The sequence below is a fragment of the Pinus tabuliformis genome, chromosome 5_2 (genome assembly GCF_031772625.1).
Source record: "Pinus tabuliformis cultivar Carrire ecotype Pingquan chromosome 5_2, CPIR1, whole genome shotgun sequence".
In the NCBI taxonomy this organism is placed as follows: domain Eukaryota; kingdom Viridiplantae; phylum Streptophyta; class Pinopsida; order Pinales; family Pinaceae; genus Pinus; species Pinus tabuliformis.
Window position 1 is genome coordinate 153,900,839 of NC_142306.1, and position 144,179 is coordinate 154,045,017.

General features: G+C 37.6%; 3 protein-coding genes and 1 pseudogene across 4 annotated transcripts; all 4 read left to right on the top strand.

The window, feature by feature from the left end:
• Window positions 1-2,163: 2,163 nt before the first annotated feature.
• LOC149157979 (uncharacterized) lies at window positions 2,164-3,054 on the top strand. Its single transcript, XM_089433842.1, has 2 exons — window positions 2,164-2,838; window positions 2,950-3,054. Exons 1-2 carry the CDS (start codon window positions 2,164-2,166, stop codon window positions 3,052-3,054), a joined length of 780 nt encoding a protein of 259 aa, XP_089289968.1.
• A 198-nt stretch (window positions 3,055-3,252) lies between these two features.
• LOC149157980 (uncharacterized) lies at window positions 3,253-5,140 on the top strand. The gene is made up of 2 exons (XM_089433843.1): window positions 3,253-3,808; window positions 4,323-5,140. The coding sequence occupies exons 1-2, from the start codon at window positions 3,253-3,255 to the stop codon at window positions 5,138-5,140; spliced, it is 1,374 nt and encodes a 457-aa protein (XP_089289969.1).
• A 25,292-nt stretch (window positions 5,141-30,432) lies between these two features.
• LOC149157981 (WD repeat-containing protein LWD1 pseudogene) lies at window positions 30,433-32,653 on the top strand (annotated as a pseudogene).
• Window positions 32,654-57,455: 24,802 nt separating this feature from the next.
• LOC149157982 (uncharacterized) lies at window positions 57,456-104,331 on the top strand. 2 transcript variants are annotated; one of them, XM_089436068.1, is made up of 5 exons: window positions 57,459-59,054; window positions 59,143-62,179; window positions 62,359-62,419; window positions 62,552-62,775; window positions 103,763-104,331. In XM_089436068.1, the coding sequence occupies exons 1-5, from the start codon at window positions 58,925-58,927 to the stop codon at window positions 103,815-103,817; spliced, it is 3,507 nt and encodes a 1,168-aa protein (XP_089292194.1). In that variant the 5' UTR covers window positions 57,459-58,924; the 3' UTR covers window positions 103,818-104,331. The 2 variants fall into 2 exon arrangements, with proteins under 2 accessions (XP_089292195.1, XP_089292194.1); XM_089436069.1 differs by lacking the exon at window positions 103,763-104,331 and having other exon boundaries at window positions 57,456-59,054; window positions 62,552-62,779.
• Window positions 104,332-144,179: the final 39,848 nt, after the last annotated feature.

Here is a 144,179-nt window from a genome sequence, read left to right on the forward strand (position 1 = left end):
CCACCTATCTTGCTATGGGAAACCTTTTATCGCTTATGTTTGGAGGCCACCCGTCCTATCACATACAACATTTTATCACTTATGAACCTTATTGATGGTCTTTAAAATACACTATTTTTTATTTTTATTTTTATTTTTTGATAAATACACATGCACTTTCAAAGATTTAAATCCCACCGAAGTACTTATCCAGCGATTACAAAATCAATTAAAAACATCTTAAATTTTAAAATAATAATAATAATAATTTTTTAAATATTGTGTTAAATAAATATTTATAAGTAAACACTTTAATATTCTCTTCCAGATTGGTCGACTATGCGAATGCCTCGCTCTGCTCCTTACGAGATAACCCTAATCCCTGCCTACTCCTGGTTTTCAAAGCTCAAGCCACAGCGCTCCTGTTGACTTCTTTCCCATGGATGCGCCTTCGGGAGGGGCGGGATCTTCCCCCCCTCCTTTCAACGCTTCCGCCTCTGACATTTCCAGGCCTGCAGTACCTCTGTTCCCTCCTGGCATTTTCCCAGAAACAGATCAGGGATCTGAACCAGTCAATAATGAAGCTGACCCCTCAGCAGCACGTGAAGCGAATGCCAAAGACAAAGGCGTGAACCAAAAGTCTCCAACGTCACAGCCAAAGGCGACCTCGGCAACATGCATCCCGAAAGCTGCAGAACGAATCAAAGTCGATCTCCCCGGTCATCGAATCAACAACGAAATTCAATTTATGCAGGACCATGCGCTCATAGGCAAATTCCTAGGATTTTGGCCAACTGAAAAGGCTCTGCAGGGCTGGATCACTTCAAAATGGAAACCCAAAGGACAAGTCACTCTGTAGCTTGGCCCCAAAGGCTTCTTCACGGCCATTTTCCGCTGCGTGGAGGACAAATCTCGCATATTTGAAGGCGGCCCGTACTTCTTTAACTCCTCAGGTCTGTACCTTCATGATTGGAAAGCTATGTTTAACCCAGATAAGGAAGATTTCAGTTGGGCTCCAGTATGGATACGTATGTACTCCCTTCCTGTGGAATACTGGAAAGAGGAAACGCTAACGGACATTGGCAACAGCTTGGGGGTTTTCATCAAAGTTGCTGAGGAAACCAAAACTCGAAGATACACCTCATACGCCAGGATCTGCGTCCAGATGCATCTGACCAAAGCTCTTGCAGACTCGGTAAGTCTCTTTCATGATGATTTTGAATGGATTCAACCATTAGACTACGAGCATATTCCTTTTCGTTGTCGAAAATTCCATGAACATGGCCATCTCTTCCGGGACTGTCCTCTGAATACTCTGCCCAAAACCTCTGCTAATGAAACTAGCAAAGACTCTGAAGGATTCATTAAAGTCCCTAATCGCCGGCGGCATGCAAAGAAAAATCCTGCAGCCCCAGAAAGCCCCAAAAAGCCTGAATCCCAGAATAGATTTATAATACTCTCCTCTCAAGATCCCTCAGAGAATCAAAGCTTAGATCCTCAGGCGATCCCTTCCCCACCCTCATCCTCCCAGATTATCAAATCTTCTCGGCCATCCTCAGCCTCCGCTCCCTCCAGCCTTCTAATATCCTCTGACTCAGAGAAACCTGTTCCAGATACTGGCCTAAATCCCTCTACCTCGGAGAAAATTGTTCCAGAGCCTGGCCAGCAGTCTTCTTCAATGGAGCTAGATGCTGCTCTAGCTCTTAGTCTGCATGACAACGCATCCATGGAAGATCAGAATACTCCCACAATAATGGATGAGGATCCAAAGAATGTTAGTCTGGAAGGTCTGGATATCCTCAAATTGGAAACAGCATGCAAGCAGAAAGAATACAATTCAATACCCCCATGGCAAATCGAAAGGCTGGAAGGAGTTCTCACCAAATTTCAGCACAATAAATGTCTAGGTATACAAGCAGGAAGCCCCTGGGATGGAAAAAAAATTCTAAAAGAAACGAAGAAAAGAGGGTGCAAAACAGATTTGCAAAGGACCATTATCGTAGGAGAAATACTAATGGAATCCAGGCGATTCCCTAAGTTGACAAAGTTCTACAAACCCCAACCCCACTGTTCCTCATGAAGCTCATCTCTTGGAATGTGAGAGGGCTCAATAGCCCCTCAAAACACAGAATGTTAAAAAACTTGATCCAGCAAGAAAAACCATCATTAGTTTTTCTTTAAGAAATGAAAAGTAATAACACTGTTATAGAAAGAATCCTCAATAAGGTCTGGTTAGGCAGCTGCTCAGTTTCAGTAGACGCCTCCGGAGCTTCCGGAGGGCTGGCAATTATGTGGAACCCGCAGGTTCTCACTCTTCAAGACTTTCATGCTACCCACTTCCTCATCCAAGCGTCCTTCCATCTCATCGGGACAAACATTCACGGGCATCTCTCAAATGTATATTTTCCGCAAAATTTACAGCAAAAACTGGAACTTTTGGATACTCTCACCATTCTCAATTCTAACAGGCAGTTCCCCCTCTGGATTGGTGGTGGCGACTTCAACATCATAACGACGCTGGAGGAGAAACACGGCGGCAGATCAAGGTTAGAAGGTGACAGTAGCGGCTTCAAAGAATTTATTCAAAGCAATCAATTAATGGATATTCAGACTTCCAATGGTGTATATACCTGGACCAATAAGCGGAGGGGTACTCAGCATATTGCTTCCAGGCTAGATCGGTTCCTCATCTCGGACAATGCCATACACCTGGGAGGGGACTTTCATGCTTCCATATTGCCCCAAGGAGGATCAGATCACTGGCCCATTATGTTACAATGGTCATGGCCAAGTACAAGATGCAACAAACCTTTTCGATTTGAAGCCTTCTGGTTCTCAAATCCTAACTTCAAAGCAGTGGTCAGTGAGGCCTGGAAATCCTTTACCCCACCTGAAGGAGCCAAAATGTTCCAATTCCAACAGAAACTAAAAAACCTAAAACAAGTTCTCAAAGTTTGGAACCGTACTCAGTTTGGCAACATTTTTGAGAATCGGAAAAAGTTGGAACAACAAATGTGCTCACTTCAACAAACTATCATATTGGAGGGTAGGACAGAAGAGCAGGCGCAACAGTAGTAGACCCTTTGGACTAAAATTGAGGCACGCATGCAGCAAGAAGAAATCTTGTGGCGACAAAAGTCCAGAATCCGGTGGCTCAAGGAAGGGGAGAAGAATACAAAATTCTTCCATAGATCCACCATTCAAAGAAGAATGCACAACAATATTGCATTCATCAACAATCGTCAAGGGGAAAGATTAGAAGTGCATGAAGACATGGAAAAGGAATTTAAAGAGTACTTTCAGGAAACTCTTAGGGAGCCTCCAGGAAGCAGAGATCAAGCCATTAGAACCATCACGCAGCACATTCCTAAAATCATAACGGAGGACCACAACAATAAACTGCTCCAATCTATTTCACTGCAGGAAGTAGAAGCTGCGATGGCCCAACTCAAGGATGGCAAGGCACCTGGTCCTGATGGTTTCACCGCCAATTTCTTTCACGAGTTTTGGGAGCTCATCAAGACAGAGGTATGGGAATTAGTGGAGGAATCAAGATCTATGCACTGGATTCTCCCCTCCCTAAATGCCACTTTCTTAGTGCTAGTACCTAAAGGGGATGAACCAAATACGCCCGACAAATACAGGCTGATTGCATTATGCAACATCATCTACAAGCTCATCTCCAAAGTACTGGTGAACAGGCTCAAACCTCTCCTCCCTCTTCTCATCTCGCCGGAGGAGATTGGATACGTAGAAGGGCGTCAGATAATGGATGACATTATTCTTTCAAATGAAGTAATCCACTCTCTGAAGCTTCTGAAAAAGCCAGGTATGATTCTAAAGCTTGATCTCTCTAAAGCTTTTGACAAACTTAGCTGGAACTATATTCATCAGATGTTATTGGCTTTTGGCTTCAATGCCACTTGGACAAGATGGATCATGAATCTCATCTCCTCTCCCTGTTTTTCGGTCCTGCTCAATGGCTCCCCCTCTTCACCCTTCCGCCCCTCACGTGGTATTCATCAAGGGGATCCCCTATCCCCTTTCCTTTTTGTCCTCATGGCAGAAGGGCTTAGTCGTCTGCTTCACTCTGCCGTATCCTCTCAAGCTCTAAAGGGCATTTCTCTCCGTGGTCTTCATCCCTTACCCCACCAACAGTTTGTAGACGATACGATGCTTTTTGGCCACCCCTCATCTCAAGAAGCAAAAGACTTCAAAGATCTACTCTCTCTTCTCTGAAGCCTCTGGTACCTCTATCAATGCCTCCAAATCCCAACTCTTCTTTTTTAACACCCCTGCCACCACTCAAAGGAACATCGCTCGTATTTTGGGATTCTCTACAGCAACGCTACCCTTGAAATACCTGGGGGCTCCTTTGTTGGACTCAGCCATAAAACACGCCTCCTGGAGGACTCTTCTCGACAAATTGGATTCAAGGCTCTCGTCTTGGACTTTCCGCTCTCTCAATATGGCCGGCAGACTCATTTTGATCAAATCTGTTCTCCAAGCCATGCCTCTGTATCTTTTTTCTATTCTGGCAGCACCAAAATGGGTCCTTAAAGCAATCTGCAATCTTCATAGAAACTTTCTATGGGGCTCTTCTGGTCTCAATAGGAAATGGGCTCTTGTTAATTGGAAGGAGGTCTGCCAGCCAAAATCAGAGGGTGGGCTCGGATTAAGGGATCCTCTCCAAAGCAACAACACAATGGGAGCCCGTATATGGTGGAATTGGATCTCCAAACCACAAATACCCTGGGCGCGGCTATGGCAAGCAAAATATGCCCCAGGAAGTCAATGGAACGACCTCATAAGAATTAGCACTACAACCCCAGGCTCTTTGATTTGGAATGCTGTCAAGCTTCATAGCGCCTTCATTCAAGAGCATAGCTTCTGGGAAATTCATTTAGGAACCACAGCTAGGTTCTGGGAGGACCCTTGGCAACAACTCCCAAAACTAGCCTCTCTTTTCCACAAGCCAATCTGGCAGGTTTCTATGCAGCAAGCAAATCTCACCCATGTTCATCAATTCTGGCAGCAACAAACACCACAAGACTTTCAACTATGGAAACCCGCTAGCACCTGGCAGGCCAATTGGCAAGGGGAAACCTATACCGAGATCGATCAGGAGTTAAATCATAGAAGAATCAAATACTCAGATTAGCAGGACAAACTGCGATGGGGACATACGCCAAGAGGAATGTTTAACACCAAGGAAGCTTACCAGCTTTGCTACTCAGCCACTCAGACAGACAAGGATCAGCTCTGGGAACAGGTCTGGCAACCAGGAATATGGCCTAAGGTCTCCACCTTTCTATGGCTCTTAAGCAAGAGGCATATCCTCACTTGGGACAATCTGCAAAAAAGGGGATTCATTGGCCCATCGAAATGTCCCAACTGCAATCTCAACTCTGAATCCATCATGCATCTCATGGAGACTTGTCCTCTAGCTACTCAGTTATGGGAGAAAACTGAACAATGCAATAGAAGATCAGGAGAACGGATGGGAGATATAATAGATACCATTAGAAAATGGCCAAAGCACCCTTTTCAAAGCCCTCTTCTAAACTCTCTGTGGAATCTAATCCCAAGCTTTCTCTACTGGATACTCTGGAAGGAAAGGAACAACAGAATTTTTAACAATATCAGCAGGCCAATTGATACTCTGTGGCTTCTTCTAAAGCAAAATCTCCAAGAAACTCTAGCTATCAGACACTAGCAAGACACGGATATGCCAGAATCACCTCAGGAACACCTCATCATGAACGCCTGGAATCTAGACCTGTCCTTTTTGGCCCATGTCAAAGCTCGTCCTCCAACTAGTTCTGCCTCTCCTCTCACTTGGTCTCCTCCTGCATCCAACTCATACAAATTGAATTTTGATGGGGCAACCAAGGGCAATCCTGGGTCGACGGGCTTTGGGGGGGTCTTCAGGAACGATGTGGGCGCAACACTGCATATCTACTATGGAACCATTAGCAAACACACCAACAACACTGCTGAATTGGAAGGACTGTGGAAAGGGATTTGCATTGCAGATCAAAAAAACTTCTTCCCATTAGAGGTCGAGGGAGACTCCCTTATCCTAATAACAGCAGCCACCAGGATTCAAGCAGGTACCTCGGCAGCCAAGACAACTTCTAGTTGGAGGCTGCTCAGCAGATTGGAACTTTTGGAGGAACGACTCCGGAACCCCCAAAGCATCACCTTCAAGCATGTAAGACGCACTGCCAACAAAGTAGCAGATAGACTGGCCAATCAAGGGGTAAACCAGCAGATCCCATATTTCTCAGGACCTCTCGGCGACTCAAATGATGAACAACTCAAACATGAATGCACTTCTTTGGTGCAACAGGACTACTCGCTCCCGGATGCGGGTGATTGATAGATATAGAGGTACGATGGAGGCACGCAAGGTGGGCAAGTGGCAGCCCATCTGCGTCAGGTGTATGAGTCATGGCCTGGAAAGCTGGCCTCGCACAAATACATTAATGGCAGCATTAACTCTGCCTTCCCTGCTTCTGGTTATAGGCACGATGGCGCTCAATTTAATTCTCATTGTTGTTGTTCTATCGTATGCATTCGGCTCCATCAAGGTTGCAGTCCTGGGCGACTCTCCGAGCGATAGTTCGCCCACCTGCTTCCCGTCGGCACTGGTGCATGCTGAGAGTTCTTCCCTGTTGGTCTGGCTCTGCAGGGCTATATGCGCCTTTACCCTCTCCGGCCTCCATTCAGCTCCGGTTCCTGATGCTTACCGCTTTTCTCGGGCTCAGTCTTCGGCTCTCTCGGTGCATTCGCCCCTCAGTCGTTTATCCGCCTTCCCTCCTCAGTTTAACAGTCCCCATCCCATAAAAATGCCAAAAGAAAGGCTAAGAATGATCAGCAGGCGCGGCGGTTCACGTGGTCGAGCCACCAACCAGCACTCCTCCACCACTCTGGACCCCTCTGAAGATGCGTCGGTCTTTCCAGCCACCAGAAGTGGCAGGGGCAGGGGACGAGGGCAAGATAGAAGTGAAGCCTGTATGCATCACGTGCATCCCACGGCCCGCTTCCACATTCCTTGTTCACTGGAAAATTCCTCCTTCATCGTCTCTGTGACTATCGAAAGGTGTGAGCATAACACGGGTTCAGGAGCAGTTCAACAGAGGGCTACGGAGGAACAGAGGTTGGCAAGTCAAATTGCCACCCCGCGCCATGTCACCAGAGGCATGCCTACTACGCACTCTGAAGCCAATGTCGGCCCAAGCGAACCCACGAGAGGAGAGCCTTCAAGCTCTGCGGTCCATTCTTCTGACTCCATGGACTCCGGTCAATTTGGGTGCCGAATTTTAGAGGAACAACCGTCTACCTCAGATGAAGATTGAACCAGTCAGCGCCTCTGGTTTTTTGGTTTTGCCTCCGAAGACGAAGCTCACCTCCTTTTCGATTCACAGGGTTCATGCCTGTCTCAGGCTTTTGTCTATGATACAGGTCGGGGTCTGTTTATGTTTCTGTTTATGTAAAAATCAGTCCTTGAAACAACAGTGTTTTACTCAGTCCGGTATCGTTGTTTGGGTCAGTTTTTTGAGTCTTTCTGGAATGTTCAATGTTCCTTGAAATTATTCTCTCTGATGTAAGTCATTTTGCCGGTTCCACAGTCAGGATGTCAAGTTTTTCTGCTCTATGCCAACTTCATGGCATGAATTCTCGAGGCCAGCCTCGCTGTAACTTTTTTGTATGAATATAGGAGTAGAATAATTGAGAAAAAAAAATATTCTCTTCCAAAACACTATTCATAGAATCAGAAACGTGTTCTAAAACACCATTCGGAGAGGAAGATTCTCCTATATAATGACATTCTCTTTGCTCAAAACTTTCCCAAACAATTACCTTATGAGTATGTCATGCAACTGCCCAACAAGGTGCTTCTTGAGTGAATTGAATGCCATATCTAACCTCTTGAATTGTTTATACAAATTGACATAATACACTATGCCTCGGGATGTTGGCACAATATGGCCCTAAAATGTTATTCAAGGTAGCATACTTTGTATTTAAAGCCATGGGTAACTCAATTATGTAGAAATATTTAATTTTATTATTTTCTTTGATTATTAAAATACCTTTAATAAAAATGTTTTGTTTTGTTTTGTGTGTGCCTATTGATCGGTCGCTTGGGAAACTAGACCACTAGCACAAACAAACAAAAAATTAGGCCAAGAAAAGATTCTAGACAGTATGACATAGCCTATCAAATATGAAAGTTCAAAATAATTACTGCATATACTAAAGGCTTAAGTGCTTCCTTGATCTAAAGTAGCAATGAAAATATGATTGCAAGACAAGACAATTGTGACTAGAAAGTGCATTTAATTGGTATGTGAATCCACCTAGATAGGCTCTTTTGGTCTTGTCTCCTCCTAAGGGTTTGTAAGCTCTAAAGCAACTAACATTTTTTCTAGCACCGATACCTTGTTGTCCATCCTCTATTATTGTGCTTGCACCTCATCAATACTTGAAGAATTTCTTGTTGAGCTTCTGAATGCTCTATCAGAACTTTCTTCAATATTATTTTAAGATGCCAATATATATATATAGTCTGCATATATCGTGTTTGATCAACTTTGGTGCTCTTTGTATTAGTGATGTAGCTTCCACTTGTTCTTCCACCTCTGCATTTGAAATGAATCTTATTCTAGCTTCCCTCTTAGCATCCTAAATTTGTCTTCTAATAACTAGAGGGGTGTTTCTTATGAAATTAGCTACAAAGTGCTCAACTAGCTATTGTGCCCTTGCTACAAAGTTCTCAACTGGCTATTGTGCCCTTGAACTCGTGGGGACCCTAGAGCTCCTGAGCCCATTCTTGTTGCCAGACCGCCCCTTCCCCCTCTCCCCCGCCTGACATGACTACCCAATGATAAGGGAACCAAGATAAAAGGAATAGAGAGGGAGAGTAGAAGAATAAATATCTAATGACTTCCTAGGAAGGGTCTAAAACTAGTTGAGAGATAGAAGAAACCCCCTCCCTAAATCGCTAGTAAAAAACACTTGTATCTAGACTATAAGAACAAGAAAACAACATAGAATGATGAAATACATTAAACCTGCCCCAATTGAGACAAAGTAAGAAACCACCAACTTGAGATGAGAGGCACCCCCAACTCATTAATTAAATATACCATGTGAGTAACTTGTAGAGAGAATCGACTACAAAAAAAGACACTAGAAGGAACTAAAATGAGAACACATGAAGATGTCGTTAAAGATAGAGCTTTGAAACCCGAGTCCAAATTATTTGTATAGGTCCATGCCAAACAATACTAGAACCAACCTACGCTTTATGAGTGCATACCAAAAGCCAGGGAAGAATTTTTTATTCCTACTTAAATAAGATACATCCTCCTCAATCTGGGTTCTACCAACTAACTCAAGAACCAACGTAAGAAAATCAACATAGCCACTAACACAAACATAGAGACATAGACTAACAATAATGGTAGGCTCACCTCTAACTCAGACAAATTTAGATACTAAATATATCAAAGCCACCATAAATGTAAAAGCTAGAAGAGTCAAATAGATAAAGTGCAATAATGCCAAATCAAGGTTGATTTCCTTATGCACTACCCTCATAAAATCTCAATCATCCAAACAACTACCCTTTCCTCGCCATGAAAACAATGCAATCAAATCTCTCTTTAGCAAAATGATAATCGATAATGTGAAAGATCACCAAACACGAATGCCCACATTATTAAACATTCACTCATGTCTGTTTGTCCATATCTTTTATGTGAACTAAGTAGAAGGGTCCTCAATCCCCAACTTCCTTAATAATTAAATATTTTAATGATGGTATATTTCACTATTAATAAACACCTACAAAGAAGTAAAAAATTATATCTTATCAATGAAATATCCCCACACATATATATATAATTTAAATATTATTAAATATATATTTTTATGGTCAATATTTTATTTTTTATATATTTGAAATATAAAAAACATATTATACGATAAAAACCTAAATTAATATAAAGTCAACTTTGTTTGATATAAAGTCAAACTTCGTTTAATATAAAAATACACTCCATGTTTGTAATATGATAATTAAAATTTGATGTAATGATGGTTGTAAGTATTCATATATATCCAAATATAAGGTTTGTTGTAATTATTATTGAAAAGTCACTTAAAAAAAAGGTCTCCTCGTAATAATTATTTTATTTAATTATATCCATTTATTTAGTCTCGACCGTTACGACTGATGAATGAGACGACCTATAAAGATCAAAATAAAAAACTATAATATATACATTTTGGCCATACCTAAATTTTTATATTTCACATTCCAAATGATAATTCTGGATTTGTTGATTTTTAAAAAAAATATGTCACTCCACCATAAGATGAATGAATGAATGATGAAACTTTATTGTCACTTCCCATAATCAACAAACTTTATGTGAGAAAATATGTTCGGTGTGTTTCTTGTCGTTTACTTTAAGATTAATTATAAGTCATTATTGCAATCATTAAAAATGGTTGTGGAGCTCAATTTCATTAACAATATCTTCATTTTATGGCAACATTAAGAGTGTAAGAATTAATTTAGTTTAATTATTTTATGTTTTGGAAATTGCGGTTAAAATTTAGTAAAAATAATTTTTGTTTAAAATTTGTTTTTGAATGTATAAATAAATTTAGTATTTTAAATTTTTTAAAGGTATTTATATTATGCAAAATTTATAGATTAAATTTGTAATTTTAATAAATTTTGGTCGTATTTCAAGTAAATTTGATTTAAAAAATATGTTGGAAAAGCCTCCAAAACCTAGAACATAGACTATGACATTTTATTGTATGTTTATCATATAATTTAATAAGTTGGATATAGAATGAGTTAATATGGTTGGTTTTTTGGCGGGATGATATTTATTAAGAAGTAAAATAAGAAAATTGATAGTATAAAAAAAATGATATGTATAGAGTGTTTGATGGTTTAACATGACATGAGGGAGGTGACCATGAATGTCTTTAACTCCACTATGATACATGCAACCACTCAGTTTCATTGTAAGCCTGCCATATGGTTCATAATGGAAACCCCTACTCATTTGTAGGTTCCTCTGATGCAACGACATCCTAAAATCTTGCTATGATGAGTCTTGTACCTCCAATATTGATTTTGAGAGAAGGTAGCATAATTTCGTGCAACATGTAGAAATCCTTACCTTTTCTAGTTTCATATTATGGTTGTGGATTTACTTCACGCTTCTTCATCTAATATTCTTCCCTATTCGAGCTTTTCTAGCCTTGACATTCCCTCCCTATTCCAAGCTTTGGTCTGTAACCATTGCTTTTTGCTCGCCCTCGTGGATCTCCTTCTAGCTTGTTAGGTCAACCTATTTCTCATTGTACAAGTCTTGAATTGGTTATAATGGAGGTCGCTTAAACCTTCCACCACATTGTTTCTCTTGTAGCTTGTAAAAATTGAAATTATTGGACGAGGACATCAAAACATAGAGAGGTTCTATCACAGATGAGGATCTCCAAGCAAAATTTGAGGAGTTTATTTTGGATGGCATGAGTCACACTCACAACATGAAGTTGTACACAGGTTGTACAAGGCATTAGAACTAGAATGGAATACCAAGCTTCTAGTAGTGCATGCATTTGTTGATCAGGAAGTAGAGCAATGGGAACTTTAAGAACATTTGGACAACCCATAAAAGCAAGGACAAGTGCTCCTCACTCTCTACAAATGGTTAGCAAAGAAACATGGTGGGATCCTAGCTTCAAATTTGTTATTGACTCTAGAGACCACCCTATTGACATCCAATCTCATACACCTTTGGGCTTTTCTCCTCCAAAGGTATAATCTCAAGTTTCTATGCATGGTATGCAATTTTTTTTCTCTTTTTTTAGTACTTGTTTTAAAGGGTATGTTGGCATTTGGGGTACATGTGATTTTAGTTTTCATTTTGGGAAAATAAACCTTATAAAAACTATGTATATGTCAGCCAGTTTCTTAATTTTTTTCCACCTAGTTTCCATATGAGTAGGCTTTTAAGACTTCAACTAAACTTTTTGAGCACACCTCTACTTAGGCTAGGCCTTTTAAAAAAGTTACTTGGCCTCATGAGTGTAACATGATGATGAGAAATATTGTTGTAATGGCTACGTGCCTATGAATATTGTTGTATTGACCCTCACTCTTGCCCTCAGCCTTAAAGCGCAAAACTATTTGAAACTTAACATGCCATGGTGTGTAAAACATGTAACAACATAATTACAAACTAACTCACACAAATTAACATGTGAAAAACGGAGATGAAACATTAAATGAGTCATAAGAAGAAAGTTACAAAACTATTTGAAACTTAAAATGCCATGGTATCTAAAACATGTAACAACAAAATTAGAAACTAAGATGAAACATTTAAATGAGTCATAAGAAGAAAGTTACAAAACTATTTGAAACTTAACATGCCATGGTGTCTAAAATGTATAACAACAAAATTAGTACAAATCGAAATGTGAAACAAAAAAATGAAACATTTAATTAAGTAATAAGAAAAAAGTTACAAAACTATTTGAAACTTAACATGCCATAGTATCCAAAAACATGTAACAACAAAATTAAAAATTAACTCACACAAATTGAAATGTGAAACAAAGAGATAAAAACATTTAAATAAACCATAAAAAGAAAGTTATCTCCAATGAAAATGGAAAATAAAAACAAAACAATACTTTTCCTAAACTATGCAACATACTCATAAATTATATATAGATTGAACTTCCTTATTAAAGATGGTTAATACTTACTTCAATAAAATCTACTTTAAAAAATAGGTAAGTTCATTGAAAAAATAATATGGAAAAGAAATATATATATATATATATATATAAATAAAATTTACCTTCAACAAAATCTACATGACATCATGAAATGAATATACTAACTCCATAGTTTGAATCTTACCGCTACATTAGTAATTTTAATTATCATATTTTTTTATTTTTAAAAATAATGTATAAAATATAAACTTTAATATTTCACATTATTTGTATGTTAAGAAATTTTTTGGTGAAATTACATAAGAGAATTTTGTGGGATTTTGTACATTAGTGAAACTCATCTCAGAAGATTCAACTTTAATATTTCACATCACTTGTATGCTAAGAAATCTTTCAGTCAAATCACATTTCAGAAAATTGTGGGACTTTGTATATTAGTGAAACTCACCCCTCAATAAATTATCGGATTCATGAGCACACAACCGACATCAGACATGGAATGTCTCGCCCCTTTGTTTTGGCAGAACACGCAGAAAAGACAAAATATTACATCTGCATTGAAGAGGTTAGGGTCATTGCAAGAATTGATCATTTTCATCATCATAAGTTTAGGGAAATCTTGGAAATTGAAAGGAAGTCTATCAATCTAAATAAAGACGTTGGTTGGAGTATTAGCAAGTGTTGGATCCCTCCCCTATTTTCATTAGTTTGGATTTTTTTTTTTTAATTTAATATAATACATTATTTATTTATTTATTATTATTATTATTATTTATTTATTATTATTATTATTATTATTTTATTTTATTTTATGTTTTCAAACAATTAAGTTTAACTATATTTTTATTTAAATATTAATAATAATAATAATAAAAAAAATTATTTATGATTTCTATTTATTTTATTTTATTTGATTTTTAAATTTGTCTTCATTTTTATTTTTTCTTAGTGTTATTTATTTTATTAGTTTGACCATATTATTATTCAATTTTATTTTTTCTTAGTGTTATTTATTTTATTAGTTTGACCATATTATTATTCAATTTTAGTTAATTCTATATGACCAATCTTCTTTTTTATTAAAATATTAATAACTATAATAATAAAATTAATTTAATTCATTATTTATATCTATTTGTCAATTGTTAGATCGAAGACTTTTGTGATCCATATTGTAAATACATGTCTTTCGAATTAATTACATCATTAGGATTTGGTCCACCTTTCGAACTAACTAATGTGGCTCATCCTCAGGGCAAAGTGACGAAATCAATCAATCTTCATGAATAAATAGTATGGATGAGGAGACGAAATCAATCAATCTTCACGAATAAATAGTATGGATGCATAAACTAGTCGTTAGTGATTTAGTTGATATGGTAAATAAAATATTCTAAAATTAGTAGTTAAGAATTATTTATTAAAATATTATATATCTATTTGTAATTTAGTTGTTAGGGATCATAATTATATATATTAATTCTTTGAATTAATTAAAATAATACTATACGAGTAAGAATCGGTTAAAATTTGTTTTTATTCATTTATAAAATAATTAATTTTAATTATTTATTTATTTTAATTAAAAATAATTAATTCCTAATATAGTAAGAATAGTTAATTAAAAAGTTTATATTATCACGGCTAGAAAACATCTCTACAATTATCTAATTTGATGCCAAGATGGGGTTCTTCATCTTATCCTGAAGATAAACCACATGGACAAAAATTTATTTTTATGTGATTTCACCAAAAAAAATCTTATCCCACAAATTATAGATCACAAATCTCACATATCTCGCATCACTATTATATGTAACAAATAATTTATTAAAATTATATTTATCTATGAATATATTTCTTTAAATTAATTAGCAATTATCCAAACAAATAATTAAATACCATCCTCAAATGTCTCCATGACATTTATGATTTTATTAATTACTTATATTAAATTATGATTAAAAAAAAACATCAAAACTCTGTTTAAGCTTTAAAAAACCATCAAGCATTTATTCAAAAAGTCAAATATAAATCAACTTTTACTCTTCTCATGTGGCCTCTAAACGAACATGCTGCTCATGCTTTTCACTCACGAGAACACTCTCATAACTCTAAGCATGTGATAGGGTTGAACCAAACTAAAATCCCAACATCTACCCCTCATTACTTGTGTCAAAATTCATAAACTTCCCAACAATTTCAATTAAGAAAATAACTATAAACTAAACTAAACTAATTTTAAAAATATATAAACCACCAATTTCATAAATAAATTTCACCATCTCTTTTCATTTATATACTCCAATTCTGCAATCATTCTTAACCTTATTTTGTTCTTTTTACCAAATTTAATCTTTATAACGTATTCCAAATTCATTTTTAAACATTCTCTTATTCCTTATTAAAAAATTTAATTCAACTTCCCCACAAGAAAAATATTAAAAAGTTTCTCACTTTTTTTTTCATATAATTATTCTTTAAATTTAATTTTTAATATTTAAATATCGTTTATTAAAACTGTGCAATTACTATTATCAACCATTTATTATTATCGTTGTCGCATGGAAGGTATTATACATTCGATATGCAATTGACCATGAATTAATTCTAAAGTTTTCATTTTAAATCATTTTAATTTATTTTTTAGATATTTTAATTTTGTTTTTATCAGTACTTTGAGTGGTTATAGTTTTTAATATTTATATTTTTATTGGGAAATGATGACAATGTACCATATAAGTGACAGGTTGATGCCAATCACATTAAATGTGAGGTTTACATGTTTTGATGTATCTATACATTATTTATTGTTCAAGTGAATTCCATGGGCCTCCAAATCTCACGCCATGTGAACTCTAATTATTTCAATATATTTTATTATTCCAAATCTCCATTATTAATAATAAGGGAATGCTTTAAATTTCTTTAAATATGTTGAAATTTAAATTTAAATTATTTATAATATATTATATAATTTAAATTATTTATTATATATTAGATAAAAAACAAAAAATTTAATAAGTTTTTTAAGATAAAATTACATTTTAATCATTATCAATATTTTCAAAATTTCATTATTTAGATATTTTAAAATGGGTGAAAATTTTTAAATCAAAATTCTCACAATTATAGTTTACCAAAAAATAATTTATAAGAAAAAATGTAAATTTATTTACTATTTAACTTGCTTATAAATGTAAAATTTAATCAATTTCACAATTTCATTTACTGATAAAAGCATTTTTCATAAATAATTATAAAGGTAAAATCCCAATTTCCCTCTCTAACATATTAAATATATTGCAATTCAGTGTGACTTGTTACAACGATGAAATCTTTTATTAATAGATATAAAGATTTATTAAAAAATAAATGAAAGAGTTTAACAAGGTATTCATTTTTATTTATTTGTAAGGTAATATAATAGAATTAATAATAATAAGTTGATTTTAAGGTCATGACCAAGCCTACAACAAATTGGCTTATGAGTTTCTTTTATGTGTGAGACAAGAGACCTACCTCTGTGCAACAATTTGGCTACTAAATCTAGGAAGGTGTACATACCTTACCACTATAAATTTGAACTTGGGAAGCGCATGTTCCTAACCATTAGGTTGACTCAAGTATCTCTGTGACACAAAGATATATCACTTGGAGAATCAAATGTAAAATATTTTTTAATGGATATGGATCCCTAATCAAAAGTTTAGATAATGACATTTAAAAAAAAAGAGAAAAAAAAAACTTATATTGGTTTTATAGGACAATACAGTGTTGTCATGATACATTGATACAATGGATACAATGCTTGGAGAATTAAACACAAACTTTTTCTAATTGAAATGGACCCTAAACCAAAAAATTGGACTCGGGTTCAAATGTAGAAATTGGTTCATACCTTTCAAAATTCAATAATAAAAGTAAGCGGCAGAGAACGCTGCTATGCAGTGTTATTATTTTATAAAATAATTTTGTTAAAATTAATTATCAGTGATGCTTAAGAGTTACGAAACTGGTTTGGAAGGTTTTATATCACTGTTAGGCTCTGCCATGACTAGCCCTCTGGTTTGTTCCATTCTCTGTGTTGTTCACTGTTGCAACCGTCCGAAATGGCAGAAATGCACTGTATCCCACGACGAACTCTCCCAACATAAAACCACGTCATGAAAGATGTGTACGTAATTATAAAAAGGTTTTTTTTTAAGATTGCTCATTTTGAAAATCTATCATTAAGTTATTACATTAGATATAATTATTTTATAAATTTTAAAAAGTCAATTATAAAATATATTCTTTAAACTTGAACTCGCACACTTTAGAAAACAAAATTTTCACCAATTAATTAAAATATCTTAAATTAATTAAAAACATGTGATATTATTTAAATAATAAAATTGAATACTATTATTAATATCTTAAATTAATTAAAATATATGATTTTATATAAATTATAAAATCGAAAATTATTATTAATTTTATCATAGTAGTAATATGTGTTAATTTTTTATAGGGCTACATTGTTCTTTGCTTTGATAATTGCATTTCATCATTAATACACTAAGTTTATTCCATATCATCATTACATTATTCAGATCTATATCATTATTCATGAGCATATGAAATTATATAGAAAGAACAACATCATCATCATAGCAATAAATTCCTTGCCCGGTGCGGGACAAGTAATAAATTCCTCTCCCGTTGGTCGAGCCCTGCCGGGGGCATCCTCTCCTTATCAGTCGAGCCCCCTGTTGGGTCCTTGCACTAGGAAGCGCAAGCCCCTCCGGGTCCTTGCTTTCCTAACGTCAAGCAAGCAATAAATTTCAATTTACTTATTGGGTGGGGGGGCGTTGGTCGAGCCCTGCCGGGGGCATCCTCTCCTTATCAGTTGAGCCCCCTGTCGGGTCCTTGCAATAGGAAGCGCAGGACCCGGAGATGCAGTGGAACATAAAGGAACAACAAAAGAAAAGCATGCACACACATAGAGACACCAAGATTGGTCTGAGACAAGTGAAAAACCAACTATGGGGAAAACCCTTACAAATCTTCTTTTTCTTAAATTGTCATCAAATGATATAGCAAAAGAGAGTACAATGATCCATAACTTTATCTATGTAACAAAACAACTATGATATCCATGAAACATATCTAGTCATGATCGAAATCAAAGCCCTCATACTAATGGTTGTAATGTGTTGTCACAAACTAAAGTCAATTGTTGTATACTACTGTCACTGTGTCGAACACTATTGAATTATGTTATCACTGAGCAGAAACATTGGAATAAAGAAATATCATTGTTGAGTCTCGGACGTGGGGAAGAGGAGCTGTGCGAGCGTCTATGGCAACCCGGACACAACCAGGCCATTCTTTCCATATTTTCCCAAAAACCCTTGGACGCTCCCATGTAGTTATTGTGCATGCATCCAAGACAACCTGGATGCTCTCAGGACCACTCTATGTGAGCATCCGAGGACTGACACCTCGAGATCTACCTCTGGAGCCCTGGACGCTCCCATAAGCCTCTGTGCTAGCGTCCAAGGCTCTCTGGACATTGTCATGACCAATGTGTGCCAGCGTCCAAGGACTAAATGTCATGTTTTGTGCCATCATCTAGAAACTAGAAACCCCTAACTCAGAGTGAACCTCACGCCTGTGATTTCAGACCCTTGTGTGAACTCCTTCAGTCAAACCTATGCAAACCAAGAAAAAAGAGAAGAGAAGATCATGACCACTATGTGCCATCGTCCAGGGACTAAAATTCCTTATTCTGTGCCAGTGTCCATAAACCAAAAAACCCTAACACAGAGCAAACCTCACGCATGTGATTTCAGACCCTTGTGTAAACTCCTTCTGTCGAACCTGTGCGAACTAAGAAAAAAGGGACAAGAAGACAGTTTGATCGAATGTGTCCAAATGAGAATGATGTCTCTTCTATTTATAGGCTTTCGTGAGGGTCCACTTGGGGTTAAGGCTGACCCAAGCAGTTACACATGTGCTTAGAGCCGACCCATTCCATAATACATGTATGAATAAAATAATTCATAACTCAACTTCCGCTTCACCAAATTGGGTATCTTTAGGTCAATTTTGGTCCTCTACAAAATAGGAATCTAATGAAATAATTATCTTAGTCATTTAAGCTGTATAAGCTGGAATTTGACCACAGTTGCAAAATTAACACTCCCTCTCAACTAGGGATAATTCCGCCTCCCAATAATTGTCCATCGATCAATATGCCATTCTAGAATATTCAAGTTTAAGCATGTATCAACATTGATTATCTTTGTCATGTAATCATCATGTCATGTCCATCTCAAGTGTCTCATCATAACAAATCATCATTGTACATCTCAATCTATCCTTTGCTTATTCCTGCTTATCTATTGATTGTTGTTGCTCATATGCTAAACATTCTCGGATCTAGAAGAAGAAGAATTTGTTACCGGAGCGGAGCTCAAGCTACCACCCTCTATCCATCAAAATTCTACCTAGAATCTCTACCAATGGGCTGCTACCCGGAATATCATCATTGATCATCCTCGGAGAGCATATCATCAAGGAGCACATCTCAACCTGAAACCACATCAGGGAGTAATAGCTTCCACCCATACCGAGAAATAGGATAACTCATCATATAGGGGAGAAAATACTTGACCCTGGAATCTCATCGGTGAGCTTACCCTCAACGTGGAATCTCATCATGGAGCTTACCCTCAACCCGAAATCTCAAAAGGGGAGTAACTCTCAACCCAATCTTATTTCCTACCAATATTCCTAACAATGACTCTCAGTAGTCATGTGGTAGAACACCTGCATCATAATCACCTTGGTTTGTAGAACCCAAGTACACTCTCAACTCATTGGCCAGATGAGGAGCAGTATTCCCATCAAGCCCTGCTTGCGGGTATGATACCAATAGGGGTATACTCTGGAAATACCAGACAGGGGAGTAGCGCCCTCAACCCTATGGGTAACAGATAGGGTTTATGCTCTATTTTCTAGAGTTCCCTCAACCCTAGGAGCCCTTCTCCCTCAATTCCTCACCCTGGGAGCTCAAGTAGGGGGGAATATTTGGCTAAGTGTCCTCAATCAACATTGCTCTCATCATACTCAAATCTGGTATCAGCTTGTCTCAATAGTAGTTGTTTCTTGTTCATACAAAACATCAAATTATGTTAGATCATATATAATCTTATAAATCACAAAAGGATACCATAATAATCCTCCCTCTCAAGGAGGTGCCACCACAAGCCTAAGCTTGTTTCGAACAACTACAATGTCTCAATATATGAGAGTATCTTGGTCCCAGCTATAAATATGGGACTTTATGCTAATCGGATCACAATTATTTCATGTCATATCCAAATCATGCTTAGACATATCTCTAAGGAGCTTCTTCATCTTACCTCACAGCTGGCCATGCTAGTAACATCATGTTCAAACTCGGTCATGCTATGGACCTCTCGTCTAAGATATCATGGCAGATATCATACTAACGTAGCATCCAAATGTGCTTAACAATAGTCTCTATCAATAACAATACATTCATGCACTCACGTATCATAGGAGAAATATCTTAGCCTCAAAATTAGAATATCTCATGCAAATATTTCAAAGGAAGCTTGGTGGAAACTCTATGTGAATGAAGCAGCTCAATCATGAATTTATTCAAGTTCTATACACATCATACATATATAGATGGATGTTCAAAATGGAACATAAATGCTTCAATAAATTGTCGGGTGCCATGTCAAGTTCAACAACATCCTGAACTTCAAATTGAAGTATCCAAGGATTTTCATTTTCATTATTCAAAAACATTTTCTAATAGCTTTGCAATATAGAATTTCTATCCCAAATTTCAAAAGTCAATTCATCATGCCATGATATATAATTTCAAGCTTCGGAAGCTAAATCCCTTTGGTTTAGATAATTAGAGGCTTATCACCTGTCAAGAGTAGACCATCAGGATATAAAACCAAAACCATAATCAATATCAAAGTCGTACCTTGGAACTCATCATCCTGACTTCATCAAATTATTGTCCACTATGGAAATTTCTAGATGTAATGCTTATGCAACCACAATGCTTTTACTAAGCCAAGCATAATCAACATTACATAAATCAATGTTGTACCATCACATCAACAAAGTCAGCTGATAAAATTTTGGAATTTAGATAACAACCATGATCAAAGTCATCAATATCGCAGTATCAATTCTTTCAACTAGGAGACAAGTGGAGCTCATGTCAAATCATGACTTTGTCATGCCAACAAGTTGTCATCAACCATGCATTATCAATCTGAACTTGATCATTCATTCTCATAATAATAATACAAGTCATTTCTGTCACTAGGTGCAAATGCATTCACCAAGGATGAGTCATGCAGGTTCCATTTTCAAGTTGAATCACAACTATCATGCCAACCTCTTATAGCACAAACATAGTGACATATCTATATGTATGTCTCAGTCACCTGCAAACACAAGTTCAGTCTGCATGTTCATATTATGGCAAACATTCAACCTTTTCCTAGCATCAGATATTGTTTTTATCTACCACACATCCGTAGGACTAGCATCTCCCAAGTGAACATTTGATGATTTCAAGTAAAGTGATAAAAAAATTTAAAAATCAGTTTATAGTGGTAGGATATGTCAGAAACATCTCGATTCAGAGTTTAGACAGCTTCATAAAGCTTTAGATTTTGGTCAAATGTAGTCAAACCTTTGGAAGCTCACTTCAGGTTAGCATGGGAGCGGCTTTAGCTGCTTGGACGCTACCTAGGCCTTAGCATGCGTGCGTCTAGGGACGAAATTTCCTAGTTGTATGCCTACGTCTCGAGCAGAAACCCTAATTTATGTACATGATTTAGATCTAAGACGTTGTTGCATATCAATAATGTTAGATGCACATAAATCATACTTCAATGGCATAGAATGAAAATATGAGAAGGAACCTTGAAGATTCTCCCTCTGACTGGGAATCTACTTATTTCATCTTCATCCATGTAATCAACCTATCTCTACTAGAGTCAAGTAACAACAAATCTGTTAGCTCATAAAAATATCTCTATCATGGCTATTAGCATCATGACATCAATCATTCATCATAGGTTAGACTCAAAGCCTCAGATAGATGCAACATCATATCTCAGTTATTATGAACACAATAACACTTTCTATCAAGTCACTCAATCAAGTTAGGGCAGCCATAGTTACTCATCTCATCAAAACATGTCCATAGTTAGTAAGATATCTATATATTAATCTTACACTTATACTTCTAACATCAAGGTCACCATGCTCTTCATGATCAATTAGGTCATTTAATAAAATTTTACCAAAGCAACAAGAGTGTCAATCATTCTTTCCATATGCTTTCTTCATGCTCATCTCAAGCATTACTTATAGTATCATGTATAATAGTCAATGAGATATCCTTCTTTATGAAATCCATCATGACAAGTATCAAGAGTAGCATTTACTAGAGTCAAGGTGCTAGCCTTTTATAGGATCAAGATATCCAACAGATAGATGTTAGCCAAACATCAAGTACATCAATGTACCAACCTTAGATAACCTCATATAATTCAAGAAGATCAAAATGTTCAACACCAGGTGCATCTTTTCATCATAGGAAACATAGATCCAAGTCACTTTCATATGCATGTATGAGCCATTAAAGAAATATGCATTCTCATCATACCTTAGGGCATACCGAGTCAATAGCTAAAACACAACATACCATGCATACCTTGTGGTATTCAAATACCTTTGTGCCTTCTCATTAGACATAGGCCGCTTGAAGCATTTTTTCATATTTTTATCAAGTACCTCTTTATCTCTTTCCAGATCTACATCTCAAAATTATCTTTAAGAAGGATCTACTCATTACATCTCATCAAGGAGGTTAGAAACATCCATATACTCAAATACATATGCAGGAAATATAACCAATAAACAAAATCATTAGATCCATGATTTTAAACAAAAGTAAGAGGCATCATGAGTCAATAAATACTTACCTTCAATGGGAGGTGATCCTCTCCCTCTTGAACCAATCTTAAAGAGTCATCAATGTCCATGGTCTATATACCAATGTTTCCTTCAAGTATCCAACTAGGGCTAATGGGGATTATCCCATCTAGGGCTTCATCAAATCTCCCACAAGTGCGTGAGCATATTCACATTGACAAGCTAGGTTCCATATCTTAAATAGTTTCCATAAACCAGGGTTTTATCTCCAACCTTAAACTCATAGAATCCATCAAACCCCAATAATAAAGTTTCCTAGGGTTTTATTCAAACCCTAGAATTCTATTAGGTCTCCACCATCCTCTTCTTGTTGCCATCAAAGGTGTCATCATCGGGGTGATCTCCATGACTTTTCTTCAGCCCGACTCTAATACTATGTTAATTTTTCATAGGGCTACATTGTTCTTTGCTTTGATAATTGCATTTCATCATTAATACATTAAGTTAACCCCATATCATCATTACATTATTCATATCTACACCATTATTCATCAACATATGCAATTATATAGAAAGAACATCATCATCATCATCAATGCAGCGAAACATAAAGGAACACTAGAAGAAAAACATGCACACACATATAGTCACCAAGATTGGTCTCAGACCAGGGCAAAACCCACTATGGGGAAACCCTTGAAAATATTCTTCTTCTTAGATTGTCATCAAATCATACAGTGAAAGAGAGTACAATGATCCATAACTTTATATATGTAACAAAACACCTATGATATCCATGAAACATATCTAATCATGCTTGAAATCAAAACCCTCATATTGATGGATGTAATGTGTTATCACAAACTAAAGTCAAATGTTTTATACTATTGTCACTCTATCGAACACTGTTGAATATTGTTGTCACTGAGCGGAATTGGAATAAAGAAATCTCATCTTTGAGTCTCGGAATGTAGGGAGGGGGAGTTGTGCGAGCGCTAAGGTAGCCCGAACGATCCCAAGACATTTTTTGCATGTGTTTAAGGACCACCTTACCAGATCTGCCCAAAAATCCTTGGACGCTCCCATGTAGTTATTGTGCAGCTTGGGACAACCTGGATGCTCTCAGGACCACTCTATGTGAGCGTCCGGGGACTAACACCGCCAGATTTGCCTCTGAAGCCCTGGACACTCCCATAAGCCTCTGTGCCAGCGTCTAGGGCTCTCTGGATGTTGTCACGACCACTATGTGCAAAAGTACAGTGAATAAAATTCCCTATTCTGTGTGAGCATCCAAAAACCAGAAAACCCTAACTCAGAGCGAACCTCAGACCTGTGATTTCGAACCCTTGCACGAACTCCTTTCATTGAACCTGTTAGAACCAAGACAAAAGCGAAGAGAAGATACTTTTATCGAATGTGTCCAAATGAGCTTGAGGTATATTCTATTTATAGGCTCTCCTGAGGGTCCACTTGGGGTTAAGGCCAACCCAAGCAATTACACATGTGGTGTGGGCCAGCCCATTCCATAATACATGCATGAATAAAATAATTCATAACTCAACTTCCGCTTGACCAAATTGGGTGATATTTAGGCCGATTTGGTCCTCTTGAAAATAGGAATATAATGCAATCATTATCTCTTTCATTTAAGCTATCCAAGGTGGAATTTGACCGCAGTTGCAAAAATTAACAATACGAAGGTCTTAATGGCTAGATGATATTTGGAAAATATAAATCATTTTAATTATATTGTTGGATTAAATAAGTAAATTGTTATTGGTTAAATCTAATTTAAATAAAATAATATTATTGATATGTCGCATTGTAAGAAAGATTCTCTCAATATGAAAATCAATCATGGTTAACCATGGTCAATAATGGTCCAATGTTGCATTGTGACAAAGATTGTCTCAATATGAAAATCAACCATTGTCAACTATAGTCAACCATGTTTGTTTTAGGGTTTTTAATATTTATCTTCAGGTTTATGTAGCTTGGGTTTAAAATATTAATCCCTTGGGTTTCTTAGTGCCTTGGGTTTATAATATCAATCCATTGGGTTTATTAATTTAAGGGTTCATATTCCTAGGGTATAATATTATTGATCAACCATATGTGAACCATTGTCAACCATGGTCCAACGTCTAATTGTGACAAAGATTGTCTCAAATATGAAATAAACCATGGTCAATAACCATGGTCACATTGTGTCAAAGATTGTCTCATGGTCCAACATCACATTGTGACAACCATGGTCAACCTTGTTCCAATGTCACATTGTGATAAAGATTGTCTCAATATGAAAATAAACCATGGTCAACTAGGGTCCAATGCCGCATTGTGAGAAATATTATCTTAATATGAAAATCAATCATGGTTAACCATGGTAAAAAATGGTCCAACGTTGCATTGTGACAAAGATTGTCTCAATATGAAAATCAACCATGGTCAACAATGTTTGTTTTAGGGTTTTTAATATTTATCTTAGGGTTTATATAGCTTGGGTTTACAATATTAATCCCTTGAGTTTATAATATAAATCCCTTGGGTTTATTAATATAAGGGTTCATATTCCTAGGGTATAATATTATTGATAGAGTTTATAATATTATTCCTAGGGTTTAAAATAAATCCCTTAGTTTTATAATATAAATTCTTTGATTTTATTAATCCGTTGGGTTTATTAATCCCTTAGGTTTATAATAATGCCAATATGGGTTTGTGGCAAAGATTTTCTCAATATTGAAAGCAATCATGGTCCACATTGGTTAAACATGGTCGATCGTGGTCAATTATGGTCTACCATAGTCCAACGCCGCATTGTGACAAAAATTGTCTCAATATGAATATCAACCATGGTCAACCAAGGTCCAACGTCATATTTTGAGAGAGATTTTATCAATATGAAAATAAATCATGGTCAACCATGGTTAATGTTCATGTCCAGCTTGTGACAAAGATTGTCTCATGGTCCAACGTCACATTTCAACAACCATGGTCAATTATGGTCAACCATGTTCCTACGTCGCATTGTGACAAAGATTGTCTCAATATGAAAATCAACCATGGACAACCATGGACAACCATGTTCAATCATGGTTAGTCATGGTCAACCATGGTCCAATGTCACATTGTGACAAATATTGTCTCAATATGAAAATCATTCATGGCCAAGCATGGTCCAATGTCACATTGTGACAAAAATTGTCTCAATATGTACATCAACCATGGTCAACCATGGTCAGCCATGGTCATCCATGGGAAATAACCAGGGTCATCCATGGTCAATGATGGTCCAATGTTGATTTGTGACAAAGATTGTCTCAATTTGAAAATTAGCCACAGTCAACTAGGGTCAAACGTCGCATTGTGATAAAGATTTTCAACCACCATCAACCATCATTAACCATTGTCAACCATGGTCCAACACGCTTTGTGACAAAAATTGTCTCAATATGAAAATTAACCATGGTCATCTGTGGTCAATAACCATGGTCACATTGTGTCAAAGATTGTGTAATGGTCCAACGTCACAGTGTGACAACCATGGTCCAATGTTTCATTGTGACAAAGGTTGGATCAATGTGAAAACCAACCATGATATAACATTGCATTGTAACAAAGATTGGATCAATATAAAAATCAACCGTGGTCAACCTTGGTCCAATGTTGCATTGTGGCAAATATTGTCTCAATATGAAAATCAACCATGGTCAACTGTGGTCAACCAAGTTTGTTTTAGGGTTTATAATATTTATCTTAGGGTTTATATACCTTGGGTTTAAAATATAAATCCATTGGGTTTAATATTATTCCCTTGGGTTTTTAGTATTAATCCCTTGGGTTTATTAGTGCCTTGGGTTTATTAATCCAAGGGTTCATATTCTTAGGGTCTAATAATTGATCAACCTTGGTCCAATGTTGCATTGTGGCAAAGATTGTCTCAATATGAAAATCAACCATGGTCAACTGTGGTCAACCAAGTTTGTTTTAGGGTTTATAATATTTATCTTAGGGTTTATATACCTTGGGTTTAAAATATAAATCCATTGGGTTTAATATTATTCCCTTGGGTTTTTAGTATTAATCCCTTGGGTTTATTAGTGCCTTGGGTTTATTAATCCAAGGGTTCATATTCTTAGGGTATAATAATTGATAGGATTTACAATATTATTCCTAAGATTGAATGAAAATCCCTTGAGTTTTTAGTATTAATCCCTTGGGCTTATTAAACCCTTAGGTTTATAATAATCCGAATATGGGTTTGTGATAATGATTTTCTCAATATGGAAAGCAATCATGGTCAACTATGGTCAACTATGGTCAATCATGGTCAACCATGGTTAATCATGGTAGACATTGGTCAAACATGGTCGACCATGGTCAATTATGGTGTACCATGGACCAACACCACGTTGTGATGAAGATTGTCTCAATATGAATATCAACCATGGTCCAACATTGTATTGTGAGAAGGATTTTCTCAATATGAAAATCATTCATGGTCAACCATGGTCAATAACCATGGCCACATTGTCACAAATATTATATCATGGTCCAACGTCACATTTCAACAACCATGGTACAATGTCGCATTGTGGCAAAGATTGTCTCAATATCACATTGTGACAAAAATTCTCTCAATATGAAAATTAGTCATGGTCAACCATGGTCCAACGTCACATTTTTACAAAGATTGTCTCAATATGGAAATCAATGATGGTCAACCATGGTCCAATGTCACATTGTGACAAAGATTGTCTCAATATGAAAATAAACCATTGTCAAACCTGGTTGATCATGGTTAACCATGGTCAATAACTATGGTCACCTTGTGACAAAGATTTTTTGATGGTCCATTGTCACATTGTGACAACCATGGTCATCCATGGTGAACCATAGTCCAATGTCGCATTGTGACAAAGATTGTCTCAATATGAAAATCAATCATGGTTAACAATGGTCAACCACGGTCCAACACCACATTGTGACAAAAATTCTCTTAATATGAAAATCAATCATGGTCAAGCATGGTCCAACATCGCATTGTGACAAATATTGTCTCAATAGGAAAATCAACTATGGTTAACCATGTTTGTTTTAGAGTTGATGTAATTCCCTAATTAATCTAATCATGCAAATTTTATTAGTGTTTAAATTACCTGAAAATATTGACTAATAATTATCAAGAAATATTGGAACATACCTACATTTGTGAATTGTAAATTTATTGACTGATATAAATTTTATTTTTGTTATTATTCAATTCCCAACTTGTCTTCTCAAATTTAAATTTGGATAGGAAATGGTCTCCTTCCATTATTCCAATTTAAATATCCACATCTCCAAAATGTCCTCTCAAATATACTTGGGAGAAGATATGGTCTTTCCCAATTAATTTCCAAATTAAATATCCATATCTTATCCTCAAAATGTCCTCTCAAACCTACTCGGGAGAAGATATGCTCTTCCCCAATTAATTTATAAATTAAATATCCATATCTTATCCCCAAAATGTCCTTTCAAATTTACTTGGGAGAAGATATGGTCTTTCCCAATTAATTTCCAAATTAAATATCCATATCTTATCCCCAAAATGTCCTCTCAAATTTACTTGGGAGAAGATATGGTAAGAAAAGTCAAATGAAAGGATGAGGGGGTAGTCATGACATTAATGATAGGTGGTTGAGGTGGATGGGAGGAAGAGGCATAAAAGGGGAAGGATGATGAGAGGAGGGGGGGGATCCTTGGTCTTGGTTTTGGTTTGGTTCTATTTTGGAGGAGGGATGTGGAGAAAGAGGAAGGAGATCAAACTTGGATTTGGAGAGTGTTGGTTAAACTTGGACACACTACATCTGGTTGGACTTGGGCTCAGAGGGTTAGGGAACCTATGGAGGTTCCCTGGGTTAGGAAATACTTCATAGTTGGCTGGGAGGTAAAGCCAGCCGGGTAGTCAAGAGGAACATCCCAACAAAGTTAGGAGATCAGGAGCATCTCAACTAAGCTATTGGAACATGTATTCATTCGTTTATTGATTACTTATGTAAATGGTTGCAATTAAATTCTTACTTATTTAATTTGTGGTAAATAAATTTTAACGGTATATTATATCATCAAATAAATGTTTAGATATAAATAATTTATTTCTCATATTATTGTGTTTAAAATTAGAGAAATTTAGTTTTTAGTTAGAGGACCTTAGGAAGGAGCCTCACACGTGGTAGAGCCCAGATTCAAAATCTGGACCCAAAATCCACTAAACCCAAATTTCCGCTATAAGATCTTGTAACCCTCATAATTACTTGTAGTCCTAATATATATATATATATATATATATATATATATATATATATATATATATATATATATAACAATTTATTTTTAGATTGAAAATGATACGTCTCTTTATTGCCTTGGAAAGAAATAAAATTTGAGTAAAGACATGTTAGAGTTGCATTTTATAGGCATCATTATAACTATAATACATATTCACTGCGATGCGTGGGAAAAAAAAATTAATACAAGAAACTATCCTCTGAGCATCAAAATGCTAGTCCGCCTCCTTGATTAATAAATGTGGGTTCTTTGATCCATCACTTTGATTAATAAATCTGGGATGAATATGGATCTATAATCAATATGTTAGGTCTACTAAGCTCCTCGAACTTTTTTACAGGGAGATTTGGTAACTTCCATGCAAGCATTGGCTTTTGGCCGTTTTCTAACTTTTTGAAGCAGAATCAAATTGCTCTTGCTCGCAAACCGCCTAGGATTCACAAATGGATTGTAGTTCAGGTAGTTTCAGCTGAAAGCAACCCTATCTTTGCATCATTAGAATCCTCGGAGCAATCTGATTTTAAATCTCTGTGAATTGGTAGATATGGAACCTCTAAAATATTGACAAACATTGCCCATTTTTGTTTTCTCATAAACTCAATACATGGATACAGAAGAAACCCAATCAAAACAACAATGATGTTGACAACCATAACTTTACGTGAGGCTACTACCACCACTAAAATCAACAGCAATGAAGGAGGTAGGAAAAGCAAAACAACTCCATGAATTTCAAATGGAACTTTTTAGGGGCGAGAGATGGCTGGCTCCTTGAATATTAGCCAAATAAAGGCTGCAAACTCAACAAACATGCCAAAGAAATACGGATATTTTTTTGCAGCTACAATCTCTTGGAAAGTCATTAAAGATAAGACAAGAACTCCTGAGGCAGAACATAAAATTACCAAAAGAGGAGTCCCATATTTTGACCTCACTGCAAATACTGATGGCAACATACCCCTCTCTGCCATTTATAGAAGTTCGAAAGAGTCGTTGCTCATCTCCGCCTCAAACATTCCCATGTTTGAAAGAGATGATAATAACAGGGTGAAGGTAGGATAATCTCAGGGAGGGGAGCTAGCCATAAAGAAAACGAAGGTGAAGTCCACTCGGCTGTAACTACTCATGCTACTTTTATTTCCCCTTGACCTCTCCACCAGCCATGGGGGATGCTCAATCCATGTGGCACTCACACAAACCAAAACTTTTTTGTCAACAACCTCACCACTCACCATAATAAACCAAAGAATGATGGATTGAGTAATAGATCAAAAATTCATAGGATATAGAGACTGAGAAGCCGAGCCCAGTCACTAGCCCGTGAGGATTTGGGATTTAGAGAAAGAAATGGCGTCCTTAGTTGTGATGTCCAATGGTGCCAATCTCTCTTTCAGTAAATCTGACTCTGTCACGGGCACCAGAATAAGCAAAAGCAACATCCTCCAATGGAGCCCAATGGGGTCGAGGCTTAGCAATGGAAAGAGATTTGGTCTCTGTGTCGAGGCCAAGATATGGGAAATCTTCATGCCCGCATTGAGCTCCACCATGACAAAAGGCAAAGTTGTGTCGTGGATAAAATCAGAGGGCAAAACGCTCACCGAGGGGGAGAGCATGGTCGTTGTCGAGTCTAACAAGGCTGACATGGATGTGGAGACCTTCTACGATATGATCCTTTCTACTATCGTCGTCGAGAAGGCGAGGTTGCCCCTGTCGGATCTCCCATTGGCCTCCTTGCCTGAGAATGAGGAGGAAGTCGCTGAGGTCAAAGCCAAGGCCAACAATGCCTTTTCTCCTTCTTCTTCAAGAGCTGCGCCACCTCCTCCAGAGACCACCCCTGCCGCTTCCTCTGCCTTTTCCTCTACTCTCACTCCCACATTCCTCCACCCAAACACAGATTTGGTGGGAAGATCACATTAAGCTTGTTATGTTGGAGAATATAATACAGGTCAAGGTGTTTTTGTGTGGGTAAGTTTATTGTGCTAGAAATTACAAACGATTAGAGGGATGGGGGGAATTCAGAGGAGCAGTAGAAGCATTCATAGATCTACACATAGGATGCGCCATGGAACATATACGACATAAATTGGAACGTTCATAAAGACAAGAAGTACCGACTGGGGATATCAAACCTGGTGGAGCACTACAGCAACAGAGTGGAGATCGTTCAGTTGGACGAGGAGAGGGGAGACATCAAGGTTGAACCCAAGCTTTCGTTCGACCACACATACCCAACCACAAAGATGATGTTCATACCCGACAAAGAAGGCCAGAATCCAGACCTCCTGGCCACCTCCGCCAACTATCTCCGCATATGGCATATTTATGACGACCGTGTCGAGGCAAAGAGTGATCCAGATCTTGGGAGGAGGCCCCCAAGATCTAAAAGATTGAAATGGATCTTGGGAGGAGAGACCCCCAAGATCTGAAAACTTGAATTGCCAGAAGAAAAATAAAGAGGAGAATGCCTAATAAACAAAAACCACAAAGAAAATTTTATTTAAAATAGTAATGAAAATAAACCAGCTGGGGCGATGGTAGCTTATCTCTGAGAAGAGATGTGGTGGCTACATGCCTCTGAACTGTAAAGGCTACATTGTGGCGGACAATCTGTCCTTTTACAAAATGTGACTTGTTACTTATAGTATTTTTCAATTACAATACCACGGGTCAATTCCATGGGTGAATGAATACCATGGGTGGATTTTACAATACCACGGGCAGATGCCATTTACAATACCATGGGTAAATTCCATGGGTCGATGAATAATATTGGTGGATGAGTACCATGGGTGGATTTTACAATACCACGGGCGGATGCCATTTACAATACCATGGGTAAATTCCATGGGTCGATGAATAATATGGGTGGATGAGTACCATGGGTTGATGCCATTTTCCATTCGGATCAAAGAGCCTCTTGAACAATAAAAAGAATAGGAAGTTTTGTGGCCCTCTCACTTCCTTCGATTGGAACGAGCAAGAACCCAAGAGGATTGGCACTTCCATCATCGACACCACCTGCACCATTTGGGACATCAACGAGGAGGTCGTCGACACCCAGTTGATTGCCCACGACAAGGAGGTCTACGACATTGTCTTGGGGGGTGGCGGTGTTTTTGCCTCTGTCAACGCAGATGGATCTGTTAGGGTCTTTGATTTGAGAGACAAGGAGCACTCTACAATTATCTATGAGAGCTCTTAGCCCGATACTCCCTTGGTCAGATTGGTCTGGAACAAGCAAGATCCTAGATACATGGCTACCATCATCATGGAAAGCCCCAAGGTTGTAGTCTTGGATATCATATATCCAACCTTGCCTGTCACATAGCTCCAGAGGCACCAGGCCAGTGTCAATGCCATTGCTTGGGAACCCCACAGCTCCTACCACATTGGCACTGTTGGAGACGACTCACAGCCCCTCATATGGGATCTCTCTTCCATGAGAAAACTTGTCAATGGTGGCCTTGATCGTATTCTTGCCGAGTTTGTATTAGTTGCAGTGATCCTCCACTCAGCCGATTCGGTCGCCAACACCTTCTCCAGCAAGCCACAAATATTGAGGGTTTGAAAGGACAGGTCACATCATATTGGTATTTATTGGATGGAGACGAAAATTGTTCCGTGGCTCTTATGATTCATTCTCTTCACTAAATGAACATCTTCTTGGCTTTAGGTTTAGGCTTATTTACGCAAAGGGAGACTTCTAAGCTCCTGCTTAAGGTGAGAATATGACTGACTGTAAATTATGGACATTGGAGATAAATATTGAAGGTCATCAATTCTTTTGCCCTTTCATTCTTTTAAATATTGTTAGAGTATATTGGAATCTCAATGTTGAACAGAAGGGACATTCTAGCTCTTCTTCGTTTCTCTTTTATTCTCTTCAAAGTTAGACAATACATACATTGCACACATGTAACTGGTGGTAGCTACCAAAATTTGTTTCTATATAAAATTGATATAGTGGTTTGATTCTATTACCGAAAGGCAAGTTTTCCGTCGATGTCGGAAAATATGGAAAAGTAGCGATTTCCACTATAATTTTCTCTCATACCTTTAAAATGTAGGTAATGCTTCCTCGAATACTCTTTGCCCACATAACAGACTACAGCGAAGTTGTAATTATGGGAATTACTGAAAGCTCACCTTGCCAATAACGATATACAATTCTGAAACCTCCTTTTTGGATAACTTGCTAGACAAACCAGATTATGTGCAGGAACTCAATATATCTTGTTTCACCTGTATAACTTTGTGTAAATCACATTAATATTATTGTGTATAATGCACTCTTTATGAATTGCAAATGATTGCAGGCCTCCAATAAACTGTATGATGAAAAGTTCTATAACCAGTATGCAATTTGTAATGAAGAAAATGCATGGCTTCCAAAAACCTTTTGACTCTTTGTGAACCTAATGAAGGAGAATTGAAGAAGAGGATCTAACATTTGAACTGCTCAATCTATCTCCTTGACGTTGAAGCTGTGATTCAGAGTTTGACTTTGAACTAAGTAGAAGGCTTTTGAAAGCCATGGCATTTTCCCAATGAATCGGGTTACAATGTATATTGTAAATCCAAAGTTAAGAAGCCCATCATGACTCTCCTATTACTGTGGTTCTCTATTCCTCAACTTTAGTGGTAACTTAGATTGGAGAAAATATTAGCCACATTCAAAATTTGAGACATTCTTAAGCGATTTTAGAGGGAAATTAACCCATTAGATTCCATTTTACCAAAGCTAGAAATATATTTATGCAATGTGAATTGGTTTATAAGAAATCAAGAAAATGCCTATTCGATGATTATATAAAATCAACAAAACTGTAGCTCATCAACATTTTATTAATTTCTTTTGGTTATACTCAAAGCAGTCATATGTCCGCCCCTCTTATCATTTGGAATTAGGTCAAGGAATATGGGATCGTGATCTATTTTAGAGGAATGTGAGTGCCACTAGAAACTTCTGAGATGCAGAACATTCGGCTTGATATTAGGTTATTTTTAGACGATACTGTAGATGAACTCATTTGCAGACACCTTCATCACCAGTGAAGCCCTTAGAAAAGGAGAACCTCTATTTCTTTTTTGAACTTTTTTTTCAAGTGTAGTATCACTGATTAAAAAGGATAATGGTGGACACAATCTCCGTGATGTTTGGCATTTTCCTTCTACGTCTGGCAGTTTGTTTGTAATTTATTATTAGAACATGTTTCGTTCATTGGAATCTTGGAGATTTTGTTTGACTCCTATAAATGTGACAGCAATATATTGTATAAGCTCAATATTAGATTTATGTTGGCTTCATACAACCACAAATTCATACAGCCGCATGAGGGTGCACATATGACAGTCCATTCAATGCTTTTGGAGCTTGATGTTGTAGCAGAGGGAGTGGAGGATTGGTGCAGTTATGTAGGGATGAGTTTGGAGGGTACATACATGCCTATGGGATGCATGTGCCAGCTTCTAGTTCAGTGTTATTATCTTCCATATAACTTGAGGCTCCACCTGTGATTTTCATCACAATGGATTGTTTGCTGAGATGTTTGATCACATAATTACCTTTACTAAATGTAGTTGCAACTTGCTACACCATATTTCAAAAGGGAGGGGCTTTGTATAGGAATGGTGCCCAAAATTTGGTTCTGGGCAGCAAGGATGGAGATAGAGTCCTTGCACATATTGCTAGAAGGATGGGGCCTCATTTGAAGAAAGCAAATAACACTATGTTGATAAATATATGATGTCATGATATTCATTAGGCAACAAATACGCCACTGTTGAAGGCACTGTTTTCCTCTCAGCATACAACAGATAGATTTTCTCGCACGGAACAGTCTCAATGTTATTGGATGGAGACACTTTGGATGATCCTTCAAATGTTATAGCTAGAAAAGGGGATTTTGTCTAGTAAAATCTCACAGGAAGGTGAGTGTCTAACTCCTTGCACAAAACGGTAGTTAGGATTTTTTGTTTCATTTCTCTGTTTACTAGTGAAAACCTAGTATATGTAATCTTAAGTTGCAAGGTTTAAAAGTTTGGATTGCCCTTCATTAGAGCCTGGTAGTTGAGGATAAACTCCATGCAATAGACTGGTCAAATGGACATTGTGATATTTGTCACAAGGAGTAGACAATGCGGCATGATTTTTGGAGTTGTTGCGTAGTATGTGGAATTGGATTGTAATAAAATATGTAGTTTTGTTTGTTGGATGTGAAGGGTGGTTAGAATTATCTTATGAGATAAATAGATGATTAGGACGCATGTTGGAGATATCTAGTGTATAATATACGACAAATCATTTATTTCTTGTGGAGGAGGAGCTGTAGAGAAACAAAAAATAAGGATCTTATCAAATTCAACTTAGAAGAATTTTCAGCCTTCAAGGCTGAGTTAGTGGATTAGATCATGGCTAGGATTTGTCTTTCAGAAAAGGATCTAGCCTCTTTTGAAGTAGGAGCTAAAGCTGACACGTTGGCTTTTCTACTGTGTGTTGAGTAAGGAAGCCATTATTGTTAGGCCTCTCCTCCAAAATGTAGTTGCAAATTGGTTGTGATTTTAGTGTAATATATGAAGCATTTTTCCTTCAGAAAATGATTGGTTTTATATATGTGTCTGTGTGTGCCCTCCTTTCCCAATAAAAAAAAAAACAAAAAAACAAAAAAAAAATTACATTGATTTTTTCATAGCCCTTGCAACCTTCTCTAGCTTATCACATGAGCCTTAGTAGTGCTCATTGTGCTAGAGCTTCAACAATGCTCATTGTGCTAGACTCTTGTAGCACTAGGCCTTGAATGACCATACCTGGCATCTTTGACTCTAGTTCAACAATCAACAATGAATCATATTTGACTCTTGTCGCTTCTCAATGCATCATCATGATTGTGACTGCCATCAGATTTAATAGAAGCTAAATTATTTTTTATTTTATAGTTTGGGATTCTAAATTTACAATGTTACCTCCTCGTGTTCTTTTGATCATGACATAAAGGCCTTTATTCATTGTTATGGTTTTTGTACGATTGTGGAAGAACTGGCTTCCAAAGCTTCGATATGAAGGAGCCTTTCCCCAATTGTTGTTCCTGCATTTTGTTTTTCATTGGCTTTGCCATAATGGCATAAAAGAGTGACCTTTAAACTACAACTTCGTGGGAAATAAGAAAACTCTGCTAAAATAAGCACTCTACTTAGAGGAGAGGGCACCAAGTCAAATTCAAAATTGTGCTCATAATAAACTCCAAATTCAATATTCTCGCTTTTAGATTTTCAACAATTGTTTTCACCCACCCTTTGTTGCATAATTGGTGTCCCTTTCGGTGGATGTTTTGATGACATGGAAAAGTGGTTCAGGTTTGTTAAAAGAATTCCAATGGATAATTATAGTTTGGCTATGATGTGGCATGTTGTGAGTAGTTATTTTCTTAATAGAGGAAATCACTCCCCTTATTTGGCATCTTCTTATGCATTTGGAGGCATTCAGACCTTGCTCAGGTGGTCATCTACATTGACACCCATGGTTTTGGTCACTTGGTATGTTATTTTCACATTGTATCATATAGTTTCTCTTGGTTTGGGAAGATCCTTTATTACTATATTGGAGAGTGTCCTAGCCTCATTACACAATCTCTTAGGGTGAACTATTTATCATATTCCTTGGAGGAGAGGTGTTGGGGCATGTGCATTTAACCACTTTGGCACATTGATTGAGGATGCCCCACTTCTTTGAGGAGGTTATAACAACTTTATGGACAATTGTGGCACATGTTTCTATGGGAGTACTATTTATGGCCAATTTGATTGATCCTGGGAGATAATTCCCTAACATCTTTATACTATTTCCATTTGGAGGAGTTACGTTGTTTGTCTACAAGACTCTAATTACCTTGGCATATTCTTTGAATTCACTCCACTTGTAAAGGTGGTCATGACCATTATTTGCAAATATATTTTTCTTTATGGATTACTCTTAAAGGATGAGTTGCTCTCTTCTTGAAGAAACAACCTTAACAGATTCTATTTTGGCCATGTATTTGGTATCTCTAGGTGGCTAACTACCTTGTTTAAGAGACTGCTCCCATTTTGGCTTGAGTACCTATAGGTGAAGTTATCTAGCTACATGGGTTACCCACAAAGGTCATTTTGATAGGGACTCTCACTTTACATATACATTTTGGAAAAGTTTGCAGTTAGTGTTGGGGACTTTGTTAAACTTTAGCACTGCATATCATCTATAAATAGATGGAAAGACTAAAGGAGTAAATCAGGTTATAGAATATATGCCTATAATGTATGCCATGGATAATTAGACTCAGTGGGAAAGGTACTTACCGTTGGTAGAGTTTTCTTATAATAAAAATTACTACAATTCAATTAGGATGCCTCCTTATCAAGCTCTATATGGGAGGCCATGCAGGACACCATTGAGTTGACGAAAGGATGGAAGACACAGTAATTGTCATGATAGGATTGTTTCAAAAAAAATGGAGGAATAGGTAAGATAGATTCAACGAAGTTTAAAGGAAGCACTAGATAGGGAAAAGAGTTATGTTGATGCACATAGTACCGATCGAAGTATTAAAGTGGGGGACCGAGTTTTTATTTTTTATTTTTTTGTTATTCCTAACACTATTTAGTTTGAGAAAGGTATGAAGTTACCACCTCAATTATAGGACCTTTTAGAATATAAAAAAATTGGACCAGTGTCCTATTGTCTTGTACTACCACTGCACTTGCATAAAACTCATGATGTTTTTATGTATCTATCCTATAACATTATGTTTCTGATGAATCCCACAAAATCGACTTGAGGGAATTATAGGTCTCATACGTGGGAACCATAATGATCAAACCAATATGCATATTATACCATACGGTTCGATAGCTCAAGCATCACTTGGTGGACCAAGTTAAGGTACAATGGGACAAGCATAACCCAAGATCTGCTACCCGGGAGGATGCAAAGACTATATGTCGCAATTACCCCTCACTTTTGACCATTTATGATGTCCATTTTGACTTAGATAGCTACCTATACTAAGGCTCTATTTGTAGTTCCATGTTATTTATTTATGAACGCTATGTAATATTGATGCATTTAGTTGGACATGTGAAACTACTTATATAAATTATTAGATGGATTAGGTATTAATGATTGAAATGTTTGACGTATTACCTAATGCATGACTTAATTGGTTATGATTTATCTAGAGCATGACTTATCAGAGTTATTGTTGTTTCATGTATGGCTTAAGTGGATATGATTTATCTAATGAATGACTTAGTGAAATTATGATTTATCTAATGTAAGATTTATTTCCAATATGAACTACAAAATTGACACGTGGATACTAGACTTAATAATATGATGTTTAAGATCACGTATCTATATCTATTTTATTGTTATATATATGCATGAATGAGAACTAATCTGCAGATTGGGAAGAACCATATGATAACCAAGATCTACTCTTCCATTGGGGAAGGTCGTGACATCCAATGAGGAATGATATGATGTACATTGTCCTATTACATTTGGTATCTACTTGATATGCACTCTTATGACATGGGTAAAATGTAAATGGAACAGGTGGCAAGACTACCTGACTGGATTATTCGATGACAAGTATCCAACCAGCACTATAGTGTGGTCCATATTAGGGTGTTGACCCTAGTTGTAAGGAGGGGTGGAGGTATTTCCCACCGTGTAACCTCCAAACCTGAAATTGTGGGAGGGCAGTGATGGACACACTCCCCTAGACGTGTGATGACGATTGCCAGTTTCCTACTGGGGAAGTTAGGTTGATATAGTCAATGCTTCCGCCATATTGGTTTTCTCAGTGGTTAGATTGGTATAGCTGATGCCATAGTATATAACAACAGAGGATAGATAGGGTGGGAACGAAAGTAGGTTAGGAAGGATAGGAGGATATAGATTAGTTGGAGACTCTTGATGGGAAGTGATGTCATTGTCTGACTTATCAAATTTTACTACTATAACTCTCTCTCTATTTTGTTATGCCTTCTTGTCAAACTGCTTTCGAACTCCTTGTATCTTTTTCACTCTAACTTCGGGATGAAGTTTTCTGAAGGAGGGGTGTATGTAATGCCCTACTTAATCTTATCATGAAAATTTTATTAGTGTTTAAATTACCTGAAAATATTGACTAATAATTATCAAGAAATATTGGGACATACCTACATTTGTGAACTGTAAATTTATTCACTGATATATTATTGTTATTATTCAATTCCCAACTTCTCTCCTCAAATTTAATTTTGGATAGGAAATGGTCTCCTTCAATTATTCTAATGTAAATATCCATATCCCCAAAATGTCCTCTCAAATATATTTGGGAGAAGATATGGTATTTCTCAATTAATTTCCAAATTAAATATGCATATCTTATTCCCATAATGTCGTCTCAAATCTACTTGGGAGAAGATATGGTATTCTCCAATTAATTTCCAAATTAAATATCCATATCTTATCCCCAAAATGTCCTCTCAAATTTACTTGGGAGAAGATATGGTCTTCTCCAATTAATTTCCAAATTAAATATCCATATCTTTTTATTTTGAGGAAAAACCTGTGAACAGTTTTGAAACCAACGTTTCGGACTAGTCTAGTGAGTTCATCATCAGGGCAATGAAAGGATGAGGGGGTAGTCATGACATTAATGATAGGTGATTGAGGTGGATGGGAGGAAGAGGCATAAAAGGGGGAGGATAATGAGAGGAGGGGGGGATCCTTGGTCTTGGTCTTGGTTTGGTTCTATTTTGGAGGATTTTGCTTTGGAGGAGGGATGTGGAGAAAAAGGAGGGAGATCAAACTTGGATATGGAGAGTGTTGGTTAAATTTGGACACACTACATCAGGTTGGACTTGAGCTTGGAGGGCTAGGGAACCTGTGGAGGTTTCCTGGGCTAAGAAATACTTCTTAGTTGGTTGGGAGGAAAATCCGGTCGGGTAGCCAAGAGGAGCATTCCAACAGAGTCAGGAGCTCAAGAGCATCTCAACTAAGCTATTAGAACAAGTATTCCTCCGTTTATTGATTACTTATGTAAATGGTTGCAATGAAATTCTTACTTATTTAATTTGTGGTGAATAAATCTTAGTGGTATATTATCATCAAATAAATGTTTAGATATAAATAAGTTATTTCTCATCTTATTGTGTTTAAAATTAGAGAAATTTAGGTTTTAGTTAGAGGACCTTAGGAAGGAGCCTCATAGTTTATAATATGTATCTTAGAGTTTATATTCCTTGGGTTTACAATATTAATCCCTTGGGTTTTTAGTATTAATCCCTTGGGTTTATTAGTGCCTTGGATTTATAATATGAATCTATTGGGTTTATTAATCTAAGGGTATGATATTATTGATAGGTTTTATAATATAATCCTAGGTTTTAACATAAATCGCTTGTGTTTATAGTCCTTTTGGTTTATAATATAAATTCTTTGGGTTTATTAATCCCTTGGGTTTATAATATTAATAGTCACTTACATTTATAATATTAATCCCAATATTTTATAATATTAATCTCTTGAGTTCTCTATATTAAACCCCTGGGTTTTTAATATTAATCCCTTGGGTTTATTAATCTCTTAGGTTTATAATATTAATCCCTTGAGTTTTTTAATCTTAGGGCTTATATTCCTATGGTCTAATATTAATGTTAGGGTTCAATGTTATTCTTTTCGGTTTATAGTTCCTTGTGTTTTATAATATTTATTTTAGGGTTTATATCCCATGGGACTATAATACAAATCCCTTGGGTCTATGACAGAATTTTTCTCAATATGGAAATCAATCATTGTCAACCATGGTCAACAATGATCCATCATGGTCAACATTGGTTAAACATGGTCCACCATGGTCAATTATGGTCTACCATGGTCAAATGCCACATTGTGACAAAGATTGTCTCAATATGAAAATTAACCATGGTTTATAATATTAATCCTACAGTTTAATATAAATCCCTTGGGTTTATAATCTTGGTCAATCATGGTCCATTGTCGCATTGTGACACATATTTTCTCAGTATGAAAATCAACGATGGTCGATCATGGTCAACCATAGTTGAACATCACATTGTGACAAAGATTGTCCCAATATGAAAATCAATGATGTTCAACCATGTTTGTTTTAGGGTTTATAATATTTATCTTAGGGTTTATATACCTTAGTCTTACAATATTATTCCCTTGGGTTTAATGCTATTCCGTTGAGTTTTAAGTATTAAACCCTTGGGTTTTATTAGTGACTTAGGTTTATAATATCAATCCCTTGGGTTTATTAATCTAAGGGTTCATATTCCTAGGGTATAATATTAATGATAGGGTTTATAATATTAATCCTAGACTTCATATAAATCCATTGGGTTTATAATATAAATTCTTTGGGTTTATAATCTTAATAGTTGCTTACATTTATAATATTAATCCCAAGGATTTATAATATTAATCACTTAGGTTCTCTATATTAATCCCTTGGGTTTATAATGTTAATCACTTTGGTTCTTTATATTTATCCCTTGGACTTATAATATTAATCACATTGAGATTATAACGCCAAGGGAATAATATTAAACCCTAGGAATATGAACCCTTAGATTAATAAACCCAAGGGATTGATATTGTAAACCCAAGGGAATAATATTAAACCCCATGAATATTGAGTACTTTGTTTGGTTAGTGGTGTTGTTCCTGCAAGTTCCCTCGCACATGTCGCTATTTTCCTCTAGTCGTCATTGAAATAGAAAATTCTTTATTTATTTTAAATTTGTTCCCATTGATTCCCATAGTGATAGTTTAATTTTAATAGTGATGGATGAAGGTTAATACTTGGGGTTAACAATATCCTATAATCATTCTATAAATTTTTGTTTAAATTTTAATGGTGAAATTGGAAGGTTAATGCTCGATAAGTATATAATAGGTTAATATTAAAATATAAAGAGTAATAATTATTTATCAATAATATTATATATGTGTTTTTTTAAATAAATATTAATATAAATGTATTAAGTTTATATATATATAAAATATGTTAAACTACTTTTAATAATATTATTACATTCATTTATATATAATATTTTTCTATAATTTTCCATTTAAATTTTAATGGTAAAGTATCGAAATGGATGATTAGTTTTAATAATATAATATTTAAGTATTGAAATATTAAAGTAATAATGATTTTAATAATATTATTTCTATATAATAATTAACTTTATATACTGTAATTATCTATTTTTTTTTATCTTTTTAATTTTTAATTTAAATTCTTCATTATTAAAATAATTTAAATTATAGAGCATGTAGTGGAAGTTTTTATTCATATATTTAGTGCAATTTTGTGAATATTTAATTGGTTTTCATTTTACATATTTACTAAATTTCTAGCCAATTTGTAATCATGGATTATTAAAATATAAATAGAAGTTATTAATTTATATGTTTATTATAAAGTGGTAATTTGTCTAATTTTTTAATGTTGGATTTTGTTTTTTATATAAAACTATTAATTAAATTAAATTGTAAATTTAATTTCAATCTACAACGAAAGTAATGTGGGATTTCTCCATACTTGTGGAATAAACATATTCTCTTTTAAAATTTAAAAAACAAATAAATACTTAATTAATAAGAAAACAAAAACTCAAAATAATTAAATTACATATTTACAAATGAAAAAAAAAATTAAAGAAATTAAACTAAATATTTAAAAAAAAAAAACTTAAAGTAATTAAATTATATATTTAAAAATAAATATCTAAAAAATAAATAAAATTTCCTCAATTATTTTTTCAAAATATTTTTTTATAATATTTTTTTTATTAAAAAAGAAGTTTATATTTATTCTATTTATATTTATTCTATTAGAAAAAAGAGATTTAATAGATTTTGTTTTTTGTTTTTTTCAAAATGATCTTCTCAGATACAATATATGATCACAACTGTGTATGATTTATAATTCAAATAGTTGTACGCAATTAGTATATGGATATAATTTTACAATCAATCATTTAACACAAACGACACAAATAAAACAATCATCTTGTGATGCTAAACTTATAAAAAACATGAGCTATCATTTATTATATTATGTTATTATTTAAACTTTACTAAATTATTAACAATAAATAAATAATTGAATTATTATTATCCAAAATAAGTATTAATTATTTTTATTATTATTATTATACAAAATAAATTAACAATTAATAAAGGGTTGAAGTGTTATTTTATTACAACATAATATTAATTATTTTAATTGAAATTTTATTTTTGTTTTAAAAATTAAATTTTAATAAATAATATTTAAATTATTAACTATTAAATTATAATATCTAAAATATATTAAATTATAATATAATGATTTTTAATTTTACATATTTAAATAAATTTCAATTATTAATAATATTTTATTAATCTTCAAAAATTTAAAACTTAAAATATATTTAAATGTCTATGCATGATGTGAATTATACAACAAATTTCAAATTTTATGTAAATTTCTGTACACCAAATGTCAAAATGCATAAATCTTTCTACATGCCCTTTGATACAGGTTGTGCTTTCATTTGCCACTAGAACCCTTGTGCCATCAAGCACTACTAAAAAAAGAAAAAGGAACTAACATACGAGTGTTTCCAATATTGATCTTTATTATTGGCTTGCCATGAAGATGTAATTTTGGATTCACATAATCTAGCATTATAATCTTTTTGGGAAAGGAAGAACAATTTTCCTTCCCTAATTTGCATCAAAGTTAAGTCGACAAGGTTTTAAATCCTTAAAGTTGTTGATTGTTGCCATGTCCCAATCACAAAGCTTTTCACAAGTACTTTCACAACATTCATTGATACAACAATTTTATCTGTAATATGGTTTTTATCATCTTCACAATAATTTATTGGTAAAAGCCATTTCTCCCAAGTGCCAATGATATATTTAGCTGGTAGATACCTCATAATTCCCATGTTTAGAATTTATTTTACGTCATTTTAACAAAATCCCAAAGAAATTGAACTCCCTTGTTATGCATGTTGTGCCAGTCAGGATTGCCATTGTTCTGCGACATTTATGTTAGTGCAAGTTTCTTCTTAAATTCAACCTCCTTCTATATTCATTAGAAGAAATATAGAAACTCAAATTTAGATTGCATTTCATTATACTTATATTTCACTTGATTATTGCTTTCAACAATCCCTCAATCTTCCTTTCGACGTTCGTTTGCACCTCTTGGTGCAATTGCTAGTATTAATCCCATTGGTTTCTTAATTCCTTGGGTCTATAATATTAATAGTCCCTTGGGTTTATGATTCCTTCAGTTTATAATCTTAGAGTTTTTTATATTAATATTAGATTTGATATATTAATATTAATTTAACATATTAGATTTATAATATAGCATATATATTAAGTTGACGCCTACGACGTATATCAACCATATTTATTAATGTGGTTGTGCTAGTTATCTTCTTCTATTATTGTTATTTTCCTTTTTCATAAATATGTATTTTAAATTAAATATAATTTATTTATACTTTTCTCCAATTATATTAATTAGTTATTTTTTTAATAATTATATTTTATTTAATTTATATTAAGATGTCTATTATAAATAGTTATATTTTCACCTTTGGCTAGATACTTCTATTTTTTAATATTTTCAAAACTATTTTTTAATAGTAAACATAATATTATTTTTGTGATATTTATTATTTAATTATCGGATATTTTGATTTTTATTATTATTTAAATTTAGTGATACAATTTTGTATCCCTGATGGGGGTGCCTTAATTGCTGGACAAGTGGTGGAGGAGGCGACAACGAAACTTGTCCGACCTCCATGCACGCCCCACCCCCATGTTTAATAGATGTGATAGCAAGGGTCAACGTGCGAGGTTGTCACCCGTGATGATGGTTATTAAATCTCGTCCTTAGAGCTCGTTATGCATTGCTTGGTCGTGGTGGGAGATGGTATTGTTGTGCAGGGCGGTAAGGGTTGTGGAGCTCCTACATGCCTCGTCGAGGTCTAGGCCTCGGGGGAGAGGCGAAGAAGCCAACAACTGGTGTGTGCGAGGTGTGTTGGTAGTGTTGGATGATCCTTGGGACCCTCGAACATCTAGGGAGAATGAACTGGTTAGAATTCTCGTTGGCCCATTTCATTTGCGTGATGATGTGATGTAGAGGAGAGGAGAAGAGTCATGGCTAACATACCTTGGCCAAGCACTGGTGAATTATCCTCTTCTGGTTCGTGAGCGACAAGGAACTTGTTCGGGAGACTAGTGGTTTGGGACTGATTGGAACCTACGACAAGACTTTGGTTTCTTAGGGTCCCCTTGAGGAATTACACCTGGGAAGGGCTCAGCTAGTTGGAGGAAATACGCAAAGGCAAGTGTAGAAGAGGTGGCGAGACACCATGATCAGCTTCCGAAGCCATGTGCTAAGGAATCCTCGCCCCGCTTTGCTTGGGTATGGAGAGTTGATTACAGTGAGGATCAGTGCAGGATATGCCCTCAATTCTCTTTGGGGGCAGTGGTAGAAGTTACATTGTTTTTTGTTGCTGTGCGGGGTTGGGAGGGTGTTTGCGTTTGTCACCCTTTCATGTGTTTTGGGGACATCGGGATACCTCGCCACCGAGGGAGACCACACCATGGGGGTGCCAATCCACGACAAGCAGATCAGCTGGAGCGGGATAATGATACCTTGTTAGGCTCGCCGTGAGACAGAGTAGAGAGTTGATGGCTCCCTAGGGCATGTGGTTGCTCCAGCGACGCTAGAGTCAAAATCTGGAACATTCAAGTGAACATGGACAACCTCAGGAACCAAAGGTATGATGACCATAATGAGTTGGTAGCTTTCGTCAATGACATTCAATTTGGCCAAAGTGAAATCATGGAACAATTGGATAATCTGCGACACCAGCAAAGGCGCACCAACGACCACCTTCGCAGTTTGGAAGTGAGGGTGGAGCATATTGATTTTCATATGCACGAATATGTTGGCTATTTCGCAGCTCCCCCTGTAATCCCCCCCAACCCCCCTCCTTAATATGTTGCTTTCTGTTATGTTTCTCTTTTTGTTTACAGTATATATGTCATGGCTCCTAGGTCGCTAGAAAATAATGTGTGAAGCCGGTAGCTCATGTTATCCTCCAAGTCCTAATCTCAACAAGTCCGGTTAGATTGAGAAAAAGAAGCCTGTTGAAATGCATTTTATACTCTGCACTTTGATATTAATATAATGATTAAACTTGGACTAAAAAAAATTATATAATTTTGTATAGAATTATGAATTTTAAATATATAAATAAATTCAAAACCTTAAAAAATAATTAACATTCCAATTATATAAATTATATAATTCAAATTTACAATTATAATAAATTTATATCAAAATTTAAACAAAATTAATTAAAAAACCCAAACCTTTGTATTTTTTCAAAAAACTATTTTTTCTTCTTCCCATAAATAAAATTTTTTATTAACAAATAAAATGTCAACCTAAAACATTTTTTATTCACACTTCTAATATAAATTATATTTCATAAAACATTTTTTATTCAAACTTCCAATATAAATTATATTTCATAATTTTGTTTTTTATTAACAAATAGAATGTCAACCTAAAACATTTTTTATTCACACTGGTAATAGAAATTATATTCCATAATTTTTTTTTATAATAGAGAAATTAAAATTGCGAAAATCTACACATGAAACCAACAATCTCTACCTAGAGAGGGAAACTACATCCATAGACCTAATTATGATGGTGGAGAATCGTACGCATTGAAGATGACAGCGAGCACGCATTGATATAACGCAAACATGCATTGTGGAAAGGAACATTTGAGGTTGAGCTGGGCAGCATTATCCATTTAACGCCCCCATTACTTTGGCAAAACAAAGCCCTCTAATTGCATGGAAATCTGCCCTTTCTCCATTTTAATATATGTTGATAGTGAAGGCACTCCATAATATTAATATTAATAAGCAACGTGGCTTAGCAGGAGGTGCATCATGGCTTTATCAAAATTAAAAGTGGTTTTTAAAAGACCATGTGAATTTCCAGAAAATATGCATCATGACTATGTCAATAAACACTTGTAAATTAATTAATTTACTAATATTCAAGACATTATAACAAATTTAAACACAATGATAAATACACCATAACCCATAAATACACCATAACCCATATTGAAAACTCACACCCTCCATAACAATTAAAGTCATTGTCACTCATTAAGAAGCTTTTAATTAATTATGTTCTTTTTTCAAAGGTGGAAAAACCTATCAAACTCAATTGTCAAACCAATAGTGAGGACAGCCATCTCTCGCTGCTATTCGCGAATGTCAGTTTGACGCATCACTATTATCAAGGAAAATCACGCCACCTGGAATAACCCGTTAGTGGTCCGTAAGGGAGTAGGCTTTCACTCCTGCCAGATGCCTCTGGGTCTTGGGCCGTTAACCTGTTTCCTTACGTCCGATGAAGACGAGCTCTTAGCCAAGCAAAAGCAATTTTTAGGGCATACTCAAGGACATATACTTATATTTATTAAAAGTAAATAAAATTAAAAATTATTAATTTAAAATAATAATAATAATTTCTTTAATTAAAAGTAAAGGAATTTTATGTTTTACTTCTTATTATTTTTAACACAATTTTTTTTTAATTAAATAAAATGGGTTACAATTCATGGATTTGAACATTGGATTTCTTAATTTTCTCAAAAATTATATTATTTTGATCACAAATTATACTACCCTTAAAACATAAGTATTTCCTATTTATTTACTTTAAAAAATCAATTTAATTCAATTGACATGTATTTTAAAATCAGTTTAAATCAATTTATGTTGTTTCTTCTAGTAAGCTAGGACTCACAATTGAGTTACTTATTGTAACAAAAGTTTAAGAGAAAGTGACAATTCTATTGTGATAAAGGTTTAATAAGATATCCATGGTTGCTTCAAATGGAACATTGTAAATCGAATTTACCCAAATAACACAATTCAAGTTCTAAAGTTTCGACAAGACATTCATTGATGTTCCAAGTGGAAATTTAGGGATTGGGTTTATAATATTAATCTATCATATGTATAATAATATATTAGAGTTTATAATCTTAAACCCAATATTAAACTCAATATTAATCCTAGGGTTTATAATCCCTTAGATTTATAATATTAATCCCTCATATGTATAATAATATATTAGGGTCTATAATCTTAGAGTTTTTAGGATTAATACTAAACCCAAGGGATTATAAACCCAAGGCAATGCTATTAAACCCCAAGAATATGACCTCTTAGATTAATAAACTAAAGGGATTGATATTATAGACACAAGGGAATAATATTAAAGCCTAAGAATATTAATGCTTGTGTTTATAATATTAACCAGCCTAGATCCATCTAACTCCAAATCTATCATGCGCTGAGAGGGGTCGAATCCCTCGAGGTGCAAACCTTCTTTTGGAGTGTAGAATTTGAGTATTTTTAGATTATCATTATTATGTATATGTTTGAGATAAACTACATACTTTGAAATTTACACTATGTTTCCTTTTCCTGAAATGACCATATAATTTTGTTCTTTAATTTAGTCTATGTTTCTTTCCTTGAATGGTTTGTGCATCTGTGTTTGGATGTTTTGAGTGGTTTGTGTGTGTCTTTGTTTAGATGCTTTGAGTGGTTTGTGTGTTTAGATTTGGATGGTAATATTTGTGAATGTTACAATTTTTGTGTTATATTTCTATATGTGTATGTAATTGTCTATTAGTAATTGGTTGGTGATGAAAAAGGAAGAGAATCTTGTCAATAGCTTGTAGAAGGATTGATATTGCACATCCAATTCATTTAATTTTATGTATCACAATTTTTGACAGCTAATTAATTCTTAATAGTGTCCCTCCACGTATTATAAAATATATCTTGAAGAGTAGTTTTCATTTTAAATTTGTCAAGTTACCTTAATTTGTTGAGATGATAGATATTGTTAATAACTTTAACTATGAAAAATGATGAAATAAAAATTTTGAATGCAAAGTGACAATGTAATAGTGTTGAATGACAAAAAATGTGAATAATAAGAATGTAGTCAATTACAAATAGTCTTCATTGTGATCAATTTAAACTATTTTCTTTTACTATTCTCATTTTCACCCCTGTTAATTTTGCCATATTTTCATATTGATTATATGAAAAATGTAGTTGAAATTGTAAACCATTCAAATCTTTAACTTGAGCTATTGTAGTAAACATCTTACCTTTTCTCTCTTGCTCTCCAATATTAATAGGTTGAATTACTATAACACAAAAATCAATGCACATTGTCAATATTTTTTTTGTGCTTACACTAAAATCAATCACATTGTTAATCCAGTCACTTTAAAATTAATGTACCCTCATACATCCAGTTACATCAAATCATAAATCAACATCTACATTGAAATCAATGCATCTAGTGCAAGCAATCAAATATGATTCAAAAAAATCTACACTGAAATCAATGCATCTAATGCAAGCAATCAATTAGGATTAGAAATCAACATCTACATGGAAATCAATGCATCTAGTGCAAGCAATTAAATATAATAAAAAACAACATCTACACTAAAATCAATACATCTAGTGAAAACAATCAAATATAATTAGAAATCAATATCTACACTGAAATCAATGCATCTAGTGCAAGCAATTAAATAGAAGTAGAAAACATCTACACTAATTTCAATGCATTTAGTGCAAGCAATCAAAGAGGATTCGAAATCACATTTACACATAAATTAATGCATCTAGTGCAAGCAATCAAATATAATTAGAAATCAACATATACATTGAAATCAATGCATCTAATGCAAGCAATCAAATAGGATTATAAATCACCATCTACAATGAAATCAATGCATCTAGTGCGAGAAATTAACTAGAATTGTAAATAACCATCTACACTGAAATCAATGCATTTAGTGCAAGAAATCAAATAGAATTAGAAAAAATCTACAATGAAATCAATGCATCTAGTGCAAGCAATCAAATAGGATTAGAAATCAACATCTACATTGAAACCAATGCATCTAGTGCAAGCAATCAAATATCATTAAAAATCAACATCTACATTGAAATCAATGCATCTAGTGCAAGCAATCAAATAGTATTAAAAATCACCATGTATGTTAAAATCAATGCATCTAGTGTAATAAATCTTCTTCCCTCTCTCCCTCTCCATCTATATCTATATTTCCCTCCATCTCTCCTTCTTTGTCTCTTTATCTCACCCCCAAACATACACACACTCTCTACATCTCTCCCTTGTCACTCCCTCTCTCTCTATCCACTTCTCTCTCTTTGTCTTTCTTCTCCCTTCCTTCTCTCCCCTTCCAACTCCATCTCTTTGCCCCTCCCTCTCTCCTCCTCTCTCTCCCTCCCTCTCTCCTCCTCTGTCTCATCCTTCCTCTCTATACCTTTCACTTTCCCCATCTCTCTCTCTCTCTAACCATGTCACTTTCTCCTTCTCTCTCTCCTCCTCTCCCCCCCTCCATCGTTGTGTCTCCCCCTCTCTCTTACCCTTCTCTCCCTCTATCATTCCTCTCATTTTGTCTCTCTTCATTCCTCTTCTCCCCTCTAATTTAGTTTATGTCCTTCAGTGTAAGCAATCAAATAGGAGTAGAAATCAACATCTACACTGAAATCAATGCATCTAGGCAAGAAATATTCTTCCCTCTCTGCCCCCTCCATTTATATCCATACCTCCCTCCATCTATCCTTCTTTGTATCTCTATCTCGACCCCCCCCCCCCCCCCAAAACACTCATGCACTCTCTCTCTCCATATTTATCTATCTCTCCCTCTCTCTTCTTCCCTCTCTTCACCTTCCATTTATATCTCTATTTCCCGTTACCTCTCTTGTCTTTCTATATCACCCCCAAAACATACACATTATTTCTCCATATCTATCTATCTCTTCCTCTCTTCCTCTTCCTCACTCCCTCTATCTTCCCCTTCTCTCCCTCTATCTCCATCTTTGTTATTACTCCCTCTCACTCTCTCCGTCTTTCTCTCTATGTGTCTTTCTTCTTACCTTCATCTTTAGCTCCCTTCCTCTCTCCTTATCTCTCTCACGTCCTCACTCTCTTCCTTCCTCTCTCTCTCATTCTCTCCCACCTCACTCTATCTCTCCCCCTAAACTCTCTCTCTCTCTCTCTCTCTCTCTCTTCCCTCCAACTCTGTCACTATCTCCCTCCCTCTCTCCTTCTCTCCCCCCTTCTCTCCATCTCTCATTATTTGTCTCTTTTTCTCACCACCAAGCATACACATTCTCTCTCTATCTCTTCCTTGTCACTCCCTCTCTCTCCACTTTTCTCTCTCTATGTCTTTCTTCTTCCCTCCCTTTCTCTCCTTCCAACTCCATCTCTCTATCCCCTCTCTCTTCTCCTTTCTCCCTCTCCCTCTATCTCTCCACCTCTATCACTCTATGTCTTTGTTCTTCCCTCCCATATATATCTAGAGTTAATATATATCATTATAATAATAAAAAAAATAATATTATATTAAATTTAATATAGTATTAATTAAATGTTATTAAGTTGAATATTATTAATATTAATATTAGATTTAATAATAATAATAATATTAGATTTAATAATAATATGAATATTAATATTAATATTAGATTTAATAATAATATTAATATGAATATTAATATTAGATTTAGTGATGTTTTTTACATGGCATATACCAAAATTTATAATAAGCTTATAACAAATGAATATTTTCAGACATTACAACTTTGACGTGGAAATATTTGTGTGTATAGAGATTTTAATATATCTTGGTTTTCCTTTTAAAGATTAATTTTACAAATAACTAATTAAAAGAAATATTAAAAGATTTTACAACAAGATTTAGGATTCTTTGTATTAAATTAACCTTTTTACTTTGATTTGAGAAATGGTAGTGGCTTTAGTAAACTGTAAAAGCGTTTAAAAATTTACTTAATTTGGAATTTTAATGTGGTAAATCTTTTTGTTGAAGGTAAATTTATGATCCATTCAAATTCAAGGTATATGATAAAAGGACTATTAAACACATGAGATAATTGTATAGTGTTTTTGTTTTTATGTTTTTGTTGTTGTTGTTTTTTTTTTAATGTATATGTTTATTTTCATTTTTGTTTCATGCATTAATTTTTTTCTATTTTCATTATTATTATTTATCGGAGAGACAAACATAAACATTATTTAGATTTTTATTTATTTATTTATTTTTTATGTTGGCATCCGGTCATACTGGGCTATAGAATGCTCCTCTCCATGCAATAATATTTTGGGATTTAATATTATTCCCAAAGGTTTTAAATATTAATATGATTGGTTAATCAATTTCTTAGGTTTGTAATATTAATAATCACTTGGATTTTTAATATTAATCCCTTTGGTTTATATTAGTCTATTAGATTTTCAATATTTATTCCTTACTTTATTTATTTCTTTGGGTTTATAATATTAATAATCCCTTCGGTTTATAATTCCTTGACTTTATAATCTTATAGTTTTTTTTTTTTTTAATCTTAAATTTGATATATTAATATATCATATTAAGTTTATAATAGAGCATATTAAGTTGAGGCCTATATCAATCACATTTATTAATATTATTTATTAATGTGGTTGTGCTAGTAAAATATCTATATTTATTTTCAATAGAAAATTGTAAATTGAATTTAATCCAAATAACACAATTTAAGCTTCAAATTTTTAAAAAAATTAGAAATTTAGCAATTAAATTTATCCAAATAATACAATCCAAACTTCAAAAACCATTAACAAGAAGTTAATTTAATTTTTTAACAAAAATACACATAATTTTGTAAAAATGCATGAATTTGGTTTAAGTAAAGTTCATCTAATCTTTTTGTTTTTAGGTTTTTACTTGTAAATGGAGTGAATTTAACCCATAATACCATTGAAACTTCAATAGCCACTGTTAAGAAAAAGTTCATTTAATTTTTTTAATGAAAAATACAAATAGTTTTGTAAAAGTGCGTGCATTTGATTTAAGTGAAGTTCATCTAGTCTTTTTGTTTTTACTCTCGTAAAAGTCTATCCACTTGATTTAACCTAAAACCTATGCATTTGATTTGACCAAAGTTCATATTATTTTTAATTTATATATATATATATATATTCTTTCTCGGGAAGGCCAAGTATATAATTTAACTATTCAACTTCTGTTTCTTATATTTTATATTTTTTTAGTTTGTGCATTTTGATTGGATAATATTTTATATTCTTTTTAGTTTGTGAATTTTGATGGGATAGTAATGGCAGTTGTCTTTTTGAAGCTTTTCTTTCGGTCAAAATAGCAATTTATTGAATCGCAAGTTTGATAGCTATTTTTTGGGTGTTTTTAGTGCTGTTTCAAGATTTAACCTCAAATTCCGTCACCGGAATCTAGTCGCATTATAGACAACTGTTTGAATGTAGTTGAACTTTTTTAACATATAATATATATTAGAGGGATGAATAACCATGGTGGAAAATGCAATATTATAATTTGTGGTGAACGTTAACTTTGTTCGATGCTTTTGCAAGTAGTAAATAAGTAATTTGTGCTTTTCATATTATTAGTTATGCTATAGGGAAGGTATAGGAATAAAAATAGGATTAGTTTGGTTTAGTTTGGTTGGTTTGATTTGGTTTGGTTTGGTTTTGTTTTGTTTTAGATTTAGTTTTCAGAGTGTATATTTTATTTGTTTAAGAATGAATAATAATTAATTAATTTTTTTTTTTTTATTATTAAAAAATATTTTGAGATAATTTTTTTTTTTTTCATAAGAAAAAATCGTAATTTTATTAATGATAACAAAATCACATTTTGTAGATGCTTAGCGCATATGCATAAAGCACATCAAATGACTGCTGTGAAAAAGGAAAAAATATAAATTACAAATGGGGAGGAAATCATGTTTTCTCCCTTTTTCTTCTCAACTTTTCGCCATTCCCCTTGAGTCAGTGAGGACGAAAAAAGTATGAGAGAAGTGCCCTCCACAAGGCGAGGATTTTCCTTGTCAGAATCAGAGTGATCTGGTGTATGCTGTCTTTTGGCTCCACTGGTGTCCATTGTATCTGGTATCTTCTCTGGCAAAGAGTCCATCAGTTCTTGTGCTACAAATTCCTCCATTTCTGGCGCCTTGTGTGTCTGATTGTTCGCTTTGGGGATGGTTTCCGTAGCTTCCTCCTCAATAGGAACATCATCATGATCTGGTGGAGGGATAGTTGCCTCCTCATCCTCTGCTGCTTCATATGGGTTCACTATGCGCTGCCAGCCTCTTGGTTTTTGTGTTTGTTTCTTGTTTCGTCTGGTTTCTATTTTGGCTTGTGGGCAATTGCTAAGAAGGTGACTTGTTTTTTGACAGCCACGGCACTTGAAGGCCGTGTTCTCATAATCTAGTGGTTGATTCCACTGTGTGTTGTTATGGATCAGAATTATGTTGTCAGGTAAACCTTGGCTAAGATCTACTTCTACACAAATTCGTGCAAAAGTATGTATGCCTCTTGTAATTCTTTCCATGTCTTGCTTGAGGTATTTTCCTATCACATTCCCCATTGCTTCGAAGACTTTGGCAATCCAGAAGTGTAGTGGGAGCTTGTGTAACCTGACCCATACTGACATCCTGGAAACCACCATAGTATTGGCATCAAAACTTGGGAACCAGGGAGTCATGAAGAGTCTTGCATTGCCCCAGAACCATGGGCCCTCATGGAGGGCATATTCCCTTTCCTTGATCGTGTCAAATCTGACAATAAAAAAACCCTTGGAGCATAAATGGATATCACAGTTTGTTGTCCATGTGGAGTAGATCCATTGTTGTAATGCATCTGTTTTGGGCCAAAATCCATTGAATCTGCATATAACAACCTTTGTAAATAAATGTTTATAAAATTTGTTTACCTTAGGCATAACGATTGTCAGTACTGGAGTCTGCATTTTTTGCTCCACAATATAGGGTCCAGGTAGATCTTGTGGTGATGTTGGCTTGTTGCTGGCTTCCCCCTTCCCTTTGACGGCATCCTTGAAAGAAGTTGTACCCTTTGAGCTGGATCCAGAGCTTCTACCTCTTAGCCTCGTGCTTAGTATGATGGTTGAGTCTTGCACAATTTCATAGTCCTGCACTGTGTTTTGGTGTTGTAAAATTTGTCCTGCATATATCAAGCTTTGCATGTTTGTTGGTATGCCTGTATGTGCCCGTATTTCATACTTTATATTTTCTATCAGCCTCCCCTTCTAGGTTCGCTTGCAGATCGTTCTCCCTGATAGGGTTCTGATAAAAATTTGTATCAGTTCCTGGTCGGATTCCTTGGTGGCTAGTGTTATTCTTGGCCAGAATACTGCTACTATTTGGGCCACCGAGGTAGTGATGTGTTCAGGCTCTCCAAGGTCATTTATCAGATGCTCGTTCATAATGCCTAGCATTCTTGTTTGAATCAAGGAAGCCCTAATCTCCCGATGTATGGCAGGTTTGCTAAGGAGAGTCTCGGTCATGGGTTTCATTTTCCCCTTGGTGTTATCATCCCCCGTCTGTTCGGAGGGGAGCAGGGGTGCAGCAAACCGCATGACCCTCGACCCTTTACTCGCGCCCCTTTCTTGCTTGTCGGCCTCTCCCTTACTGATTTGCTGGAGAAAAACGGATCGATCGATACAGGATAGACCGAAAGAGAACGGGGGTTCAACAGGCCGCACAACCTTCCACCCTTCGCGTGCAGCCCTACCCTGCCTGATTGATTTTCCCTCGTCTTTTTGTACATCGGCTCGAGCAAGGGTAGGGTTTGACCGAACCCTTGCAGCTCTGGTCCCACGCAGCTCTGTTCCATTACAACTTAGATCCTTGGTTTGCTGTGCGGCGGTAGTGCAATACATTCCTTCTGAAACCCTAGCCATCGCGCTCCTCTTAACAATATATTTGTTTCTTCGTTTTTGAGATAATTATTATTAGGTTGAGTTTTCAAATTCAGTATAAAAGAGATGTTGTAAGGTTATGTGATGTTATGTTATGTAAACATTTTGATTAAGTTAAATTATATAACAATAAAAATAAAAATAAAAATAAAATACAATTTAAAAAATATATATATATATATATAATCAATAATTATAATTATAATTACTAATTAAATATTTTAACTAAATTAATATATATATATATATATATATATATTTCTTTCTTTCTTTCTTTTAATTAATAAAAAATTGTTGAAATAACAACTTTAAATTATTAAATTTATATACAAAGTGTTTTAGAGTTTAATTTATATATTCAAAAATATATAAATTATGAAAAATAATGATTTAATAAAAAAATTATATCACTAAATTTTAATAAGTAAACACAAAAACAAAAATTAATTTATCTATTATAAATTTTAAATCATTTTTATAATAAATAAATTATTTTATCCAAACAAATGAATGAATAAATAAATACATAATGATAATGATTTGAAACCTATAAATATTTCTTACTAACTTAACTTTTAATTTGAAGGTTACAATAATAATGTTACATTAATATAAAAAATAATATAATTACTCATCGTTTTAATGTTAATTAAAAAATTCATAAATTTTAATTTCAAAACAAAAGTAAAATTAACTTATTTATATTATTTTTAAAATTAAAAATAATTAAAATTTAGCAATAACATAGAATATCAGTACGGTTGTAAAATTGTTTCTGTTTGGTTAAGAACTAGTTTCTGCCGCACTTAAGGAAATAAGTATCTTACTGAAACAAGGTAATAGATTAAAACTTTGAATAAGAAGTAAAAAACCATCAATAAATCATTCAAAATAAAGTGATTTTCCTTAAATAACATTAATAAATAACTTAAATAGTAACTAAAAATATTAGTATTTAAAATATCGGTAATAGATTAAGCCTTCGAATAAGAAGTAGAGACTACCAATAAATCATTCAAAATAAAGTGATTTTCCTTAAATAACCTTAATAAATAACTTAAATAGCAACTAAAAATATGTATCCTGGCTGCTTGTTTGACAACTTCTCCCAACTTGCTGGAAAAAAATTTTAGGCGATAAGCAAGATGGAAGAAAAATAAAGAACATAGCTCACTACACAGCTGATAAAAAGTGCCTGCAAAAGAAGATGACAATAACCCTGCAAAGGAAGATGACAACAAGTACGGCGTGGAATGAAACAGTTGACTGGTGGCAGAGGTGGAGGCGGTCGGTAACTACCTCTTCTATTGCATCCCATCTTCTTTTCCCGCCGTTCATGGTCGGTTAGGGAGACATGTCAATGAAATGTCAAAGGGCAACGGCACGCCACCACCCGTGTCTGAGGCGTTATATTGATAAATGCCAACTGTCTCGCGGTGACTTTTCTCTTTTCGGCTCCACCATGTTACGCGTTTCAAAGCTCTCCTTGAAGCTTTCGTCGCTTGACATTTTCCACATGACACGCCACTTTGCGAAAGACGGGACTCATAATTCTCTCAGGGGAGTGGAGATTTACTGTGAATACTTTGACACATTCGTCAGTTTCGTTGATTTTGGCATAAATGTGAATGCTTTCAAGCTCGGCTTTAAATGTAGAATTGGTCGGGGAAAGGATTTCGAACTCAAAATGAAATGACGTTCTTCTTTCAAATTGCTTTGAGTTCTTGAATTTCTTTTGTAATCTGAACGTAAAACTGAGATTGCTTTAGGTTCTCGGATTATTTTCTCATTTGGATGTAAAAACAGGTTTGAATGTGTATTTTTCCGGAATTAGGGCATTTGAACATCAAATGACGTCTTCCATTACGTCTTACATGACGTTTCTTGCGCCTGCAAGAAGCCTGCAAATGGCCCCGGCTATTTCCATTAATCTCCAGGAATATTTGAGCTTTTAAATTATGTTCCTCGACGGAGAGTTCGGGAGCTTAAACGAAATCGCCAAGCCTTGTAGTAGTCTATTGCGCAGCTCAAATATCATTCAAATCGTTCCTGTGATTCTGAAAGATTCTTAGCTTTGAGAATCTCTGATGAAGAGCGTAGAAGTAAAGTATCTACATATCTTCCATGAAGCTATATATAAAAATTTGCAGAGACAAGTAAATGAAGTAAAGGTTAGCCCATTTTCTTGGGCCTGCTAAAATGATAGCGTAAAAGATCCAAATGCATACTTTTTTTTAAGAGAATCTGCTTCTAAACATGTAAGCTTTCAATCTTGAGGGCCAAAGTATCTAATTTGGCTAGAATTTTCTCTTTTTCGTGGAGCTGTAAATTATAAAGTAATATACATTAAAGATGTCGTACAGCTAAAGGAAAAGAAGAAGTTCTGGTATCATGAGAAGAACTGAGAAGAAAAAGCACACAGATATGACCGTCTGTTTTGACTATTAAGCATTGATCTGGACTCTGCTATTGGTTTCTTCTACCACACGGCAATGCCTACCACACGGCAATGCTTAGTTTTGTGGTTAAAAGTGTTTCCGATTTCGTCCCGATTCTTGGCCGTAACACACAGGAATTTCACAAACGGCTGCAATTGTAGGCTGGAGAGATAAATATTCGGAAGGAGCCAGGAAAATAATCGTAGTACAGTTTTTTTTGGGGCTGTGCCTTGGGATTCGAAATTTGAAAGGCTTTGGGTTGAATAATCCAAAAGAATCCATACAATCAGAAGCGCGCAGTCTGCCAGCTTGTCGGGTAACGGAACTTTCAAAATTTAATTGTGTGGCATTCAGTGACCTTGGCGTACTACGAGATCAGATCTGTTATTGCATTCCAAGTTTCTCTATGAAGGAAAATGTCTGGAGAGAGAGAGATTCCAGCCCCTGAGGTTAGATTAGTGCGTTGTCCTAATTGTGGGAAGGTTCTTCCTGAGATTGCCAACATTCCTGTCTATCAATGTGGTGGTTGCAAAACAACGCTTCAAGGTATGAGTTGTATAACTATATTATCTTACTCATTTTTTATGTTGGAATTTTCATTTATTTGATATAGAATTCTTCTTGTAATATGCAGCCAAGAATCGAGGCACATCAAGAGGCTCCTCAAAACTAAGTGATACACAACCTGAATCGACCCCTTTGCAATCAGATGACGTAAAGGATAATTGCACAGAGGGCTATGTACAAGGATCCCATAGAAATGGCCAGAAAGTGGATGAATCCCGATCAGAAATGGAGAGGACACAAAATTCGACAACCGAGGTACCTTGTTCAGTTGATAGTAGCCAGGGGTGCTCTGGAGGTCGCTCTTGCGAAAGAGCTCATAGAGGAGTATCAGATGAGTGTTTGCTGGTGGGTGAAAAGCAAGAGATTAGTTTGGTACAATCCTGCAACTTAAACGACCGTCTGGGAATACATGAGAAAAAGTATAAGCATAGATCACTAAAAGACCAGAGCTACACAGAGGGTCCGTCTGATCCACAAAATGCCCTTAGTGATACGCAATTTTGGAGCAGAGCACAGGCAGTGCAAGTATCAAATGGGTCAACGGATAGTCTTTATAATTCTCAAATGAATAGGTTGGACAACAGTTCAGGCTCTGCTTCATCAGGTGAGCTATTTGACAGTCCCGGCCACCAAGGTACTCAATCTTCTACCCACTCCGGTTCAATTCATGAAGAATATTCTATTTCGATGCTATCAAATTCAATGTCAAATGATTCAGAGAGGCTGCAAAACGGTGATAGAGGATTTGTAAGATCACCTTGGAATCTTAGGCAGTCTTACGTGAGACCTCACACAAGGGAACCAAACAGTGATTTGTTAATGAATTGTCGAAAACCTAATCAACTGAAGTGGCAATCTCCAGAAAGGGAAAGGAACTGGGAATCTCAGAGAGGGGTAAAGAAAATCAAAGATCTGCAGAGTTTCTGCAGTTTTCAGTCTTCACAGCATGGGTCACCATGCCGACAGCTGGAAAGAGATGGAGTCCCAGGTACTAACGAAAGAAGGCCTCACTTATTAAGGAATATGCCTCCTGCATCAGACAGATCGGATTTTTACAGTCATCCAATAGGGCTGCCACAGTTTAATCATGAAGACTATGCAAGTGAGGAATTTGATTATAGTGGAAGCTTATCAGGATTCCATGAAACTGAAAATTTGCAGAATGAACAGATTGAGATACTCAGAAAACTGGATGAGTTGAAAGAACAGGTTATTAGGTCACGCGTATTGCCTTATGCCTCAAATGTACGAGGTCAACACAATATTGGTATGACTTTTGTGACTCCTGAAACTAAACATATGTTAATGGAAGACAGACCACCTCTAATAGGGCATGCTGGTGTACTTCTGCCTGCTGATAATTATGAGGAGTCTCTAACTTGGGGGGATGACTCCGTTGGATCAAAGGCAAGTTCCGGGAAACTGGCATATCGTCCACGGATCCACTCTACTCCAAACGTGAAGAGCAGCTGTGTGCATCGAAAGTATGACTTGTTGCATGGTTTGCGGGATGAACAGAACAAAGAATTTCATTCAAAGCATCCACATCCTCAGAATTTCGGCGGAAAGATGTCCCAGGCATCATATGTAGAGAAAAGGGCTGTTCCTATGCCACACAGAATCCTACATGATTCATGTTCTGGAGAAGAGCAGCTAAAGGATCAGTACCAGTCTTATTCGGCCTCTTATGAACCTGTTGACATGAGCAAGGATTCTTTTTATCCTTGTTCAAGGCATCATTCACGCCACTCAGGGACCTGCTTTCCACAGTCTTATCATGATCAACATTCACTGCACAGGCCGTCACATGTGTCACCCACTGTTCATTACCAGCAGCCCATGCATAATGCTGCTACCAATCGAGTTTACTTCCGTAATTCCTATCCTACTAATGCTCAAGTACAGGTTTCTTCAGCCCATCAACACCCTTCTTACTCATATAGGGAACGGTCACATGGTCAGAGGTCTACGGAACAAGGGAGTGAACTAATTCTTAATCAGCAAAAGAAATATACACAAGAACTAGTGGCTCGAAAATGGAGGACATTGCCATGCTCACCCTTTGTAGGCGGCGCACCATTTATACTTTGTGATAATTGTTTGCAGTTACTGCTAATACCTGGAACTTTGTCTACTACCAGGAAGGAAAAACATAGACTCCGGTGTGGTGCCTGTTCCAATATATTTGTATTCACCATTCGCAAGAAGAGACATAACATCTCTGCGTCAAAACATACAAACTACCCATCTCGGTACATCCAGGGAAATCCTTGTGACTGTCAAGAGCATGGAACTGTTGGTGCTAACCATGTCAGCTCTTGTAATGCTATCCAAAACATGCTAGCAAATGAAAGATATGTCTATCACAGCCCTGATTCACATGTAGATGATTATGATGTCTCCAATTCTAAGACTCATTCTGGTAGTGGTAAACTGGGTTTGCTTCCACCCCTTCCTGCAAAGCCTCATACACCTGTGGCCAGGGAAGATGAAATAATTGAAGTTTGTTATGTTCAAGATTTGAGAGGGCAAGATCATGATTCTTTGCCAATAACTTCGCATGACACAACTAGCTCGGAGGCTCTGGATCTCTCTAGAGACAATTCAAATAGTACTGAAGGGTACTCAGGACCTGATTTAGCATCATCAATGGCAGTTTCCCCACTTCATGAGCTTTTGGGGTACTCTTCACCTTCAGAGATGATAAACAAGGCTCTTCAAGAGAAAACTGTTGTTGCCAGGCATCAAAAGAGGGCCAACTCAGGAAATTCCAACCATGCTGAGAAGACTTTTGATTTGAATGATACAAAGATAGTAAACAAACGAACCGGGGCAGTTTCACCACCTCACACATATTCAAGCTTGGGAAACTCCAAAGACACCATGGAAAGAGAACGGAAAGAAGTTCTGTCAAAAGAATCAAGTAGGAACTGGAACACTGCCATCACAGGATTTCTCAAGAAGAGCATCAGAGATTTGAAAAGAAGTAATCAAGGGTCAGAGGCTCTCAGGCCAAAAGTCTCAATCAATTGTAGGCCTATAGCTGACCATTTGGTTAAGAAGGCTGAGGAACATGCTGGACCAATTCATCCTGGAGATTACTGGTAAACTAGCAATAATAGTATCCTACTTAGGCAATGGATATTTTACATGTGTGGCAATATTAATTTCTCAAGGATGGTTTCAGTTGACAGTCTACATTTAAATGTTCTTAACACGGTATGTTTTTCTAGATTTCTCTCTGTGAAATTTACTTTTTGCTTCTTCTGGAGGATTCATTCAGGTATGACTACCAAGCTGGTTTTTGGGGTCTCATGGGTGGGCCATGTCTTAGCATGATACCAGTAAGTTAACTCATTTTTTTTTTGTCTCTTTCTGGCTTCTTCGTGACAAGATAAATTTGCATTGCAAACGTAAATTGTAAGATTATTTTGCTTTGTGCAACGTTTACCAATTTCTAGATATATGGTATGCAGCCTTTCATAGAGGAGTTCAATTACCCCATGCCGACGGACTGTGCTGCTGGAAAAACTCGTGTTTTCGTAAATGGTAGGGAGCTCCATCAAAAAGACTTGGATTTGCTTGCTGGCAGAGGTCTACCAACCACAAAAGACAAGTCTTACCACGTTGAGATCAGCGGAAGAGTTGTGGATAAGGATACTAATAAAGAGCTGAAGAGTCTTGGCAAGCTTGCACCAACGTAGGTCACCAGTTAATATGCATTCTTCTTTCAGAAATTCAAGGAAGTAGAGCAAATTTTATTTTCCAGTATGTCAAATTTGGCTTTGGGCTACCAGGTTTTTGTAATTGATGTTTGAAAAGTTATACATGTTTTTCAATGCATTTCCGGGCAATAACACTTTGCAAACTGTGTTGGAAATTTAGAACAATTTTAAAGATTTATTTTTTCAGTAATGGTTATGCTCTTTAGGGTCTCAATTATGGCATCTATGGTTCAAGTATCATGCTTGAACTCGATCATGCAAAGTCATATAAATATGATTTATCCTTCCTCTTTGTAAGTTTAATTCAAATTTACTCCATTGTACTGCCTCGTACCTATGAGGGAAGAAATCATACATTCAGCTTGATTCAGAAATAGTATGCACATGAAATAAGAGGGAAATGCTTGTATGTTTATTTTAAGCATGCAGATGCACACGATAGGTGAGAGGTTTTACTTACAGGTGACAGGTTTTTGCCAATGATATATCTAAGCTCCTGAAACATCCAGAAAGTTTTCATAGACTCCTAAAGTATGCTTTAAATGGTACTACTTATGAGTGACAAATTGTTGCCAATGATATACCTAAACTCGTAAAACATCTGCAAACTTTTCATACGAAGCTAAAATTAGGCTTTAAAGAGTTTATGGACAGACAGTCTATGCTATGACAAGAAAAAAAGACAGCAGGACATTAGGTTAGTGTTCACATATGACCAAAATAGTTCAGTGAGACTCAAAGTACAAGTCGTGTAATAGCAACTGTAAAAGGAGTGCAAAAGCAACACCTTAAAGACCTAACAAGACAGGAAGGGTGTATGGAGTGCAAAAGCAACTCCTTATGATTTTTCACAAAGTTGGAGATCAAAGGCAAAAAATAGATCTCTAGCTCTTTTAAAACTAGCCTTGAATAGACTACTTAGCAAGAACAACTCTTCTCACATGAGGATCTGTAAAAATAACTTCTCACATGAGGAACTGTCTGTGTTAAGAATAGACAAAAGGCATTTGAATGTCCATCATCCCTCCCTGCTTGCAAGAAATTATCCCTGATTTCTGTTGGAGATGGGGAAACTATTGTTCAAAAGTGGATTGAGAAATCCACTTGTCTTGCAAAGGCAAGCAACCTTTTCCCTCCACCAAGTACATTTTAGTTTGCTTTCTACATGCGGTCTACATTTTAGAGTAGAGTCGTGTACTGGACATATAAAATTTGAAACTGTATCTCATTGATGTACAACTTGTACCTCATTTTTCATTTGTGTTGTTTGTAAAACTTGAGTTGATTGACATTCACCACAATGTGATGACAATTTGGAATATCTAAGATGGGCTTTGTTACCCACCAAAAGTGGGTGACCCTATAGGAGAATATTTTTCTCCCACACTTTGCATCCAGCTGACCAGCCAACAACCCTTGATAGCCACCACTAGTCGATGACAACGTGCCATTTCATCTCTGCCACCTGCATCAGCCATATGACTTCTCACCCATCCGGCAAAAGCACATGAATGAAGGTGAGCTTTCGATCAAAGGGCACTTGATTCATTTTGCAATTGAGTGCTTATGCTTGTTTGTATTTGGGCTTTTGATATGGATTATGGGGTTTTGATCGTGATCTTGTTCCCTCACCTTAAATGGGGGGTTAATCTTTGATCTTAGTCCAGTGGGACCTCCCCTAATGGCCCAATGGGTATAGGAGGGGCACTACTCAGGAAGCCTTGATTGAGATAGTGTGTTCCATCTATCCTTATTCCATACTTACCACTTTCCATTTTACATTACAAGCCCTATTCCACCTCCATTCTTCGGGTTCAACTGACCATTGGTTCTCTGAGATTTGGCACCCATACATCCACATACTTGGGTAGGGCTCGAAACTTTTCCCTAGGAGGTTGATGCAGCTAAAAGAAAAGGAAAAAACATATAATGGCCACAATCAAAAAGAAAAATAAAAAAAATATCAAAATGCAAAAGATGGTTGGGACATACACATTAGCACGTGGGCAAAAGCCTAGCATGAGCTCTACCTCACTCATTATGACCATCACCCAGTGCTCGAGTACATGTTGCTCTCATACATCAAGAAAGGAACCCCTGCATATCCCAACCCCGATGGGCAATGAGCTGCCTCATCATTAAGGGTTAATGCAACTACTATACATCATACAAAGCAAGCTCCAATCCTCTGATATACGAGCTTTAATTCAAAGAATGAACAAGAAAAAGTAAAAGGCGCACAAGAGGGGTGGATTAACAAAGGCCTGACTGGTATCTCATGCATCCATGATTGCTTCCACCTCACATCTATAAACTCAGGATGTGGATCCCCATCATGTTCGTCCCGTTGATCATGGCACATGGCCATGAAGTCTTCTCTCCTCCGTTACTATCATTGCTCACATATCACCTATTGATTGAAGGGTGGACTGAGGAAATGTTACTTCCTCTTCGGGGTTGGAAATACCTAATAGGGTTGTTCTTTAGCCACTCCTACCTAGGGAGGAAACACCATTGCGAGCTTAGGACCCCAAATTTGGAAGGGAAGCCTTATTTGAAGTGTCACATAGCACTTTACTTTCAAGCAACTTAGATGCAAAAATGATTAAATTGTACTTGATGATTGGTTGCTTGCACTAGTGTTGTGATTGTCAGGTCTTTCCACAACCATAACTTGGGCACCTCACCCACAGGTACACAGGCCTCCAAAGAAACATATTGGCACCCACAGGTGAGGCGTTAAGAGCCATGGGACTCCAAGCAACAACAGAGCATCATACACACCCTTGGTCACCTCCAACACCCATAGCATTTTGGCACTTTTCCCTACTTTTGATGACTTTTTGGGATGATGCACTTGGACCTAGCAGGCCCCTAGCCGACTTAGCACTTTGAAAGGGATGGCTTGATCGAGGTCCCAGAGGAGGATGGTGTCACCTCTTGAGACATGGGAGGGCTAGCACCACCTTGGAAGCCCTCAACGCTGGAGCAAAGATCGACACTATGGATATTTGGAGACCCATTAGACCACATTCTAACCCATAAGGTGAAATTTGGAGACCGCATAGAGATTTGAGAAAAATGTGAAGGCCAACCTTCACATCGTGATTTTAGAAGGCTTCTACACCTTGCTTGGCACCAAGAAGCCTCAACACATGCCTCACAGAGCCCTATGCATGGATGGCGTCTGAAATTCGGCTCACACGTGTGGGCATTTTACTTGGTTTTATCTTTTGGCTAGTGGGTTAGCTTGTAACTCAATTCATCATTGTGATTTTACTTGAGATTTAGGGGCTTTTAGGCTAATTAGACATTGTTCCTCCTCATATAAATAGAGGAGAGGACCATTTCGTTATCCATCATCACTTGGACTTGGATAATTTAGCCTCTTTGGATATTTCAACCTCTTGTTCTAATGGGAAGAATGTGACCTATGGAGTGAAATTATCTTGAGCATTTGTTCTTGTCTTTGGAGAAGTCACTTTGGATCAATAAATGGATTCTTTCATGCATATTATCTTGTAAGTACCTTGTTTATTGCAAATTTCAGATTTCATGTCTAATGTATGGAATAATTTGATGATTTAGTGTAATTTCGTGCCCTAATTTTGTTGAAGATCAATTTATTGGAATCTAGTTCATATTATTGCATGCATTACTCATAGTATGATATGTGAATGGCAATCCCCTTGGTGATCTCATGTTAGCTCTCCCAAGTGATCTTTGATCCCCCACAAAGGTGATAGTTAGGGTTTTGATGCTAGGGCATCAAAATATCCTTACTCCTTTGCAAGATTAAATCAATTTTAAGAACCCATAGACTCCATTGACCCTAGGACTAGGCACTAGCCTTCCTTGTTGGTATCAATTCAACATTTTATCCACAAACTTTTCTTTTTCTCTCTCTTGACCTAATTCAACACCTTTAAGACCAAGCAACCAAGCTAGGGATTGGTGCGAATTCCTAGGGAGGAGGAATTTTCGGTGTTGGAGAGTCTAAATATCAAGAGGATAGTGGTTGCCACAAAATCACCCCTTTTGGAGGCATTCACTTCAATTTCGTCCATAAAGTTCTTTGCCCTAAGGTAAACCCTAGTTTAGTCCTAGCTTCAACTTAGGGGCTATTTGAGGATTTCATGTGCCTTGTCCTTGTTGAGAATCATTGTGGGAAACCCTTTCTTCTTACCTTGACCTTTGGCCATCCCAACTATCAACCTATCAATCAAGCCCTAGGTTGTGTGTTGTACAAAACCGACCTCTCTAAGGAAAGCAAATTGCTTTATCTCATTGATTAGAGCCTTGTACTTAAGTTGTCTTTCCTTAGAAGCCTTGTAGTCACCTTGTACCCTTATCCTTAAAATATCCATCATAGGTGACCTTAGACCGAGACTCCTCCCATTGGTGAAAGTCCATAAAGAGCAAGGGATTTTGGCTGTGGTGATATTAGGCCACTACGCCATTGTTGTCACTTGGTCTAGTAATAGCCTTGTAGGGTACTCCTCTCCAAGGCCTGCTAGATTTTGCAGCAACAGGCTGCAACATCTATCACTAGTTCAATAAATAGTGGAACTAATACCTTGGCACAATTCAACATCTATATTACTGAAACTAATAACTACTCCATATTGCTCCAAGTAATCAGAAGCTGTAAGGATGTTACACCAATGGTCGCTATATGGTAGAGGTGTGATAGCAAGGTGTTAACCATCTTGTTTGATCTGTCACCTCTATTTCCTTGATCTCTTTGCCACCTCCTCTCAGAACAACTGCCAATCAACAATGGGCCATGGCAAATTTTATATGTCGCCCCCTTTCTTGGTCTGCCCAATGATGCTCACTTGTGTTCTCAAATTTAAGCATCAGAAACATAGACAGTCAGTCAAATAACTGATATAAATCCTCCAACTATAGGTGAGGAGTGGAGTGGCTTGTTTTCTCAAGTGCTACGTTGTTGGGAGCAGAACCGTGAAGCACCAATTTTCAAAAGCTTCCAGAGTGGATCATTTTTTACATGTTATATATTTCAATATGTCTTGATGTGGATTTATTTAAAAAGGCATATAGAATGTTGAATTAGTCGCAGAAAACATGAAATCATAGATTTAACTACTGGATTAATAATCATCATTAAAGTATCAATCATTTTGTGCACATAACATCAATCATCTTTCAATTATAACACTGCCATCAAATGATCAACATATAATGTTTGTCATCAACAAACTGTAACAGATAACGTCAACCATGAAATGAAATAGAATATCGTATTCATGACTGTGTCCTCCACCTCTTGAAATTCATGTCTACTAGATGTGGATGCAACCTTGCCTTTCAAACCCTGCTGTGAATTAATTGAGACCATATTAGCCAATGCTTCTCTTACCTTCAAAAGTTGCTTGAAGGTGAGGCAAATCAAATCTAATATTTGCAATCTTAAGTAGCTCCACCTTAAGAGTGATTGCAGAAAATGGAGTGGGCATGGCTATGATTAGTAATAAATTTTATCTTACCCTTCTTTTTCTTGTACAATGCAACAATCCATTTATAATCACTCTCCTTCAACTTAATAATATCATGCATCAAGAGGTTCAATGTGTGCACCAAACACCCAAACCAAAATATGAAAGGATACATATCCTCAATGATTGCTCCCATTCTTTACAATTAGTAGCATTATCAATGATGACTTGAATGACATTGTACAACCTAATCTCTTGAATGGTTTTAAGTGCTATATAATATTAATGATGGTCTTGTAACAATCTGATTAGTCGTGTTTGAAAGGAGACCGCACCCTAGCAAATACCAAGAACATTTATCAATGGACAACCTTTAACATTTGTCCAACCATCAAATACAATGAATACCCCATATTTGGTCCAATCATTTGTAAATTGTACTAGATCACTATGGATTTTGGCTTTTTCCTTGTTGAATCCCATGTTCTGGCTTTGTCATACTCAAGGCTTTTGTATTCTTTTGGATCATTATTAATTGTTTGTACCATTTCATGCCAACAGGGTGAGCAAAGGACATTGAATGATATTACACATGCATAGAGAACCCTAAACACATTTGCATCCATGTCATCCCTATAATCTTGGTTAAGGAAATTCTATATTGTTCTATGTTTTATATGCTTGGGCTATGATTGATTAGCATGGGTTGATGGGGATCAACCACTAATCATTATAAATGAGGTCCTATGATTTGTAAACTACCATGAATATTCTATTGGAAGAATTCGTCCCAACAGATCCAATAAAATACTGAAATCTTTATTATGAATGTTAATTCCCTTTAGATCTTATATTCTTTATTTATTGTTTTTATGCTTAAATGAATACTTCAGTTGAAATGGGAGAAATATAGAATAAAAAGAATTACACACACCATCTACAATAGACATAAATTTTTCCTTGGGAAACTCTTACGGGAGAAATCCTAGCTAGAAGGTGAGGCTGCAATGCTCTCTTTTCTCTAGTATGAAAATATGCAACTATAAAGGAATTGGTACTATCTTTGGAGTTACCAAAGACGTGTGGCTTGTGTTGTAACATAGAATTTCATTTATGAGTTTATGCACAAAAAAATGTGAATTGAGAGCCTCGGCTCGTAATCCTAATGATATGACCTTTGGCTATGGATTGGGCACTTAATCAAGTTTTAAAAGTTGTGCAAAGTTTTGGGTGGAAACTCTAGTAGATCTATGGCCTTGGTTCATTTCAGTCGACGAAGCTATGCGACAAATGACACAAGGTGGGGGGCTGAAATTTCAAACTATGGTTTTCCCATTTTGCAATGTGTTGGCTCTTTATCTATTTTGATACTTGTCACCCACCAAAAAGTGGGTAACCCCTTGGAGAAAAGTTTTCTCCTCTTTGGATAGCTAGCTAGCCAAGAGCCCTATTATGATCAACACATAACATTATGCCAGGATGCTCCACCTATTGCTCCAGCCATATCTCTCTCCCACTTGGCATTTCTTCTTGAAGGAAGGTGGGTCATTTATCGACAGGTACTTTAACCATTGTTGCAATAATGTGCTTTCATTTAATGTTGTGGGCATACTAATATGGATCATGGGGAAAACTGGATGATTTGCCGATCTCGATTGTATTCTTGTTCTCACACTTCACCCAAGAGGTTAGTCTCTAGCCCTAGTCCAGTGGGACCTCCTTTGAGGCCTTAACGTTTAGGAAGGGCACTACTGGGGAAGCATTGATTGAACTAACGTGTCCAAGATAATCCATACTTACCACTGTCCATTTCTCCTTGTTATCCATCTCCATTCTCTGGGCTGATAGTCATTCGTCATGGTGATTGGCACCTTTCATTTGAATACTTGAGTCAATGGAAACTTGCAACTAAAAAAAAGTTAAAAGTGTATAAAGCCATAACGAAAGAAAAATGTAAAATGCAAAAGATGGTTGGGACATTATTTAGCGCATGGGAAAAAGCCTAGCATGAGCTCTACCCCCCGAGTTTCTCCATGATATGGTCCGCGAAAGGAGTTGCTGCCAAAAGGGAGAAGGAGGTCAAGTAGAAGGATCTAGCTACAGTGTTGGAAGGTCAGATCTACAAGAAGAAAGTCAGATCTGAGTGTTGGAAGGTTAGATCTGCAAGAAGAAAGTCAAATCTAAGTGTTGGAAGGTAATATTTGCAAGAATAAAGTCAAATTTGTGATCTAAAGAAGCAGATCTAGCAGATCGAGAAGCTGTAGCGTGGTTGCAGAAGGACTGCAAACAATCCAAGGACCTTGAGTTGAAGGACTATCTTAGGTATGCATTTGATTTTTTTTGGGCATATTGTAGATATGATGGAATAGATCTGAAGCCCCAAGTTTTGTATATTATGTATACTAGTTGTATCAAAGATCTAAAGGGCTATGATCCTTGGTATGGGAGCCCTAATGATTCTTGACTATTGATGGACTAATAAAGGTCGAGATTTGGGTCAAATATATTTGTGTACTTTATTGATTTCACTATTGTAGATCTTCACTGTGCAAAGTGCTTGTAGTTGAGTATCTTCAATGTGTCTATGCTCTAGTTTAAACATGGACCAGATCTGGGGTATAAGCAAAATTCAACATGGTATCAGAGCTACTCTGAAGGCAGTTGGATTCGAGTGTGCATTGGAATCAGCTTAAGAGGGAGTTGTCAAACTGCTAGACATGGAGTAAAAGTTTTAATAGAGAAGGTGTTTTGGCATGGGCGAGGTAGCTTCGTGTAGATGGCAGATTGATCATGAGATAGTATCTTCATTGGGTTGCATAGTTTCACATCTGACAGTGGAGCCATGTGCACATGGGGTATTTGACCCAGGAGGATGTAGACTCACGCTGAGTTGAGTTGCGGTGGTCTACAGTGGATTAGACTTGGTGTTCGACCTCAGCTCAGGACTGACTTTGGAAGTACACAAATTCAGTAGTAGCACTTTGTGGGAGGGAAACTAGAGTGAGCCAATGGAGGTTGCGTAGGCTCAAAGGGAGTCTAGCTTCAAAGGGAGACTGCAAAGGAAAGTCATCCACCCAATGGAAGTCTAAATCTTTAGGTTCAAAAGAGAGTGGAGTTTTCATCCCATGCAAGGACAATCACTAACCATGTGAGAACATTCATTGTAGTGTAAGGAAAAGTCATGCTGCATGCGAGGACAGTCGTGCACCATGCCAAGTACAAAAGAAGACATGGCACATGTGAGGATAGTCATGGCCATGCAAGGGAAAGTCATGACTCATGCGAGGATGGTCATGGGCATGCAAGGAAAGTCATGGAGTTGGAGATTTCAAAGTGTGAAGGAAATACCTTCCTCACTAAGAGGGAGTGTTGGAATTTGGGTAGCTCAGAAGGTATTTTCGAGAGAAGGAAACCCACCAAAAGTAAGTTAGTTGGGCAAGTTACCCAAGTGGTTGGCGTTTTTAACTAAGATAATTAATTGTTTATTCTGATTTGTTTTTGAGTTGTTAAATGAAGGTTTCTTGATGGACAAGAAAAAACCCCAAGTCACTCACACAAAAAGTATAAATAAGAGGCCAAAAGAAAGGCTTAGACACACAAGTGGAGGAATTTCAGTTGTGGAGAGAGAGAGGCTAAAGGACCTAGCTACAGAGCTGCCTTAGAGGAGCCGTAGTAGCAAGGAGGCCAAGTTTCTCCATGATCTTGTCAACTAAAGGAGTCATTGCCAAAAGGGAGAAGGAGGTCGAGTAGGAGGATCTAGCCACAGTGTTGGAAGGTTAGATCTGCAAGAAGAAAGTCAGATTTGAGTGTTGGAAGGTCAAATTTGCAAGAAGAAAGTCAAATTTGAGTGTTGGAAGGTCAAATTTGCAAGAAGAAAGTCAGATCTGTGATTTGAAGAAGCAAATCTAGCAGATCGAGAAGTTGTAGCATGGTTGCAGAAGGAATGGTTACAACGAACTACAAACAATCCAAGAATGGTGAGTTGAAGTACTATCTCAGGTATGAAATTGATTATTTTTGGGCAGATTGTAGATATGATGGAATAGATCTCAAGCCCTAGAATTTTGTATACTATGGATACTAGTTGTATCAGAGATCTAAAGGGCCATGATCCCTGGTATGAGAGTCCTAATGATTCTTTATTGATGGACTAATAAAGGTCAAGATTTGGTTCAAATATATTTCTGTACTTTATTGGTTTCATTGTTGTACATTTCTACTATGCAAAGTGCTTGTAGTTGTGTATCTTCTGTGTGTCTATGCTCTAGTTTAGACATAGACCAGATCTGGATATAAGGAAAATTCAACAGATCAAACCTCATTCTTCAATAAACTTATCCTTTTTCTTTCTAATTCCTAAATACTTAGGGTTCATGCTAGGGTTTTAGGTGAAACATTGCTAAAAAATTATTTACGTTTGATGTTTTATTGCTCTTAAGGTAGGAAATGCATTACTAAATTATATAATAGAAAAATCTGGCATTCTTTGCATGATAAATCCTACCTTTCATCACTCTGTTGTTGTTTTAGGCATGTTTCAGTGATAGAAACTCCATTGTGTTATCCTCTACAATATGTACGCTAAGGAGGAAATCGAAAGCGGTAACCTCAAGCCACTTGCAGTTTAGCAACTAGCCCTGCTAAACCAGAGAGGGATCTCTTTAAGGATTTCATAGTCAATGACTGGAAGAAAGATGGATTTTATGCTAGATAATAGTTTTAGTTGAGTTTTTGAAAATTTAGGGTTTTTGGGTTGCTGGATTAGGGATGAGGAAAAGCAATTAGGTCAAGGTATCAAAGGGTTGCAGTAGCAGGCATAGAGAGGAGCAAGATAACAGTGTCTTGTGATGAATCTAAGAATTTGGCCAATGTAGTGTAGGGTTTGAAAAACTTAGAAGGTCAGAATGAGAATGTATTACCATGAATTCATTAATTTAGAAGAAGAAATACACAGACATGATTTTTCACATAAACAGAGGTTTGAATATAAAGAATGTTGCCTATATAACTATAAGGAAAATCACATAAGGAAAACAAAACATGTTAAGAGAGATGGATACATTCATAAGAAACTGATATAGAAAGAAAACAACATCACAAACTCACTGCACATGTATTCTGAAAAATAGCTGCAACTGCTCCTTGATTAACTGTGTGAAAGCATAAGGTACAAGTCCTCTCCTCTGAAGTCCCACCCTTTTTTCTGAATGAGAAATGATACATATAGACTAAAACAAACAGTTTCCCCACCTTCAGGGCTCGAATCCCTAAGTGGTGGAACAATTTCCAGGAATCTCTCAACCAACAAGACAGAGTGAGAAGGTAAAAAAAACTCCTCTTAGACTTTGATTTGAGTTTTACTTCATTTATGAGGCCTAATTAAGCATAAAAAACAACCTATCATGCTAATTTATTCTATAATTACATCATCAAGACTTCAAAATATTGAAATTACATCATCAAACAAAGATTTGGCGAAGACATGCTGAGAAACACTGTTACAGGCAAAAGCATAGCGCATTCAGGCAAAAACATAGCACACTCAGGCAAAAGCGCAACGCCATCTTGCAGGATGATTTTGGAGGCCTTCTCGAACTCCAAATTGAGAAATTGATAGCTCATTGGAAAGCTGTGAGTGTCTAGTTGTCATTTGACTACTCAAGCAAGTGATTTGGACACTCCAACTAGGAGAAAAACTGATTTTCGCAAGGTCACTACAAAAATGCAGCGCTTGCTTCAAAATAGTGGTAGAAAGTGATTTTTTTGACCTGTTTTTGAGCTTTTTCTCCCAATTTGTCCACCAACAAGCTTGCAAAAGTGGTTAACTGATAAGTAGGGGTGATTATCTACCCATGCATATAACTTTTTTGGCATTTGGATGGCTGTAGAGAAAGCGCAGCGCCAAGGCGCTGTGTGTTTGGCAAGGTCAAAATTCTGGGTTTCTCTACAAAAATAGGGCTAAAATATGGAGAGATATCTCTTGAACCATAAGGATTTTTGAAAATCCCGAGTGAGGTTTTTGTAGATAAGGATGTTGTGAAGAAAAACCTCTCTCAATTTCTAGAAATTCATTTTCATTTTCTTGGAATCCGTGCCACGAAATCATGACTAAAACAACAAATTAACTTGAAATTTTTTTATTTTTTGACATAGGTCTCCAAGAAAGTTGCATATCTCCCAATCTATGATACCTGTGTAAAAACTGAAGGAGGTTTTTGTCCCTTGGTCTATGATTGACAAAAACCTCTTTCACTTTTGTCAAGTTCATCTCCATTTGGTCAGAAACACACTTTGAAGCAAAATCGTCCCTGTGTGCCGCAAATGACCTCTTGATGAGTTTGTGAGGCATTGATCTCTTTGATGTTAGATGGCTCAACTCTTCAGACATGTCCTCCATTATTGTACTTCTTCTTGTTAGTGTGTGTGGCCTTTGCTTCCAAGGTGAAACCCTAGCTCACTAGGAGGAAGAATTAGGGTTTAGTTTTGGGAAAACAGGGGATTTTGATAGCTGTGAGGAAATTTAGGGAAATGAAAGGGATAGGGAACTGGAAAAATTATGAGAAAATTTGGGGGATAGTGAGGGAGGTTAGGGAGCTAAGGAAAGTGGAAATTTAGTATTTGGGTGAGGGGAAGGGTTTCAAACAAGAGAAACACAGTCCAATGGTTTAGAAAGTGTGCTCTGTCTAGGGTTTAGGTGAAAATGATGGAATTTGAGGATGGTTTTGATAGAGGGTGTTTAGGAAGGTGTAATTAGGATAGAAAAAGGTGTATGAATAGTAGGACACAAGTTTTAACAACAATTCACCATGGAAATCATGAAATCTAGAAGACTGTTTTCAAAACCCTAGGAGAGGGAAATGAAGCATTGCAATCACAATTAAGAGAACTAAGAGATTATTGAGCTTCATGAGAGACCACCAACCTGTATTTGCTGCAACACAACCTGAATATAATGGAAGAAATCACTGCAAAGAGGTTTGCAGCCTTGGAATGAAAACGTAGCAGTTGCCAGGATTTATGAATGAGATGACAAATTTTTATGACTTTGACCCTAATGACCTAATGGTGACACTGAGCTGAATGAGGACCATGATGATATGACTGAGATGATGATGATGACCTTTCAGTGATGGCACATCCAACTGAGTGATGGCAATGACCGGAACATGAAAATTTTGAAAGGAGCAACAATAGACCTAGACACACTAGGCAGTGACCAAATTTTTATTTTGAAAACCTAATGAAATGATAAAAATTTGACTTTGAGACCCTAACAAAAACCTTGTAAGAGCATATTTGATCACTGGTGACTGGCAGGACTGACAGGCACTAACACATTGCAAAACCTAATTCCTTGATATTTATTTGAAAGTCTTGTCCTTTTTGTTGATTTATCAGTAAAATATCTTTTCCTTTAACTATTGCATGACATCGCTTGCCCTCTGATTGAAAATATGCAAAACCCTAACTTATAACAACCCTTAACTGGTATAGGAATAAAGTACTTATACTTTGGTAGAGATTTCATTGGCCCTCTATACTACGTTGGTACTATATCCCAATCTTTAAACCTCATCTTATCACCTTGTGCCATTCTTACTAAATATATTTTAGGTGATCCTTTAGAGAAGCCTCCCTTGTGAATAAATACCACTAAGTAGTTGGAGAAAGGTTGTTGAGGTGATAGTGGCAGTCAATCTTGTAATGCCTCCTCCCACATTTACCCAAATTCACCAACGCGTCAGGGTAAACATGAGACGAGTTTCACTATGACATGACCTGACCTCCAAGTTCTAATTATGGAAGTGGGGTTGATATGCTGACAACTTACAGACATCCCTAAGGAACATTAGATCACCCAGAGGCCAGTCCACAGCCTCTGATGATGAGATCCTGAACTGGAATTGCTTTTTCACAAGCTTAACCCCCAATTGCATGCAAAACACAACATGTGTGTGGTTATGAGCCTCCAAACGCACTCATAAGCCAGTCTCCATGTGATTATGGCCTAAAAACTCTAGTTTTGTGCCAACGGTTCCGAGATCTGAGCCAATTTTCTAGGCTAGCCTCCAGCCTACTGCCCAAAACTCCCTGTAATTTTCCAGAATCATAATTAACATGACAACAAAGCCAAACATTCAAACTTGAAGCGAGAAATTTCCCTATATTGTGTTATCACTCAGAGAAAACTCTGGCTGTGGGGGAAAAACTCTAAGGTAACCTTTAACCACTTTGGGATTGAAGTTGGCTCCTCAATCTAGAGGGGGATCTCTCCTCAAACTCAACTACCCTAGGTCACAACGGTAGCAAGTCTGTTAAATGCTCTATGGTTAGATTAATGTAAAAGTTGCTAATGTTGGTTGGAGTATGGGAAAAGAGAAACACCATTGGGTGATGGAGTCATAGTAAAATTAATGAAATCTTCAAATAATATAGGGACATCCTATCACAGAGGCATGGCAGTCCATCATTGGTAGACTTCATAATTTATAGATATGAAAGAAGAAAAGGTAACATTCAAGGCTTAAGACAAAGCATCTCAGGATGAATTCTGCGTGAGCTCATGAGACTGAATACATTGATTTTCAACATCAAAGATATAAACCATGAACCATGAATTCTATACCAATGACATCCCATTCTAATACAAAAGAGAACACATAATGGAGAGGTTGAAAGATTAACAACACTAGGAAAACTGACTGTAATCATAAATACACGAATCTCTGGACAAAAATTAACATTCCCTTGCTTTAAAGATTTTTCACTAAATTCTGGAAAAAGGGTACACAGCACACAAGGCTTTTCTCTGCCAAAATCCGAACCCATGTTCATTACAAAGACCTTATCTTTATAGAAAATTTACAAACTATAGCCAAATTTTTAGTAAGGGCTTATTTACAAACTTCTAAAAATAAAGAGTGCATATCTAATACAATACATAATCTTATTGTAAACTCAAAAATATTCTGTATCTGAAGATATAACAATTTGCTGGAATCATGGCTAGAAACTAGGGTCAAAATTGATGACTGATATCCTGCCTAGTTTTTTTGGAACTTGTGCCTCGTCATCATGCTTAATATGGTATCTGTTATGAAATTTCTCCTTTTGGGACTATCTCATCTGCAAGTTGCTCTTGATCGTTACCAAAAAAACAATTTTTCCTAGCGCTGACCAATCCACTGATATTCTTTCAAATCGGGATAAGAACTGGGATCTTTGACACGCTGGTTGTCAATGCTCCATAGAAATTAACACAAAATCGCGCTGACACTAAAACTGTCAGCGCTCATCAAAATTCTAGCAGTGAAAATCGCTGACAGGCTAGTTATCAACGTCTAGTCAAAACCTCATCAGAACGATTGGTGATCAAAACTGTACTCTTAAAACGACTAGCTGAGTGTGCTAGCTGCTTCCAATAGGATATCAACATTAGTCTTTCTCTACTTCTTAGTTTTTTGGCATCTGTAGCAGCTTTTTTCCTTGAGCTTTTGGGCTTTTTAAGTCTCTTTGAACTTGTAGGCTCTTCCCTATTTATAATTAGGTCTTTTTGAGGAGTGTTGTCTATATCAATAACCTCTTTCGCCAACTCAGGGTTTTGTTTCAGCTTAATATTCAGTCTGAGTTTGTTCCATGGTCTTGTGTGTGGCCTCCTTCCACCTCTATAAATTTTGGAGTTATGGTGGAAGAAGGTTGAAGATCACCTTATTGGCAAGAAGGAAATGCAGTTACTCCCTGATCTATACATTGAAGGACCAAATGGTTAATTAAGGATCAAGTTGTTTGGAGTAGAAAGCAAAGGTGTAAGGCTCCTTTTAAGTAGTCTGAAATACAAAACTTGTGAATACAACATCATCAAAGAAGCTAGCTATACAAAAATATATTGAGTGAGAGAAGATCCTCTGTTCAAAACCATGAACCTCGACAATGATATAGAAAGTTGACCTTGGACTGTCATATAAATTCAAAGGCTGAAATCCAAATGAAATAAATTGATCCTTGTAACCAAAAAGGATAGTCATCCTAGGCACATTCATAATATGGATAGTATTTGATCTTGAAGTCTCCTCAAACAAAGGGTATTCAACGAACCAGCTCAAAGAAATCAAGTAAGTGTTATCACTGTTCCTTACTTAACAAATGCATATGCAACAAGTCTAATGGACTATCAAATCAAAGGTATGTAAACATGAGGTACGTATATTTATTTCATGAGTTTCTAGGATTTCAATATATCTAATATTATAAAATCCTAGATGGTCCATATAAAACCCCTTGTTTATAATTAGTCTAGGGTAAATCCCTAGACGAAATACAAGAACCTTAATCCTCATCTTCTAAGGTTTGTAGGTGATCTAGGATGTCAAGTAAAACCCTAATGTTAAAAAAGAAAAGATAGCTTAATATAGATAGGGTTTATCTTAGGATTCCATCCTCCATTGTTGCATAGACAATCTAGATTGAGAATTAACATCATGTTCTTGGTATCACATAAGTTGTCTGGAAGTATTTGTTACAGGTATAAAATATCATGGCTTAATTCAAAGAAGAGCACTTCAAGGAATCCCTACAAGGTTTGTTAAGGAACATCTCTAGGTACGTCTTAGACTATACACTTTATAAATTTCTCTTACTATAAAAGGTACGTTCATTATCTTTTGAAATTTGCGTTACATTACTAACATCATTGTGTCAAGCTCCCTGAATCATAACGATTCTTATTTGGGTGATTAACCATTAGATAAATCTACCCTCTTTATATCTTTGATCATTCTTGTTAAACATATGAATTCATATGGTAGATTCATGTACCATGATTGCTCCCTTGTTAATTTTAGGTATGTTCTATGCTTAGAGCAATTTATTTCAATTTTCACAGTTAGCTCCATATCTTTTCTAGATTAGCAATCACATCAGCATTAAAGTAAACTGCAGATAGAACATAAACATAAATCGCAGAAGACAAGCCAAGACAAGAGGACACAAGATGTGGCGCTAGCCAGGGACAAACCCCAATGTGGGGAAACCCTTGATCAATTCTTCTTATATGTTCTTCAATAGTTCAGCAGAGAGAGAGAGAGAGAGATAGTACGTTTACAACAGAAGTCAATGTTGAAATTTGGTACCAGAGGACAGGTGGTTCCCTAAGGCTTTGATCTTTGGCCTAGGGAAAAGTGTCCAAAAGAATTTAATTTTTCTCCTAAAGTAACTTTATAATTTTTATAAAGTTAAATCTAATTTAAAAGTGACTTTAAGTGATAAAGTTACTAAGTCTAATTTTAAAGTGACTTTTATAAAGTCAATGAAAAATTAGAAAGGAAAAGTGACTTTGGAAATAAATGACTAAGTGGGTCTTTATTAAAATGGGGTGAATTAAAAAATAAAAAGTGAGATTTAAATGAGCATTTAATCTCAGCCTTAGATCTCAATCTATTTCAGCCATTGGATTTAGGGATCACCCAAAAGTCACTTGGGGTTAGATTAAAGGAGGAAAAGGAGGAAAAGATCATTCATTCTTTCATGAGCAGATTGGGAGAAGGAGAGCAAGAGAGCAAGAGAGATTTCTAAGCATGGAGGAGAAGGAGACAACAGCTTGGCACACATTCCAAGGCAGCAGTTGAGCAGATTTGTACAGCTGGTTCAGCACACAGTGAAAGGCAGATTTTGGCACGATTTTCGAGGAGTGGTTTGCACAAAAATCGAGGAGCAGTTTGCTGATTTTTCTGCACGCAAAACGAGGGCCGTACAACGCATTTAATGCTGTCCGTACAGCAGCATTTAATGCTGAAAGTGGGCATGAAAATCGAGGAGGCCGTACAACATTTATTGCTGTCCTGTTTGCTGTAATTTCCAGTTTGCTGTGAGGCATGGGAAAAGAGATAAGTTGTAAATTTGCTTGCTGATTTTTTTGCTGAATATTTCTCACTGTGAAAAAGACATTTTCAGAAATAAAGAAGAGCTCTCGAACTGGTTTTCCCCAAGAGTTGTAGGGGGTTTTTCCAGGGTCACATTGACAAAAAATCTCAGTGTTTAAATGTGTTTTAATGGCTGTTTATTACTGCTGATTTTTATTTCTGCAATTTCCAGCATTCTGTAAAATTTCCAGAATTTGTGTTTTCAGCAAATTTATTTTTTCCAGCTTGTTAAATGTATGGTTATGGAAAGGGCATTTAACTATATGGGAGAAATAAGGAGAAACTGAAAACTGGGGTGGGAAAACAGAAATTTCTACATGGTATCAGAGCTTGAGTGCTGAAGAGCAGTTTGGGACAGCAAAAGGAAAAATTACAGCTGCTGATTTTTCACTCAGAAAATTCCAGCAAGCTGATTTTTTCATAAACAACAGTTTTATCTTTACTACAGCAGTGCTATTTTTCAGTTTTAGGACAGCAGGATGTCATTGGGATTGAGGGTGGAGGATAGGCTGGATGGGCATATAAATTACAGCGTTTGGAAGGAGAGAATGCAGAGTATCTTTGAGGAGGCAGAAGTCTGGGATATCATGGTGCATACCACACAGAACCCTGTTGTTGTGCCTATTAATGCTACTCAGTTGACAGCTTATAATAAGAAGAACAATAAGGGTAAGAGGCTGATTCTAGACGGAATCAAAGACCATTGCATTCCTCATGTGAGAGGAAAGAGCAATGCCCATGAGATATGGACAGCATTGTCCAATCTCTACCAGAGTACCAATGAGAACCGGAAGATGGTCCTGAAGGAGAAGCTGAAGAACATTAAGATGGGTAATGATAGTGCAGCTGGATATCTCACAAAGATTACTAATGTGAGAGATGAGTTGGCAGCGATTGGAGAGGCCATTCCACCCACTGAGTTGGTGCGGATTGCAGTGAATGGCCTCCCCCGTTCATGGTTGAACTTTGCTGATGGGGTTTGTGCACGTGAGACCCTTCCCACATGGGAGAGGTTTTGGGATGATTGCATTCAAACAGAGATCAGGAAAGGTCAGCTTGGGGCAGCCAAGCCAGTTGAGCAGGATGAGGATGTAGCACTGGTGGCAGGAGGCAAGAAAGGCAAATGTAAGAAGCAGGCTTCCACAAGCAGTTGTGGGGGCAAAGGCAAAGGTAAAGGTAAACATGGGAACACACAGAAGGACTATTCCAAGGTGAAGTGTTGGAATTGTCAAAAGATGGGACACTATGCAGTTGTGTGTCTGGAGAAGAAGAAGAAGAAGGGGAAGAACCAGGACGTGGCAGCTTCAGCAGAGATTGAGGACTTTGCAGGTCGTTTTGACCGGGAGTTTGCGTTCACTACGTGTAAGTCCTCTAGTGCAGGATCACCTGCCACATAGGTTCAGAGGGAGCATGCTTTTCCCTCGATTAGCGGAGCATCTTCAGGTATCTGGTATGTGGACAGTGGGGCTTCACGTCACATGACAGGAGTCCGTGAGTACTTCTCAGAGCTTTCAGAGAGTGGCACTGATATAGAGGTAGTACTCGGTGATAACAGAGTTGCTAGAGTAGTCGGGGTGGGGACACTGACATTTCAGAGGGAGTCCAAACCTCCCTTGAAAGTGTCAGATGTTCTTTATGTGCCAGGGATGAGGGAGAACCTCATATCCGTCTTAGCTTTGGAGGACAGAGGATATGAGGTACTGTTCAGGGGAGGACAGGTGTTGATGTATCCTAGGGGCACTCCAGCTGATTCAGCTAGAGTGATAGGTGTATGCCATGCAAAGGTGTACAAGTTTGCATTCCAGCCCTTTTTGGCATTGAGCAGTAGTACCGACAGCAGAGCTAGCAGTTCTGAGCTGTGTGAGATTTGGCACCGCAGGATGGGACATATGTATCATGGAGCCTTGAGGACATTGCGGGAGATCACTACAGGTGTGCCAGATTTTAGTTCTGATCACTTTGATACTTGCAGAGGTTGTGCGATGGGCAAGTTTGCCAAATCCCCTTTTCCCAGCAGTGACAGCAGAGCGACTAGGATACTTGATTTGATTCATTCCGATGTGAATGGTCGGATGTCTCATGTTTCCTTGAGTGGATATGAGTACTATGTTTTATTCATTGATGATCACTCCAGGAGGACCTGGATTTATTTTTTGAAGACCAAGAGTGAGGTCTTCAAGCGGTTTCAGGAGTTCAGAGCTCTTGTGGAGACACAGACAGGTCGAAAGATCAAGTCCCTGAGGTCGGACAATGGAGGAGAGTACACCCTTGGAGAGTTTGTTGACTATTGTGCGGAGGCAGGAATTAGGAGGGAGTTCACTGTTCCTTACAACCCCTAGCAGAACGGGGTTGCAGAGAGGAAGAACAGATCCATCATAGGGGCTACCAAAGCCATGTTACATGATCAGGGGTTGCCATTGTTCTTGTGGGCAGAGGCTTGCAACACAGCTGTTTACTTGCAGAACAGGAGTCTGCATCGTGCCTTGGGGCACATGACTCCGGAGGAGGCTTTCTTTGGGAAGAAGCCTGATATTGGTCATCTTCATATCTTTGGATGCATTAAATACTCCTATATACCCAAGGAGAAGAGGACCAAACTAGAGCCCACCGCAGAGAAGGGTATCTTTGTGGGCTACAGTGAGACCTCAAAGGCCTTTCGGATTTACATTCCTGCACAGAGGAGAGTTGTTGTCAGACAGGATGTGAAGTTCGAGGAGGACAGGGCCTTTAGGAGGTCACGGGAGTTAGAGTATCTGGATCAGCCAGACCCTCAACAGCAGTTGAGTCAGTCGCAGGGATCCAATGGGCAGGGATCAGGAGAATCCGGAGGTACATCTATGAGGATGTCAGTTTCGTCAGTGAGCAGTGGCTCGCCGAGCCAGAGGGGTGGTGCTCCGGGCAGCATGCAGAGCAGTTCACTAGGGAGTCCACTGATGGACAGTTCACACGGTACCTCAGCTTCTATAGGTTCAGGTGCAGGCAGGAGGACAACAGACAGACAGTCAGGAGTTCAGGCTCCTGATGATGATGATGAGGAGGAGTTTCATTCTCCGGTGGGAGAAGTGAGCTCAGGGAAGAGGAAGCCCAAGTGGCTTCAGGACACCTTGAGAGATGCCACATCTGTTGCTGAGCCGAAGAGGCCGGTCAGAGAGAGTAGACCACCTGAGAGGTTTTGTAGCTATATGGCAATGGTTACTAGCATCTTTGACTCTGAGCCTTCTAGCTATGAGGAGGCAGCTAGCCAGCGGGTCTGGAGAGAGGCCATGCAAGAGGAGTATTCTTCTATCATGAAGAATGATGTTTGGGAGGTGGTGCCGAGGCCTGAGGGCAAATCCGTGGTTACTTCCAGATGGCTTTACAAGTTAAAGCATACTGCAGATGGCAGCATTGAGAAATTCAAAGCAAGGTTTGTGGCTAGAGGGTTCTCCCAAGTAGAGGGAGTTGATTATGAGGAGACCTTCGCTCCCGTGGCTCGATATACTTCGATCCGCTCCATTATATCGATAGCAGCAGAGATGGGTTGGAAGATCCACCAGATGGATGTGAAGACTGCATTTCTCAATGGCTTCATACAGGAGGAGGTGTACATTGAGCAGCCACAGGGCTTTGAGGTGCATGGGAAGGAGTCCCATGTGTGCAGACTGAAGAAGGCCCTTTATGGCCTGAAGCAAGCTCCCAGAGCTTGGTACTCCAGGATAGATACATACTTGCAGGGGATGGGTTTCACAAAGAGTGAGGCAGATCCGAACCTTTACTTTATTGTGATTGGTGAGGAGCCTCTCATTCTGGTGTTGTATGTGGATGACTTGGTCATTACAGGTGCAGAGAGACTCATAGAGCACTGCAAGAGAGATCTTGCGACGGAGTTTGAGATGAAGGACATCGGCTTGATGCATTACTTTTTGGGTTTGGAGGCGTGGCAGGAGGAGGGGCATTTCTTCCTGGGGCAGGGGAAGTATATTGTGGACATCCTTAGCAGATTCCACAAGGAGGATTGTAGACCCATGTCGACACCGATGATCACCAATTGGAAGAAGCTTCATGCTTCGGATTCCGAGTTGGTGGATCCCACATTGTACAGGCAGTTGATTGGTTCCTTGATGTATTTGGTCAACACTAGACCAGATATCTGTTTTGCAGTCAACACGATGAGTCAGTTTATGTGTGAGCCTAGGAAGGTTCACTGGGTGGCTGCAAAACACATTTTGCGGTACTTGCAGGGGACAGTGGATTATGGTCTGGACTACAGGCAGGGAGATGGAGTGAGATTGGCAGGATACACTGATTCTGATTGGGCAGGTTGTGCTTCTGATAGGAAGAGCACTTCAGGGTGCTGTTTTGGGTTGGGTTCAGCAGTAGTGTCATGGTTCAGCCGGAAGCAGCAGTCAGTAGCACTGAGTTCAGCGGAAGCAGAGTATATGGCAGCCAGTCTAGCTAGTTGTGAGGCCAATTGGCTTCACAAGATGTTGTTTGGCTTATTTGGTCAACCGTTGAGACCTTCAGTGATTCACTGTGATAATCAGAGTTGCATTAAACTCACGGAGAATCCAGTATTTCATGACAGGTCAAAGCATATCGGGATCAGATATCATTTCATCAGAGACTATGTTCAGAAGGGAGCTGTGAAGCTTGAGTATATTTCCACTGATGAGCAGGTTGCAGATATTCTTACCAAAGCCTTACCACGGGGCAAGCATGTCTACTTCAGAGACAAGATGGGTGTGGTGAGGAACACCTTCCTCGGTAAGAGGGAGTGTTGAAATTTGGTACCAGAGGACAGGTGGTTCCTTAAGGCTTTGATCTTTGGCCTAGGGAAAAGTGTCCAAAAGAATTTAATTTTTCTCCTAAAGTAACTTTATAATTTTTATAAAGTTAAATCTAATTTAAAAGTGACTTTAAATGATAAAGTTACTAAGTCTAATTTTAAAGTGACTTTTATAAAGTCAATGAAAAATTAGAAAGGAAAAGTGACTTTGGAAATAAATGACTAAGTGGGTCTTTATTAAAGTGGGGTGAATTAAAAAAGAAAAAGTGAGATTTAAATGAGCATTTAATCTCAGCCTTAGATCTCAATCTATTTCATCCATTAGATTTAGGGATCACCCAAAAGTCACTTGGATCACCCAAAAGTCACTTGGGGTTAGATTAAAGGAGGAAAATGAGGAAAAGGTCATTCATTCTTTCATGAACAGATTGGAAGAAGGAGAGCAAGAGAGCAAGAGAGATTTCTGAGCAGGGAGGAGAAGGAGACAGCAGCTTGGCACACATTCCAAGGCAGTAGTTGAGCAGATTTGTACAGCTGGTTCAGCACACAGTGAAAGGCAGATTTTGGCACGATTTTCGAGGAGTGGTTTGCACAAAAATCGAGGAGCAGTTTGCTGATTTTTTTGCACGCAAAACGAGGGCCGTACAATGCATTTATTGTAGTCTGTACAGCACATTTAATGATGTCCGTACAGAAGCATTTAATGTTGAAAGTGGGCACGAAAATCAAGGAGGCCGTACAACATTTATTGCTGTCCTGTTTGCTGTAATTTCCAGTTTGCTGTGAGGCATGGGAAAAGAGATAAGTTGTAAATTTGCTTGCTGATTTTTTTGCTGAATATTTCTCACTGTGAAAAAGGCATTTTCAGAAATAAAGAAGAGCTCTCGAACTGGTTTTCCCCAAGAGTTGTAGGGGGTTTTTCCAGGGTCACATTGACCAAAAATCTTAGTGTTTAAATGTGTTTTAATGGTTGTTTATTACTGCTGATTTTTATTTCTGCAATTTCCAGCATTCTGTAAAATTTCCAGAATTTGTATTTTCAGCAAATTTAGTTTTTCCAGCTTGTTAAATGTATGGTTATGGGAAAGGGCATTTAACTATATGGGAGAAATAAGGAGAAACTGAAAACCAGGGTGGGAAAACAGAAATTTCTACAATCAACACTTTGACTTATCTAGAAAAGAGCATAGATCATCTTTAAGAATATGATACATGAGATCAGTTGAAAACATGTTTGCTTCAACTAATTCTCCAGGGTGACTCCTTCACCTATCGTTGTGCTACATTTTGTCATCATGCTGCAGCTCACCGCGCTGCACCATGTTGCACCCATCATCACTATGTTGCATCTCATCACGCTTCATTAATCATGACTGTATCCATCACTGTATTGCATTATGTGCCATTGCTGCACCATGTTGCCATCCTGACCTATGTGTTGGCGGCACCTTGCTTGCTTGTTGTCCCTTGCTTGCTTCTTATCCCTAGCATGCTTGTTGTCCTTAGCATGCTTGTTGTTGCATGCTAATTGTCCCTTGCATGCTAGCTGTAACATTGCATGCTTGGTGTATTTGCTGCTAAGTACCATACAATTGTCCCAATGTTCGTTAGTTGTCCCTTGCATGTTGCTCTCCTTCGGAGACAGATGCTCCGGATGTTTCGGCAGTTCCCGGCAGTTTTGGCAGTTTCCGCTGTTCCCGACGGTTCCGGTTGTTCCCGGCAATTCCGACAGTCCTGGCAGTTCCGGCTTTTCTGGCATTTCCGACTTTTTCGGCATTTCCGACTTTTTTGGCTTTTCCGACTTTTCTGGCAGTTCCGGCGTTTCCGGCATTTCCGGCGTTTTTTTGGCTTTTCCGGCTTTTTTGGCAATTCCGTCTTTTCTTGTAGTTCCGGCTGTTCTGGCAATTCTGGCATTTTTGGCTTTTCTAGCAGTTTCGGCTTTTCCGGCAGTTCTGACTTTTCCTACAGTTCCAGCTTTTCTGGCAGTTCCGGCTTTTCTGCCCTCTGGATTAGGGCAACATTATTCCTTAGGATCTCTCCTCCTACTAAAACCCAAAGACAAGTAGAGAGAGGAAGAGATCCCAAGTGTGTTGAAGGCCACCTCTATTTATACTAAAACGTTGAGCACATGTGGGGTTTATTTGGTTGCTGGCCGACCTTGACAAATTGTCTTATAACGCAAATAAATTCATGACTCCATGAATACTTATCGGAATCGAATGATCTTTAGATCAATCCTACACCTCTCGATGAGAGGGATCCTATAAAAATATCAGCTGCCATAAATAAGATGACCCACATGGAGTTTGGCCCTAGTTGCCAATTGTAACACTCCCTCTCAACTAGGGAGAACTCCATCCATTGATCCATATGTCCAACTGTACTATCTCTGCCATCGGTGCCTTGCATTGCTCTGCTTTGATCTGTTGAGCTCTGCTCTACTCTGCTTTGCTCTGCTCTGCGGAACCATGAAGAAGAATTGATCGAGAATGTCTCATACCATTCTCTACTCACCTGAAGTCAGTTTCATCTGAAGAGAGTGTGTCACATCACTCTTACTGACCCGAAGTCAGTTTTATTGATCCCAAATCAATATCACAAGAGAGTGTCTCAAACCACTCATACTTATCCCAGATCAGTTTCATTGATCTCAGATCAATGTCACAAGAGAGTGTCTCAAACCACTCATACTGATCCCAGATCAGTTTCATTGATCCTAGATCAATGGAGGTCATCCTAGCATAGAGAGTACAGTAGATACAACGATGCATCCATCGATAGTACTACTATGGTCCCTATCCTCATTTCCCTGCTCATTGATCAAATGAGAGGTACTTCCCATGAGTCCCAGACTGCATGGGTAGGATGCCTCAACAGGAGAACTAATCATCCTGTCCACAGGAGAACGAATCATCCTGTCAGTGGATGCCACGTAGAACTAATCATCCCGGCCCACAGGAGAACTAATCATCCTGTTCCACAGTCGCCACGGAGAACAAATCATCCTGGCCCATAGGATAACTAATCATCCTGTTCCATAGTCGCCACGGAGAACAAATCATCCTGGCCCACAGGAGAACTAATCATCCCATTCATAGCGCACCACTAGGGGAGGGTGAGTTGCCCTGTGGTCGTATGTTGCTCCAGTAAGTATCCCAAGCCCCCCAAAGCTCCTAGAGCTCCCAGAGCTCAATGCATGCAACATGCAGGACCCTTATAAGAAGGTCTCTCAACAACTCCAAGTCATTCGGGAAAGTCACAAATTTGACTTTTCCCCGGGGCTTTGACAAAATGTCTGCGACCTGTACATTAGTCTCAATGCGATGGAGCCTCCTCGCTCATCGACTCACCATATTGCAGATAAGGCAGTATCTGATGTCTATCTGCTGTAGCAATCATCGAATGCGAGATTCCTCAATAATCGAATCCCCCCTTTGGTTGTCACAGAGAATCACAGTGGTATTCATCATGTGTACAAACAACTCACTTAAGAGCTTCTGCAACCATGCAGCTTCACATGAGATCATACTCGTAGCTATGTATTTAGTCTCGACGGTGCTTATATCAACTGACTTCTGCTCCCTGCTCATCCATCATATTGAAACAGAATCCAAAGAGAACTAGCACTGAGAAGTGCTCTAGTGATCCTCCACACTGCCTGCCCAGTCAACATTCAAATAATCATGCAGTTTCATATTTCCTGCAGTGTATCTCAATCCATGAGAGATTGTGCCCCGAAGATATCTCAGAAGATTCTTGGCACCAACCCAGTGAGGCTCAACCAAATATGAGCTCACCATTCTAATTGCAAAACATATGTCCGGACGGAAGTTCACCAAGAACATCAACACGAATGAGTTTATGAAACTCAGAGGCATTTCCCAAATATGGTCTGACATCACTACCATATAACTTCTGAAAGTTAAGATCCTCGAGGTAGTCACAGGCTTGCAGTTTATCATTCCACATCTAGAATCCAACTCCCTCTTACTTCTGCAAATGAGAGGGTCTGCACCTGTCAAAAATAGGTCGTCCTCATAAGGTGCCGGCATGAGAGGTCTATCATCCACAACCTTTGGGTAATGGTTTGGATCGGTTTCACTCCTAGTGAATCTCAACTTTATCAGACAACTATCAATCCTCTCATACTATGCCCAGGGTGTTTTGCTTCAAGTCATAGAGGGCTTTCTTCCACTTGTATACATGAGATTCCCAATCATGAATCTCAAACTCCTCGAGTTGTTCCAAACCTGTGGACCTGCTGCATGAAGGGAATGGTCCCCTTATAAGTTTTTCCTTCAGCACATCTCAGACATGTACCTTCATGCTCTACTTGAATTTAGACATCCCTATCACCATTTGACTCACATCAGGTAGGGCCCCATAGGTAGACCTCCGGTGTTATAGATGCGATATGTCAATTGACATGATCCCTAATGGACCATCTTGCAAATTGATACAAATTCCCAACCCTGAACCCATGAGAAAAAGCATATTTGAAAATTATATTTTTTAACACGTACCTTTCCATCGATGAATTGCACCTTGAAACCTTTGACTTCCATTTAGATGGACACCAAGTTATTCTTGCGATCAGGTACATAAAAGAGATTCTGTAAATGAATCGAGTTACCCTTATTCAATTGAGAGTTAACATTCCCTACACCCTTTCTGGGATAGGTGGCATCGGCTCCAAGTATAATCCCATGATTGTTTCCATCTCTACCAAATTAGAGAGTGCACCCATCTATCCGATGAAGTGCCTTGAAGCACTACAATCTATAAGCCAGATTCCCAAAGAATCTGAAGGAGAGGGCCAATACAAGATAATAGTTCTTTATCTTATCAGAAACAACATTTGATTCTTCATACTTGGGGTTCCTTGCTTTCTATGAAGAGTCAGCCATTTCCTTGATGACCTGCATTACCTGTCATTCCTTTGATCATTGAAGATGTCCCTGGAATGATTGTTATCATCATCAAGTGATGTGTCCCTGCCATTTAGACACTCGTTCGCATAATGGCCGAACTAGTTATCTGCCTTTCCTTCCACCCTGAGATCCAATTTTCCAATGAAGTGATCTTTAGGTAGGTCATATTCCACTGTGCCATTCTGATAATATTCTCTGCTTCGACTTCACCCTTGGTGGATTTGAAGAGGGATGAGGAATCCACTGTTCCTTTTGTCCTTTCCCAACTGTCTTTGGTGATTGCTCTTTCACTCTTGCTTGGGCATTGTCTTCACCTCAACTCTGATACCATGTTAATTTTAGGTATGTTCTATGCTTGGAGCAATTTATTTCAATTTTCACAGTTAGCTCCATATCTTTTCCAGATTAGCAATCACATCAGCATTAAAGTAAACTGTAGATAGAACATAAACATAAATCGCAGAAGACAAGCCAAGACAAGAGGACACAAGATGTGGTGCTAGCCAGGGACAAACCCCAATGTGGGGAAACCCTTGATCAATTCTTCTTATATGTTCTTCAATAGTTCAACAGAGAGAGAGAGATAGTACGTTTACAACAAAAGTCAACACTTTGACTTATCTAGATAAGAGCATAGATCATCTCTAAGAAGATGATACATGAGATCAGTTGAAGACATGTTGCTTCAACTAATTCTCCAGGGTGACTCCTTCACCTATCGTTGTGCTGCATTTTGTCATCATGCTGCACCTCACCGCGCTGCACCATGTTTCACCCATCATCACTATGCTGCATCTCATCACGCTTCATTAATCATCACTGTATCCATCACTGTACTGCATTATGTGCCATTGCTGCACCATGTTGCCATCCTGACCTATGTGTTGGCTGCACCTTGCTTGCTTGTTGTCCCTTGCTTGCTTGTTATCCCTAGCATGCTTGTTGTCCTTAGCATGCTTGTTGTTGCATGCTAGTTGTTCCTTGCATGCTAGATGTAACATTGCATGCTTGGTTTATGTGCTGCTAAGTACCATACAATTGTCCTAATGTTCGTTAGCTGTCCCTTGCATGCTGCTCTCCTTCGGAGACAGATGCTTCGGTTGTTTCGGCAGTTCCCGGTAGTTCTGGCAGTTCTAGCTATTCCCAGCAGTTTCGGTAGTTCCGGTTGTTCCCAGCAATTCCGACAGTCTCGGCAATTCCAGCTTTTCCGGTAGTTCTGACATTTCTGGCTTTTTCTGGTTTTTCTGGCATTTTTGGCTTTTTCGGCTTTTCCGGCATTTCTGGTTTTTCGAGCAGTTCCGGCTTTTCCGTCTTTTCTGGTAGTTCTGGCAGTTCCGGCTTTTTCGGCAGTTTCAGTTTTTTTTGCTTTTATGCCCTCTAGATCAGGGCAACGTTATTCCTTAGGATCTCTCCTCCTACTAAAATCCAAAGACAAGTAGAGAGAGGAAGAGATCCCAAGTGTGTTGAAATGACTTGAAGGCCACCTCTATTTATACTAAAACGTTGAGCACATGTGGGGTTTATTTGGTTGCTGGCCGACCTTGACGAATTGTCTTATAACGCAAATAAATTCATAACTCCATGAATACTTATCGGAATCAGATGATCTTTAGATCAATCCTACACCTCTTGATGAGAGGGATCCAAGAAAAATATCAGCTGCCATAAATAAGATGACCCACATGGAGTTTGGCCCTAGTTGCCAATTTTAACATCCCTCCTATAGAATTATAAACCAAGTGTGGGCTTCCCTCTTATTAGCTACCGTTGTACTCTAACATGTGACCTAGGGTTGCCCCTTCTCATCCCCTACTCCATTCATCTATCTGTCACATGCCACCACCTTTTGAAGGATGTACCCTGACTTTATCATCCCCTTTAAAAGTAGAAACCACCTAATAGGATTATTGGTTAACCCCATTTGGAGTTTAGGAGACATTGGCACATCTCGAAGCCCATTATGGAAGGGCAGGCCATTATGAAGTCCCCACTTGTGGTCCATGATTTAGTAAGCTCATTTACTCAATTTATTTAATCACATGTTGTATTGGAAGGCTAGGGGACACATTGGATCTTATGCAAGATTGGAAATGGTCTCCATTTTGGGTTGGCTTCCCTATACGGGGTCCTAATCCTTTAGAGGGCTACATTGGCACTTGTAGGGTGTGCATTAAGAGCCATGGGTCTCTGCAACACTAGAAAACACTCAATGGATCCCCACAGCCATTCAAAGATTGCTCATGGTTCCCTTATTGGATTAAGGAAGATGCCCCTGATCCATCATGCTCGGTTGGCCCCATTTTTACACCATACACTTGGTAGATGATCCAGGCCTTGCACGATGATGTGGCACCACCTTCACCATCATCCTAGCCCTTGCAGGCGGTCTACAGGCATCTTTGATTTGTTTGGAGACCCATGAGGACACTTGTGTGCCCCCACGTGTCATTTGGAGCACCACAAGTTATTACAAGGGGCCAATCCCTTGTCCACTGCTTTTGAGGGTCCTATTCTTCATTGTGGCACCCATGGACCTCATTAGGCCTCTTAGAGGGCCCTACGACATGCATAGGTTATTACTTGACTTCTTAAGAGGCTTACTTTTTCATTTATGAGCTATTTTGGTGGGCTTGTCACCAAAAGATGAATTATTAGAACATTATTTTATTTTTGGGGCTTATTTAGACCAAGGAGGCTAATTCGAACTCCTAATTTGTGTATAAATACAAGTGAGATGAGCTCATTTGCTCATCATCACTATGGATTGGGTCCCTTTTATCTCTTGAGAATTTCACACTTTTTCTTAGTGGATGAATTGGAGCTTTATGGATGAATTTTGATGTGTGGATATTGGTCTATCTTATCTTGGAGCTTCTCTTTTTGTCAATTGTGGATGGCTGGACATATTCTGTTACATGTAAGTACACGCTTTTAATGTTATTCTTGTTTTAGTTTGTCATATACATTAGACTGAGATTTTCAATAATTTTAGGGCTCATTGCTGCATTCATTTACTGCTTAAAATTGTGGAATTTTGTCTCTATTATAGCATCTCTCAATGTATGGGCCATGTAATATGAACAAAATCTCCCAGTGGTAATTCTAACAAAGAATTCAACCTTGATAAGCCATCTCCTTTGCACATCGAAGTATAAGAGTTGCAAGATTGCTTCTTTTTGACCTAGAAGGCTAGCGAAGTGGTCTTTAGGCCTCATTGATTGGGAATCAAGAAATCCTACTCATATTCATCATAGACCCCATTCTCCCAAAGACTAAGAACTGATCTACCCAAAGGTGGTCACCAAAAATCATATTCTTTCACCTTCTTCCAGGTCTAGCCAAGTTGGGGTAACTAGGGCATCAATACCTCGACAAGCTAGCCCTCCAAAAAGTTTGATCTCCTAGGGTCTCCTGTGTTGGTGTTTCCTCAAGCTCTCCTCCAATTTTGAAGCCATTCTGACGGTGGAGTTAGGAGAAAAGCCAAGCCCTAGCTCTAGGATCAAACTTTGCCTTAGCATCCCCAAGGCTAGTACCTGATAGGATCAAATCAACACCTTCAAGTGAAAATTCTTTTTTTGATCTTTTCCCCACCTTGTCTAGGGTAAGAACATCATTGGTTGCTATACTCATTCCCCCTATCCTAGACCAGGGCCACTTGGTCTCGTGTGGTCACGTTCCTTTGAAAAGACAATTCTTCAAGAACTATCCGGGCTACTAATTACAATAGGGATTGGGCAGTTCCTTCATAAGTCATATCACATAAACCTAACCCTTGAATCCTCCTTCCCAAGAAGACGTTGTACTTTGCTTAGAAAGCAAACAAGCCTTATCCTTCTAACTCTTTGGGAAAGGGGTTGTTTGGGTCACTCCACATCATTTCATTGACTTATCCTTCATCGGTGACTCCATAATATACCGGGTCTCCTCCCATCGGTGAAAGTCCGTAAATAGAAGAGAGCCTTAGCTGAGGTGACAGTGGGCTAAGTCTCCATTTGTTGCCCTTGGCCTAGCATTTACCCTTTAGGTACCCTGCTAATTTGAGCGGTAACATGGACATTGGCATCTTGATTGGGAATGCCTTTAAACTTAGGCATCCAACCCCTAATCCATCCCTTTATTTCGGGAAGCTCTAGAACTTCTTCAGGATCAAGGTGATCATAGGGAGATGGAGGAATACAATGCTTTTGATAGAAGTCCATCTTTCATATTTCCACAAATTTGGAGTCGCCAAGGTGAATTTTAATGCCTTGATAGATGCTTGCTTTGTTGAATTTCCACAACCTTGGAGTCTAGGATAGAATCTTAAATCTCCGACGCTACCAAACCAAGAATCTCAACAAAGCTACTTTGCATAGTGGAACAATATAATGTAGTAAATCAATCATGTGCACAATAAGAAAAATAACAACAATATATGTAACCCAACTTCGTTATATTATCAACATATAATACAACAGTCTAGGGCTCCCATTCAAGGGATAATGACCCTCAAATATCCACAAGTACAAGAATACAAGATACAATAACAATCTTGCTACAATCACAACATCTATGTTGTATCTCGTTTCGCCGGTGTGTCTGATGACCATTTTACCAATTCTAGTACAAGTGCCATCAAACTCTAAAGAAAAAAGGAATACCACTGCATCATTTATCCCTCCCTTTCTTGTGGAACCATAGCCCCTTTATGACTCTATCATTGTCCATTTGCTGGGGTGATGTATTTTTATTATTGATATTCAAGTTATTACATTGTTAGGCTCTCCAGCCTTTCATCAAGTACAAACATACCTTATTAATCCAGGGATCAAAACTTGGGTATTATGTTCCCTTCCCCCTTATTTTGGCACTGTCCTCATTGCACATCACAATGAAGTTGTACATGTATATAGAATTTTCATCAAAAATTCAAAACTAACAATGGGTATGCCTCCCACAATGCATCTTCCAGCTCCCATGTTGCTTCTTCAGGGTTGTAGCATGTCCACTAGATCTTTACTTTTCCTATGGATTTATACCAGAGCACCATGTCCTTCCTAACTAGTGTAAGCACTAGCTATACCTGGAAGTCTCCTTTTGGCTTCACCTAAATCAAAGTCCAACCAATGACATGGTTAGGATCGTGCACACTTTTTTGGCAAAGACACATGAAACACATTAGGCACATTTATTGATGCAAACAATGCAAACATATAATATATATGCAATTGGTCCTATCCCATCCAATCTTTCAAAGGGACCACAAAATCTAGCGGCAAACTTGGTACAACTTCCTAGCTTCAATGAGCTTTTATTAGGTTTCACTTTCAAAAATACATGCTCTCTCGCTTTAAATTTTCTATCTATCCTGCTCTTATTTTCATAACTCGTTTCCCTATCTTGTGTTGCTTTCAAATTCTACTTAGTTTTAACCATATGCTCTTACATCTCCTTGAGCAATTATGGCCCAACTATTACTTTGTTTGTTGGGTTGTCCAAGATGACCTTATTGATCAATCTAATGTGTGATAAGATTAAACATATGAACATGTGTGATGTGTGTAATGAATGGAATTCTTTTGGTTTCTTATGCTATTGAGTGTGTTGATCTCTGCTCACTTGTGGTGCTTAGGTGTTATAGTGGTGTCTTTAAACACCATCTCTTCTTGGAATAATTAGCTCTTTGCTCTATGTAATTCCCCAGTTCTCCAATAGCTCCTTAAGCTATATACACTTCTTCAAAGTTTTAAACATGTTTGGAGTTGCTTATCTAATGCCCTATGTCCTATGAGGATGTGATTAAAAAATGCTTTACATATGAAGTGTGGAAAATTCAAAAGGGTATGTTCTCAAACACACAACAAACTGCCAATTTGGTTGTGAATAGAAACCTTCTCATTCACAATGACAAGGTTGTAGGAAATTAAGCCATATAATAGACCATTGAGATTGAAAAGATCCAATCCAAGAGGGAAAGGTACTGGAACCACTAAATTTACATGCCCCAATTGTAATACAACTACACATGTTCATATAACTGTGTTGGGAAGCGACTTTATGGAATTATGCTAGGCGATAAAAACAAGAGTAAGGCAATAGGAGTCAAAACCTACGATAAAGTGTTAGCAAAAGATAGAAAATAATTTAAAATACATTAGGGAAGAGGAGGAAGCAAAAAACAAATCCAAAAAATCAAAGGTTATATCTAATATGATCCGAATTGAAACATTATATTATTTTTCATCTATCTCGATGCTTTCATATTGGAAAAAATTGGAGGAATCAACTTGCAGGGTCATTTTAACAATGGGTCCTGTTACCGCTCAAACTAGCAGGGTTCCTAGGAGGGGGTCCTACAGAACAACTACTAGGTCAAGGGGCAACAATAGAGCGAAAGCCCATTGTCACCTCAGCTCAGGCTCCCTTCTCTTTATGTATTTTCACCAATGGGAGGAGACCTGGTATGACGGGAATCACTAGGAAGGATGGATCAATGAATGGATAGAGAGTGATTCCCAAGGCCTATTCACAAGAGAGGCTCAAATAATTGGCTTGCTTGCTTTGAAAGCAAGGTGATTGGCTCTCTAAGAAGGGCTATGGGGATACTTAGACCTAGGGTTGGTGAATAGATTTTAACAAGATGTATCCTAAACCTAAGAATCCTGAAGGAGAAATGGCTTCTATGTGACCCTTGCGGAATGTGAGTTACAAAGTTGTGGGAACACACAGGACCAAGTGGACCCATAATTAGGTCAAGGAAGTGGAATTGATCAATCAAGGAGGGGCTTGACCTAATTGTGGAAGGGAAGAGGATCAATGGACAAATATTCTTAGAATAGAATACATTGATCCCAATGAGGTCACTACCCAAGGGAAACCTAGGGCAAGAAACGATCTTTGGGCTAGGGCTTGCAATATCTCAAGATCCCACTGTCGAAATTTCGTGAAATTTGGAGGGCCTCTAGAGGAAACCCTAGCGCAGTAATGGACAAGAAATCGAAGTCTTTTGATGGCTAGAACGTGAGATAAGTGATGCCCTAGATGACCTGTGGAGGCTAGGCCTAGAAAAGAGGAGAGGTGAGAGAAATATGCGTTTAAAGTGACCACCTATGGAAGGACCAGTGCCTTATCCTTTGGGAGAGATGGAGTCAGGGGAATTTATGGTTTGGAAGAGGTTTAGCCAATCAAGGAGGTCTTCAAGCAACTTTGCATGACATTAGGGCATGAGAACAACTACTTGAGATCTTTATACTTTGATATGCAATAATTGATGACTTATCAAGATGTATTTCAACAAAATAATCTCTAGGAACATTCACCCATTCATACATGGCCCATGTAATGATGCAACACTATAAAAGATCAAAATTTCCACAATTTCGCATAAGAAAGTAGTAAATTTCAAACTTGTATAGCAAAAATCCCAGCAACATTCATGTGACAAAGTAAATAACAAGAATAAGCATGAAAAAATCACTTACATGTACAAAAGAGTATATCCAATCATCATATTATGTCAATAATGAAGCTCCAAGACGAGAAATAGATCCAAACATCAAAATTCATCCATAACATCTAAACTCGTCCTCCAAAAGGGAATGCGAAGTTCTCAAGAGCTACTACATCCCAATCCAAGTGATGATGAGAGAATGAATCACCTCTCATCTATTTATACAATCTCTAATGAGTTCAATTTATCTAATTTGGCCTAATTAAGCCCCAAATAATAAAATAATGTGCTACAATAACATTCCTTGGTGACAAGCCCAACAAGATAGCTCAATAACATAAGAATAAGCCTCTCAAGAGGGCAGAATGATCAATATAGTGAGTCGTTGGGCCTTTGAGGAGGCCTAATGAAGTCCAAGGGGTGCCATGATGTGAAAATGGACTTCAAACATAGTGGACAAGGGGTTGGCCCCTTGTTTTCCAAGCAAGAAGTTGTGGTGCTCCCAAGTGGGTGTGGGGGCACAAGGACATCCCCATGGGTCTCCAAGTGGATCAAAACTGCCTATGGACCATTTGTAAGGGCTAGGATGACGACATAAGCCCTCCCTCTGCAGTGGGAGACATCCTCTAGACCTTGGAACACCTGCCAAGTGTATGGTGCAAGTGTGGAGTCAACTGGGCATAATGAACCAGGTGCATCATCCTCATCCAAAAGGTGGAACACGAGCAATCAATGATCAGTGTTGGAGATCCATGAAGTAATCTCTGCTATGGTGGAGGCCCATGGCTCTCAACGCTCACCCTACAAGTGCCCATGTGGCCCTCTGGAGGGCTAGGACCCTGTATAGGGAGACCAAGCCCTGAATGGAAACCCACATGCAATCCTGCATAAGATCCAATGCGTCCCCTTTCCCTTCAATACAAAAAATCATTAGAATAATCAAGTAAAAGAGTTTACAAATCATGGAATCAATGAGGCACTTCATGGTGGCATGCCCTTCCATAGTGGGCTTTGGCATGTACAAGTGTCTCCAAGTTTAATAAGGGGGTTAGTCAAGGACCCTATTAATTGGTTTTACCCTTTAAAGGGGGTTCGTCCATGGTACATCCATCAAGTGGAAGGTGGCAAGTGATATAATAATGGAATAGAGTGGGGGTCAAGGGAAGGATCCAAGCAATATGTCATGGGACAAAAGGGTAGCTATAATGAGGGAAGCCCACATTTGGGTATATGATTGTAGGAGGGAGCAATTGTGGTACATAAGTTACCTTGGGCTTTGTTTTTCCACCCTTCTTCACATGCCTTTTTCCTTTTATTGATTTTTCTTTGTAATTGCTCGGGACTCTAGGGGATGAGAGCATGATGTGTGGTATATAACAGTAGGTACCCCCCTTTAAGGTGGGGTATTTCATTGCCCAACAGGGGTTGGGACAGTCATCGGTTCCTTAATGTGGAGGGGGCTCATCTAGGGCCCATAGGAACCAGGGTGATGGCCATATATAATGGGTAGAGCTTATGTTTAGCTTTTGCCCATGTGCTAAATTTGTATGTCCCGACCATCTTTTGCATTTTGTGCTACATTTCCTATTGAGAGTGGTTGAATTATGCCTTTTTCTTTTCTTTTTAGCTGCATCAACCTCCGGGACATCGTTCTAGGCCCGACCCAAGGTGTGGGCAAGGGGAGGGGGAGGCTAACCCTATGTGGACCCGAATGGGAAAAATGATGAATGGGGCTAAAATGAGTGGAAGGAAGTGATGTATATGGTGTCGGGAAGCGGGACCACGCAACCAAAATTGGGATTTCCCACGTAATGCCAACCCTAAAGCTAACGGTCAGTAAAAGAGATCCCACGGGACTAGGATACAAAACTAACCACGAAATCAGGCAGTGGAGACAAGAGTACAAACCTAGCCTACTCTTTCCGCTGAATCCCCCAACCAATCCATGCCCAAAAGTGCCCATGACAAGTAAGGAAAATTACTCAACTATACCAATGAAAAGCCATACCTTCGGGGTCGACCAACCCACCATCAAACATACAATCATAACAAGTGGGCGAGGGAACACATGGCTAACTCAGGTGGCAGAGATAATGGTACATCGAGCTATTTAGTCGCTACAAGGGGCTGCTGGCTGTTCGCTGAGGACCATCTAGGAGAAAAAATTTCTCCTATATACACTACCCACAAGTGGTGGGTAACATTTGGCTCCAACTATGACATGAGCTCTTGGAGAGGTGCATGAAGCTACTTGAATGGGAACACCAACAACCTCTTGTTACCGCAGACCTATCACCTACACATATCAAAGACCAAGCAACACAGGGCAACATGTTTTTGTGGTGTCTTATGATCAGCCATGCTTAGGATTAAGCCATAAAATCAACAAGAAAGTAAAATAATTTTCCATGCCAATTTAATCTAAATGCAACTAACCTACTATGCTAATATCATATGATGTTAGTTCTAATGCAAAAATCAGTGTGCAATGCATCTTACCCTAACATGCATATGATGGAAATGCTAATTGTAATCATAAAGCTAGTGCAACCAACATAGCATTAGATCAACATAAACAAGCCTGCCTATATTATTATTCATGTAGCAAACCCCAAAGTGAATGTGGACACAATCCTATGGAGGATGATGTGGGTGGGACGTGGGAAAATATGACCTCCATTCAACGTAATAGGAAGTCCTAGAAGAAGGTAAACAGGTCAGTCTAGAAGTGTGGAGCTTCCCTTCTAGGTACAGGATGGAAAAATGAAAGATCGAACTCAAGCACTCCTTATCACAACCCCTCTTCATAATGTTATGGTTTATGGATGCCATAAGGTCATGATGGGAAGAAAAAGGGGACTCAAAACACGGTAGGGGGCAACAGATTGGTTTCCCAATGGAGTAATTTTATTCACAATCCCGAGGGTATGAGGGGGAATCTGTTGCCCAATGGATTAATTTTATTCACAATCCTGAGGGTATGAGGGGGAAGGAGGGATGCATCTAGTGGATGGTTCTTCCTCAACATCATACCTAGGAGGGGAAGGGATCATCAATGATTGTGATAGTGAGCAAGTGGGCAAGGCGAGGGCTAATGGATAATGTAGCTATGTTGTTGGGATGTTGGAGAAGGTAGGGGAGAGTAAGGCCTTTGTCAGTATCATCAGCGATGTCATAATTAGAGCCTGCTCTTTCTAATAAGCCTTCTTCATGCTGGGAAAACAATGATCCTCCCTTTCAAGTGAGGGTACACATATCATCGTGAGTAATATTCAGGAGAAAAGGAGAATCAATTTCAACCTCATTTTCCATGTCAGTATCATCAATAGGGCTATTGTTGAAGTGATAGTTGACATCCCATTTTCCCTTTTTAATGCATAAGAAATCAGAAATATCATTTTTCAAGGGAGCTACAATATCCACGTCTTCAAGAGCCTTCTCTTGAATGAGCGACCCTTCTTCATTATGTTCTTATTTGTGGACTTCAAAGGGGCCTTCATTCATATCAATTCCAAAGTGGCCAATGACAACTGATTGACTACAAAGAAGTGAAAAGTGTTCATGGAGAGGCTTATCAGACCTTATTGAGGTCATAAGGAGAACCATGGGGCTCCTAAGTGACAGCCTAGTATTGGATCAAGCAGAAACCCAAAACTGCTGTTTAAAGTGTCGTAGTGCAACTGATACATGTGTATGAAACTGGATAAGATGTGATTGCCTTAGAGAGTTCAAATTTTGCCATTAGACTCTGTTGAAACTTGATACCCCCTGCCTGATGTACATTGTGTTCATTTATGTAATGACAAACTCAGTTTCCTTACAAGAGAAAAAGCCTTTTGAGTTTTGATATTTAGATAAGGATTTAGAAATTGTGTGTACACCTATTTTTTGATGCAAAACTTGTTCAGAATTTTTTTATCATGCACTCATTCCTCATACTAAAACGCCTTTTATAGTTTCTTAAAGGTGTCAGACTGCAAAGCTTCTCAATCAACCACTTATTTACATCTGATCAGACGACTGTGTAAGTTGCTAAAGGTTAACATCACAACACCTTAGACACCATATACAGTCTTTAAAATGGTTGACCTGATTTATATGCAATTAATTGACAGTCGATCTTTGATGAATACCAATTTCTTTAGCAATAGCTTTCCTTTCTTGATAGCAAATCAATGCAATGACTGCATAAATGGAAAAAACTGAAGTACTTGCCAGTACAAGGATGCCACTGTGAATCAGTTGGAGATGGTAACTCACGAGCGTAAGACATTTCTAGTTATGGAATTAGTTTACAGATTACAATGGCTTAAAAATGGAAATGATTGAGGAGAATGAATGTACCCTTAACTTTTAGCTTTAGTGAGACAGGAAAGATACGTATTTTCCCCTTCCATCCTCTGTTTAAGGAGTCCGTAACTTATATAAATAGCTCCTGTTGGGCTGAACTTGTAATTTTATTATCATGCTATTATAAATTAAGTCTTATAATTGCCAATGAGCTATTTTCTTGCCCTCTTACGATGTAAAGACAAATCGGACTTGAATGGATAAAGTTTACCAAGCTGTCCGTATGATTTATGATTTATTTTGTACTTTGTATGAGACACCTGGTTCCCAGTGATTTGACTACTGAAGTCTATGGAGGGAACATGCCCTACTTCACTCTAAATTTGAACCTATGACCTGCTAAAAAAACACGTTCCTAACCTATTACGCTGACTCAGGCTTTTAATTGGTCCAATAGCACAACAACAACAACCTACATGCCATCTCTTCCTGTTATAATGTAATTTCTGAAAGTCACAGGCAAAATGGCTTTCAGCATAGTCCTTGTCACTATTGCAGTATTATGATCAAAGTTCGAGGATTCAGATTCAATTTTTAAGACCCCGTAAAAAAAAATAAAATCATGGTATTGTCCAGCTTCACAAATTTCCAACTCGTGCAGTCTTCTACAGTCCTGTATTACGTTTTAGACAAGCAGGCTTCGCCGCTTGAACTTTAGCAATAGTCCACCAAGTTATGTCGTCTTCGACATTTACAGAACTGTCGAACTGTGCATGCCAAAATGGTAATGTTGACCCATATGTATGATATGTATGATGCCAAAAAACCTGATACATGTATTTTTTCACATAATGGTAATTTGCGAAATCCATGTTTTGTGACTTTGTATAGCAGAAGGGTGGAAGAGTATTGGAAAGGAAGATTTCAATGCAAGGCATTGCTGGAAGATTGGTACAAGAGGGAGAAGAAAACAAATGAATCATTAGAAATTTCTATAGAAAACACAAAATATGCTGAAAAATCATGATATGAGGAAGAACCGCTCAAAAAATAGATAGCGCCGAGGAGAAGACGCTAAATTGTGATTCACTTTTAGAACTTTGACATTGGTTTCCCCGGCTTCGTTCTGGCCTAGAGTTACGATGAGAAATAGTAATGCCAATGCTGAAATGTAAATCCATTACCATTTCCAAGGAACTCAAGGGTAAAGGACATATACAGAAAACATATCCTATACCATGTATAGTACCAAAAAGTTGAGAAAGAGAACTAAGGGTGTTGGGTGGATGTTTGTTCTTCTTGCCACCTGGGTTCAATTTCCACGAGGCTTGGTTTCAATTTCTACAAGTGGCATATTGGTCTAGTTTTATAGTAAGAATAATTTTTTTTTTATTTTTTTTTTTATTTTTCAATTTTAATGGCATTATAATAGGCAAATCTCAATAAACTGAAACGTGGTAACTTATTCTAGACTGCATGTTTAGCACGTTTAGTTATGATGGGGAAACTGTGAACAGAAAATGGAGAAACCAAGGGCCACACAAGTATAAACAAAGTCAAGTGATGTGTCAATCTAGTTTCGTTATGAAACACTAAATTAATCCAGTTTTCCAGCAGCATAAGAGTTCTGGCACAGGCTAAAATAAATATGCTGGCAGTGAATCCTCTCCCAGTTGCTAAGTTAGGTTTTATAACTCGTATGTTATTCTTAACCAGGCTAAATGGGTCCGAGACATTGTAGTCGTTTCGGGAAAAATGTTATTAAATTAAGCGAACTCTTAAATGTGGTATGGTTCTCTGGTAGAAAGATGAGAGATCAGAATTTTCAGAAATATCAGTTTAAAGATATGATGATATGGGTTTGGTAGATAGATATGCCTAATATAAATTATAAGGGCTGCGTTGCCATATCAGAAAATGCTACTTTCCTGCATAAAAAATGCTGTTTTTCTGCAACGCAAGCTGTCTTAGCAGTTTGTATCCTAGCTTGACATTTGCATGAAATACTGTACTCTGTGTTAAAATTAAAGTTGAACTAAAAACATTGGATTACTGGTAATGTATATCATGCCACATATATCACAGACGGACTTTTTCTAAACACTGTTTCCATGCATTTGTCTTTCTATTAAAACAGTAAGTTGAGCAGCTGTCATATTGTATGCTGCAGGCTTGAGAAAACAGGTCGTGGATTTGGTATGCGTGTCCCCGGGAAAAAATCATAACTGATAACCATGTTGGAGCAGTCATAGTATGGACAGAGTGAGGCATGTTCCCTTGAGAGCGTGACAAGGTAGGGAGGAGAGGTATATTTTGGCTATATTGGCTAAATAGGAAGGAGGTTTAGTGGCAGATAGACACAAACCAGTAAAAGTTTAAAGGTGGTCATCATACAACTATATGCACGCAGCACAAACAAGCAATTTCAGATCAAGGGGCTCGCGCCATTATTATTTTTCCAGGTATATGAAAATTTCCTTGTAAGGAACCTACTGTATATCTAAAAAGTGCCATACATATTGGATTTGTTCATTTATAGTCCAAAGATAGATGAGTTGCAGTTCAATGAAAAATTGGCAATTTGCCTAATAACCTTTGTTTATTATTTTTTACCATTTTAGGGGAGTTTAATAGGCATGCGTTTCTCCAAACAGGTATCTGTATCCTAATATAAAACCCTATGTATATTTCTGAAAAAATGGAAAAAATGGAAAGCCTTTTTCCCCTGTATTTACTCAATTTTTTTTTAAGCAAAATCCCTTGTGACTATTTGGATGTTCATCTGTATTTAGAAACAGAACTCTATACTCGGAAGTTCGTTTACAAAGCACATGTATGTGACATTCTAAACGGGTACAATAATTCTGCAAAAGAATATGGCCATATACAGATAACACAACAAATCGGAATTTCACTCACTCTTAGAAACAATAAAAGAAAAAGGAAAGTTGAAGTTAGAGGTTGGTGAAGATATACAAGTAATGAATATTAGAGTTGTTTCTTTTAGTTATAATTTTTCTTATATAACTAGTACAGTCATATAAATTAAATAGTTGATAAATGTTATATAAATTAAATGATTGATAGTTATTAATTCATGACATTTATCAAAATACTCATTTCATTTCATGATATATGTGAAAAAAATTAAGGCACATTTTACATTGCCAAGATTTAAAAAAATCATAGAAATTAATGAAATTATAACTTTATTTTCAATTATTATTAATTATAAAAAGTTAATATATAAGTTAAACATCTATGTTAGACTAACAATGCTTCTTTGTTTATTGATATATGCAACCTTGTGCAAGCCACATATATTATAAACTCATACACTCCATCGGGAAGTCTTTTCTTCCAGCCTTAGTATGAAGGGCCATGTCTTGGGGACTTGAACCCTAGTGGATGGGATGTCAAACTACCATCTCTACCACTCGAGCTTTATTTGTTTAGGTTAACAACCTAGATCCATCTTAACTCTCTACTAAGCGCCAAAGGGATCAAATCTCTTGAAATGTAAACCCTTTTTATAGTGAAAAGAGATTTGATCCCTCAAACCTTGGTAGATTTAGAGTTAAGATGAATCTAGAAGGGTTATTTTATTTTATTTTGACCAAGTCAAAATGTTAAAAAGACATTACAACATCTCTATGATAGTGGATTGGATAGTGTCTCTAATCGCAATTATCATTAAACTTTTGTTTTTACCTGCCTATATATATATATATATATATATATATTTATTTTAGATACTTATTATTTTTCCTTTTGTTGAAAAAACATGATATATATATATATATATTTGAAATATTTATTATTTTTTACTTGGATACAATTTACCTCACACAAATATGATATCAATTTACCTAACTTATATATATGAAAGACTGATTAATTTTCACTTAGGTGAATTTTAAGTCACAAAAAAGCATTTTAACTATGCTACCAATTATATAAATAATTTATGTTTTTTAATTCATACAAAAATGTTTTTAACTATAATATCAATTTACTTAATATATTTGAAATGCTATTTATTTTTACTTTGATAATTTTACCTCACATAACAAAGTCTTAACTATCATATATAAAATTTTTTAGCAATATTGTTTTGTAAGTATTCCAATTTCATTCAACATTTTACACATAATAAGAGTTGAGTTGACCTATGTTTAACCAACTTCAAGTTTTGGCAAATATTCTCATATGATTTTTTACATATTTTCTCTCTGATGCCCGATGAGAATAGAAGCAAAGCAGAATGAGGAATAGGGTGTTGGTAAGTTCTATAACCCAGTCAGTTTGTTGTTTGTTGTACAAACAAATAATTTTATTTCATTATTATAGGTTAGAGATTATAATGTGGAGCGAGACGAAATTTACAAACAAATAATTTTATTTCATTACTATAAGTTAGAGATTACATAGTTTAACTTTTAAAGAACAACCACACACAAACTGAAGTTTTCCACACCAAGACTCCTTATACTCTACTCTTTATTTATGTTTTTTTGAATTTTGTCAACAATTAATCCTCTGAAGAAGATTTCCAAAAATGTGGCTCTCGCTATAAAGGCTAGTAGCTCAGTGAGCTCGTTCAGTCATAAGCTTATTGAAAGTTGCCTTCTTACCCCTAGAATCTATGGTTTGCCAAAGATTCATAAGGAAGGGGCTCCTTTGAGACCCATTGTCAACACGATAGGAGGGCCAACTTATCTTCTTGCTAAATATTTAGCCCAAAAGCTTAAGCCCTTTGATGGCCATATAGAATCCTTCGTCAAGGACTTTGCATCGTTTGTTAATGAGTTAAAGAGTTTCAAGCTTGATCCATATGACAAGCTTGTGAGCTTCGATGTGGTCTCTCTCTACACTAATATCCCTATCAACGAGGCCATCCAAGTCATCAAGCACATCACAGATCCTGATACGGTTTATTTAGTTGGTATTTGTCTTACTTCTACTTTCTTTTCATTCGATGGGGAATTCTATAAGCAAACTTGCAGTGTCGCCATGGGTTCCCCCTCTCTCCTGTGGTAGCTAATCTATTCATGGAGGATTTTGAATCAAAGGCCTTAGTCTCTTCTTGTTTTCTGCCTAAGTTATGGAAGAGGTTTGTGGATGACATCGTTGTCTTCTGATCCCATGGTAAATAAAAGTTGGAACTATTTTTCCTCCATCTTAACAATCAATCTAGTTCTATAAAGTTCACCAAGGAATTTGAATGTAATGGTAGTCTTCCCTTCCTTGACGTCCTCCTCTCAAGGAATGAGAATGGCTCTTTCTCTCATCAGGTATATCGTAAGAAAACTCATACAGAGCAATATATTCATGCTAATTCTCATCATTTTCTAGCTCAAAAGCTTGGTGTTCTCAACACCTTAGCAACTAGAGCTTTAAGAGTTTCTGATGAGAACCATCTCAAGGAATAGAAAGCACATCTCCTAAGTGTTTTTTTTAATAATGGTATAGTAGACACCAATGTACTAAGGCTTTCCTCAGAGCTGAAAAAGGTCTTAGTGCTAAGAAAGATACCAAGGATTGATTTTCTGGTGTTCTTCTTCCTTTTATCCAAGGGACCACTAACAAGATTGTAAGGATCCTAAGGAAGCACAAGGTGGCTTCAACCTTTCGGCATTTAAATACCATAAGGAGCTCCCTTAGATCTGTAAAAGATCCAGTGGACCCCAAGAATATGAAGGGTGTTTACGTTATCTCATGCTCTTGTGGGACTCCCTACATTGGTGAGACTGGTCGCTCGATTAATCAAAGGATTCATGAGCATGCTGTTGACATCAAGCATGGCAGGACCCACTCCTCTGCTTTGGCGGAGCATGCAGATAAATCTAAGCATCACATCTGCATTGACGAGGCCCAAGTTGTTGCTAAGGTAGTCATTTTCATCATTGTAAATTGAGGGAGGCCCTAGAAATTGAAAAAAGACCCAATAATTTGAATAGAGATGATGGTTGGAATATTAGTAGAAGTCCCTCTCTTGTACTCCTAGTTTTTTATTTATTTATTTATTTATTTTATCTATGTTGGTATTGGCATGCTTTTTATGGTATTTGTTGTTGTTTTATTCTTCATTAGAGTTTATTTTCTTGATCCTTCATGTTTTTTTATGTATTTTATCATCCTATTCGTTCTTAACTCCTTTTAGTATTTTTGTTATTTGTTTAATAGGCCTGAGCCCCATATTTTATTGTTGACCCCGTTTTATTTATTGATTGTTTTTTTTTTGGATATATATATATATATGTGTGTGTGTGTGTGTGTATTTCTTTTATTTATTTATTTATTTATTTCTATTGAGTTATTTTTATTTATATATATATTTGTTTTGACTTGTGTATATTTTGTTTTATTTTATTTATTTTTCCATTAATTATTTTTATTTTATTTCCATTAGTTATTTTATTTATCAAATGATCTTGTCTCGATTAGGGTCTTCACTCGTTTTTATAAATTTTGACTCCCCTACTTTAAAGTCTGACTTTGATTATTTATTTATTTGTTTTAAAAACTAGCTGTTTAATATAGTGGTTACTTATTAATATTTGTTTTTAATAAATTAATAAACTAATATCACAGTTTAAATATTATTTTCCAAAAACTAATAATATTTGGTTTTGATAAATTAATTTAAATATTATTTTTCAAAAACTAGCCGTTACATAATAGTATTTTAATAAATTAATAAACTAATATCATTACGCGTAGTCTAACGAGGCAGAAGAGTTGCCCGGAAAGTTATGGAAATTTTGGTCATATTTAGAGAAAATCTGGCAAGGATTTTTGTAAATCCAAGTTATAGTTGTTAAACTTCAAAATTTTCGCTGTCTTACAAGTTTTTGATGGTGCTGAATCTATTTCCACCATCAAAAACACCATTCAAACACTGCCTCTACAAGATTTTTTGAATTTTTTTTGCCCGGATTCTGGCCACTTTTGGTTGTCCGGGCAATTTCTCCGCCTCGTTAGACGACTCCATATCATTATTTAAATATTATTTTTCAAGAACTACTAATATTTGGTTTTAACAAATTAATTTAAATATTATTTTTCAAAAACTAGCCGTTTAATATAGCAGTTACCTATTAATATTTTTAATAAATTAATGAAATAATATCATTATTTAAATATTTTTTCACAAACTAGCGGTTACATATTAATATTTTAATAAATTAATAAACTAATATCATTATTTAAATATTACTTTTCAAGAACTAGTAATATTTGGTTTTAATAAATTAATTTAAATATTGCTTTTCAAAAACTAGTCGTTTAATATAGCCGTTACCTATTAATATTTTTAATAAATTAATGAAATAATATCATTATTTAAATTTTTTTTCAAAAACTAGCCGTTTAATATAACCATTACTTAATAATATTTGTTTTTAATATATTAATAAATTAATATTATAATTTAAACATTATTGTTCAAATATAGCCGTTACTTGAAATTATGTCTCTGCATTGCTCTCTATTTAAGCCTTTGCCATGGTCTGCCTCTTCATCTGGTCCTGATGATAAATCACACTTGTTGGTTCGAAACGCGTAGGCCAAAAAAATTCTCTCATGCGATTTTTAACGAAAGACTTTGTTTAATTCATTATGGATCACAGAAGCTTGAATACAGAAATTACTACCCTATTCGGAAAGGCCACTGCTATTAAAGTTCATCACTTTGAACGGTCTCGCGTAAGGGTTTCCAAGTTGAAGACAGATTTGGCTTTTCTTAAATGATGTAGAGACTCTTCCTTTCTCCCTCCATTCACTCAGATTAAACACCCTCTTAATAATTCTAGTGGATGTCGTATTTTTCTTAATGCTAGCATGGCATTGGTTCGTTTAGAGATTGGTAGGGTGAGAAAGGCTTTTGATTTCGTTTCTCGTAATTTGTTGTCTCTCCATTTGGAACTTTCAAATCAGATCTCTACTCCCCTTTGGTCAAGGATCGAAGCATGCTTGGCTCTGAAATCTTCTCTTCTGGAAGAAATATAGTAAAGCTGTCCAAGAAGTTCAGTAACCTCTTGGAGAAATTTATCTCGCATCCCAATGAGTCTAGTTGCTTTCGTGGTCGTTCCAGAAGCAGAATTAATTCTAATCAAATCTTTGCTCTCCGATCTTTGGTTAACGATGTTTCTCACCCTTCTGCCATCAAAGGTGACGTTGGAACAATCTCGTATTCACCAAGTCAGATTCCCTCAGGTTCGTGGTTCTATTAATAATAATACTCAATTAAATAATAATAATAATAATAATAATAATAATAATTGGTTTAATAATAATACTAATAATAGTGATTATATTTTCACCTCACATAGGAATAATAATATTAAGAATAGCAATAATAATTTATGTTTGGATAATAATAATAATAATATCACTCGACGTAATAATAATAATAATAATAATATTAATGAGGTTAGTGACTTTGTTTTCAATTCCGATAAATGTAATTATAATAGGATTGGTAATAAGACTCTAAGTTTGGATAATATTGGTTGTTCTAATTTTCTTTCCTCTTCTAGTAGGGTTGTCAATCTCTCTAGCTTTTCTTTTGATCCCCGTCTTTAGTCTTTTGGAGAAAGGTTTAAATTTTTCTCTTGCTCCTAGAAAAATCCCGGTTGACAATATCATGTGTGACATTGAATATGGTATTAGAGACTTACCGGACATCACTAAAGATATCATTCGTCAAGATTGTGAGGTTGTCCTTAGAAAGGCAAAGCCCCCCAAGAATAACATCAGCAAACCTGAGTTTGATGCTCTCAAATCGTTAAACGATAATAAGAATATTGTTGTTCTTAAAGCCGACAAAGGTGGTGTTGTGGTTATTCCTGATAAAGATGATTACTGTCGAAAGATGTTGGACCACCTCCATAATAGTGGGAGCTACAGGAAATTCAACAAGGATCCTTTGAAGAAGATTTCCAAAAATGTGGCTCTTGCTATAAAGGCTAGTAGCTTAGTTAGCTCGTTCAGTCATAAGCTTATTGAAAGTTTCCCTCTTACCCCCAGAATTTATGGTCTGCCAAAGATTCACAAGGAAGGGGCTCCTTTGAGACCCATTGTCAACATGATAGGAGGGCCAACTTATCTTCTTGCTAAATATTTAGCCCAGAAGCTTAAGCCCCTTGTTGGCCATACATAATCCTTCGTCAAGGACTTTGCATTGTTTGTTAATGAGTTAAAGAGTTTCAAGCTTGATCCAGATGACAAGCTTGTGAGCTTCGATGTGGTCTCTCTCTACACTAATATCCCTATCCATGAGGCCATCGAAGTTATCAAGCGCATCACAGATCCTGATATGGCTTATTTAGTTGGTATTTGTCTTACTTCTACTTTCTTTTCATTCAATGGGGAATTCTATGAGCAAACTTGCGGTGTCGCCATGGGTTCCCCCTCTCCCCTGTGGTAGCGAATCTATTCATGGAGGATTTTGAATCAAAGGCCTTAACCTCTTCTCGTCTTCTACTTAAGTTTTGGAAGAGGTTTGTGGATGACACTTTTGTCATCTGGTCCCATGGTAAAGAAAAGTTGGAACTAATTTTTCTCCATCTTAACAATCAATCTAGTTTTATAAAGTTCACCATGGAATTTGAATGTAATGGTAGTCTTCCCTTCCTTGACATCCTCCTCTTAAGTAATGATAATGGCTCTCTCTCATCGGATATATCGTAAGAAAACTCATACGGAGCAATATCTTCATGCTAATTCTCATCATTTCCCAGCTCAAAAGCTTGGTGTTCTCAACACCTTAGCAACTAGAGCTTTAAGAGTTTCTGATGAGAACCATCTCAAGGAAGAGAAAGCACATCTCTTAAGTGTTTTCTTTAATAATGGGTATAGTAATTACCAATGTACTAAGGCTTTCCTCAGAGCTGAAAATCTCTAGTAATAGGTTTGTCAATCTCTCTAGCTTTTCTTTTCAAAATCGTCGTAGGTCATCAGTATCCTGCCTGCAACGATAGCCCAGAATGAACTAATGCCTCACAATGTCGTCTCTGAGTTTCAGTGTTTGACCCACGATGACTCAGATATGGCGAATTAGTTCAAACATAATACTTTTGGGTGGTTCTGGAGCTGGTTGTTGGGTCAAAGAAATTCGCCTCTCCTCATTTGAGATGGTGGTTCTGCCTTTTGAGTTGCCTCCCATGAAGATAAGCTTCCTCTCCCCTCATTTATGGAGGCTCCTCCTCTTATAAAAGCATCTTCCATGGCCATGATCAGCTAGTTTTTGGAGTTAGCTAGTTCTTGGTTTGTTGGATTGATAGCTTACAATTTGGATTGCTGATAGCCTAGCAATAGCTTGTGAGGTATGAGAATAGCCTTTCATGTTGTGGATTGATAGTGTGAAATGGTTTTGTAAGAAGGAAGCCTTGTTGTGATTGCCTTAGTTTCATACTTGTGCTTTTGGGTGAGAGAGAGTCATTAGTCTTTCTGGGAGACCTTTGAGAGTGAATGCTTATGGAGACATACTGATCGGACCCTTCAAGGAAGCTTGCGATGTCAAGGCATGGTTGTAAGCTTTATTGTTGTTTATATTAATACAATCAATGGTTATTTCCTATATCATGTATGAAATGTATGTTGATAGCTTATGGTTCCTTGACTCTATAAGTAGATAGTTCATTGTTGTGCTCTATTATGTGTTTTGTCATTTTCATATGTTGTTTCAGGTGAATAATTCATTAAGGAGAAGAAAGTGATAGCTGAAGCGACGTGATGAAGACTTCATCAAACACCGGTATAAGGTAGGCCTCTTTAACGATAACTATTTAAGGAATTAGCTATTGTCTTTGTCTTGTTGTGACTAGACCCACTCTAGGGCTAGAGGGGTTGTCTCTGTCCACAAAGGGAACATACCTGCATTACACCCCGTTTTATTTATTGATTATTTTTCTTTGGATATATATATATCTATATATATATATATATATGTTTCTGTTTTTATTTATTTATTTATTTTTATTATATATATATATATATATATATATATATATTTGTTTTGACTTGTGTATATTTTGTTTTATTTTATTTCTTTTTCCATTAATTATTTTTAATTTTATTTCCATTAGTTATTTTATTTATCAAATGATCTTGTCTTGATTAGGGTCTTCACTCGTTTTTATAATTTTTGACTCCCCTCCTTTAAAGTTTGACTTTGATTATTTATTTATTTATTTTAAAAACTAGCTATTTAATATAGCGGTTACTTATTAATATTTGTTTTTAATAAATTAATAAACTAATATCATAGTTTAAATATTATTTTCCAAAAACTAGTAATATTTGGTTTTAATAAATTAATTTAAATATTATTTTTCAAAAACTAGCCATTTAATATAGCCATTACATATTAATATTTTAATAAATTAATAAACTAATATCATTATTTAAATATTATTTTTCAAGAACTAGTAATATTTGGTTTTAATAAATTAATTTAAATATTATTTTTCAAAAACTAGCCGTTTAATATAACCATTACCTATTAATATTTTTAATAAATTTAAATATTACTTTTCAAAAACTAGCCTTACCTATTAATTTTTTTAATAAATTAATGAAATAATATCATTATTTAAATACATTTTTAAAAAACTAGTTGTTTAATATAACCGTTACTTAATAATATTTGTTTTTAATATATGAATAAATTAATATTATAGTTTAAACATTATTGTTCAAATATGGCCATTACTTGAAATTATGTCTCTAAATTGCTCTCTATTTAAGTCTTTGCCATGGTCTACCTCTTCATCTGGTCCTGATGATGAACAACACTTGTTGGTTCGAAACGCGTCGGTCAAAAAAATTCTCTCATGTGATTTCTACCGAAAGACTTTGTTTAATTCATTATGGATCACAGAAGCTTGAATATAGAAATTAATTTTCTTTTATGATCAATAACCTTATTGTATATATGTGTTTTTTGTGTTAAAAATTTTGATTGAGCCCACATATTTAATATTATTCTTTATTTTTCATTAATTAACTGGCATATATTTTTAATTTTTTTTTAATGTAATGTTACATGACAACACCTCCCTCATATATCGAGCTATAGAGCATCTCTCAATGCAATAACAAAGAAATTGAAATTAGTGACATAGTGCGCAAAAGCACACTCTAAATAATATTTGTATGTTGCCACCTTTATTCAATTACATCACATTTATATAGTTGGTCTCAGATCCAACTGATTTCAAACATGGATATGGAGGTTGAGATATTCTCTCAACAAAATCCTAAACCAACTCTAAACTCAACACATTGCATTAATGGAAACATTATCTCCAAGTCCCTCCCTTAATGCTTACATGTCAAATAACAATATAGAAAACACATATAATTCGCATTCAAGTCACTTTTTTCTGGTATGATCTTCATCAACACTCATACTCACTCTAGAATCTTCCGGACTGCGCTCTTTTTCCACCACAACTTCGAGCTTACCACTTGACCCATTTAAGATAAAACCACTTCTACGTACTTGTAAGATTAACAATATTGACATACTTCATTCTGCCAAATTAGATAGCTCGTTGTATTTGTCAGAAAAAAGTAGTAGTCGCTGAACCATCCTATGGACATGTTCCCATCTATCGGATGACATAGCTTGTTGTATCTACCAATTATCTAGGACAATTTTTTGGGTACTAAATGTATTCATAAGTCAATCATATAACTTGACCTCTTAAACAAACTTCAAAACACACAAAATAACCTGTAGATGATGTTCTTGGGTTTACACAACCCATCAGCTTTATACCAGATCGTAAACATAATCAAATTAATGATATGTTCTTGTGGCACTATATACAACAAGAACCACCAATCTGAATTATGTTGCTCTGTTTTTATTGTTGGTTCTTCATCACAAAATTTTGCAAACCCAAATATAACACTAATACACACTTTAAAATACATCACTCAATAAATTCCAAACAAATCTATGTTAATGATCTCCTTAGGTGCACAATCTAGATCTCTCAAAGATGCAAATAGATGAGTGCAATATGGAAAGATTGAGTAGAGCCCGATTGAAATAGATACATATCTCCATAATTGGAGGCCAGAACTAGTAATATCACGGAAGAACGAATTCTGCAAAGTACATACACACACTTGTAGATGGATTGATGTGATGCTAATCACCATTGGTCTTTTGAATACAAGATTGAATCCATTCTTATTGTCGAACCTGCGCTTTTGATTGATTGAGAGAACAAATCCTCATCAAAATCATCTAACAAAAAAAATAAAAATAAAGGAGAAAGATATTTTATCAAATAGGCAGGCCAGGGGGTTCATCACAATCCAAATACAAGTGGTGGACTGGTTGGAATGAATTCGATGCCTTCTCATATGTAGGTATGTGTTTGTGGGCTCCGAGTTTAGACGATCGCCCATGTATCCTTGGGTTGTTTCGAAAACCATGTCCAGTCCTCGACAACCAAAAAATCAAAAGGGCATGGAACATGCGCTGTGATACTTCGTGAATATATGAAATCCATTTAATTCTTATGTAGATACAAAATCTGAAGCCCCGATGAGAGATTGGTTGGAAAAAGTTGTAGGAATAATCAGACTGAGATATATTTTACGCAAGACATCGTCTCTAAACAAGTACACAACAAAATTGTTTCCGTTAATTCCACGGGACTCTTGCACTCTCTCCTCTTGATTTTGTGTTCTTTCCCACTAACATCTATGAAACAGTCGTGGCATTCGACTCACTGATAGACCCTGATGATGTCAGAACTAGAATTCATCTCATTAGCTCGAAATCCATGCCCATATCTGAGGTCTATATGAGAGATGTGTGGTTGTTCAACAAATTTTCCGTCCACACTATCTAGCAACATCCCCTTTGAGCATCAAACCAGCTAACATCTATGAAACAGTCGTGGCATTCGACTCACTGATAGAGCCTGATGATGTCAGAACTAGAATTCATCTCATTAGCTCGAAATCCATGCCCATATCTGAGGTCTATATGAGATATGTGTGGTTGTTCAACAATTTTTCCATCCACACTATCTAGCGACATCCCCTTTGAGCATCAAACCAGCGACAATGGCTTTATGTAGTAGTGCTCTTCAACAAATTTACAAATGCAAATCTTGTTGACTGTAGCGATCAAGGAATTATATGACAAAATGCATGTATCTGATGGAGCGAGAAGCTTAAGACATCTCTTCTGAGGTTGCTATCGTGTTCATTATTCCACACTCAGTCACGAAGCTTTACATAGGTGCCCTCCTGGTGTTTTACTAGGGTTCTCTCCTCGTGATGTCATATATCTTACATTACGATTGCTCTCCTACATCAAAGAAGTAAACAAACACTCTTTCTAACCATTCAGATCTAAAAGCAGGAAATAACACAAAGAAATAGCCATAATAAATCTTCACACAAACAAATCACAATCTGCTCTCCTACTCTGACTTACTTATTTATAGAGAACCAATGATCACGAGTCTCACATCTTCTGGGCCCTCCCATGAGGGAGTTAAGCCAGAATAGACTCAGATACCAATAAAGAAATTGGAATTGGAGATATAGTACACAAAAATACTCTCAAAATAATATTCGTATGTTGCCACCTTTATTCAATTACTTCATATTTATATAGTTGGTCTCATATCCAACTAATTCCAAACATGGATATGGAGGTTGAGATATTCTCTCAACAACATCCCAAACTATATTTAAACTCAACATACTGCATTAATGGAAACATTATCTCCAAGTATACATATAGCACAAAACAAATCAGAATTTCACTCATTATTAAAAACCAAAAAAGAAAAAATGAAAGTTGGGGTTAGAGGTTGGTGAAGATATATAAGCAATGAATGTTAGACTTTCTTCCTTTAGTTATAACATTGCTTTCTTTGTTTATGTTATAATTAAGATAGTCATATAAATTAAATGGTTGATAAATGTCGATAGTCATTAATTCATCACATCCATCAAAATATTGATTTCATGATACATGTGAAAACACTTATGTCATGACACATTTCACATTGCCAAGATTAAAAAGAATCATAGGAATTAATGGAATTATAATTTTATTTTAAATTTTTATTAATTATAAAAGAGTTAATATATAAGTTAAACATCTATATATTAAAAAAAAACATGTAACAAGATTAGTAATCATGGAAAGTCATCCTCATTTTACTATGAAAATTCTTAACTTGTAAAGAGACTTTGTTACAATACCATGGCTTATCAATACCACATACCTACACAATCATAACTTATTTCATAGTAAAACTATTATATATATATATATATTTAATTTTATAACACTTTTTAAAATTAAATTGAAAAACAAAAAGTACATAACTACATTTAGGATAAATTTTAACATACTTTGAAAATGTATATCCAAGTAAGAAACAAAGCATTTTTTAAGATGTGTTGTACAAAATAAAAGAAAAATGAGGAGTATTTTCTAAGATAAATCGAGGAATATTATGCATCATATTTTTTTAAACTAAAACTTTATTTGCATTTTGTATGGACAATAGTGATGTGTTGTACAAAATAAAACAAAAATAAGGAGTTTTTTTTAAAGATAAATCGAGGAATATTATGCAACACATTTTTTTAAACTAAAACTTTATTTGCATTTTGCATGGACAATAGTGATGTGAATTTATTCGTTTAACAAATTAAATTGAAAAACACAAAAATTAGTAAAATTAAAAAGTAAAAAAAATTCAAGTTTGTATAGGGGAGATGTGTAGGCATTAGATGTAAACATTTTTCAATATAGGGGAGATGTGTAGTCATTATACTTTAGACATTAGATGTAATCATTTTTTAAATGTCGGCTCTACTGAATGATTAATCCATATAAATGACTGATTAAATTATATCGATTAATCAAAATAACAATGTTTGAGACCATGAATAAATGGAACACAGACAAAATTACATAATAAACACTTGCAAGTAAACAAGTTAATATTACACTGAGGTTGTTCCAAGAATTTGAACTGAGAAAGGATGTTGTCATCATATTATAATTTTAGAAGTTAATTTATTCCAAATGATAGTCGTCACAAGCAATAAGGTGTTATTAAAGGTTGTAACACTTAGCTTATTGAGCTAAGAGGCTCATTCTACAACCTAATTTTAGAAGTTAATTTATTCCAAATGATAGTTGTCCCAAGCAATAAGGTGTTATTAAAGGTTGCGACACTTAGCTTATTGAGCTGAGAGGCTCATTCTACAACGTAGTATGAGGGTATGTGTAATTCCGTTCATGCTTAATGTGCAGTTGACACATGTCCATCTTAAATAAAAATAAAATACACTCTAAATAGAAAAGCAATGTTGGTTATAATAAAAAACAGAAATGAATATACTATGCATGTTTACTTAGTTGTCCATATGACATAATATAATTTCATGTAAAATAATTAAAATTAAAAAAATATGTGAGTAAGATGTTAAAACCTTATACTTTTCAAAAATAAATCAACACTAGATTTAAATAAACTATTTAAAGACCTATATTGACTAATTTATGTTGATATCAACTTCATAAATATCTATAAATAAATAAAATGTTAACAAAATATATTTTAATGTTGTATATAATAAAATATTCAATGTGGGTTATCAATAAAATATTTTAATACGAATTAATATTGAAGTATACTTAAAAATATATTAACTAAAAAACCATTTTACTTTGTGGTGATAAGTGATGCATATGTTATATAAAATATTTAATGTCAACTATGTATATTATCTATATATTTTAAAAATATATGTATATATCATATAAAATTGTTGGAAAAAAAAAGTTTTATGGTTAAAATGTTTTAAGTGGTTTCATTATTTCACATTTTGGTCATTTTTTAGGTATATTTTTACACATTGTATTTTACACTCAAATAAATTTGCACATGAAGAAATTTAATCCATCTCGACTTATGTTAGATCCATGTTTATATATATATATATATATATATATATATATATATATATAGTGGTTAATTGAAGTTATTTGGAGCCTTTCATTGGAATTATCTTTTTTGTAGATTTAATGTTATAGTTTATCTTATTGAGTACAATTAAAATATTAAATTAAAAAATTAAATTGGTGTTTAAAACTAGTGGTTAATTGAAGTTCTTTTTTTGTAAATAAGATATTATGTATTACTGAAAAAACTTGAAAATTACATTGTTTGGGTTGTGTGGGGGAGAGAGCCCGACACAAGGACCAACAGAAAAGCTTGATGTGGCCTTAGTATTATCTTTTTTACATAGCATCCATGGCAAATATGGGTTTTGTGTTCTTTGATGGAAACAGAGGAGAACCCTTTTTACAACATATTTAAAAAGGAAAGTATTACTTATAACTGAAGCAGAGTAGACTAGGCTTAAGTCTAATATTTCCGAGACTAAGAAGTCTGCAACAGTTAGACCTCCGCAGAGGAGAAGAGACAAAAGAGAGTTGGCCGAATTTATTCTTGGTTGGTGGTCACCAAATCATTGTCTAGGTTAATGGGGGTCTCCTGGGTGCTCCCCTCTTGCTGCGCGATAGAGTTTGGGCGAATGGTCGAGGCTCCTGCGGGCTCCTTCTTGATTCTTGGGGTGCCTTCAACTGCAAAATGGACCTTCTTCATCGCCTTCCTCCTGATGACCATATATTCCGGTGAATCCCGAGTTATGAACCGACAGTGGTGGATGACTTCAACATAGACGAAAAACTTCTCAGTAAGGTTGTCAATCTTTGCTTCAAGTACTTTGGTGCGCTCCTCCTACTCCTGCATTGCAAGCCCCATGATGGTTTTCATATGCCACCCTGTTTCTATGGTTCGCGCATAAAGGTTCTCGCGCGCTCTGATGAGGGAGGGATCAGAGATCTAAGCGAAGTCGGTGTAAACTTCCTTATTCGTGACCTATCTGTGAAGAACATTTGCTTAGGCTTCCAAATTGTCTATGCGCTGTTGAGTTTCCGAATTAACAGCCGTTGCGTAGTGCAGAGCTGCGCGCCTCGCGGAGGTCTCTGCACAGGTAGTAGGGGGCGAACCCAGAGAATTCCATCGGGAAGTTACGCGACTGTTCCCTCCTCCCTGACTGGAGCCAGGGATGGAGCTATTCTTCGGAGCCATGAGAAAAACAGAGGGGTTGGGGAGCGAGAGGAACCAGAGAGCGAATGACGAGCGAGGAGGAAAGAGAGCAGAGGAGAAGATGAGGGGGAGAAAGGGGATGGGGATATATATAGAGGCCAGGGGATGAAAGGAGGCATGGGGTTGGCAAGGGGAAGCATGCGAAGAATGGCTGCTAGGTGGTGGAGGAAGAGCCAAGCAGAAAGGATGTGACGGGGAGGCGGCGTTCGCACATGGGAGAAGGGAGGTGGTAGTGAGGGCCATGAAAAATGGTGAGCTGAGGATGGGTCTGGGTGCGTGCTCCACAATGATGTCCTTCCTCCTATACTTGGAATCGACCTTGAAATGATGAAGGGTAAGCGAACAATTATTGTTAGGTAGATTGGATATATTTTTCATTAATGGATGCGCAGTGCTACCGAAGGTCATTTTCCTCCAAATCCTTCCATGCTTTGGAGTCCAGCCGAAGGGTCCTAGCTATACCCTCATTTGCAAGTCTGTCCGCAAGCTTATTACCACTCCTTCTGATGGCCTGAAAGTGGAGGCTTTCCATTCTGTTTATTCTGTTTTTGATCTGCTGTATAATTTTGTTTAGTCGCCAGTTGTTAGAGACTTTTTCCACATCGATGCCCTGCTGTAACTTTTTTCCTATCTGGGTGGCCAACGTGGAATCTCCTTCCACGATCAGAGGACTGAGCTTTAAGTTGTGCGCGATGGTGATACCATTTTCTAAAGTGTGAAGTTCAAAAGCATTGTTTGTGGCTGAACCTATGTTGCCCTCATATATCCAAATTATTTCACCTTTTGAGTTCCTGAAGACCCCTCCAAAACCTGCTTGGCCCGGATTACCTTTTGCGGTGCCATCGTAGTTGAGATTTAAGGTGCCCAGCTCTAGCGGCCTCCAGATGTCTTTTTGATTATCATGCTTGGAGAAGGCGGTGACTTTGTTAACCTTGATTTGAAGAAGGCCTGACATTGAGAGAATTCTCACTTCGGAGTTGGTGGGAGGGGCTTTGGAAGTCTGAGTGGGTAAATAAGTCACAGTTCTCGAATTTCTCTTTTGATCTTCGATAATATAATTTCCTCCTGAGTGGAGATGTCTCGGAAGATTCTTGCATTGTGCTCCTTCCAAAGTGCCCAGTAGACCAGACCAGGAATTAAATTCCATGCGCGATTAACCAGCGAATGTGAGGAGAAGGATGATCTCCAGTTCGTGATGGTGTTCTGTATGGAGGAGGGATCCCGATCTGAGCTGTTGAATACCAGTAATATCCAGTCCCAAAATTTGGACGCGTATGGGCATTCATTCAGAAGGTGATTGGGGGTTTCCTCTTCTTGCTGACAGAGATGGAATCTGGAGGGACCGATGAAGCCTTTTCTCCTTAAGTTGTCCCACGTTAAGATCTTCATGTGCATCACTAGCCATAGAAAGATAGATATTTTAGGCTAATGCTTCCTGTCCCAGATGGAATTCCATTTCGAGTCTGGTTGCAGTTGATCCAGCTTGGCAATGTATCTATAGGCTTCTTTTAAATTGAAAAGACCTGCTGAATTTTTGCCCCATCTGATTTTGTCCTCAGCAGAGTCAAGGAGGATTTGTCTTTTTTGAAGTTCTGAAGAAAGATCAGACCAGGCTTGAGGATTATTATGGGGATCCCAGTCCTTTTGATCCAACTAGATTCTCCATCTGTCCTCTTCCTCACTCGGTTTCCAATACTGACTTACTTTAGTCTTCCCTCTGTTTTGCATATCGGTCTTGATTTGATGGTATTGATATTGATCAAGTTTTGACCTTTGTTTCCAAGCATCTTCCCAGAAGAGAGCCTTGTTTCCATTGCCAATCTCCCAGACACTATGTTTTTGAATGATATTCATGTTCTCCCACTCTTGATTCCAGATAGTCAATCCTTTGATATTTCCATTTAGCCTGATGATTTTCTCCTGTGAAAGGGAAGGGGTGTACTTAGCTTTCCATAGGATTCCCCAAGGGGAGTTTGGATTTGCAATCCATCTCCATAAGTTTTTGGCACCCAGGGCCTTCCCCAGAAGGTCTATGTCTCTTAGACCAAGGCCTCCATCTTTTTTTGGCTTGTAAATTTTTTCCCATGCAACCAGATCCCATTTCTTCTTAACCTCTGTGCCTCTCCATGATAAATTCCTCTGCAGGTTTCTGATTTTGTTTGAGATTACTTTGGGGTTAGCCAACGCCGAATACAAGTAGAGCAGCATGGCTTGAAGAACAGATTCAACAAGGACAAGGCGACTTGCTAGATTGAGGGATCCAATTCTTTTCTCCAACTTATTGATGAGGTCTTCCCAAGTAGCCATGGAGAGTGGCCTATCTATTAGGGGAACCCCTAGGTAGTTGGAGGGGAGGGTGCTAATGGGGAAGTCCAGAAGTCTAACGATGTTTTTGTAGATCGACAACGGGGTTTTAAAGAAGAACAACTTGGATTTTTCAGGGTTGATAGTGGTACCAGAGGCCGCAGAGAAGTCGGACAAAATGGACTTAAAAGAGGATGCTTCTCTGATTGTTGGGAGCCCCATAAGAAGGGTGTCATCCACGAATTGTTGGTGGGTAGTGGGGGGAGCATAGGCATAAGAATGGAGGCTTGAGAGCTTGTTAGAGTGAAAAGTAGCATAAATAGAGCGGCTAAGCCCTTTGGCCTTGATGAAAAAGAGGAAGGGAGAGATAGGATCTCCTTGTCTAATGCCCCTGGTAGGATTGATGGGTTGTGAAGGGGAGCCATTCATGAGGATGGAGAAAAATTCTCTCGACACCATTGCCATGATCCATTTGATGTTGTCTTTATGGAACCCAAACGCTTCCAAAACTTGTCTCATGTACTCCCAGCATATTTTGTCAAAGGCTTTGGACATGTCCAATTGAATCATCATACTAGTTTTTTTTTAGTTTTGAGAGAGTGGATGAGCTCGTGAGAAAATATGATACTATCCAGGATTTTCCTACCTTCCACGTAGCCGGATTGGTGATGGGAGATAAGGAGAGGCAAGATGGATTTTATCTGATTGGCGAGGACTTTGGAGATGATTTTGTAAATGACATTGCAGAGGGCTATAGGCCTGAATTTGTCTGGGGAGTCAGCGGATTTGCCTTTGGGAATCAAGGTAAGGAAAGTGGAGTTCAGGGCTTTTAGGACAGACTTTTGAATGCGGGACTCTTCCACAAGGGCATGGACTTCCAGTTTGAGGATGGGCCAACAAGATTTGTAGAAGTCAATGGTGAAACCATCCAGACCAGGGGCTTTGCCATTAGGCATTCCCATTATCACATCTTCCACTTCCTGGAGGGACACTTTTCTTAGGAGCATTCTATTATGCTCTTCAGTGAGGATTTTGGGGATATGGTTGGTGATCTTTTTAATTTCCTGAACTTGGTCATTCCTTGGCTCTTTGAGAAGAGAGCTAAAGTAATGAGTGAGTTCAACTTCCAACTCCTCTTGGGAGTGAATGAGATGACCCTCTCGGTTCTTCAGAGCCAAAATTCTATTGTTCCTCTTGTGTTGTATCATTGATTTATGGAAAAAAGCAATATTCTTTTCCCCACATTTCAGCCAATTGATTCTAAATTTTTGTTGCCACAACTTCTCTTCCTGGATGGCTCTTTCCTCCCAACTTTGTTGTAATCTTTGTTCCTCTTGCTTTCTGCTCTTCTTGAGCCCTTCTTTAATTATATTTTGTTGGAGAAGTTCCAATTTGTGCTCCAATATATATATATATATTTTGTGATTATGTTGTTGAATGATTCTCTGTTCCATTTTTTTATTTCCTGTTTGATATATTTTAGCTTTTTTTGGAATTTGTACATTTTGTTTCCTAATCTGGTGGGAGTATTTGACCACCATTTTTTCGTTTTTTCCATGAAGTGTGGGTGATCCAACCAGATGATCAGATGCTCAATATTTAGCTCAAAAATCAAAGTTCTCAAAATGGCTCGAAACCTAAACGATTATGTCTGTCTCGGAAAAATGATTCTAATGCAACTCGTTTCACTGAAAACCGAGTTCGTATGAGGAAGTTATTGAGTTCTGTCCGCTTTGCCAAACATGAGAAATTAAAAAAAAAATGCACAGTCACTGCACAGTCAGCAGTCCGTACTGCTGACATGGCAGGTGACTATGCAAGGTTAACGTTAGTCAATGCTTAATCACAGTTTGCCAAGTGTCATGTTCTTATTAGTTTACAGGTTTGAAGCATTGGCAAGTTTTCATTAGTTAATTGTGGACCAATGAGGAGGGGATAAGTGGCAAGCCTGGAGGCCGCCACGTGTCCCTCCCCAAAGGACCGGTTATGGCACTTATCAAAATTTTTATGGAGGCATTGGGGTTTGACCCTGCGACCTCCTCTGCACAAAGCCCACGACATACTGTTACCCCACAACATTGGTTCTTAACCGTATTGTTCTTTGCATAAACTTAAAGTTTAATGGGTTAGCATTTGGGGGTTAGGAGGGCTAGCCATCCCCATGTGAACGCTCTGGTGGTCTGGGTTAGCACAACTATGCGGTTAAAGTTATCAAACAGTAGACAACACATACACCATAATCATGAACTCTCTGCAACGTGAACGCATTAAACTCCGGCAGTCACGGCTTATATAACGGCCAGTTACATAACCATTTGCGAAAACCCCGACATGTGTTCACCCAAACTGTCAGCTCCAACAGTTAACAAAAAATCGCCTGGTAATTGCGTTAAATTTGTATTAGCGCTTAATTAATCCACAACTAACACTAATTAAACTTTAGTTTAGTTTAGGAGGAATTCTGGTAGACCTCCAAAATCGGTGCCAACTCCAAGTTTACTAAAGTTAACTGGAGTTCCTCGAGTTTTACAAGAGCTTTTCTAGGGAAAAACAGTTTGGGTCATAACGGGAGCAATTTTTGACCAAATTGAGCTCAGGAAAATGTGTTCCTAGCAAATTTTGACATTCTGAACACATTGGAGTAGGTTTCAAGAGTAGTAGAACTTTGTAAACAACATTTTTCTCATATTGAGCTAATATAGAGGCCCGAGCCATGGAAGTTGGACCAAGGAGATGTAGCCTAGGAGGGGTGAAATCCTTCATCAAAAAACTGTGTTAAGTGTTTAATTGATGGTTTTTTGTACTTCTATTGCTGTTGTTCAGTTCTTGTCTTTTATGATATTTTTCTCATGAATGTCACATTAAACTTGATCAAATTTACCTATTTACATTCACAAACAACCCAAGGAAAACTATGCACATGTAGCAATGGACAAGCATTTGTTTATAACTCTATAATTGAAATTAGCACAAAAAACTAACATTCAGTAACAAATCAAGTTGGTATAAGAGCAAAGGTTTATTTTCTTGATTGCTTGAGTTTTGTGCAAGTAGGGTTTTAATGGTTGCAAAATTGTGATGCTTACAAGGTTAAAGTTGAAAAGAGGAGAAGGGAAATTGTTGGTTGCAACTCCTGAGTTAATGCCCAGAAGGAGAACCACAAGGTCACAATCTCCACCCAAAGTTCCAATTCCAGCTGCACTTGAAACACCTCAAGTTTTTCCTTCAATTGAGATTGAAGAGGTACAAGCAGTACCAGAAACTGAGCCTGAATCCACAACCATCATGTTAGGAGCAAGAGAGATTGAAGGTATTTCAAAAGAGGAAGCATTCAATAAAGCTTTCTATGACTTGACTAATATGGTTAGAGTCCTCTATAAATAGAGGAACACTAGAATGGCTGGAGAGAGTTCTAAGCCTCCACATGGAGAAGGAAGCTCAGGAGATAAAAAAAAATATGATAAGAAGGATTCAAAGGGTAATGGAGGAAAGCCTCCTCAATCTCCACCATATTCATCTTCCTCATCATATTCATCATCCTCAACATATCAAACAACAACATCTTCCACTTCCACCACAAAAACTTCTCATACTGATTCCAAAACCCCAAAAGGAAAAACTCCCTTACTCAAATTAGACGTTAAGTTTGAACTTCCCATGTACAATGGTGAGGTGAATGCAGAAAAGTTAGACAATTGGATTCGATAGTTGGAGGTTTATTTCAGAATTCAGAACCTTCAAGAAGATGACATAAAGATCTAGTTGGATTCATTGAGGTGAGAATGAGCAACATTAGTTTGGTGGGAAGCAAAGACTCAAGAGGAAATGTGAATTTGAGGTTAGAATGAGCAACATTAGTCTAGTGGGAAGTAAAGACTCAAGAGGAAATGTGAATTCATGGTAAGATATCCATTTCTTGGGTTGAATTTGTTTCTTCAATTAAAAGACAGTTTTACCCTTTATCCTTTATGCAAAAATCCATTATGAGTTGGCAGAATTTTAGGTAGCTCAAAGGCCAAACAGTCCAAGAATATACCCAAGAGTTTAGAAAGAGGGCTTTGTTGTTAGGAGTAAACTTGAGTTCCCAAGATACACTATTGAGATATATTTGGGGTTTACATTCCTATTTGAAACATACTATCCTTATGTTCAATCCAAGTAATTTGGATGAGGTATGTGTGCAAGCCACGCACCTTGAAGCAAGGGGAAAGAAAATTCTAGAAGAGGGCAGTACGAAGAAGCCATTCAAGTGTAAGGAGAAAGAGAAATGAGGAAAATGGAAGGGAAAGAAGAATGAAAGTGTGAAGAAAGAAGGGGAGAAAACCATATTCCAACATTGTTCCAAAGTTGGGCATGATGAAGCCCATTGTTGGAAATTACATCCCGAACTAAGGCCTAAGAAACAAAACAATAAGGGAAAACAAAAGATGACCGCTGCCACACAACATGACCTTGGATCGGATTTTGGTGATGAGACCAAGATTTCAGCCATGGTTACAAAAGGAAAATAAGTTGTTGCAAGCATTAGTTCCTCAGACAGTCAAAAAAACACTATGAAGTATCAAGAATAGAGTTGTTTCATGTAAGGGTAATTTCAAATCATACAAAGATTGATGCATGATTCGATAGTGGGTCACAATCAAACTTAATTTCAGAAGACTTGGTGAAAAATCTTAACCTTGAAACTGTACCTCATCATAAGCCATATCCATTAGGTTGGATAGTCAATAATGCAAATTTACAGGTTACAAGGAAGTGTTTATTGAAGTTTGCCATTACTGAAAAGTTCATTGATGAAGTTGAGTTAGATTTAGTTACCCTTGACATCTCAGGAATCATTTTGGGTAGTCCATATTTGTATGATAGGAAAGTAGTATTTTATCGCCATGAGAAAAAATACTTATTTCTCAAGAATGGGGTGGAGTACATTGTGAGAGCCCATCACAAAAAGCTGAACATTTCTTTGGTTAATGCAGGGCAGATGAAGAGACTAGTAAATGCAAGTAAAAATTTTGTGCTTCTCATGATCAAGAAAAAGAATGATATTGATTATGAATCTTTTGAAGGTTGTGATGACAAATTGAAATATGATTTGTTTGATGTGGTAAGCAAGCATGGCGAGATGTTTCAGGAACCAAAGGGGTTACCTCCAAAGACGGGAATTCAACATGAGATACAATTGCAACGGGATGTTCCACTTCCAAACATTGACATGTATCCCAGGTCGATTATGGAGAGCATGGAAATCAAGAAGAAAATTCAAGAATTGTTGAACAAAGGTATCATACGCCCATCTACTTCTCCATGTGGCTCGCCCATTGTTTTGGTGCCAAAGAAGGACATGACTTGGTGCATGTGTGTGGATTTCCGTACACCGAACAAAATCATGGTAAAGAATCGTTATCCACTCCCAAGAATTGATGATTTGCTTGATCAGTTGAGGTATGCAAAGTATTTCACTAAGTTAGAATTACGAAGTGGTTATCATCAAGTTAGAATAGCTGAAGAGGACATTTGGAAAACCACATTTAAAACTAAACAAAGATTGTTTGAGTGGCTTGTTATGCCTTTCGGTCTTACAAATGCTCCAACTACTTTCATGCGAGTTATGAATGATGTATTGAGACCATTTCGAGATGACTTTGTCAATGTTTACTTAGATGATATTCTCATATTCAACAAATCTAGAGATGAACATGTCATGCATGTGAACAAAGTACTTGATGTCTTGAGAAAAGAACAATTGTTTTTAAAGATGTCAAAATGTGAATTTGGAAAGACTTCTTTAGTGTATTTGGGACACATTGTTGGAGGAGGTGAGCTGAAGATAGACCCCTCTAAAGTTGAGGTCATTCTAAATTGGCCCAAGCCCAATACAGTTATAGAGGTAAGAAGCTTTTTAGGGGCAGCAAAATATTGGAGGAAATTTATTGCTAATTTTTCTTCCATTGTAGCTCCATTACATGCATTGACTAGTGTCAAGAAAGTCTTCCATTGGGGATATGTACAGAAGAGAGCATTTGACGCTTTGAAGCAAAATATCAGTTTAGCACCGATATTGGCTCTTCCGGATCTTAGACAACCATTTGAGATTCAAATGGATGCTAGTGATTACGCCATGGGAGTAGTTCTTATGCAACATGGTAAGCCCATTTCATTTCATTCTGAAATTTTTAATGGAGTTGTGACTAACTATCCCACTTATGACAAATAACTTTACGCATTGGTACAAAGTGTCAAAAAATGGAAACACTACTTGATGGGAAAGGAGACCATTATCCATACCGACCATCAACCATTGCAGTACTTACAATCACAGTCAAAGTTGCAGTAGTCATGACACTTCAGATGGATGGGTTTTCTACAACAGTTTCATTTGGTTATCAAGTACAAAAATGGAATCTACAATAAGGTAGTTGATATTCTTTCAAGGCTTATTGTAAATTCATCTATTATACTCAAGCATAATTCTGTTTTGCATGAAAGTTACATTGAGAAATATGCATATGATAATGACTTTCGAGATGTGTATGAAAGCTTGAGTCAAGGAAACCAAATTGAAGAGTTGGATTACCATGTACATAACAGTTTGTTATATCACTCGGGAAAGTTGTGTATTCCACAGGGATAAAGAAACAATATTATAAGGGAGGCGCACACTTCATTGCTTGCTGGACACTTTGGTGTAGGCAAGACAATAGCGAATCTCCAAAGGTATTTTTATTGGCCACACATGTTTGATAATGTATCTCGTTTCATTAGAGGATGTTCTTTGTGTGCAACAAGTAATCCTAGCAATAAGAAACTAGGATTGTACACTCCACTTCCAGTACCTTCACATCCATGGGAGAGTATCTCAATGGATTTTGTAGGATATCTTCCATTGTCAAGGAAAGGTCATGATTACTTGTATGTAGTTGTAGACAGGTTCAGAAAAATGTGTCTACTAACACCATGTAAATATCAAATTAAAGCTGAACAAACAGCTCATCTTTTCTTCCAAAATATTTGGGTTCATTCTGGTCTTCCTACTTCTATTGTAAGTGATTGAGATTCTTGATTTGTTGGGAATTTTTGGTCAAATTTGTGGGACATGATGGACACAAAGTTGAAGAAGAGTACAAACTTTCATCCGTAAAAAGATGGAAAAACTGAGGTGGTCAATAGGACATTCATTCATCTTCTTAGAGGATATTGTAGTAAACATCCCAAGTTGTGGGATGAACAATTGAATTACATACAACATGCATACAATAGGGAAAAGCATTCTTCCACAAACACATCACCATTTGAGGAATGTTTTGGGTACTTGCCAAGAACACCATTGGACTTCATCTTTGAGAAATATGTCGCCATCTATGGTCACACTGACATCGATAAGGCAAGGAAGTTCATAGAGAACATTCAATTGATACATCACATAGTGCAGCAACAACTGGAAAAGAGTCAAAGCAACTACAAGACAAGGCGTGACAAACATCGTATTGATCACAAATTTCAAGTTGGAGATGAAGTTTTGTTATATATTAGAAAAGCAAGACTTCAGGGGAAGGTAGAAAACTTAAGCAAATCCATTATGGTCCTTTTAAAATTCTAGAAAAGATTGGTAACAATGCATTTAAGCTTGATTTTCCTCCTTATATGCAAATATATTATGTTGTTAATGTTGAGAATTTGAGATTGTTTGAGCCTCCTTTGATTGATGATCAAGGAGAGCATGTTCAGTTGCCATCAATAGATGATTTCTCGCCAGAATATCTTGATGAACTTCAACAGGATCTCATACTTGACAGAAGAACCAAAACTTCAAAGAGAGGGAATGTCGAATACCTTAGAGTGGGACTCAAGGGACAAAAGCCTTCTAAAGCCAAATGGTTGCAGATCGAGAAGGTGAGGGAGATGTACCCTCACCTAATGAACAATTGATAGTATATTTTTGGGTCCAAAAGGCTTCTAGTGGGGAGGAATGATCAGGCGCTCAATATTTAGCTCAAAAATCAAAGTTCTCAAAATGGCTTGAAACCTGAACGACCACATTCGTCTAGGTGAAATGATTCTAATGCAACTCATTTCACTGAACACCAAGTTTGTATGAGGAATTTATTGATTTCTATCCGCTTTTCCAAACAAGAGAAATTTTAAAAAAATGCAGAATCACTGCAGAGTTAGTAGTCTGTACTACTGACGTGGCAGGTGACTGTGTAAGGTAAACGTTGGTCAATGCTCAATCACAATTCGCCAAGTGTCATGTTCTAATTGGTTTACAGGTTTGGTGTGTTGGCAAGTTTTCATTGGTTAATTGTTGACCAATGAGGAGGGGACAAGTGGCAAGCCCGGAGGCCACCACGTGTCCCTCCCCAAAGGACCGGTTATGGTGCTTATCAAAATTTTTATGGAGGTGTCGGGGTTCGACCCTGCGACTTCCTTTGCACAGAGCCCACGACATATCGTTACCCCACAACATTGGTTGTTAACCGTATTATTCTCCGCATAAACTTAAAGTTTAATGGATTAGCACTTGGGGGTTAGGAGGGCCAGCCTACGGGCCAACCCTTCCCATGTGAACGCTTTGACAGTCTGGGTTAACACAACTGTGTGATTAACATTATCAAACGACAGAAATCACATACACCATAATCGCGAACTATCCGTAACATCTGAACACATTAAACTCCGGTGGTCACAACTTATATAACAGCGAGTTACATAACCATTTGTGAAAACCCCGACATGTGTTCACCCAAACTCTCAACTCCAACGGTTTGTAGAAAACCGCACAGTAATTGCATTAAATTTCGATTAGCACTTAATTAATCCACAGTTAACACTAATTAAACTTTAGTTTAGTTTGGAGGGAATTCCGGCGGACCTCCAAAATTGGCGCCAACTCCAAGTTTAGTGAAGTTAACTGGAGTTCCTCCAGTTTTAGAGGAGCTTTTCTAGGGAAAAACAATTTGGGTCATAACTGGAGCAATTTTTGACCAAATTGAGCTCAGGAAAAGGTGTTCCTAGCTAATTTCGACATTCTGAACACATTGGAGTAGGTTTCAGGAGAAGTAGAGCTTTGTAAACAACATTTTTTCCATATTGAGATAATACAAAGGCCCAAGCCATGGAATTTGGACCAAGGAGATGTGTTAAGTGTTCAATTGATTGCTTGTTGTACTTTTTATTGCTACTATTCATCACTTGTCATTTATGCTATTTTTATCTTGAATGTCACATTAAACTTGATCAAATTTATCTGTTTACATTCACAAACAACCTAATGAAAACTATGCATGGGAAGCAATGGACAAGCATTTGTTTATAAATCTGTAATTGAAATTATCACAACAAAATTAACATTCCATAATAGATCACGAGAAGGCTTTGAAATTGAAAGGTTTATTTTTTTGGCCATTGGAAGTATGAAACTTGAGAGAGATAGGCCAATGATCTGAGCCTTCTTGCAGGAGGATTCTCGCCTCTGTTTCCCAAGAGGTGAGATAAGTTGCCTCTGATAAAAGGAAGTGGTCTAACCGTGAGGCTATTTGATGGTCTCCTCCTCTTCTGTTATTCCAGGTAAAAATTCCATTGCTGGTAGGTATGTCTATGAGGTTGAGGTTTTCTATGGTAGTAAGGAAAGCCTCAGAGTCCTTATTGAGCTTCCAGATACCACCTCTCTTCTCAGCCAGATTAGTTATCATATTAAAGTCACCTGCTATGATTTTGAAAGGAAGGTTTATAGGATCAAGGAGGTTGGAGATGCATTGGAGCATTTTTATTTGGTCTATAACCTTGTGTGGGGCATAGACATTTGTTATGTTGATACTCTCATTGGTGCCAATGATTCTTAGGACCAATTTATGGAATGATGAGTGGCCAAGGAGGATATGAGGTCGAACTTGGAGTCTTTCCATAGGGTCATTATTCCTCTCGCCGAACCTGTTCTCGAGTTGGATAAGAAGTTGTAAGGCTTGAAAAAAGAGTTGAGAAGGAGAGGGGGGTGAACCGACTCGAGTTTTGTTTCTTGAATTAGAAGGATATTCGGATTATCAAATAGAATTCTATTTTTCAAGATTTGTTTCTTCCCAAGACTGTTCAATCCTCTAATATTCCAAGAAATGCAATTCATTGACATGGAGAGGGATTAAGGGCCAGAGATTTTACCTTTCCTTTATTGATTAGCTTGGATCCCAGTTCTTGGAGGAGCTAACTGATGGTCTTTCTACCTCTTTTCTGGGTTGTGCCTTTGAGGTTGAGTCCTCCTACTAGAATATTTGCTAAGATGCCCTTTGATGTCGTACTTTCTTGAATGGGGTGGAGTGCTCTGAGTTTTAAATCTTCTTGGAGGAGATAAGCACCTTCAATTTTTTGTAGCTGGTGTTCTGGTATGGCTTTAATTCCATTTAATTTCCATGCCTCTGTAATTGTTGCTAAATCTACCCCTTCCAGAGCTTCTTCTATGGCACTTTCCTCTGGTGTTTCTTCTGTCACTATTTGCTCCATTTCTGTATCCTCTTGTGAGTGCTCCTTCCCGCTATTCATATAGACTGTGTCCCTATCTTCATATTCTCTGTCTGCTTGGTTCAATCCCTCTTCTCCTGCTTCATCTCTTGTCAGGTAGTTGGGATCCGTTTGCTCCTGAGTGATGTTCAATGCCTCGAATTGGTTTTGACTTGCCTCTTTGTATTGATTCTTCTTGGGGATCGCCTTTTTCCTGTTGTTCTTGTTCCTAGAGATGACTTTAGTGAAGCCTTCATTGTCTTTTTTTTGCTTGCCTGCTCTAGAGATTGAGGGGTTTTGTTAAGAGGATAGTCTTGGAAGAGATGCCCGTGCTCGTGGCACTTCCTGCATCTGAAGGGGATGTGTTCGTAGTCTATACTTTGAAGCCAGACTTCATCCCTGAATATTAATTTGATTGCTTCTGGAAGGGCTCTAGAGACATCAATGTATACGCAGATATGGGCATAGGAATTGTAGTGTCCAGTTTTGGTACCTTTAGACATTTTTGTATACTCCCCCACCTGGTCTCCCATACCTTTTAAGATTGATGGAGATCAGTAATTAGTTGGTAAGGAGTAAAGGCGAACCCACACCATAAATCTTGTGAAATCCTCCTTTTCTGGTGTGAAGTTGTCCTTCCAGAATATCATGTATAGTCCGACTGAGTTGTAGAAATAGGGTCCTCCAAATATTCTATATCTATATTCTAGGAGTTTTTAAGATGATTGTGAAGAATACTTTGGATCCCAACTGAAGTCTTATTTCTCCCTTGGGTGCCCATTTGCTTTGAATCCACCAATTCAAGGCTCTTTCAGTTGGCCAGATGCCCATAAACTTGCATATTACTGCATGTTCTTGCATGTATTCTCTGTAGACTGCTACTCCTGGGTCCTGGATTTCCAGTTTCAGTATTTTCTTTGCTATGGGGTTGCAGTTGTTCTTTGTTTTTCCTCTGTTCTTGCATCTGTTCCTGAGATTTTGTTGGATTTGTTTTTGCTAGGGAAGGACTGTCCAAGGCCTTTCCATTTGTTGCTTGAATATCTTTGCTTTTCCTTTTCTCTGTTCCTTTATTCCTCTGAGGCGGTTCCTTTTGTTGAGAGTGTATTGTTCCTTTGTTATCCTAGTTTCCTCCTGTCGAGCAGAATGCCAAGTTGGAGGCAAACTTTGTGAAAAATGAATCCTGGTCTGGAGGCCTACCAATGACCATGTCCTTGAAGGATTGGGCGCCAAGGTTCTGAAGAGGTTCCACCATGACGGTCAGGGGACAATGTGGCCTTGACCAGCCACACCAAGGGAGGTCGTGAAGAGTGCGAACATAGAGTAGGTCACCTTCATCGCAGATGCTTGCAGAACTCTCTTTTTCCGTCAGTACTTTGAATCGTTGTATAGTGGTTAATTGAAGTTATTTTGACCCTTTGAAATGAATTATCTTCTTTATAAATTTAATGTTATAATTTATTTTATTGAGTACAATTAAAATACTAAATTTAGGAATTAAATACGTGTTTAATATTTTTTTCCTTTATAGAATAAGGGATTGGTCTATATATAATTATTTCATGAGGTGTAAAGATTCTACCTTCTTTAAATTTAGATTTTTAATTTCTTACCAAGAATAATATGTTCTTAATCATTTTTTTTTGTAATGCTTGGTAGGGTCGTCTATTTTCTATTATGCATATGAAGCAAATTTACACCACACAGTTTTACCCGGTGGCCTCAACTCGCCCCGAGGGGAAACCAAGTTTGTTGGCCATCGGTCAGCGTTATACACCATCCAAAAACATAACTTCTTCAATCTTTCTAGCAGAGCTAGGTATGTTTCAGTCTCATGATAACAAACTTCATAACTATAACATCTAACATAGGCAACAAGAAATTTAAATGCTATTCGCATAAACAAAAACTAAGCATAGGTAGACTAATCTTGCTTGTCGTTCTGCTCCTCAGTGTCAGAGGCTACTGGGCAAGATCTTCTGCAGTTGCTTCTAGCATTCCAAATATCTCCCAAATGCATGGGATGCGTCTGTCAATATGGTCCATCCTAACATCCTGTTTATGCAGCTGGAATAGGATCTTCTCCATATCTCTCTTATAATTGGGAGGGCCCTACATGGTAACTACCATCCCCACAAAAAATTTCTCAAGTGCTTTGCCTAGCAGAATTTTCATCAGAAAATACAGGTATAGGGTGTGCTTGAACTGTGTAATTCACCCTCTTGTGGTTCCTGGGTCAGGCACCATTGTTCTCTAGACCTCAATTTCATCATTCGGTTCCAGCTCATTCTTCACCTGGTCTTCCCAACCATCTATCAGTTTTCGGATTCCCTCATCCACTTCCTCTTTGTAAGTCTCGGTTGCCTCAGCTATGATGTGCTCGGCGGCCTTGCGACCCCTGTGGCCATCCATCCTACTTGGGCATTTGGTTGCCTGGGGTTCCGGGCCTTTGTTGCCCTGGCCACGGCCACGTCGTGCTGGAGCCATGCCCTGCCGACTTATAACCTGTATACAGTTCAACATCGTTAGATTCACTACCTCCTTCATCACAACGCAGTGAAAATGTGATATCTAGACTTCACTACCATGCTTGTCCTACATCGGGCAGAGGCACCCCTATGCCCACAGGTGGCCAGTGGTTATGGAAATTAGGCAGGAGTCCCTGGGCTTATCTCCCTACCTCGTGCCCTTACCCTAGTTCTGGTATTGGTCACCCTCTTGCAGCCATATCCTGGCTTGCAGACCCATCTATAGCCAGGTGCTGTTAGTGCTCCCATACCTGCAGACCCTTGCCTCTACCTACCAGTTCCAGTCCGCTTTCAGCTCACCTCTCTGCCTCTCATGCCCCCCGGGGTCCCTGGCAATTCCCCTATGGTCCTACCTTGCCATTTGCTCGGGTTCGCTCAGCCCATTGCCCACCCTGCTAGCATCCCAACCCGAAGGCTGGTCACTCCAGATTGACCTTGTATCGAGGCTCCTCACGGTGCCCACCATGCCATAGCCCCAGCTTCTGCTCAAGATCAAAGTCAAAAGAACACAGAGCCAAGAAAATTTCCCCCTTATCTACCCTAGTTTCTCCCTGGTTGAGCTAAGCCTCTCTGGGGTGGCCTCGCGCCTCTCCCTCCTTCCCAACAACTCTCCCTCCGACTCATGGGATTTCCCTTGGAACCCAACCAGAGCATACGAATTAAACAGTGCCAGGGCCAGACTACATACCGGATGGTCGACACTTGCCCTCGACCTTCGCTGCTTCTCCTCCCTTCCGCTTTGCTGCTCCTTCCTTCCCCGCTATACCTTCCGCCTTCCCTGCACGTCCAAGACACCTTCCCCCTTCGCCACCTTCCCTTATGTCACCCTTCGCCACCTTGCCAGCCCACCTCCCATGCAATCAAGGCAGAGGACACTACACTCCCTGCCTTGAGCATGTGGGGTGCGGCTGTAATGAATTTCATTGTCCAGCCCATGTCCACTCAGGCCTGGCACCTCTGACACCACACTCATCCCGATCAGGGGCTTGGGTTGTCTGGTTTTGTCTTCCCTCGTATTGCCTACAATCTTGTTCCAGGATTGTCTCCAAGGTTTCAAAGGTTGTGTCCCTTGGTTGGACTGGCCATTGTTTTTCCAACTGCTCCTGCTGATGGGTGCATCCCCAGTTTGCCAGGAAATCTACTCCCTTGTTTCCTTCTCTCCTTACATGTTTTGCCTAAATATATTCAAAGTTGGGGAGAATTTCCCCTATTTCCTAGATTAATCTTGTTATTCTCCAGCTCTGACTAAGTTTGTCCCACTTTGTGCCATTGTTGAGTTTTGTCACTGTATTGATTACTAGGCGAGAATCCCCCTCCACTTCCAGGTTTCTATACCCCAGTCTGATGGCTATTAGTAGGCCTTGTCTAACTGCAGCAAACTCCGCCTCATTGTTGCTAGCAATCCCACAGCTTTCAGCATAGATGAAGCGGGTGTGGGCCTGGGAGTCTCGAAAGAGGCCCCCCAGACCTGCTTCTCTCGGGTTACCCTTGGAGGCCCCGTCAAAGTTAAGCTTGATGACTCCTTCGGCCGGAGGGGAAAAGTGGGACCTGGAGCTTGTGACAGCTTTGCTTGTCTTCCATGCGTTACTGTTGATCATTCCCGTTGCTAAATTTAGTTTTTGCAGTATTCGTCCTTCTTGGGGTGGCACCTGCCAATCTTCTTCTTTCCATGCTTCTGCCAGGATTGTTTCTCTGATGTTCTGAACAATACATTCCCACAATTTTTCCTACGAGGTCATTTTATGCTTGAACAGTCTGCAGTTTCTCTCTTTCCATATGGCCCATAGGGTGAAGCCCAGACTTAGGGACCAAGCCCTGTTTACCATAGGGCTGGAATAGATGTGGTTTTTCCATATTGATATTGTTCCTTTGATATTGGTTGGATATCTATCCAGCCTTTCGAAAATTTCTCTCATTTGTCTCCATTTTTGTTCTGCAAATGGACAATTGTTAAGGATATGTTCAGTTGAAAAGTGTGCAACAAGAAATGCTTGTTGAGAATGCAATAAGATGATGGAGCTTAGTGAACAGAGTCGCCTTCACTAAGTGGGCCCGCAGGCAAATTATGGCGCAAGTTCTATTTTTGATCACAGTGTGGATGATCACAGTGTGGGTGATCACAGTATGAGTGATCACAGTGTGGGTGACCATAGTGTGAGTGATCACAGTGTGAGTGATCACAGTTTGAGTGATCAAAGTCTATTTTTAGACTGGCTGTCAAAAATAAAAAAGTCAAATATTATTGTCTCATAATAATATTTGGACTATAAACTTGATCTTATTCTCTTGGAGCACTTCAGGATGAGCTACGGGTGTGGTACATGCAGATCCCAGAAGGAAATACGTGGTTACCTATGGGATGACTCATATTTGCATGCGGGACTTCAGTTAGAACTCAAGTGAGTTGAGTTTAGTGGACTGGAGGTGCAGTTGATGGAGTTGTGTTCAGTTTAGCCTTGTTAAACTAGTTGTATTTAGTCTAACTAATCAATAGAGTAGAGATGAGTTGGGTGAATTAGTTATTAATTAATTCACAAGTTATTAACTCATAATGCAACTATAGAATACATCAGTTAACTCATTTGCATGTCAGTGCATGTTCAATTCAGCAGGGACAGGTGTTAGAGGATCAGATTGCTATCAGTTGTGACTATAGCTGTGCATGATGATTTGCACAATCAGAGGGATTGAATATGCCAATGAATTGGCCAATATCAAGATTTGTAGCCTGTGCTCACGTCCAACAGAGTGTGAGTGATTATTTGCAGGTCAAATACGAGTTTGGTAAGCCATTCTCATCAGTTCTTGAGCAGGTATTGAGTTGTGGAGGCAGGCAAGCAGTGGAATAGATTTGGAGATCAAATCTGAGCTGTATTGTGTGTAACAGGTGGAGCTGGTACTGGATTGCTTGTGATAAGAATTGTACTTTGTAATGTTACATGATTCAATCAATATAATATACAGATAGTGTGGGGTTTTTAGCGAGATGCTTTCCCCGGGAAAATATTGTGTTGATATGTGTGATTGATGCTTCTATGTGTGCCTCTGAATGTTTCTGCTTCTGTAAATTGATGATCAACGTAGAGGAGGTTATGTATTATGCATGTTCCGCTTATAAGTGTATAATCAGGATAATATCTATGAATATGTGTCATATTATTCAAAATTTCTACATGGTATCAGAGCTAGCTGATTTGTAGAAGAAGTTCTACATGATATCAGTGCTGTATTGATCATCATATCTACTATTCAGAAAGTGCTTACAATTTATTTCTTCAGGCAGAGTCTGTAATCGGGCTAGGTAGCCTCTGGATTCATCCTTCTTTTGGAAGGTGAGATATCCGGTGAATGCCCATACAGTCGATCTCTGTACAAGAAATACTTTGTTCTCACGAATTCTAGATCGGAAGTGGTTGAGTTTTTGAGCTGGTGGGATTCGAATTTAATTCCAAAGCAAGAGATAAAACTCAGAAACATTCAATGTGAGAATGGAGACAGTATGCCCCAGTATCTCACGAAGTTCACCCAATGCCGGGATGAGCTGGGACGTGTGGGGGTGACTGTTGGATGAGGATGGTGAGTCTAGCACTCCTTGACCTTCCTAAGAGTTGGCATAGCTACCAGGACTCGGTGAATGGAAGGGAGAAACTACCAGGATGGGAGAGACTTTGGTCGGATCTTGTGCAGGAGGAGATTAGACGGAGCACCAGAGATGGTTCTTCATCCATGCAGGATGAGGAGAACTGTGCCTTAGCGAGTAAGGTGAAGAAGGGGAAGGAGAAGGTTTCTCTTTCCGAATCTTGTTCTTCCAATGATGGGAAGAAGGTTGACAAATCAAAAGTGCGATGCTTTCATTGTCATGAGGAGGGTTCACGGGTCAAGAACCTGTATGCTCTTGAGGTTCAAGATGCATGCAAAGCCTTGAGCAGCGAGGCAACTGATGGAGACTTGGTGGTTGAGAGGGAGCATATATTACCTCTCAACATGCAGAGCCAGAAGAAGTATCAGACAATTTTGGAGGAGCCACGATTGGTGCAGCAGCTTTAGGAGGTTGTGGAGGAGCCACAACAGGGGAAGCTGAGAGGAGATCGAGCAGAGACATCTACTCATCCAGAGACCTCCAGTAGGGGGAAACTTCGAGCCAGGTGGGCTGAGGGATCGCATGCAGCCATACCTCCAGGTAGGAGGTGGGGTGATGTGGATTGATTGTCCCAAGGAGGAGGGGAAAGATCCTTGAGGTACCCAACCTCTTGGATGAGACCTTGCTACGGGAGCCCCAATGTGTAGTAGCAGGAACTGACTGATTGGGTAGAGACAGATGCAGATGGAGCGGCAGAGAGAGCGACAGTGCAGGGAATCCCAGGACAACGCATAGCTAGCAGGCTGCAGCAATGCGAGAGGCACAAGTGTTTTGCACAGTGCTAGGTGGCACAGAGAGGTGTGCAATGGTGCGAGATGCATGGAGATGTTGCAGTAGCGCAGATGTCAGAGAGGGAGCACTTGTCAGCAGCAGGTAGAGCTTCAGCATCAGAGGGTGTTTCTAGCCCAACAGGGAGGTCAGTTGGGAGGTGCAGTGCGGATGCAATGCTGGGAGATAGAACCAGCAGCAGCACGGATGCAGTCATAGATCAAAGTGATAGAGGCTAGAGCAGTCAGATACTGAAGAGCACAGAGATGCAGAGTTTCAGTCGGCAAAGGCAATAGCAGTCAGAGACTTAGATGACAGAGCAAGTGGACCGGCCAAATGTGTTGCATGGAGAACATTCTAGAGTTACATGATCCGGTTTGAGAGGAAGCCTTTCTTGTTGAGACGGAGTGTTGAAAAGTGTGAAACAAGAAATGCTTGTTGAGAATGCAACAAGATGATGGAGCTTAGTGAAAAGAGTCACCTTCACTAAGTGGGCCCGTAGGCAAATTATGGCGCAAGTTCTATTTTTGATCACAGTGTGGATGATCACAGTGTGGGTGATCACAGTATGAGTGATCACAGTGTGGGTGACCACAGTGTGAGTGATCACAGTGTGAGTGATCAAAGTCTATTTTTAGACTGGCTGTCAAAAATAGAAAAGTCAAATATTATTGTCTCATAATAATATTTGGACTATAAACTTGATCTTATTCTCTTGGAGCACTTCAGGATGAGCTACGGATGTGGTACATGCAGATCCCAGAAGGAAATACATGGTTACCTATGGAATGACTCATATTTGCATGCAGGACTTCAGTTAGAACTCAAGCGAGTTGAGTTTAGTGGACTGGAGGTGCAGTTGATGGAGTTGTGTTCAGTTTAGCCTTGTTAAACTAGTTGTATTTAGTCTAATTGATCAACAGATTAGAGATGAGTTGGGTGAATTAGTTATTAATTAATTCACAAGTTATTAACTCATAATGTAACTATAGAATACATCAGTTAACTCAGTTGCATGTCAGTGCATGTTCAGTTCAGCAGGGACAGGTGTTAGAGGATCAGATTGCTATCAGTTGTGACTATAGCTGTGCATGATGATTTGCACAATCAGAGGGATTGAGTATGCCAATGAATTGGCCAATATCAAGATTTGTAGCCTGTGCTCACGTCCAACAGAGTGTGAGTGATTATTTGCAGGTCAAATACGAGTTTGGTAAGCCATTATCATCAGTTCTTGAGCAAGTATTGAGCTGTGGAGGCAGGCAAGCAATGGAATAGATTTGGAGATCAAATCTGAGCTGTATTGTGTGTAACAGGTGGAGTTGGTACTGGATTGCTTGTGATAATCATTGTACTTTGTAATGTTACATGATTCAATCAATATAATATACAGATAGTGTGGGGTTTTTAGCGAGATGCTTTCCCCGGGAAAATACTGTGTTGATATGTGTGATTAATGCTTCTATGTGTGCCTGTGAATGTTTCTGCTTCTGTAAATTGATGATCAACGTAGAGGAGGTTATGTATTATGCATGTTCCGCTTATAAGTGTATAATCAAGATAATCTCTGTGAATATGTGTCATATTATTCAAAATTTCTACATGTTCCATATCTTCCCCATTTTGGTTGCATAGCCCACAAAGGGAGGGTCCCTGGAATCCTCTTTTCTGTAACTAATCCCAGGTTAGGATGCATCCTTTACAGACCATCCATAGGAAGTGGGTTACTTTTGGCCACCACCCCCCCTTCCAAAATTTGCCCCATATTTTATCCTGTCCTTCTTGATCCTACATGTTCTTAGTGTCATAGGCTTCGCTTATGGAGAAAGTGCCTCTGGTGGTATGACCCCATCTCAGGATGTCATCATCGTGACGTATCGTTATCTGCCTTGTCCTTAATTCTTTGTCCAGATTGCTCCATTGTTCTGTGTTTACCTCTTGTTCCCAGTCATCTCTAGTCTTCCATTTCCGCCAACTTACCTCTCCCTGCTCCTCCTTCCAATACTGTTCCACTACCTATGTATTACTATTTTGGATCTGCTGGTATATTTTCGTGATCTCTTGATTCTCTCCCAGTTTCTCTCTTTGCTGCCAAGAGTCCTTCCAGAAGTGAGCTATTTTCCCATTGCGAACTTCCCAGAAGGCATGTTGTTGTATGAGGTATCTATTGTTTGCTGCTAGATTCCAAATCGCGGATCCCTTTGGGGGGTCTTGGTGTCTGAGGATATCCTCTACTTTCGAAGGCATGCTATACTTGCGGGTCCATATTTTCTTCCATAGGTCATTACCCCCATTCATCCATCTCCACCAAAGTTTGGCTCCCATGGTTTGGTTCAGGAGATATGGGTCCCTGAGTCCTAATCCTCCTTCCTCTTTTTTCTTGGTGAGGCCCTGCCATGACACTAGAGCCCATTTCCTGAGCTATTGGGCACCTCCCCAGAGGAATTTTTTAAAGATGTCAACCATTTTGGCACATGTTCCTTTTGGGGCTGCCATTCCTGATAGTTGATAAATGGGAATCGACTGCAAAACTACCTTAAGCAGCACAGTTCTTCCAGCTATGTTTAAGGATCGAAAGGTCCAATTTTTGAGTTTACCCTGTAGTTTTTGGAGGATGTTTTGCCAGCATTTGTTTCTTAGCGGGGTGTTCGAGAGGGGCATACCCAGGTACTTAGTGGGTAGGGTGCCAGTACTGAAGCCTAGGATTTTGGCAAGGTAGGTCTTCACATTTCCTTGGGTATTGAAGAAGAATATACAAGATTTGTCATTATTGATCATGGTTCCCGAGGCTTCCATAAAGGTTTTAAGGATATTTCTTATATTGTTGGCTTCCCTTAGGGTGGCTTGGCAGAAGAGCATGATATCGTCCACAAATTGCTGGTGGGTGATGGGCAGGTCGTTCCCCCAAATTCTGAGCCCTTGGAGCTGGGAGGAGCGTACTTGTTGCTTTATGTACCTACCCAACCCATCTGTTGCTAAGATGAACAAGAAGGGGGAAATCGGGTCCCCTTGTCTCAGACCTCTAGAAGGGTTGAAGGACTTGGTGGGGTTTCCATTAAGCAGGATGGAGAAGATTGGCAAGGATATCAGAGCGAGGATCCAATTGATCCATCTTTGAGCAAATCCATATGCTTTGAGGATGCTCGTGAGGTATCCCCAACTCAATCTGTCATAGGCTTTAGAGAGATCGAGTTTAATCATCATACCTGGGAGCTTCTGGGCTTTGAGGGAGTGGATTACCTCCTGTGAAGAAATAAAGCCATCAAGGATTTGGTGGCCTTCCACAAAGCCTGTTTGTTTTGGGGAAATGAGACTGGGGAGGAGTGGTTTTAGGCATCTGACAATCAGGGTGGCAATAATCTTGTAAATGACATTACACAGGGAAATTGGGCGAAATCCTTGAGGATCCTCCGATTTAGCAGACTTAGGAATTAACGTAATAAAGGTAGAGTTGAGGCTAGGACATACCTTTTGTTTACATCTTGATTCCTTGACAACCTCCATGATATCCTGCCCCATGAATGGCCAGGTAGCTTGGTAGAATTCAGCAGTAAAACCGTCGGGGCCTGGGGCTTTGTTCTTCGGCATGCCTTTCACGATTTCCTCAACTTCCTCTTTGGTGACCGCCCTCATCAGTGCCTTGTTCTGATCTGTCATTATCTTCTTGGGGATTTGCTGAGTGATTCTTTGAGTGGCTTCCTCCCTGTTTGCCATGTTCTCCATGAGAAAGTCCTTGAAGTGATTGACCAGCAAGCCTTCCATCTCTTCATGCTCTGTTATACGTTGACCCTCTACATTTTTAAGAGAGTAAATGTGGTTATGTTGCCTGTGGTTCACCATTGCTTTATGAAAGAACCTCGTGTTGCGTTCTCCTTCCTTCAGCCATTGCACCCTCAATTTTTGCCTCCACATAATTTCTTCCTGCTATCTTCGTTCCTCTATTTGGTTGATCAGTTGACCTTCCTCTCACACCATTTCTTTCGTTCTTCCCTCGTTTATCATCTTTTGTTGGATGTCTGCCATATGTTGGTTGAGTTCTGTCTGGTTTCTAAGGATATGCCCAAACTCCTCCTTATTCCACTTTTTGAGTCTCTTCTTTAATTCCTTCAACTTCAGTTGGAAGGTATGCATCCTGTTGCGGCCTTGTTGGGTACTTTGTGTCCACCATTCCTCCATCTTTGTCAGGATATCCGGGTCTCTGAGCAAAATTCTTCAAATCTAAACGACCTATTCTTGGGTCTAGCTTTTAAATCCACTTCCAGTCGAACCAGCCAATGATCCAACCCCATACATGGGAGGATCGCTGCCTCTATGAAGATATCCTTGCTCATCAGTTGTTCAGAGATTAGGAACCTATCCAGGTGGCTAGCTATTTGGTGTATACCCCCTCTTCTGTTGTTCCAAGTATGGATACCATTGATTGTTTCCTTATCCACTAGTCAGAGGTTATTGATGGCTTCGTTGAAGGCTTCCATGTCTAGGTCGGCCCTACTTATTCCTCCCTTTTCCCCTTGGGATGTGAGCATGTTGAAGTCCCCCCTTACTTATTGGGTGGGCCCCCTTCGATAGACCCTTTCTTTTTGGCTGGCTCAGTCATTTGTGAATTACGGCAAATTCTGTCACTACGATGGATAGATAAATCGATTGCCTACACAAATTCTGGCCCCGCATCACCCAGCAGTG

Bases quoted from the DNA above. Each gene is read 5' to 3' on its own strand.
- LOC149157982 (XM_089436068.1), top strand. From the start codon at position 58,925: ATGTCTGGAGAGAGAGAGATTCCAGCCCCTGAGGTTAGATTAGTGCGT. The intron at 62,420-62,551 runs GTAAGTTAACTC...TATGGTATGCAG, and splicing joins CATGTCTTAGCATGATACCA to CCTTTCATAGAGGAGTTCAA. The intron at 62,776-103,762 runs GTAGGTCACCAG...TGTATGCTGCAG, and splicing joins CTTGGCAAGCTTGCACCAAC to GCTTGAGAAAACAGGTCGTG.
- LOC149157980 (XM_089433843.1), top strand. From the start codon at position 3,253: ATGGAAAAGGAATTTAAAGAGTACTTTCAGGAAACTCTTAGGGAGCCT. The intron at 3,809-4,322 runs GTATGATTCTAA...GATTCTCTACAG, and splicing joins GAAGCTTCTGAAAAAGCCAG to CAACGCTACCCTTGAAATAC.
- LOC149157979 (XM_089433842.1), top strand. From the start codon at position 2,164: ATGAAAAGTAATAACACTGTTATAGAAAGAATCCTCAATAAGGTCTGG. The intron at 2,839-2,949 runs GTCAGTGAGGCC...AACCGTACTCAG, and splicing joins ATCCTAACTTCAAAGCAGTG to TTTGGCAACATTTTTGAGAA.